This window comes from Excalfactoria chinensis, chromosome 1 (assembly GCF_039878825.1).
Source record: "Excalfactoria chinensis isolate bCotChi1 chromosome 1, bCotChi1.hap2, whole genome shotgun sequence".
Lineage (NCBI taxonomy): Eukaryota > Metazoa > Chordata > Aves > Galliformes > Phasianidae > Excalfactoria > Excalfactoria chinensis.
Window position 1 is genome coordinate 158958846 of NC_092825.1, and position 110805 is coordinate 159069650.

At 44.9% G+C, this 110805-nt stretch overlaps 2 protein-coding genes and 1 pseudogene across 4 annotated transcripts; 1 reads left to right on the forward strand and 2 right to left on the reverse strand.

Moving 5' to 3' along the window:
- Window positions 1-5724: 5724 nt before the first annotated feature.
- On the reverse strand, window positions 5725-15991 carry LOC140255646 (endogenous retrovirus group PABLB member 1 Env polyprotein-like; annotated as a pseudogene).
- Window positions 15992-41106: 25115 nt separating this feature from the next.
- On the reverse strand, window positions 41107-50159 carry LOC140255719 (syncytin-2-like). Its single transcript, XM_072343567.1, is given in 6 exon segments — window positions 41107-41199; window positions 41202-41724; window positions 41726-41775; window positions 41777-41849; window positions 48820-48911; window positions 50037-50159. Coding segments are annotated over 6 exon segments (954 nt in total).
- A 10286-nt stretch (window positions 50160-60445) lies between these two features.
- Window positions 60446-104011, forward strand: RNASEH2B (ribonuclease H2 subunit B). Of its 3 annotated transcripts, XM_072360269.1 has the most exons (11): window positions 60446-60658; window positions 71553-71624; window positions 74483-74590; window positions 79060-79136; window positions 81637-81757; window positions 85775-85839; window positions 86423-86528; window positions 90509-90587; window positions 91555-91597; window positions 96190-96270; window positions 98195-98865. In XM_072360269.1, exons 1-11 carry the CDS (start codon window positions 60595-60597, stop codon window positions 98300-98302), a joined length of 924 nt encoding a protein of 307 aa, XP_072216370.1. In that variant the 5' UTR covers window positions 60446-60594; the 3' UTR covers window positions 98303-98865. The 3 variants fall into 3 exon arrangements, with proteins under 3 accessions (XP_072216370.1, XP_072216349.1, XP_072216360.1); XM_072360248.1 differs by lacking the exons at window positions 96190-96270; window positions 98195-98865 and adding an exon at window positions 103899-104011 and having other exon boundaries at window positions 60473-60658; XM_072360259.1 differs by lacking the exons at window positions 96190-96270; window positions 98195-98865 and adding an exon at window positions 101930-103866 and having other exon boundaries at window positions 60474-60658.
- Window positions 104012-110805: the final 6794 nt, after the last annotated feature.

A 110805-nucleotide genomic window follows, 5' to 3' on the forward strand; every position in this document is an offset into this window, starting at 1 on the left:
ATCTAACCTCCGACCGACGCTCTAAATCTAACCTCCGACCGGCGCTCTAAATCTAACCTCCGACCGGCGCTCTAAATCTAACCTCTGCCGGCGCTCTAAATCTAACCTCCGACCGGCGCTCTAAGTCTAACCTCTGCCGGCGCTCTAAATCTAACCTCTGCCGGCGCTCTAAATCTAACCTCTGCCGGCGCTCTAAATCTAACCTCCGACCGACGCTCTAAATCTAACCTCCGACCGGCGCTCTAAATCTAACCTCCGACCGGCGCTCTAAATCTAACCTCTGCCGGCGCTCTAAGTCTAACCTCCGACCGGCGCTCTAAATCTAACCTCTGCCGGCGCTCTAAATCTAACCTCCGACCGGCGCTCTAAATCTAACCTCCGACCGGCGCTCTAAGTCTAACCTCCGACCGGCGCTCTAAATCTAACCTCCGACCGGCGCTCTAAATCTAACCTCTGCCGGCGCTCTAAATCTAACCTCCGACCGGCGCTCTAAATCTAACCTCCGACCGGCGCTCTAAAATCTAACCTCTGACCGGCGCTCTAAATCTAACCTCCGACCGGCGCTCTAAAGTCTAACCTCTGACCGGCGCTCTAAATCTAACCTCGGACCGGCGCTCTAAAGTCTAATCTCTGCCGGCGCAGAGTCCCCCGGCGCGCTCCCACCTCCCCCCTTGCCAAGTCGCTCGTCCCCCGCCGCGCGTCCCCCGCCACTCCCACCTCCTAGTCCCGTCCCCCCGACGGCCTACCTCCATCCTCCACCGCCGTTTGCTCCCATCCTCCCCCGACGCACCCATCCTCTGCCGTGCTCCCATCCTCCACCGCGCTCCCTTCTCCTGTAAGCCAAGGGAGTTGATTATTAACTGCATTTTGCTCGTTTCTCTGGGAAACATGACTCAAGGAGTACACGGTACGGGATAACCAGCATCACTTCACAAAGGGTAGGCCCTGCCCCACCAAACCTGTCACTTTGGGATGGAACTGCATCAGGGATGTCAGAATGGAATGTTGTTTCTGCATTCCATATTGAGAAGATGGATCTGGAGAAGTAGAGCACCATCTACTTGGATTTTGTATCTTGTCCTCAGAAATAACTGATGCTTACAAGTAGAAATACCATATATGTTAGTAGCATAGTCTAGAAATAGGGTTGCTGAATTATGGGATTCATTCTTGCTTGCAAAACTGCAATAGTTTTTAAAGCGTTCCAAATAGTACAGATATGGTATTACGGATTAGAAAGCATATTGTAGGGCTACTCTGTTTGGAAAAAAGACCCTCAGCAAAAGTGAAACAGACTTCACAAACATCAAAGAAGCCAGGGCCTTTACACAAGGCTTGCTCTGTTTACATGGCCTTGCTCTGTGGGTAGGCTGGGATGCAACAGGCAGGCATCGAGATGCTCCCCTCTAACCTCCTTCCAAGCTTATCTCTAGGCAAGGATGAGTAGATGTCCAGAATCAACAACCAAGTATTGAATGAGCAGACATGCAAACTTAACTAATCAGTGATATATACTTAGCTGGAAAAATTTATGCTTATTCAGTATTTGTACCTTTAGTCGAGCATCAGGAAGATTGCGAACCTCAAATAGTCAGCCCATGAGGAAGCAGGGGAGAAAGAGTAATAGCGCATAAAAGAGGGAACACTTTTCTGTGCCCTCTCCTGCTTGCAGGAGGCCCAACACTGCAAATAAAACCTGCTTTATCAGAGATACCGTTCTGATAAATCATGTGGATGTTTCCAGCAGTGGGCAAGGGAAGCACCACTGGTGTCACCCATCTGGGCTTCAAGAAGGCCTCCAACATCGCCCCCCATAACGTCCTTCTCTCCCATTGGGTAGGATCTGATGGCTGGCCTGTTTGAGAGCTGAGGAACCGGGTAAGAAATCACACCCAGAGGGTGGCGGTCAGTGGCTCTCCATTGAAAAGGATTTCAAGGAGAAGTTGCGTCCCTCAGGGCTCAGGGCCCTTTCACAACTTCATCAGGGGAGCTGGCCGTGATGAAGAGCCCCTCAAGGTCCCTTCCCACTCTTGTTACAAGGACTTGATGATGCCGGGTTGGGCCCCACTGGGCTTCATGCTGCAGCACAGCCCTGCAGCTGCTCAGCACCACAGTCACCTGCTTAGTCTTCTGTCCAAGGTGGGATGAGGGGAAGAACTGGAAACAAAGTAGAAGCCGCCCGCCGGAATCCAAACACCACCGAGCGAGACAGCAGAGGAAAACGGCAACCCAAACACTCCAGCAGCTGTCCCCAGAGTTCAAACGCAGCTACTCACCGCCCACCGACGAATACGCAGCGCCATCCACCGCAGCCTCCTCAACCGCCGAACAGCGTCTGCCCTCCACACAGCCTTGTGACGCCCGCCTTACGTCACGTGGGACGGAACAGCCCCTGCTCGTGCAGACTCCGGCCCGGCCCCGCTGCTGCCCATCATGGCGGCGGTTCCGCCCCGCCCAGCGGCCCGGCCTGGCCCTGGGAGCGGGCCCACCTCTCAGCAGCAGCCGAGCCTGGGGACGCCACCAACCCTTCACACATATTATATGTGTTTATATTGCTTACAATTGTATCCCTATAAAATTAACTACTGACGGATCCTATGTTTTAACCAACACTGTCATTCTGGACTTTCTGTAGGTACAGGATGTGTCTCACTGCACAGAATCAGTTGTGTTGGAAGGGATGCTTAAAGGCCATCTGGTCCAACTGCCCTGCAGTGAGCAGGAACACCTGCAGCTCCATCAGGTGCTCAGAGCCCCATCCAGCTGACCTTGGGTATCTGCAGGGATGGGGCATCCACCACCTCTCAGGGCAACCTGTGCCACTGCCTCACCACCTTATTGTAAAGAACAAGTTACTTCTTTGAGTTAATCCATTTGAAAGAACACATCTCCCTTAATTTGCCAACATGCAGAGTTGTGAACTGGTTGGGCAGCATCTGAAATGCTCAGTGCTAATTTCTGCTGTGTAATTCTTGAATCCTTCCTTTGCTGCTCTGCAGGCTGTCGAGAGAATCCTGCTTTGTTAGCTAGGATCACCTGTGCCACATACGCTGCCTCAGCTGTCAAAATGATGGTAAGTAAATCCTCCTGCTGAGGGGCATCAGAGAAACACAGCATGTCAAGCATGGAAGAGGTTTATTTGGTTGACCTCAGGTTTTTAATTATTGCAACATCTTAAATAGATAGAGAGATGACAAGCAAAGCACTAATCAGTCTGTCCAACAGGTATGAGGGGAAAAGGAAAATACTCACCTTTGGATGTTGTGTATTCTGTGCACTTAAGCAATACCAACACTGAGTCCCAATAAACAAATAAATAAATGTATGGTGGTTTGTTGGGATTTAAATGTATATATATAAAATCTAACAGAAAAACCTGTTGCTGACCTGGGACATCTTTTCTCCATCAGTTGCATATTATAGCAATGGATGGATGGTCACAAAGAAATCAGTCTGCAATAGAAAAGAACGCACCCGATGATTTCTAATCAGAAATAAATGTTTCCAAAGGCTTAAATGATACTGCTACTTTGCTTTGAGTAAATATAACAGTGCTTTAATGGAACCCTTTGCAAAAGTATTTTGTGGTAACTTGTGGCTTTCTAATAACTGACTGATCTCATCTACTGCCTAAGCAATTCTTCACAATGTCTTCAAACCGCTCCCCATTGTGTTCTCTTAATTTGAGTGTCCCTATTAGTATGAGTAGGAGTTGCAGACGTGCCCTGTTCACTCACATCACTGCCATTTGATATCCTCAAAAGCAATTTTATCCAGATAGTCAGCTATCTTTTCTTTCATTCCATTCGTTGTATTTCTGCCATTAACTGAAACCGAAGACTTTTGTTTACACTGCTATGTGAGTTTTATTTTTCTTGTAGATCAGTCAATAATGTTTTTACACAAGAAAGGTTAAATTCTGATCTCCTCAGTCTATTCAGTACCTTCCTTCACCAAATATCCAAACCGTGTGCCTTAAGATGTGTGTGGGTTATGATGCTGACATAAGGAAAATCATTTTCCAATCTTATATAGGTGTTTTTTTGTCTGTTTTTTGTTTGTTTGATTGTTGAAAGTACTTGACATTTTCAGAGGTATAAATTCAGGACTTGGTCCATGCATGTAAAACTCTAGCCTGGAGGGTAATGAGCTGACTGAGAGCTCCCTCCTTACCTAAACTGAATTTATCTGAAAATGAACGGTGTTAAACTCTTAAAAACAAACAAACAATATGGGGAAAATTAGTAACACGTTAAGAAATCTCTACTCAGAAGATAGTGAGGCACTGGCAGAGGTTGCTCAGTGAAGCTGTGGGTACCCCATCTGGAGGCGTTCAAGGCCAGGTTGGATGTGGCCCTGGGCATCCTGAGCTAATGGGGGGCAGCCCTGTCTGCAACAGGAAGGTTGAGGCTAAAGGATCTTAAACTTCCCTTCCAACCTAAGCCATTCTATGATTCAGTGCTTACCTGCTGAACTGAAGTATCTACCATTTGGAGATCTAGCCCTAGACAGGTGGGCTAAAGTAGAGATAAACTTACAAAGTACCTCAGATGAATGCTGTTTGGTTCCCTTCCATTACCTAGAAAAGGACACTAAATGATCAGCCTGAAGGTAGATGCCTAATGTTTGACAGTGTGAATCTCATGCTTGTTTAGATAATACTGGCCTGCAGGAAAATTTAAAACAATTATTTTTCAGCTTAAAAAAAAGATTTTGTACTTCAGTTAAAAATTCAAACATAGATTTTAGAGCTGTGCAGATTTATAATGTTTACATTACTGTGCATGTTCCTTCTGGCCATGCCATCTCTCTGCTAGGGCTCTGTGTGTTCCCTTGAGTTGCACAAAACCCTTTGAGGTCACCAGGATTTAAACACAATGGGTATGGGATATTGTGCCTCCCCAGTAATGATGGGTGATGAGCACAGTGTTCTTTAGCACAGTGTTTGCAGTGTTCAAAACTCTATTTATTCTTTTTGCAGAAGCCTCTTGACTTGCCACTCAAGATAGGATATGGCTCCTGTTGATGTCAACATGTTGTGTAAGGCTTGCTGAAGCACCAAACAGCCCAGATTAGATGCAAGTTGAAAGACCATCATGGACAATATTTCATGGGAAAAGGGAATGAGATGATCTGGCACCCTGCTCTATTGCATCTCAAATTGACGTGCGGAATCAGACTCTATAACCAGGATTAGGTTATAAAGCAGGTATGTGTTTATTCAGCGCTGGGCACATGGGGGATCGCTCCTCCTAGCATGTGCACCGATGGACAGAAGCATTAGCAAGTTATAGAGCAAGCGTGTACATATTCATAACATATCCATTGTTTTTCCGGGAACTCATTTACATGCTGTCCCTCCTACTGACGCGTGCGCAGTCCGTAGTGGGGGTCTCGCTCCGGTGGTCGTTGGGATGAAGTCAGTAGTCTTCCTCAGGTTACTTTGACCCAGTTCCTCTACTCAATCAGTCAAAGCCAATTTCTTTGGCTACCTTTCCCTTATGCATACCCCCAACGGTATTGTCTTATCTATGGACCCAGCTTTATTGTCACAGCTGTGTTATCCCAACTGTATTATAACTATAGCAATGTCAACATGTCCCACTAGTCCTTTTCTTCTAACGTTCCCCAAAGCCTAGGATACTTAATCTTCATGAAAGGCCCCTATTTACCTAATTCTTACTTTCAATTCCCCCCTTTTCTTGAATCTAGCAAAATCTTTTGCTAAATGATTCCATTTCTAGAAAGAGAATTTCTAAAATAACTTCCATTTTCCATCTTCTGCCGTAATCTATGCCTCTTCCAATCCTCATAGCTATTTCTGTATCTTTGCAAAGCCACATCCCACACTGTGACATTATACACACCAAAACAAGCAAGGCCAATATTGCAACACAAGTCAGAAACAATTATTTTAACCAGGTAAAATTGGGGAGCCAATCAGTTCACTTTTCCAGCAACTCTGTAAAACCAAGGGAAGTGTCGTCTAATGAAACTTGATGGAGCACTTTAGCACATTCCCACATAGTCTGTAAATCCATCTCTACTCTTTGTGTCTCGTCTACGTAAGCACAGCAACTCTGATTTATGATTACACAAACCCCTCCTTCTTTTGCTGTTATTAATTTCAGCACCATTCTATTCTGCAGTACTACCTTACTTAACGTTGAAACTTCTACTTATAGCGCTTGTATTGCATCAATAGTTGATTTCTATTATCTTTAACGTAGCTGAAATATTAATGATTGCAAAGCTATGAAAGGCAGTTGGCCTGTCTATAAGGGGGTTATTTACATGCTTCACCCTCTTCCAAGGAGTACTTAATATCCCAGGAGGGAGAATCGTGTTGTTGTACCAAATATCCCCCTATGCAGTGTCCCCTCCAGTTCACTTCGTAAAGTCTTTCTTGCCTGTCCATCACCACAAAGCCACCACAACCCTGGTCCCAAGGGGCACTTTTCTGACCCGTGATATTATAGCAAGGGTCATTTTTCCCACTTTGTCTGGGGCTTTCAAGATTACAAAACTGTACTCCATCTCGTAGGGACACATTAAATTCCACTACGCTTACCGGTTTACCTATGCCATATCTCCTAAGCATTGCAATGTTATGTTTTGCCCAGAATTGTAACTCAAACTGAGGTCCCTTTGTTTCTGAGGTTATAATCTCATTCATACACTTACGTTTACCTCCTGCTCCTTTCCACAGTGTCCAATTAGTGGATGGAATCCCATATTGAGGGAGTTCCATTCCTCCATCCCTTGGCAAGGCTGTACATACACAGCAATCTGAAATATTCATAATTCGAGTAAGATTTTCCATCATTTGTATAAATGCATTATCCTGCCAAGCTAAAGCAGCTCCTATATACATATACTAAAAACTAATACGTTCATGTTTTCTTCTTAAGTCTAAGCTTAAGAGGTTCTTTCTCTTCAACATTCCACCATGGTTGGGCAGCCTTCTTCAGGGGAGTGTGATGTATCCACAGGATCAGTCCTTCCACCTTAGCCGCTGTATGTGTAGTCAGTAACACTTTGTAGGGCCCTTCCCACTTCAGTTCTGTATTGGTTGTTAATATACAGATGGCAGCAAAAGTACAGAAGGAAAAAGTAAAGGAAAACTCACCAGTGGTGGTGCCTTGGCTGAAGAAGCTGGGGCAGTCCGCACTGGTGAGCAATCTCCAAGAGATTCTGCCTCTGTGGGAGTCAGCCCTTAAATGAGGTCTCAGAGGGGATGGAGTCGAGCCCCACCCCTTCAGGTAGCACAGCTACATCACTCTCACCTGTGCTCCCACAGCTGACCCCATACTTGCCTCAGCTGATTAATCAGAGGTTCAGGCTGTGATTACCAATCTCCCATACAGGTTCCAAAGGTGAATAATCATGTACTGGCCCATCCAGGCCCTGTGCTCTAGTACCAAATACCACTCTTTCAATTCTCTTTATTTGCCTTGTTAGGCTGATCACATATTTGTTCAGCGCCTCATCCCCCACTTGTGTGGAAATTCCCTGTTGTACAGCATAGGGTCGCCCATAGACAATTCCATACGGGCTTAATCCTTCCTTGGTTCGGGGTTTAGTTAAGAGATTGTTCCTGGCACCCCGAACCTTGGAATTATTTCGTGTAACAGAACCTTTGTTACTTCCCTAGCCTTGTTAGTTTGGCAAGGGTATGCCTCAGGCCATCCTGAAAAGGTATCTGTTAAAACCAAAATGTATCTATACCCCCCTTTTCTTGGGAGCTTGGAAAAATCCACCTGCCATTGTTGTCCTGGACAATTTCCTCTTCCTATTTGCCCTAACTGAACCTTATGGCCTGTTTTAGGATTATTTTGTAAACAAACTTCACATGGCTGGGTCCCTTGCCTGATGGTAGTATACAAATTACAAGTGACCTGGTAAACAAAACATCCAGGATCTCCCCAGAGGGGACATATATTATAATGGCTCCAGGACTGAAATTTATCTTTTATAGCATCAGGGCCAGATCCACCATTTAAGGAAGCAGACATGCATGTGGAGAGTCTTATCTCACCGGGATATGGACTGGGACTGCAACTTGAGCCATGTAAGATATTCTTAACAAAAAGGGTTCTCACTTTAAGCTTCTGTGCAGGAAGAGACACATCTATGAAACTTATAATACTGTTTCTGATAAACACTTAAAAACGTATCAGAAATAATCAGGTAATATTTGGGGGGTGGGATTTTAATCACATCTGACATTCTGTTTATTATGAAGAAACCAGGAGGTCATCTTTACTGGAGATACTTTACCTGAAACCATAAGCGTGCAATAGCAGAGTTTGTATGGCTGGGAAAGCCCCATAAATGCACATACAGCTCTGCCTGGCTGCTCCTGGCCAGCCTGGGCTCCCCTCTCACCCTAAGCCAGTGCGTAGAGACCATAAGGGACCTCAGCTTGCTGCTGGGAAGGGAGAGCAGAACCAAGAAAGTCCGTGTGACTTCCCTGTCTCCCACATATCTCATCCCTACTACAGACCCACAGGACCGCACCAGTGCAGAACTCACACCCTCCGGTGCCTTCCTCTGTGCAGCAAATAGAAGCTTCATCACTTATTGCTGCCTCAGAAACAGAGAAGAAAACTTGGCCTCGTGAAAGCGGCTGTCCCTGACTTCTAAGATAGACACAAGGCGTATTTGCAAAGAGTGCTCCTTCCTATGGCCATCCAAACACAGTGTCTGAGGGAGTACTTATAGCCAGACGTGTGAGATCAAAAGAATTGGGCAAACAAAGGCTCCAACAGAAAGAAATATATATATAAATAAATAGGAGACACTTGCAAGAGCTGAACACAGCTGAAAACAGAATGAAATCAAAGATAAATAGGTTCCTGTGCAGCTGTATACAGCAAGAGACCAGCCAGGGCCTCTGAGCAGTGCCAAGATGGTGTGTGGAAGGGGATGAGCAACAAGTACTTGCTGGCTCTTCCCCTGGTAGCTCACCTCTGTCTCAGCAGAGTCCAGTTGCAATGCAAAGCTGCAATGCGATTAAACATAAAATCACATATGTCATAGTTTTGTGGTGCTGCTGTCAATATTCCACATCATAACATCATGTGCAGTATAGATCATCCATTCTCCAGTTCCATAGAATAGTAGCATCCCAGGTGCTCAGCTCTCGGAGAAGAACTACATATCCCAGAGGATGCCGCGGCAGAGATAAGTCACGGGAGGAGGACATATATAATCTCACTCTCAGGCTGGAACTCTCTCTCTCTCTCGGACTCTCAGGGAGTGAGAAGCATTCCTGCCGTGTCGCCTAGACTTCACAGTAGGCCTCTCGGTTTTCGGGGACTCTCTCTCTCTCTGTTTTGTTCGATTTATTAGCCTCAATCAGTGTATTCCAATATCATATTTAGTAAAATAAGTTTTCCTCCTTAGATTGCTGCCACTGTTTTATTTTCCCTTCCTTTCCGGGGCCCCGGGAGGGGAGGGAGGGGAGGCCCTACGGGGCGGCTGCCCTGTCACGGATACAGGTAAATCTAGGTAATCCGTGACAACATAGGAGGAAAATCCCTCCCAAACTCCGACACAGACTGCACCGTACCTCTGAAGTTACACTACTTTGTTCATTCTGAAAACTAGAAGAGAAACTTTATTCTACTTCTTTAATTCTATTTATTTTAATTTGGCATTTGACTAGAAAGAGAGAAAGAGAGCAAGGCCTGAATTCATGACTTCCAAGCTCATAAAGGACAGAGATAAACAATGTTACCAGAACTCCTGTTGCTGACTGCAACAGTAGCTGTGCTCACACAGCAAAGCAAAGGAAACAATGTCACTGAGAGCACACAGGCTGGCTGAGAAGTAATCTCTGAAGCTAATGCAGAGCACAGCAAGCAAAGCATGCTGAACTGAGATACACACGAAAAATAAGATGAGCAGCAAACAGAGGAATGGACATATTGCAGGCATTGTGTTTCCCAGAGCAGGACCCCTTACAGGTCACGCACACAGGGGCTACGTGCTCTGCAAGAATCTGCCTTGACAGCGATGGTTCTTATCTACGCGCTGCTGGGATGTCTGGTGGTTCTGGTTTGCAGTTCATAAAAGCAGGAACGCTGAGAGCAACATTTTATTTGTAACCTGTCGCGTTCCTGTTTTCCCACTGAAAAAGCCCAAAAAATACATGACGTCATTTTAGTGGGGGAAATTGCAACGTCGAATCTTCTTTATGCACTTTCACTATCTTTCTTTCTTCTTGTTTCTTTCAAACAACTTCTGTTACATGAACTATTGTGAAAAATATCAAGAGAATAAAATTTAACAACTGTTATGAAATGCTCAGATAATAAATACAATGGACATACAGCTAAACATTGGTTAAATTGCACCGAAGGCCTGAAAAATATAGGAGAGAAGCTGAAATTCTGATTGCTTCTGTCTCAATTTGGCTAGCTCGCTCTATAGATTCACCGAGTCCAGGTTTATACAGCACAACCACCTAATCACGCCCTTTGAAACACAATGCGTATGGGATATTGTGCCACCCCAGTAATGATGGGTGATGAGCACAGTGTTCTTTAGCACAGTGTTTGCAGTGTTCAAAACTCTATTTATTCTTTTGGCAGAAGCCTCTTGACTTGCCACTCAAGATAGGATATGGCTCCTATTGATGTCTACACGTTGTCTAAGACTTGCTGAAGCACCAAACAGCCCATGTTAGATGTAAGTTGAAAGACCATCATGGACAATATTTCATGGGAAAAGGGAATGAGATGATCTGGCACCCTGTCCTATTGCATCTCGTATGCCTCCAGTGACGCGGTTTCTGGTGTGCCCCTGGGATTGTCCCATTGACGGGCTGTGCTCACTATACAATCCCACTGCACTCATCTGAAATCTATTCAGTGCACTCAACGGAGCTCATCCAGGTGCCTAAGCACAGGGATCTAGTTGAGATTCCCTAGTTCCATCAGGAGTGTACTGGTTGGGGCTGGGATAGAGCCAGTTTACACATGATGAGCCCTGCTTTCCTGAACGTGGCTGAACATCTGCCCACCTATGGGAAGCACCGAATGACTTGCTGACTTCATCTCATGAGTTTTACCCTTCTGTTTCTCTTCCCCCAATCCATATTGGGTGGGTAAATGAGTGGCTGTGTGAAGCTGAGCTGCCTCTGGGTTAGCCCACAAGGGGTGTTTGACTGTGTTTCAGCAACTCCATGGAGCCCAGTGGGTTCTGGTTTTGACTTTATTCCAGTTTGTACTTCCAAGAGTATAATGTCATCACCGAGTGCCATGGACCTACTTCTGGCAGGTAGGATAATTCTGGAGGGGCTCTACAGAGCATTTTAAAAGGGTAATGATACTCTGGACTCTGCGACCATTAAGTCTCCAGACATCTCTTCTAACCAACGTCTCAGTGAGCCTATGGACCTGGTTTACCCAGTTCTAAAATGCAGAGCATCTTTGAATCCCTTTGTTAAGCCTGCTCTGTTCTTGAGTTGAACCAGAAACCAGTATTCATGTTCTTCAGGACGCTTCTGTGTGAGCCTGAGTTGGTTCATCCATTCCCCAGACCGGTTCCATATGTAAAGGGTGCAGCAGACCCTCCGGGCCACACGACCACCAGTATCCCAACTATTCTTTAACTGTGCCAAAATATATGGGGTCTTACACCAAGAAACTGCTTAATCTCATTGTTTCAATGAAAAGATGTGTGGACTTCAAACTGAGAATATGTTTAAGTGATTTTCAGAACAGGGAAAATAATGAAATAGTTTTTCTTTCTTTGCATCAGACCAACACACTTGTTCTGAGCTCAGCAAAGCCTTCCCAATTGTGACAGTGGAATGAATTCCCCTATCCTGCCTCACTACTTAGCTCCTCTGCTTTAGCTCCAAGTCAGTGAGAGAGACAGCAGTTGCAAGGAGGGGCAAATGGGGCATGGATGGGACCTTATTCTTCCTGCCATGAGAACAGCTGCATCAGCAGTAATACAACAGAAAGGCCCAGAATAGGAGAATTACATTTCGGTTATCCTTTTCACCTGATAAATTAATTGCAGAACAGAACAAAATAACCGGACATAATTGAGTGGACATTTGGCTTTGTACTTGTCTTTATAATATCTGATAACTATATGTTTTGGTGAAGGCTGTGTTGGATTCTCCGTTGGCTCATTCATTGCACAAGTGCATTTCTGAGTACTGAAATCAAATGCAGTCTTTCTATTTTTTTCCTTCACTCTGTTACTCTGTAATACCCATCCTGCAACAACTCTTTTTAGCAGCTGGAGATGGACAAATCCCTGGCATGGGAGGCATTCATATCGCTGCAGTGCTGGCATTATAAGGATGCCACTGACAGAGGCAGATGGGGGCTCTGCCAGAGGAGAGCCACGTCTTACCAGGATAGTTTCTGAGAACATACTTTGCTGACAGGGAAGCATGAATGAGAGAACACGAACCGTCATTTGTCATTAATTGATATTTGCACCAACATTTGAAAGACTGACTATCATTGTTATGTCCCAGAGGCCTTATCCAGAGACTTGCGCTTGTTCACTCTTTCTAAATCAGGAGCCAAGATTCACCCCACCCTTTGCCACTTAGGCTCTCTCTTCCCCTCCTCTCCCACACATACCCTTTGTTTGACCCCACCAATACTACAAGAACTACTTAATTAACAACAGTTGTTAAATTTGTTTATGGACTGACCTTAAAATGCAGTTTAGCTGGCCAGATAGGATGAAGCCAAATTGTTTTATATTTCAGTTAAGAAAAAAGCCTAGGTAGAGAGCAAAAAGAGGAAAAACGTATACTCCTGAAAGAAAGTGGAAGCAGAAAGAAATCCCACAACACAAGAAAAACACAAGAAAAATATCATTCCATTTCTATCACCCCTTGGCCTTATCCACGCTGGCCATCCAATCTGCCTTATAATGAAGTCCTTATCATTGAAGCCCAACAGCCACTGCTGAAGCTTGCAGGTTTTCAAGCCGAAGAGGAAAAAGGGAAACACAGTCCATTGGAAGCTTTTATTTGAAAGCTTTTTATTGAAAGCAAAGAGCTCCGTTCACCCCCACCCATTTTCTTTGGCATTTGGAAGTTTGATCCAGCTTCTGACCAGAGATGCCTCGTGTCTGATGAGTACGGATTTGTGCTGGGCGCAGCAGCTGATGCACTCTTCGGGGAAGGAAATTTCCAGTGTTCCTTGCAGTTAATCTGTTCTTTCACACTCACTGGACGTACTGCTCTTTCTTTTTTCCTCTCCTTTGCCAAAGTTCCCCTTCTTTCTTGTAGCTCCATTTCCAATCACCTTTTCCTTCCTTCAGTTTCTGACCCTCAGGATTTACCTACTAACTCACTTAGAAGGAGAGCAGCAAAATCTTACTCTAAACTTAAAAGAAAAGTTGTTAGCTTTAGTTTGTCATTCTACGTGCAATGACTGTGGAAATCCTATGAGGCAACTAAGACATTACCCAAATGGTTGTTACAATCCTATATAATTTGAAACCCAATTTGCACAAACAATATGGATGGGATCCATATTAGTTAGTTTTTTTTTTTCTTTTTCAGAAACTTATGTAATGATTTTAGTCCCTCAGTCTTTTGGTACCTCAGTGATAACGCTTCTCTGAGTCCAGAACGCTTCCCAAAGCATCCTGCTGCAGAAGCAAAACTGACATAACATTTTTATTCCATCTCTCTGAAACAAAATGCAAAGCCAGAAGCAGATTACGGCACACTCTGAAGAGTGTCTGCACATTAGAGAAGAACCACGGCCCCATGGTGTGAGAATGGAAGAAGCTGAAGAAACTCACCTGCTTCCTTCTGATAGGCTGGTTACTGGCAATGGGGAGAGCTGGTCTTTATTGTCCAACTGTCACAGGAACAGGCAGAAATCTTGAAGCACTTCTCATGAATACACACCCTGGCCAACCATGCACTCAATTAACTATAAAAATTCGTATTTTATTTGAACTGACTTATTGAAATATATGATTAATGTCTTTTTGAATTAGCTGTCCTTGTGCTCCCCTTGTGTAATCAGCTATATGTGTTCTGCCCCCCCCCCCACCATTGGAAAATACCCTTTTTTCCAACCTACAAAAAATTGTGTTGTCAGAAAAATACGGTAATTTGTCAAGGATTTCTGCATCACGACTCTCCACTCACTTGGTGCTGGAGCAACACTTCTGTCCAGGCTGTCCATTAGGGGCAAATGGTCACAGTACATGCACCAGTAGTCAAATTCCCAGCCAGAAGTTGAACAGTCTGTTTGCATACGATGCAGGTACACAGTGTGATTACTGCATGTGCAATAAGCCTTACACTTTCAGAAACATCAGGTTCACAGTGCATGAACTCCCACAGTACTGTGCACCCAACTCCTTCAGACCTGCACAGGTATCTTTACGCATGGCCTGCAAGCAGAGAGCAGGCAGGTCAACTCTCCCACTGTATTTGACAGTGTGGGGGGAAAATAATAATAATAAAATAATAATAAAATAAAACAACCACACAACCACCTCTAGTAATCCCAAACCTAGCAGAGAAGGCAGAGAAGTTGGGGAAGAAACTCTATGAAGAGATTTGGATTCATGTCTACGAAATCAGATTTAGTATTCATCTCTATGAATGTACTTTAGAGAGGTACGTATAATAACACCTTTCGGATCCTGAATGAAAATCATACTGGTAACATGCTGTTACAGCTCTGGCAGAGCACTGCTCAAAGACCCAAAAACATTTCTCTTCCCGGTGACCACAGCGGGGTAAATGGGTACCACACACCTTGTAGTGCTGTACCTGCCAACAGAAACTGAGAGAAAGAAGAAAGAAAAGGGGACAAAGTGGTTGAATCCATCTTAGGGAGAAACAGTTAAACGTGATGAGACCTGCTTCATGGGACGAGAGCAAATGCCTTCCAAAGGGAAGCACAAGTGACCACCAGGCCGTGCTTGGTCTCTACATGACCACCCTACGTAAACCAGTAACATAGACACATATTGAACCAAACTAAAGTGGAAGTACACGGGAACCCTGTAAATACCCAACCCCATCGTAACTGAGAAACAAAAAATAAGCCATGAAAGACAAAAAAAGACAAATCAGAAAATACTAATTGAGATCCAAGCTAAAAATTGGCAACTAAAAACGTTGATCTCGGTGTTTATGCCATTACAACGACAAAAAAACGTTGTTATCAGAATAAAATAAAGAACCACAAAAGAGACACAAAATAAATTTAAATAATATTTATTAAATTAATTGATGAATCAAATTGATGAATCAAATTGATGAATCAAATTGATGAATCAAATTGATGAATCAAATTGAAACAGAAAAAGGTTGACATGTTGATATCCATATACGGCACTAAATTCTAACCTCCGACGGGCGCAGAGTTCCCCCGACGCGCTCCCACCTCCCCCCTTGCTAGGGCGCGCGTCCCCCGCCGCGGGTCCCTCGGCGCGCTTCCACCTCTCCCATTGTCAAGGCGCGCTTCCCCAGCCGAGGGTCCCCCGCCGCGCTTCCATCTCTCCCTTTGCCAAAGCGCGCGTCCTCCGCCGCTCGTCCACCGGCGCGCTTCCACCTCTCCCTGTGCTAAGGCGCGTGTCCCCGGCGCGCATCTCCCGGCGCGGGTCCACCTCTCCCTTTGCCAACGCACGCATCGACCGCCGCGGGACCCCGGCACGCGTCCCCCGGCGCAGATTCCCCTGCGCGCTTCCATCTCTCCCTTTCCTAAGGCGCGCGTCCCCCGCCGCGGGTCCTCCGGCGCGCGTTCCCCTCTAAAATCTAACCTCCGACCGGCGCAGAGTCCCCCTGCGCGCTTCCACCTGTCCCTTTGCCAAGGCGCGCGTCCCCCCGCGTTCGTCCCCCGCCGCGCATCCACCGCCGCGCTTCCATCTCTCCCTTAACCAAGGCGCGCGTCCCCAGCCGCGGGTCCCCCGACGATCGTCCCCCGCCGCTTGTCCCACGGCGTTCGTCCCACGGCGAGGGTCCCCCGGCGCGCATCCCCCGGCGCGCTCCAACCTCTCCCTTTCCTAAGGCGCTCGTCCTCCGGCGCGCGTCCCCCGCCGCGCTTCCACCTCTGCCTGTGCTAAGGCGTGTCCCCCGATGATCGTCCCCCGCCGCCTGTCCTCCGGCGCGCTTCCACCTCTCCCTTTCCTAAGGCGCGCGTCCCCCGCCGCGCGTCCCACGGCGCTCGTCCACCGCCGCGCTTCCACCTCTCCCTTTGCTAAGGCGCTCGTCCCTCGCCGCGGGTCCCCCGGCGCGCTCCCACTTCTTCCTTTGCCAAGGGGCGCGTCCCCCGGCGATCGTCCCCCGCCGCGCGTCCCCCGCAGCCTGTCCACCGCCGCGTCTCCAACTCTCCCTTTGCCAAGGCGCTCGTCCCCCGGCGCGGGTCCCCTGAGCGCTTCCCCCGCCGATCGTCCTTCGCCGAGGGCTCCTCGCCGAAGGGTACCCGGCGCGATTCCACCTCTCCCTTTACCAAAGCGCGCGTCCCCCGCCACGCGTCCCCCGGCGCTCGTCCACCGGCGCGCTTCCACCTCTCCCTTTGTAAAGACGCGCGTCCCCCGTCGCGTGCCCCCTGAGCGCTTCCCCCGAACATCGTCCCCCGCCGCGCGTCCCCCGGCGCACTTCCACTTCTCCCTTTACCAAATCGTGCGTCCCCAGCCGCGGGTCCCTCGGCGCGCTTCCATCTCTCCCTTAAACAAGGCGCGCGTCCCCAGCCGCGAGTCCCCCGACGATCGTGCCCCGACGCGCGTCCCCCGGTGTTCGTCCCACGGCGAGGGTCCCCCGGCGCGCTTCCACATCTCCCATTGCAATGGCGCGCGTCCCCCGGCGCGCTCCAACTTCTCCCTTTCCTAAGGCGCTCGTCCTCTGGCGCGTGTCCCCCGCCGCCTGTCCTCCGGCGCGCTTCCATCTCTCCCCGTGCTAAGGCGCGTGTCCCCCGGCGCTCGTCCACCTCTCCCTTTGCGAAGGCTCGTCCTCCGCCGCAGGTCCCCCGGCGCGCTTCCACCTCTCCCTTTCCTAAGGCGCAAGTCCCACGACGAGGGTGCCCCGCCGCGTGTCCCACGGCGCTCGTCCACCGCCGCGATTCCACCTCTTCCTTTGCCAAGGCGCGCGTCCCACGCCGCGAGTCCCCCGGCGCGCGTCCCCCGGCGCGCATCCCCCGGCGCTCGTCTCCAGCCGCGGGTCTCCCGCTGCTTGTCCTCGCCGCTCGTCTCCCGACGCGCGTCCCCCGGCGCTCGTCCCACGGCAAGGGTCCCCCGGCGAGCATCCCCCGCCGCGGGTCCCCCGCCGCGCTCCCACATCTTCCTTTGACAAGGCGTGCGTCCCTGGTGAACGTTCCCCGCCGCGCATCCACCACCGCGCGTCCCCCCCAGCCTGTCCACCGGCGCGTCTCCAACTCTCCCTTTGCCAAGGCGCGCGTCCCCCGGCGCGTCTCCACCTCTTCCTCTGCTAAGTCGCGTGTCCCCCGGCGCACATCCTCCGCCGCGAGTCCCCCGGCGCGCTTCCACCTCTCCCATTGTAAAGACGTGCGTCCCCCGTCGCGTGCCCCCTGAGCGCTTCCCTCGAACATCGTCCCCCGCCGACGGTCCCCCGGCGCGCTTCCACTTTTCCCTTTCCTAAGGCGCGCGTCCCCCGCCGCGGGTCCCCCGGCGCGCGTTCCCTGGCGCTCATCCGCCGCCGCGTGACTCCCGGCGCATGTCCCCCGACGCGGGTCCACCGACGCGCTCCCACCTCCCCCCTTGCCAAGGCGCGCGTCGCCAGGCGCTCGTCCCCCGCCGTGGATCCCCCGCCGCCTGTCCCCCGGCGCGATTCCACCTCTCCCTTTGCCAAGGCGCGCATCCCCCGCCGCGACTCCCCCGCCGCTAGTGCACCGGCGTACTTCCATCTCTCCCTTAACCAAGGCGCGCGTCCCCAGCCGCGGGTCCCCCGACGCTCCTCCCCCGCCGCTTGTCCCACGGCGAGGGTCCCCCGGCGCGCTCCAACCTCTCCCTTTCCTAAGGCGCTCGTCCTCCAGCACGTGTCCCCCGCCGCGCTTCCACCTCTCCCTTTCCTAAGGCGCGCGTCCCACGACGAGGGTGCCCCGGCGCTCATCCCGCGGCGATCGTCTCCAGCCGCGGGCCCCCCTACGCTTGCCCTCGCCGCTCGTCCCCCGCCGCTTGTCCCCCGGCGCGCATCCCCCGGCGCGGGTCCCCCGGCGCGATCCAACCTCTCCCCTTCCTGAGGCGCTCTAAAATCTAACCTCTGCCGGCGCTCTAAATCTAACCTCCGACCGGCGCTCTAAAGTCTAACCTCTGCCGGCGCTCTAAAGTCTAACCTCCGACCGGCGCTCTAAATCTAACCTCCGACCGGCGCTCTAAATCTAACCTCTGCCGGCGCTCTAAATCTAACCTCTGCCGGCGCTCTAAATCTAACCTCCGACCGGCGCTCTAAATCTAACCTCTGCCGGCGCTCTAAATCTAACCTCTGCCGGCGCTCTAAATCTAACCTCTGCCGGCGCTCTAAATCTAACCTCTGCCGGCGCTCTAAATCTAACCTCTGCCGGCGCTCTAAATCTAACCTCCGACCGGCGCTCTAAAGTCTAACCTCTGCCGGCGCTCTAAATCTAACCTCCGACCGGCGCTCTAAATCTAACCTCTGCCGGCGCTCTAAATCTAACCTCCGGCCGGCGCTCTAAAGTCTAACCTCCGGCCGGCGCTCTAAATCTAACCTCCGACCGGCGCTCTAAGTCTAACCTCCGACCGGCGCTCTAAGTCTAACCTCCGACCGGCGCTCTAAAGTCTAACCTCCGGCCGGCGCTCTAAATCTAACCTCCGACCGGCGCTCTAAGTCTAACCTCCGACCGGCGCTCTAAGTCTAACCTCCGACCGGCGCTCTAAAGTCTAACCTCCGACCGGCGCTCTAAATCTAACCTCCGACCGGCGCTCTAAATCTAACCTCTGCCGGCGCTCTAAATCTAACCTCCGGCCGGCGCTCTAAATCTAACCTCCGACCGGCGCTCTAAGTCTAACCTCCGACCGGCGCTCTAAGTCTAACCTCCGACCGGCGCTCTAAAGTCTAACCTCCGACCGGCGCTCTAAATCTAACCTCCGACCGGCGCTCTAAATCTAACCTCTGCCGGCGCTCTAAATCTAACCTCCGACCGGCCCTCTAAATCTAACCTCTGCCGGCGCTCTAAATCTAACCGCCGACCGGCGCTCTAAATCTAACCTCTGCCGGCGCTCTAAATCTAACCTCTGCCGGCGCTCTAAAGTCTAACCTCTGCCGGCGCTCTAAATCTAACCTCCGACCGGCGCTCTAAATCTAACCTCCGACCGGCGCTCTAAATCTAACCTCTGCCGGCGCTCTAAATCTAACCTCCGACCGGCGCTCTAAATCTAACCTCCGACCGGCGCTCTAAATCTAACCTCCGACCGGCGCTCTAAATCTAACCTCCGACCGGCGCTCTAAATCTAACCTCCGACCGGCGCTCTAAATCTAACCTCCGACCGGCGCTCTAAATCTAACCTCCGACCGGCGCTCTAAATCTAACCTCTGCCGGCGCTCTAAAGTCTAACCTCCGACCGGCGCTCTAAATCTAACCTCCGACCGGCGCTCTAAATCTAACCTCCGACCGGCGCTCTAAATCTAACCTCTGCCGGCGCTCTAAAGTCTAACCTCTGCCGGCGCTCTAAATCTAACCTCCGACCGGCGCTCTAAATCTAACCTCCGACCGGCGCTCTAAATCTAACCTCTGCCGGCGCTCTAAATCTAACCTCCGACCGGCGCTCTAAAGTCTAACCTCCGACCGGCGCTCTAAATCTAACCTCCGACCGGCGCTCTAAGTCTAACCTCCGACCGGCGCTCTAAAGTCTAACCTCCGACCGGCGCTCTAAATCTAACCTCCGACCGGCGCTCTAAATCTAACCTCCGACCGGCGCTCTAAATCTAACCTCCGACCGGCGCTCTAAAGTCTAACCTCTGCCGGCGCTCTAAAATCTAACCTCCGACCGGCGCTCTAAATCTAACCTCTGCCGGCGCTCTAAAGTCTAACCTCCGACCGGCGCTCTAAATCTAACCTCCGACCGGCGCACTAAAGTCTAATCTCTGCCGGCGCAGAGTCCCCCGGCGCGCTCCCACCTTCCCCGCTTGCCAAGTCGCTCGTCCCCCGCCGCGCGTCCCCCGCCACTCCCACCTCCTCGTCCCGTCCCCCGACGGCCTACCTCCATCCTCCACCGCCGTTTGCTCCCATCCTCCCACGACGCACCCAGCCTCTGCCATGATCCCATCCTCCACCGCGCTCTCTTCTCCTGTAAGCCAAGGGAGTTGATTATTAACTGCATTTTGCTCGTTTCTCTGGGAAACATGACTCAAGGAGTACACGGTACGGGATAACCAGCATCACTTCACAAAGGGTAGGCCCTGCCCCACCAAACCTGTCACTTTGGGATGGAACTGCATCAGGGATGTCAGAATGGAATGTTGTTTCTGCATTCCATATTGAGAAGATGGATCTGGAGAAGTAGAGCACCATCTACTTGGATTTTGTAACTTGTCCTCAGAAATAACTGATGCTTACAAGTAGAAATACCATATATGTTAGTAGCATAGTATAGAAATAGGGTTGCTGAATTATGGGATTCATTCTTGCTTGCAAAACTGCAATAGTTTTTAAAGCGTTCCAAATAGTACAGATATGGTATTACGGATTAGAAAGCATATTGTAGGGCTACTCTGTTTGGAAAAAAGACCCTCAGCAAAAGTGAAACAGACTTCACAAACATCAAAGAAGCCAGGGCCTTTACACAAGGCTTGCTCTGTTTACATGGCCTTGCTCTGTGGGTAGGCTGGGATGCAACAGGCAGGCGTCGAGATGCTCCCCTCTCACCTCCTTCCAAGCTTATCTCTAGGCAAGGATGAGTAGATGTCCAGAATCAACAACCAAGTATTGAATGAGCAGACATGCAAACTTAACTAATCAGTGATATATACTTAGCTGGAAAAATTTATGCTTATTCAGTATTTGTACCTTTAGTCGAGCATCAGGAAGATTGCGAACCTCAAATAGTCAGCCCATGAGGAAGCAGGGGAGAAAGAGTAATAGCGCATAAAAGAGGGAACACTTTTCTGTGCCCTCTCCTGCTTGCAGGAGGCCCAACACTGCAAATAAAACCTGCTTTATCAGAGATACCGTTCTGATAAATCATGTGGGTGTTTCCAGCAGTGGGCAAGGGAAGCACCACTGGTGTCACCCATCTGGGCTTCAAGAAGGCCTCCAACATCGCCCCCCATAACGTCCTTCTCTCCCATTGGGTAGGATCTGATGGCTGGCCTGTTTGAGAGCTGAGGAACCGGGTAAGAAATCACACCCAGAGGGTGGCGGTCAGTGGCTCTCCATTGAAAAGGATTTCAAGGAGAAGTTGCGTCCCTCAGGGCTCAGGGCCCTTTCACAACTTCATCAGGGGAGCTGGCCGTGATGAAGAGCCCCTCAAGGTCCCTTCCCACTCTTGTTACAAGGACTTGATGATGCCGGGTTGGGCCCCACTGGGCTTCATGCTGCAGCACAGCCCTGCAGCTGCTCAGCACCACAGTCACCTGCTTAGTCTTCTGTCCAAGGTGGGATGAGGGGAAGAACTGGAAACAAAGTAGAAGCCGCCCGCCGGAATCCAAACACCACCGAGCGAGACAGCAGAGGAAAACGGCAACCCAAACACTCCAGCAGCTGTCCCCAGAGTTCAAACGCAGCTACTCACCGCCCACCGACGAATACGCAGCGCCATCCACCGCAGCCTCCTCAACCGCCGAACAGCGTCTGCCCTCCACACAGCCTTGTGACGCCCGCCTTACGTCACGTGGGACGGAACAGCCCCTGCTCGTGCAGACTCCGGCCCGGCCCCGCTGCTGCCCATCATGGCGGCGGTTCCGCCCCGCCCAGCGGCCCGGCCTGGCCCTGGGAGCGGGCCCACCTCTCAGCAGCAGCCGAGCCTGGGGACGCCACCAACCCTTCATACATATTATATGTGTTTATATTGCTTATAATTGTATCCCTATAATATTAACTACTGACGGATTCTATGCAACCTGTGCCACTGCCTCACCACCTTATTGTAAAGAACAAGTTACTTCTTTGAGTTAATCCATTTGAAAGAACACATCTCCCTTAATTTGCCAACATACAGAGTTGTGAACTGGTTGGGAAGCATCTGAAACGCTCAGTGCTAATTTCTGCTGTGTAATTCTTGAATCCTTCCTTTGCTGCTCTGCAGGCTGTCGAGAGAAACCTGCTTTGTTAGCTAGGATCACCTGTGCCACATACGCTGCCTCAGTTGTCAAAATGATGGTAAGTAAATCCTCCTGCTGAGGGGCATCAGGGAAACACAGCGTGTCAAGCATGGAAGAGGTTTATTTGGTTGACATCAGGCTTTTAATCATTGCAACATCTTAAAAAGATAGAGAGATGACAAGCAAAACACTAATCAGTCTGTCCAACAGGTATGAGGGGAAAAAGAAAATACTGTCCTTTGGATGTTGTGTATTCTGTGCACTTAAGCAATACCAACACTGAGTCCCAATAAACAAATAAATAAATGTATGGTGGTTTGTTGGGATTTAAATGTATATATATAAAATCTAACAGAAAAACCTGTTGCTGACCTGGGACATCTTTTCTCCATCAGTTGCATATTATAGCAATGGATGGATGGTCACAAAGAAATCAGTCTGCAATAGAAAAGAACGCACCCGATGATTTCTAATCAGAAATAAATGTTTCCAAAGGCTTAAATGATACTGCTACTTTGCTTTGAGTAAATATAACAGTGCTTTAATGGAACCCTTTGCAAAAGTATTTTGTGGTAACTTCTGGCTTTCTAATATCTGACTGATCTCATCTACTGCCAAAGCAATTCTTCACAACGTCTTCAAACCGCTCCCCGTTGTGTTCTCTTAATTTGAGTGTCCCTATTACTATGAGCAGGAGTTGCAGACGTGCCCTGTTCACTCACATCACTGCCATTTGATATCCTCAAAAGCAATTTTATCCAGATAGTCAGCTATCTTTTCTTTCATTCCATTCGTTGTATTTCTGCCATTAACTGAAACTGAAGACTTTTGTTTACACTGCTATGTGAGTTTTATTTTTCTTGTAGATCAGTCAATAATGTTTTTACACAAGAAAGGTTAAATTCTGATCTCCTCAGTCTATTCAGTACCTTCCTTCACCAAACATCCAAACCGTGTCCCTTAAGATGTGTGTGGGTTATGCTGCTGACATAAGGAAAATCATTTTCCAATCTTATATAGGTGTTTTTTTGTCTGTTTTTTCTTTGTTTGATTGTTGAAAGTACTTGACATTTTCAGAGGTAGAGATTCAGGACTTGGTCCATGCATGTAAAACTCTAGCCTGGAGGGTAATGAGCTGACTGAGAGCTCCCTCCTTACCTAAATTGAATTTATTCTCTGAAAATGAACAGTGTTAAACTCTTAAAAACAAACAAACAATATGGGGAAAATTAGTAACACGATAGGAAAAGAAATGTCTACTCAGAAGATAGTGAGGCACTGGCAGAGGTTGCTCAGTGAAGCTGTGGGTACCCCATCTCTGGAGGTGTTCAAGGCCAGGTTGGATGTGGCCCTGGGCATCCTGAGCTAGTGGGGGGCAGCCCTGTCTGCAACAGGAAGGTTGAGGCTAAAGGATCTTAAACTTCCCTTCCAGCCTAAGCCATTCTATGATTCAGTGCTTACCTGCTGATCTGAAGTATCTACCATTTGGAGATCTAGCCCTAGACAGGTGGGCTAAAGCAGAGATAAACTTACAAAGCACCTCAGATGAATGCTGTTTGGTTCCCTTCCATTACCTAGAAAAGGACACTAAATGATCAGCCTGAAGGTAGATGTCTAAAGCTTGACTGTGTGAATCTCATGCTTGTTCAGATAACACTGGCCTGGAGGAATATCTAAAACAATTATTTTTCAGCTTAAAAAGAAAGATTTTCTACTTCAGTTAGAAACTTAAGCATAGATTTTAGAGCTGTGTAGATTTATAATGTTTACGTTACTGTGCATGTTCTTTCTGGCCTTGCCATCTCTATACTAGGGCTCTGTGTGTTCCCTTGAGTTGCACAAAAACCCTCTGAGCTCACCAGGATTTAAACACAATGCGTATGGGATATTGTGCCTCCCCAGTAATGATGGGTGATGAGCACAGTGTTCTTTAGCACAGTGTTTGCAGTGTTCAAAACTCTATTTATTCTTTTTGCAGAAGCCTCTTGACTTGCCACTCAAGATAGGATATGGCTCCTATTGATATCAACATGTTGTATAAGGCTTGCTGAAGCACCAAACAGCCCAGATTAGATGCAAGTTGAAAGACCATCATGGACAATATTTCATGGGAAAAGGGAATGAGATGATCTGGTACCCTGTCCTATTGCATCTCAAATTGACGTGTGGAATCAGACTCTATAACCAGGATTAGGTTATAAAGCAGGTATGTGTTTATTCAGCGCTGGGCACATGGGGGATCGCTCCTCCTAGCATGTGCACCGATGGACAGAAGCGTTAGCAAGTTATAGAGCGAGCGTAAACATATTCATAACATATCCATTGTTTTTCCGGGAACTCATTTACATGCTGTCCCTCCTACTGACGCGTGCGCAGTCCGTAGTGGGGGTCTCGCTCCAGTGGTCGTTGGGATGAAGTCAGTAGTCTTCCTCAGGTTACTTTGACCCAGTTCCTATACTCAACCAGTCAAAGCCAATTTCTTTGGCTACCTTTCCCTTATGAATACCCCCAATGATATTGTCTTAACTATAGACCCAGCTGTATTATCCAGCTGTGTTATCCCAACTGTATTATAACTATAGCAATGTCGACATGTCCCACTAGTCCTGTCCATCACCACAAAGCCACCACAACCCTGGTCCCAAGGGACACTTTTCTGACCCGTGATATTATAGCAAGGGTCATTTTTCCCACTTTCTCTGGGGCTTTCAAGATTACAAAACTGCACTCCATCTCGTAGGGACACATTAAATTCCCCTGCACTTACTGGTTTACCTATGCCATATCTCCTAAGCATTGTAATGTTATGTTTTGCCCAGTATTGTAACTCAAACTGAGGTCCCTTTATTTCTGAGGTTATATTCTCATTCATACACTTACGTTTACCTCCTGCTCCTTTCCACAATGTCCAATTAGTGGATGGAATCCCATATTGAGGGAGTTCCATTCCTCCATCCCTTGGCAAGGCTGTACATACACAGCAATATGAAATATTCATTATTCGAGTAACATTTACTGTCATTTGTATAAAAGCATTATCCCGCCAAGCTAAAGCAGCTCCTATATATACATATATACTAAAAACTAATACGTTCATGTTTTCTTCTTAAGTCTAAGCTTAAGAGGTTCTTTCTCTTCAACAGTCCACCGTGGTCGGGCAGCCTTCTTCAGGCGAGTGTGATGTATCCACGGGATCAGTCCTTCCACCTTAGCCGCTGTATGTGTAGTCACTAGCACTTTGTAGGGCCCTTCCCACTTTGGTTCCAAAGGTGAATAATCATGTACTGGCCCATCCAGGCCCTGTGCTCTAGTACCAAATACCACTCTTTCAATTCTCTTTATTTGCCTTGTTAGGCTGATCACATATTTGTTCAGCGCCTCATCCCCCACTTGTGTGGAAATTCCCTGTTGTACACCATAGGGTCGCCCATGGACAATTCCATACGAGCTTAATCCTTCCTTGGTTCGGGGTTTAGTTAAGAGATTGTTGCTGGCACCCCGAACCTTGGAATTATTTCGTGTAACAGAACCTTTGTTACTTCCCTAGCCTTGTTAGTTTGGCAAGGGTATGCCTCAGGCCATCCTGAAAAGGTATCTGTTAAAACCAAAATGTATCTATACCCCCCTTTTCTTGGGAGCTCGGAAAAATCCACCTGCCATTGTTGTCCTGGACAATTTCCTCTTCCTATTTGCCCTAACTGAACCTTATGGCCTGTTTTAGGATTATTTTGTAAACAAACTTCACATTGCTGGGTCCCTTGCCTGATGGTAGTATACAAATTACGAGCGACCCGGTCAACAAAACATCCAGGATCTCCCCAGAGGGGACATATATTATAATGGCTCCAGAACTGAAATTTATCTTTTATAGCATCAGGGCCAGATCCACAATGTATGGAAGCAGACATGCATGTGGAGAGTCTTATCTCACCGGGATATGGACTGGGACTGCAACTTGAGCCATGTAAGATATTCTTAACACAAAGGGTTCTCACTTTAAGCTTCTCTGCAGGAAGAGACACATATACGAAACTTATAATACTGTTTCTGATAAACAATATCGTATCAGAAGTAATCAGGTAATATTTGGGGGGTGGGCTTTTAATCACATCTGACATTCTGCTTATTATGAAGAAACCAGGAGGTCATCTTTACTGGAGATACTGTACTTGAAACCATAAGCGTGCAATAGCAGAGTTTGTATGGCTGGGAAAGCCCCATAAATACACATACAGCTCTGCCTGGCTGCTCCTGGCCAGCCTGGGCTCCCCTCTCACCCTAAGCCAGTGCGTAGAGACCATAAGGGACCTCAGCTTGCTGCTGGGAAGGGAGAGCAGAACCAAGAAAGTCCGTGTGACTTCCCTGTCTCCCACATATCTCATCCCTACTACAGACCCGCAGGACCGCACCAGTGCAGAACTCACACCCTCCGGTGCCTTCCTCTGTGCAGCAACTAGAAGTTTCATCACTTCTCGCTGCCTCAGAAACAGAGGAGAAAACGTGGCCTCATGAAAGCGGCTGTCCCTGACTTCTAAGATAGACACAAGGTGTATTTGCAAAGAGTGCTCCTTCCTATGGCCATCCAAGCACAGTGTCAGAGGGAGTGCTTATAGCCAGACGTGTGAGATCAAGGAATTGGGCAAACAAAGGCTCCAACAGAAAATAAAAATATATATATAAATAAATAGGAGACACTTGCAAGAGCTGAACACAGCTGAAAACAGAATGAAATCAAAGATAAATAGGTTCCTGTGCAGCTGTATACAGCAAGAGACCAGCCAGGGCCTCTGAGCAGTGCCAAGATGGTGTGTGGAAGGGGATGAGCAACAAGTACATGCTGGCTCTTAACCTCGTAGCTCACCTCTGTCTCAGCAGAGTCCAGTTGCAATCCAAAGCTGCAATGCGATTAAACATAAAATCACATAGGAGGAAAATCCCTCCCAAACCCCGACACAGACTGCACCGTACCTCTGAAGTTACACTATTTCTTCATTCTGAAAACTAGAAGAGAAACTTTGTTCTACTTCTTTAATTCTATTTATTTTAATTTGGCATTTGACTAGAAAGAGAGCAAGGCCTGAATTCATGACTTCCAAGCTCATAAAGGACAGAGATAAACAATGTTACCAGAACTCCTGTTGCTGACTGCAACAGTAGCTGTGCTCACAGAGCAAAGCAAAGGAAACAATGTCACTGAGAGCACACAGGCTGGCTGAGAAGTAATCTCTGAAGCTAATGCAGAACACAGCAAGCAAAGCATGCTGAACTGAGATACACACGAAACATAAGATGAGCAGCAAACAGAGGAATGGACATATTGCAGGCATTGCAGGACCCCTTACAGGACACGCACACAGGGGCTATGTGCTCTGCAAGAACCTGCCTTGACGCTGATGGTTCTTATCTGCGCGCTGCTGGGATGTCTGGTGGTTCTGGTTTGCAGTTCATAAAAGCAGGAACGCTGAGAGCAACATTTTATTTGTAACCTGTCGCGTTCCTGTTTTCCCACTGAAAAAGCCCAAAAAATACATGATGTCATTTTAGTGGGGGAAATTGCAATGTCGAATCTTCTTTATGCACTTTCCCTATCTTTCTTCCTTCTTGTTTCTTTCAAACAAATTCTGTTACATGAAATATTGTGAAAAATATCAAGAGAATAAAATTTAACAACTGTTACGAAATGCTCAGATAATAAATGCAATGGACATACAGCTAAACATCGGTTAAATTGCACCGAAGGCCTGAAAAATATAGGAGAGAAGCTTAAATTCTGATTGCTTCAATCTGAGTTTGGCTAGCTCGCTCTATAGATTCACCGAGTCCAGGTTTATACAGCACAACCACCTAATCATGCCCTTTGAAACACAATGCGTATGGGACATGTGCCTCCCCAGTAATGATGGGTGATGAGCACAGTGTTCTTTAGCACAGTGTTTGCAGTGTTCAAAACTCTATTTATTCTTTTTGCAGAAGCCTCTTGACTTGCCACTCAAGATAGGATATGGCTCCTATTGATGTCTACACGTAGTCTAAGACTTGCTGAAGCACCAAACAGCCCAGGTTAGATGTAAGTTGAAAGACCATCATGGACTTTTTTTCCATGGGAAAAGGGAATGAGATGATCTGGCACCCTGTCCTATTGCATCTCGTATGCCTCCAGTGACGCAGCTTCTGGTGTGCCCCTGGGATTGTCCCAGTGACGGGCTGTTCTCACTATACAATCCCACTGCACTCAGCTGAAATCTATTCAGTGCACTCAACGGAGCTCATCCAGGTGCCTAAGCACAGGGATCTAGTTGAGATTCCCTAGTTCCATCAGGAGTGTACTGGTTGGGGCTGGGATAGAGCCAGTTTACACATGATGAGCCCTGCTTTCCTGAACGTGGCTGAACATCTGCCCACCTATGGGAAGCACCGAATGACTTGCTGACTTCATCTCATGAGTTTTACCTTTCTGATTCTCTTCCCCCATTCCATATAGGGTGGGTAAATGAGTGGCTGTGTGAAGCTGAGCTGCCTCTGGGTTAGCCCACAAGGGGTGTTTGACTGTGTTTCAGCAACTCCATGGAGCCCAGTGGGTTCTGGTTTTGACTTTATTCCAATTTGTACTTCCAAGAGTATAATGTCATCACTGAGTGCCATGGACCTACTTCTGGTATGTAGGATAATTCTGGAGGGGCTCTACAGAGGATTTTAAAAGGGTAATGATACTCTGGACTCTGCGACCGTGCACTCTCCAGACATCTCTTCTAACCAACGTCTCAGTGAGCCTATGGGCCTGGTTTACCCAGTTCTAAAATGCAGAGCATCTTTTAATCCCTTTGTTAAGCCTGCTCTGTTCTTGAGTTGAACCAGAAACCAGTATTCATGTTCTTCAGGACGCTTCTGTGTGAGCCTGAGTTGGTTCATCCATTCCCCAGACCGGTTCCATATGTAAAGGGTGCAGCAGACCCTCCGGGCCACACGACCACCAGTATCCCAACTATTCTTTAACTGTGCCAAAATATATGGGGTCTTACACCAAGAAACTGCTTAATCTCATTGTTTCAATGAAAAGATGTGTGGACTTCAAACTGAGAATATGTTCAAGTTGTTTTGAGAACACAGAAAATAAAGGCAATTGTTTTTCTTTCTTTGCATCAGACCAACACACTTGTTCTGAGCTCAGCAAAGCCTTCCCAATTGTGACAGTGGAATGAATTCCCCTATCCTGCCTCACTACTTAGCTCCTCTGCTTTAGCTCCAATTCAATGAGAGAGACAGCAGTTGCAAGCAGGGGCAAGCGGGCATGGATGGGACCTTACCCTTCCTGCCATGAGAACAGCTGCATCAGCAGTAATACAACAGAAAGGCCAAGAATAGGAGAATTATATTTCGGTTATCCTTTTCACCTGATAAATTAATTGCAGAACAGAATGAAATAACTGGACATAATTGAGTGGACATCCGGCTTTGTACTCGTCTTTATAATATCTGATAACTATATGTTTTGGAGAAGGCTGTGTTGGATTCTCAGTAGGCTCATTCATTGCACAAGTGCATTTCTGAGTACTGAAATCAAATGCAGTCTTTCTATTTTTTCCTTCACTCTGTTACTCTGTAGCACCCATCCTGCAACAACTCTTTTTAGCAGCTGGAGATGGACAAATCCCTGGCATGGGAGGCATTCATATCAGTGTAGTGCTGTCATTATAAGGATGCCACTGACAGAGGCAGATGGGGGCTCTGCCAGAGGAGAGCCACGTCTTACTTACCAGGATAGTTTCTGAGAACATACTTTGCTCACAGGGAAGCATGAATGAGAGAACACGAACTGTCCTTTGTCATTAGGCAACTAAGGCAACTAAGACATTACCCAAATGGTTGTTACAATCCTATATAATTTGAAACCCAATTTGCACAAACAATATGGATGGGATCCATATTAGTTAGTTTTTTTTTTTCCTTTTTCAGAAACTTATGTAATGATTTTAGTCCCTCAGTCTTTTGGTACCTCAGTGATAACACTTCTCTGAGTCCAGAACGCTTCCCAAAGCATCCTGCTGCAGAAGCAAAACTGACATAACATTTTTATTCCATCTCTCTGAAACAAAATGCAAAGCCAGAAGCAGATTACGGCACACTCTGAAGAGTGTCTGCACATTAGAGAAGAACCACGGCCCCATGGTGTGAGAATGGAAGAAGCTGAAGAAACTCACCTGCTTCCTTCTGATAGGCTGGTTACTGGCAATGGGGAGAGCTGGTCTTTATTGTCCAACTGTCACAGGAACAGGCAGAAATCGTGAAGCACTTCTCACAAATACACACCCTGGCCAACCATGCACTCAATTAACTATAAAAATTCGTATTTTATTTGAACTGACTTATTGAAATATATGATTAATGTCTTTTTGAATTAGCTGTCCTTGTGCTCCCCTTGTGTAATCAGCTATATGTGTTCTGCCCCCCTCCCCACCATTGGAAAATACCCTTTTTTCCAACCTACAAAAAATTGTGTTGTCAGAAAAATACGGTAATTTGTCAAGGATTTCTGCATCACGACTCTCCACTCACTTGGTGCTGGAGCAACACTTCTGTCCAGGCTGTCCATTCGGGGCAAATGGTCACAGTACATGCACCAGTAGCCAAATTCCCAGCCAGAAGTTGAACAGTCTATTTGCATACGATGCAGGTACACAGTGTGATTACTGCATGTGCAATAAGCCTTACACTTTCAGAAACATCAGGTTCACAGTGCATGAACTCCCACAGTACTGTGCACCCAACTCCTTCAGACCTGCACAGGTATCTTTACGCATGGCCTGCAAGCAGAGAGCAGGCAGGTCAACTCTCCCACTGTATTTGACAGTGTGGGGGGAAAATAATAATAATAAAATAATAATAAAATAAAACAACCACACAACCACCTCTAGTAATTCCAAACCTAGCAGACAAGGCAGAGAAGTTGGGGAAGAAACTCTATGAAGAGATTTGGATTCATGTCTACGAAATCAGATTTAGTATTCATCTCTATGAATGTACTTTAGAGAGGTATGTGTAATAACACCTTTCGGATCCTGAATGAAAATCATACTGGTAACATGCTGTTACAGCTCTGGTAGAGCACTGCTCAAAGACCCAAAAACATTTCTCTTCCTGGTGACCACAACGGGGCAAATGGGTACCACACACCTTGTAGTGCTGTACCTGCCAACAGAATCTGAGAGAAAGAAGAAAGAAAAGGGGACAAAGTGGTTGAATCCATCTTAGGGAGAAACAGTTAAACGTGATGAGACCTGCTTCATGGGACGAGAGCAAATGCCTTCCAAAGGGAAGCACAAGTGACCACCAGGCCGTGCTTGGTCTCTACATGACCACCCTACGTAAACCAGTAACATAGACACATATTGAACCAAACTAAAGTGGAAGTACACGGGAACCCTGTAAATACCCAACCCCATCGTAACTGAGAAACAAAAAATAAGCCATGAAAGACAAAAAAAGACAAATCAGAAAATACTAATTGAGATCCAAGCTAAAAATTGGCAACTAAAAACGTTGATCTCGGTGTTTATGCCATTACAACGACAAAAAAAAGTTGTTATCAGAATAAAATAAAGAACCACAAAAGAGACACAAAATAAATTTAAATAATATTTATTAAATTAATTGATGAATCAAATTGATGAATCAAATTGATGAATCAAATTGATGAATCAAATTGATGAATCAAATTGATGAATCAAATTGATGAATCAAATTGATGAATCAAATTGATGAATCAAATTGATGAATCAAATTGAAATAGAAAAAGGTTGACATGTTGATATCCATATACGGCACTAAAGTCTAACCTCCGACGGGCGCAGAGTTCCCCCGACGCGCTCCCACCTCCCCCCTTGCTAGGGCGCGCGTCCCCCGCCGCGGGTCCCTCGGCGCGCTTCCACCTCTCCCATTGTCAAGGCGCGCTTCCCCAGCCGAGGGTCCCCCGCCGCGCTTCCATCTCTCCCTTTGCCAAAGCGCGCGTCCTCCGCCGCTCGTCCACCGGCGCGCTTCCACCTCTCCCTGTGCTAAGGCGCGTGTCCCCGGCGCGCATCTCCCGGCGCGGGTCCACCTCTCCCTTTGCCAACGCACGCATCGACCGCCGCGGGACCCCGGCACGCGTCCCCCGGCGCAGATTCCCCTGCGCGCTTCCATCTCTCCCTTTCCTAAGGCGCGCGTCCCCCGCCGCGGGTCCTCCGGCGCGCGTTCCCCTCTAAAATCTAACCTCCGACCGGCGCAGAGTCCCCCTGCGCGCTTCCACCTGTCCCTTTGCCAAGGCGCGCGTCCCCCCGCGTTCGTCCCCCGCCGCCTGTCCTCCGGCGCGCTTCCACCTCTCCCTTTCCTAAGGCGCGCGTCCCCCGCCGCGCGTCCCACGGCGCTCGTCCACCGCCGCGCTTCCACCTCTCCCTTTGCTAAGGCGCAAGTCCCCCGCCGCGGGTCCCCCGGCGCGCTCCCACTTCTTCCTTTGCCAAGGCGCGCATCCCCCGGCGATCGTCCCCCGCCGCGCGTCCCCCGCAGCCTGTCCACCGCCGCGTCTCCAACACTCCCTTTGCCAAGGCGCTCGTCCCCCGGCGCGATTCCACCTCTCCCTTTACCAAAGCGCGCGTCCCCCGCCACGCGTCCCCCGGCGCACGTCCACCGGCGCGCCTCCACCTCTCCCCCCCCGACGATCGACCCCGCCGACGGTCCCCCGGGCACTTCCACTTCTCCCTTTACCAAAGCGCACGTCCCCAGCCGCGGGTCCCTCGGCGCGCTTCCATCTCTCCCTTTCCTAAGGCGCGCGTCCCCAGCCGCGAGTCCCCCGACGATCGTCCCCCGACGCGCGTCCCCCGGTGTTCGTCCCACGGCGAGGGTCTCCCGGCGCGCTTCCATCTCTCCCTTGCAATGGCGCGCGTCCCTCGGCGCGCTCCAACTTCTCCCTTTCCTAAGGCGCTCGTCCTCTGGCGCGTGTCCCCCGCCGCCTGTCCTCCGGCGCGCTTCCATCTCTCCCTGTGCTAAGGCGCGTGTCCCCCGGCGCTCGTCCACCTCTCCCTTTGCGAAGGCTCGTCCTCCGCCGCAGGTCCTCCGGCGATCGTCCCCCGGCTCGCGTCCCCCGGCGCGCTTCCACCTCTCCCTTTCCTAAGGCGCAAGTCCCACGACGAGGGTCCCCCGCCGCGCGTCCCACGGCGCTCGTCCACCGCCGCGATTCCACCTCTTCCTTTGCCAAGGCGCGCGTCCCACGCCGCGAGTCCCCCGGCGCTCGTCTCCAGCCGCGGGTCTCCCGCTGCTTGTCCTCGCCGCTCGTCTCCCGACGCGCGTCCCCCGGCGCTCGTCCCACGGCAAGGGTCCCCCGGCGAGCATCCCCCGCCGCGGGTCCCCCGCCGCGCTCCCACATCTTCCTTTGACAAGGCGTGCGTCCCTGGTGAACGTCCCCCGCCGCGCATCCACCACCGCGCGTCCCCCCCAGCCTGTCCACCGCCGCGTCTCCAACTCTCCCTTTGCCAAGGCGCGCGTCCCCCGGCGCGTCTCCACCTCTTCCTCTGCTAAGTCGCGTGTCCCCCGGCGCACATCCTCCGCCGCGAGTCCCCCGGCGCGCTTCCACCTCTCCCATTGTAAAGACGCGCGTCCCTCGTCGCGTGCCCCCTGAGCGCTTCCCTCGAACATCGTCCCCCGCCGACGGTCCCGCGGCGCGCTTCCACTTCTCCCTTTACCAAGGCGCGCGTCCCCCGGCGCTCATCCCCACCCGCGGGTCCCTCGGCGCGCTTCGACTTCTCCCTTTCCTAAGGCGCGCGTCCCCCGCCGTGGGTCCCCCGGCGCGCGTTCCCGGGCGCTCATCCGCCGCCGCGTGTCTCCCGGCGCATGTCCCCCGACGCGCTCCCACCTCTCCCCTTGCCAAGGCGCGCGTCCCCAGGCGCTCGTCCCCCGCCGTGGATCCCCCGCCGCCTGTCCCCCGGCGCGATTCCACCTCTCCCTTTGCCAAGGCGCGCATCCCCCGCCGCGACTCCCCCGCCGCTAGTGCACCGGCGTACTTCCATCTCTCCCTTAACCAAGGCGCGCGTCCCCAGCCGCGGGTCCCCGACGCTCGTCCCCCGCCGCTTGTCCCACGGCGAGGGTCCCCCGGCGCGCTCCAACCTCTCCCCTTCCTAAGGCGCTCTAAAATCTAACCTCCGCCGGCGCTCTAAAGTCTAACCTCCGACCGGCGCTCTAAATCTAACCTCTGCCGGCGCTCTAAAGTCTAACCTCTGCCGGCGCTCTAAATCTAACCTCTGCCGGCGCTCTAAATCTAACCTCTGCCGGCGCTCTAAATCTAACCTCCGACCGGCGCTCTAAAATCTAACCTCCGACCGGCGCTCTAAAATCTAACCTCCGACCGGCGCTCTAAATCTAACCTCCGACCGGCGCTCTAAATCTAACCTCCGACCGACGCTCTAAATCTAACCTCCGACCGGCGCTCTAAATCTAACCTCCGACCGGCGCTCTAAATCTAACCTCCGACCGGCGCTCTAAATCTAACCTCCGACCGGCGCTCTAAATCTAACCTCCGACCGGCGCTCTAAATCTAACCTCTGCCGGCGCTCTAAATCTAACCTCCGACCGGCGCTCTAAATCTAACCTCTGCCGGCGCTCTAAATCTAACCTCTGCCGGCGCTCTAAATCTAACCTCTGCCGGCGCTCTAAATCTAACCTCTGCCGGCGCTCTAAATCTAACCTCCGACAGGCGCTCTAAAGTCTAACCTCCGACAGGCGCTCTAAAGTCTAACCTCTGCCGGCGCTCTAAATCTAACCTCCGACCGGCGCTCTAAATCTAACCTCTGCCGGCGCTCTAAAGTCTAACCTCCGACCGGCGCTCTAAATCTAACCTCTGCCGGCGCTCTAAAGTCTAACCTCCGACCGGCGCTCTAAATCTAACCTCTGCCGGCGCTCTAAATCTAACCTCCGACCGGCGCTCTAAATCTAACCTCCGACCGGCGCTCTAAATCTAACCTCTGCCGGCGCTCTAAATCTAACCTCTGCCGGCGCTCTAAATCTAACCTCTGCCGGCGCTCTAAAATCTAACCTCCGACCGGCGCTCTAAAGTCTAACCTCCGACCGGCGCTCTAAATCTAACCTCCGACAGGCGCTCTAAATCTAACCTCCGACAGGCGCTCTAAATCTAACCTCCGACCGGCGCTCTAAATCTAACCTCTGCCGGCGCTCTAAATCTAACCTCTGCCGGCGCTCTAAATCTAACCTCCGACAGGCGCTCTAAAGTCTAACCTCTGCCGGCGCTCTAAATCTAACCTCTGCCGGCGCTCTAAATCTAACCTCCGACCGGCGCTCTAAATCTAACCTCTGCCGGCGCTCTAAATCTAACCTCTGCCGGCGCTCTAAATCTAACCTCCGACCGGCGCTCTAAATCTAACCTCCGACCGGCGCTCTAAATCTAACCTCTGCCGGCGCTCTAAAGTCTAACCTCCGACCGGCGCTCTAAATCTAACCTCTGCCGGCGCTCTAAAGTCTAACCTCCGACCGGCGCTCTAAATCTAACCTCTGACCGGCGCTCTAAATCTAACCTCTGACCGGCGCTCTAAATCTAACCTCCGACCGGCGCTCTAAATCTAACCTCTGCCGGCGCTCTAAATCTAACCTCTGCCGGCGCTCTAAAGTCTAACCTCCGACCGGTGCTCTAAATCTAACCTCTGACCGGCGCTCTAAATCTAACCTCCGACCGGCGCTCTAAATCTAACCTCTGCCGGCGCTCTAAATCTAACCTCTGCCGGCGCTCTAAATCTAACCTCTGCCGGCGCTCTAAATCTAACCTCTGCCGGCGCTCTAAAATCTAACCTCCGACCGGCGCTCTAAAGTCTAACCTCCGACCGGCGCTCTAAATCTAACCTCCGACCGGCGCTCTAAATCTAACCTCCGACAGGCGCTCTAAATCTAACCTCCGACCGGCGCTCTAAATCTAACCTCCGACCGGCGCTCTAAATCTAACCTCTGCCGGCGCTCTAAAGTCTAACCTCCGACAGGCGCTCTAAAGTCTAACCTCTGCCGGCGCTCTAAATCTAACCTCTGCCGGCGCTCTAAATCTAACCTCTGACCGGCGCTCTAAATCTAACCTCCGACCGGCGCTCTAAATCTAACCTCTGCCGGCGCTCTAAAGTCTAACCTCCGACAGGCGCTCTAAAGTCTAATCTCTGCCGGGGCAGAGTCCCCCGGCGCGCTCCCACCTCCCCCCTTGCCAAGGCGCTCGTCCCCCGCCGCGCGTCCCCCGCCACTCCCACCTCCTAGTCCCGTCCCCCCGACGGCCTACCTCCATCCTCCACCGCCGTTTGCTCCCATCCTCCCCCGACGCACCCATCCTCTGCCGTGCTCCCATCCTCCACCGCGCTCCCTTCTCCTGTAAGCCAAGGGAGTTGATTATTAACTGCATTTTGCTCGTTTCTCTGGGAAACGGGACTCAAGGAGTACACGGTACGGGATAACCAGCATCACTTCACAAAGGGTAGGCCCTGCCCCACCAAACCTGTCACTTTGGGATGGAACTGCATCAGGGATGTCAGAATGGAATGTTGTTTCTGCATTCCATATTGAGAAGATGGATCTGGAGAAGTAGAGCACCATCTATTTGGATTTTGTAACTTGTCCTCAGAAATAATGGATGCTTTCAAGAAGAAATACCATATATGTTAGTAGCATAGTATAGAAATAGGGTTGCTGAATTATGGGATTCATTCTTGCTTGCAAAACTGCAATAGTTTTTAAAGCGTTGCAAATAGTACAGATATGGTATTACGGATTAGAAAGCATATTGTAGGGCTACTCTGTTTGGAAAAAAGACCCTCAGCAAAAGAAAAACAGACTTCACAAACATCAAAGAAGCCAGGGCCTTTACACAAGGCTTGCTCTGTTTACATTGCCTTGCTCTGTGGGTAGGCTGGGATGCAACAGGCAGGCATCGAGATGCTCCCCTCTAACCTCCTTCCAAGCTTATCTCTAGGCAAGGATGAGTAGATGTCCAGAAACAACAACCAAGTATTGAATGAGCAGACATGCAAACTTAACTAATCAGTGATATATACTTAGCTGGAAAAATTTATGCTTATTCAGTATTCGTACTTTTAGTCGAGCATCAGGAAGATTGTGAACCTCAAATAATCAGCCCATGAGAAACCAGGGGAGAAAGAGTAATAAAAGCGCATAAAAGAGGGAACACTTTTCTGTGCACTCTCCTGCTTGCAGGAGGCCCAACACTGCAAATAAAACCTGCTTTATCAGAGATACCGTTCTGATAAATCATGTGGGTGTTCCCAGCAGTGGGCAAGGGAAGCACCACTGGTGTCACCCATCTGGGCTTCAAGAAGGCCTCCAACATCGCCCCCCATAACGTCCTTCTCTCCCATTGGGTAGGATCTGATGGCTGGCCTGTTTGAGAGCTGAGGAACCGGGTAAGAAATCACACCCAGAGGGTGGCGGTCAGTGGCTCTCCATTGAAAAGGATTTCAAGGAGAAGTTGCGTCCCTCAGGGCTCAGGGCCCTTTCACAACTTCATCAGGGGAGCTGGCCGTGATGAAGAGCCCCTCAAGGTCCCTTCCCACTCTTGTTACAAGGACTTGATGATGCCGGGTCGGGCCCCACTGGGCTTCATGCTGCAGCACAGCCCTGCAGCTGCTCAGCACCACAGTCACCTGCTTAGTCTTCTGTCCAAGGTGGGATGAGGGGAAGGACTGGAAACAAAGTAGAAGCCGCCCGCCAGAATCCAAACACCACCGAGCGAGACAGCAGAGGAAAACGGCAACCCAAACACTCCAGCAGCTGTCCCCAGAGCTCAAACGCAGCTACTCACCGCCCACCGACGAATACGCAGCGCCATCCACCGCAGCCTCCTCAACCGCCGAACAGCGTCTGCCCTCCACACAGCCTTGTGACGCCCGCCTTACGTCACGTGGGACGGAACAGCCCCTGCTCGTGCAGACTCCGGCCCGGCCCCGCTGCTGCCCATCATGGCGGCGATTCCGCCCCGCCCAGCGGCCCGGCCTGGCCCTGGGAGCGGGCCCACCTCTCAGCAGCAGCCGAGCCTGGGGACGCCACCAACCCTTCATACATATTATATGTGTTTATATTGCTTCTAATTGTATCCCTATAAAATTAACTACTGACGGATTCTATGTTTTAACCAACGCTGTCATTCTGGACTTTCTGTAGGTACAGGATGTGTCTCACTGCACAGAACCAGTTGTGTTGGAAGGGATGCTTAAAGGCCATCTGGTCCAACTGCCCTGCAGTGAGCAGGAACACCTGCAGCTCCATCAGGTGCTCAGAGCCCCATCCAGCTGACCTTGGGTGTCTGCAGGGATGGGGCATCCACCACATCTCAGGGCAACCTGTGCCACTGCCTCACCTTATTGTAAAGAACAAGTTACTTCTTTGAGTTAATCCATTTGAAAGAACGCATCTCCCTTAATTTGCCAACATACAGAGTTGTGAACTGGTTGGGAAGCATCTGAAATGCTCAGTGCTAATTTCTGCTGTGTAATTCTTGAATCCTTCCTTTGCTGCTCTGCAGGCTGTCGAGAGAAACCTGCTTTGTTAGCTAGGATCACCTGTGCCACATACGCTGCCTCAGCTGTCAAAATGATGGTAAGTAAATCCTCCTGCTGAGGGGCATCAGAGAAACACAGCGTGTCAAGCATGGAAGAGGTTTATTTGGTTGACATCAAGCTTTTAATCATTGCAACATCTTAAAAAGATAGAGAGATGACAAGCAAAGCACTAATCAGTCTGTCCAACAGGTATGAGGGGAAAAAGAAAATACTGTCCTTTGGATGTTGTGTATTCTGTGCACTTAAGCAATACCAACACTGAGTCCCAATAAACAAATAAATAAATGTATGGTGGTTTGTTGGGTTTTAAATGTATATATATATAATCTAACAGAAAAACCTGTTGCTGACCTGGGACATCTCTTCTCCATCAGTTGCATATTATAGCAATGGATGGATGGTCACAAAGAAATCAGTCTGCAATAGAAAAGAACGCACCCGATGATTTCTAATCAGAAATAAATGTTTCCAAAGGCTTAAATGATACTGCTGCTTTGCTTTGAGTAAATATAACAGTGCTTTAATGGTACTGTTTGCAAAAGTATTTTGTGGTAACTTGTGGTTTTCTAATATCTGACTGATCTCATCTACTGCCAAAGCAATTCTTCACAACGTCTTCTTGTTTGTTGAAAGTACTTCACATTTTCAGAGATAGAGATTCAGGACTTGGTCCATGCATGTAAAACTCTAACCTGGAGGGTAATGAGCTGACTGAGAGCTCCCTCCTTACCTAAATTAGAATTATTCTCTGAAAATGAACAGTGTTAAACTCTTAAAAACAAACAAACAATATGGGGAAAATTAGTAACACGTTAGGAAAAGAAATCTCTACTCAGAAGATAGTGAGGAACTGGCAGAGGTTGCTCAGTGAAGCTGTGGGTACCCCATCTGGAGGCATTCAAGGCCAGGTTGGATGTGGCCCTGAGCATCCTGAGCTGCTGGGGGGCAGCCCTGTCTGCAACAGGAAGGTCAAGGCTAAATGATCTTAAACTTCCCTTCCAACCTAAGCCATTCTATGATTCAGTGCTTACCTGCTGAACTGAAGTATCTACCATTTGGAGATCTAGCCCTAGACAGGTGGGCTAAAGTAGAGATAAACTTACAAAGTACCTCAGATGAATGCTGTTTGGTTCCCTTCCATTACCTAGAAAAGGACACTAAATGATCAGCCTGAAGGTAGATGCCTAATGTTTGACAGTGTGAATCTCATGCTTGTTTAGATATTACTGGCCTGCAGGAATATTTAAAACAATTATTTTTTAGCTTAAAAAAAAACTATTTTCTAGTTCAGTTACAAATTCAAACATAGATTTTAGAGCTGTGTAGATTTATAATGTTTACGTTACTGTGCATGTTCTTTCTGGCCATGCCATCTCTATGCTAGGGCTCTGTGTGTTCCCTTGAGTTGCACAAAAACGCTGTGAGGTCACCAGGATTTAAACACAGTGGGAATGGGATATTGTGCCTCCCCAGTAATGATGGGTGATGAGCACAGTGTTCTTTAGCACAGTGTTTGCAGTGTTCAAAACTCTATTCATTCTTTTTGCAGAAGCCTCTTGACTTGCCACTCAAGATAGGATATGGCTCCTGTTGATGTCAACATGTTGTGTAAGGGTTGCTGAAGCACCAAACAGCCCAGATTGCAAGTTGAAAGACCATCATGGACAATATTTCATGGGAAAAGGGAATGAGATGATCTGGCACCCTGTCCTATTGCATCTCAAATTGATGTGCGGAATCAGACTCTATAACCAGGATTAGGTTATTAAGCAGGTATGTGTTTATTCAGCGCTGGGCACATGGGGGATCGCTCCTCCTAGCATGTGCACCGATGGACAGAAGCGTTAGCAAGTTATAGAGCGAGCGTGTACATATTCATAACATATCCATTGTTTTTCCGGGAACTCATTTACATGCTGTCCCTCCTACTGACGCGTGCGCAGTCCGTAGTGGGGGTCTCGCTCCGGTGGTCGTTGGGATGAAGTCAGTAGTCTTCCTCAGGTTACTTTGACCCAGTTCCTCTACTCAATCAGTCAGAGCCAATTTCTTTGGCTACCTTTCCCTTATGCATACCCCCAACGGTATTGACTTAACTATAGACCCAGCTGTATTATCCCAACTGTATTATAACTATAGCAATGTCGACATGTCCCACTAGTCCTTTCCTTCTAACATTCCCCAAAGCCTAGGATACTTAATCTTCATGAAAGGCCCCTATTTGCCTAATTCTTAGTTTCAATTCCCCCCTTTTCTTGAATCTAGCAAAATCTTTTGCTAAATGATTCCATTTCTAGAAAGAAAATTTCTAAAATAACTTCCATTTTCCATCTTCTGCCGTAATCTATGCCTCTTCCAATCCTCATAGCTATTTCTGTATCTTTGCAAAGCCACATCCCACATTGTGACATTATACACACCAAAACAAGCAAGGCCAATATTGCAACACAAGTCAGAAACAATTATTTTAACCAGGTAAAATTGGGGAGCCAATCCAATAACTTTTCCAGCAACTCTGTAAAACCAAGGGAAGTGTCGTCTAATGAAACTTGATGGAGCACTTTAGTACATTCCCACATAGTCTGTAAATCAATCTCTACTCTTTGTGTCTCATCTACGTAAGCACAGCAACTCTGATTTATGTTTACACAAACTCCCCCTTCTTTTGCTGTTATTAAGTCCAGCACCATCCTATTCTGCAGTACTACCTTACTTAACGTAGAAACTTCTACTTGTAGCGCTTGTATTGCATCAATAGTTGCATTTTCTATTATCTCTAATGTAGCTGAAATATTAATGATTGCAAAGCTATGAAAGGCAGTTGGCCTGTCTATAAGGAGGTTATTTACATGCTTCACCCTCTTCCAAGGAGTTCTTAATATCCCAGGAGGGAGAATCGTGTTGTTGTACCAAATATCCCCCTATGCAGTATCCCCTCCAGTTAACTTGGTAAAGTCTTTCTTGCTTGTCCATCACCACAAAGCCACCACAACCCTGGTCCCAAGGGGCACTTTTCTGACCTGTGATATTATAGCAAGGGTCATTTTTCCCACTTTCTCTGGGGCTTTCAAGATTACAAAACTGTACTCCATCTCGTAGGGACACATTAAATTCCCCAACGCTTACCAGTTTACCTATGCCATATCTCCTAAGCATTGCAATGTTATGATTTGCCCAGAATTGTAACTCAAACTGAGGTCCCTTTATTTCTGAGGTTATATTCTCATTCATACACTTACGTTTACCTCCTGCTCCTTTCCACAATGTCCAATTAGTGGATGGAATCCCATTTTGAGGGAGTTTCATTCCTCCGTCCCTTGGCAAGGCTGTACATACACAGCAATCTGAAATATTCATAATTCCAGTAAGATTTTCTGTCATTTGTATAAAAGCATTATCCCGCCAAGCTAAAGCAGCTCCTATATATATATACTAAAAACTAATACGTTCATGTTTTCTTCTTAAGTCTAAGCTTAAGAGGTTCTTTCTCTTCAACAGTCCGCCGTGGTCGGGCAGCCTTCTTCAGGGGAGTGTGATGTATCCATGGGATCAGTCCTTCCACCTTAACCGCTGTATGTGTAGTCAGTAGCACTTTGTAGGGCCCTTCCCACTTCAGTTCCAAAGGTGAATAATCATGTACTGGCCCATCCAGGCCCGGTTGCTCTAGTACCAAATACCACTCTTTCAATTCTCTTTATTTGCCTTGTTAGGCTGATCACATATTTGTTCAGCGCCTCATCCCCCACTTGTGTGGAAGTTCCCTGTGGTACACCATAGGGTCGCCCATAGACAATTTCATATGGGCTTAATCCTTCCTTGGTTTGGGGTTTAGTTAAGAGATTGTTGCTGGCACCCCGAACCATGGAATTATTTCGTGTAACAGAACCTTTGTTACTTCCCTAGCCTTGTTAGTTTGGCAAGGGTATGCCTCAGGCCATCCTGAAAAGGTATCTGTTAAAACCAAAATGTATCTATACCCCCCTTTTCTTGGGAGCTCGGAAAAATCCACCTGCCATTGTTGTCCTGGACAATTTCCTCTTCCTATTTGCCCTAACTGAACCTTATGGCCTGTTTTAGGATTATTTTGTAAACAAACTTCACATGGCTGGGTCCCTTGCCTGATGGTAGTATACAAATTACGAGCGACCTGGTCAACAAAACATCCAGGATCTCCCCAGAGGGGACATATATTATAATTGCTCCAGAACTGAAATTTATCTTTTATAGCATCAGGGCCAGATCCACAATGTATGGAAGCAGACATGCATGTGGAGAGTCTTATCTCACTGGGATATGGACTGGGACTGCAACTTGAGCCATGTAAGATATTCTTAACAAATAGGGTTCTCACTTTAAGCTTCTCTGCAGGAAGAGACACATATAAAAAACTTCTAATACTGTTTCTGATAAACATTGAATATCGTATCAGAAGTAATCGGGTAATATTTCGGGGGTGGGATTTTAATCACATCTGACATTCTGCTTATTTTAAAAAAAAACCAGGAGAACATCTTTACTGGAGATACTGTACTTGAAACCATAAGCGTGAAATAGCAGAGTTTGTATGGCTGGGAAAGCCCCATAAATACACATACAGCTCTGCCTGGCTGCTCCTGGCCAGCCTGGGCTCCCCTCTCACCCTAAGCCAGTGCGTAGAGACCATAAGGGACCTCAGCTTGCTGCTGGGAAGGGAGAGCAGAACCAAGAAAGTCCGTGTGACTTCCCTGTCTCCCGCATATCTCATCCCTACTACAGACCCGCAGGACCGCACCAGTGCAGAACTCACACCCTCCAGTGCCTTCCTCTGTGCAGCAACTAGAAGCTTCATCAATTCTCGCTGGCTCAGAAACAGAGGAGAAAACTTGGCCTCGTGAAAGCAGCTGTCCCTGACTTCCGAAATAGACACAAGGTGTATTTGCAAAGAGTGCTCCTTCCTATGGCCATCCAAGCACAGTGTCTGAGGGAGTGCTTATATCCAGGCATGTGAGATCAAAAGAATTGGGCAAACAAAGGCTCCAACAGCAAAAATATATATATATAAATAAATAGGAGACACTTGCAAGAGTTGAACACAACTGAAAACAAAATGAATACAAAGAGAAATAGGTTCCTGTGCAGCTGTATACAGCAAGAGACCAGCCAGGGCCTCTGAGCAGTGCCAAGATGGTGTGTGGAAGGGGATGAGCAACAAGTACATGCTGGCTCTTCCCCTGGAAGCTCACCTCTGTCTCAGCAGAGTCCAGTTGCAATGCAAAGCTGCAATGCGATTAAACAGAAAATCACTTAGGAGGAAAATCCCTCCCAAACTCCGACACAGACTGCACCGTACCTCTGAAGTTACACTATTTGTTCATTCTGAAAACTAGAAGAGAAACTTTGTTCTACTTCTTAAATTCTATTTAATTTAATTTGGCATTTGACTATAAAGAGAGAGAGAGAGCAAGGCCTGAATTCATGACTTCCAAGCTCATAAAGGACAGAGATAAACAATGTTACCAGAACTGTTGCTGACTGCAACAGTAGCTGTGCTCACACAGCAAAGCAAAGGAAATCATGTCACTGAGAGCACACAGGCTGGCTGAGAAGTAATCTCTGAAGCTAATGCAGAGCACAGCAAGCAAAGCATGCTGAACTGAGATACACACGAAACATAAGGTAAGCAGCAAACAGAGGAATGGACATATTGCAGGCATTGTGTTTCCCAGAGCAGGACCCCTTACAGGTCACGCACACAGGGGCTACGTGCTCTGCAAGAATCTGCCTTGACGTTGATGGTTCTTATCTACGCGCTGCTGGGATGTCTGGTGGTTCTGGTTTGCAGTTCATAAAAGCAGGAACGCTGAGAGCAACGTTTTATTTGTAACCTGTCGCGTTCCTGTTTTCCCACTGAAAAAGCCCCAAAAATACATGATGTCATTTTAGTGGGGGAAATTGCAATGTCGAATTTTCTTTATGCACTTTCACTATCTTTCTTCCTTCTTGTTTCTTTCAAACAACTTCTGTTACATGAAATATTGTGAAAAATATCAAGAGAATAAAATTTAACAACTGTTATGAAATGCTCAGATAATAAATACAATGGACATACAGCTAAACATCGGTTAAATTGCACCGAAGGCCTGAAAAATATAGGAGAGAAGCTTAAATTCTGATTGCTTCAGTCTGAGTTTGGCTAGCTCGCTCCATAGATTCACCGAGTCCAGGTTTATACAGCACAACCACCTAATCATGCCCTTTGAAACACAATGCGTATGGGACATGTGCCTCCCCAGTAATGATGGGTGATGAGTACTGTTTTCTTTAGCACAGTGTTTGCAGTGTTTAAAAACTCTATTTATTCTTTTTGCAGAAGCCTCTTGGCTTGCCACTCAAGAGAGGATATGGCTCCTATTGATGTCTACACGTTGTCTAAGACTTGCTGAAGCACCAAACAGCCCAGGTTAGATGTAAGTTGAAAGACCATCATGGACAATATTTCATGGGAAAAGGGAATGAGATGATCTGGCACCCTGTCCTATTGCATCTCGTATGCCTCCAGTGACGCAGTTTCTGGTGTGCCCCTGGGATTGTCCCATTGACGGGCTGTTCTCACTATACAATCCCACTGCACTCAGCTGAAACCTATTCAGTGCACTCAACGGAGCTCATCCAGGTGCCTAAGCATAGGGATCTAGTTGAGATTCCCTAGTTCCATTAGGAGTGTACTGGTTGGGGCTGGGATAGAGCCAATTTACACATGATGAGCCCTGCTTTCCTGAGCGTGGCTGAATATTTGCCCACCTATAGGAAGCACTGAATGACTTGCTGACTTCATCTCATGAGTTTTACCTTTCTGGTTCTCTTCCCCCATTCCATATAGGGTGGGTAAATGAGTGGCTGTGTGAAGCTGAGCTGCCTCTGGGTTAGCCCACAAGGGGTGTTTGACTGTGTTTCAGCAACTCCATGGAGCCCAGTGGGTTCTGGTTTTGACTTTATTCCAATTTGTACTTCCAAGAGTATAATGTCATCACTGAGTGCCATGGACCTACTTCTGGCATGTAGGGTAATTCTGGAGGGGCTCTACAGAGGATTTTAAAAGGGTAATGATACTCTGGACTCTGCGACCGGGCACACTCCAGACATCTCTTCTAACCAACGTCTCAGTGAGCCTATGGACCTGGTTTACCCAGTTCTAAAATGCAGAGCATCTTTGAATCCCTGTGTTAAGCCTGCTCTGTTCTTGAGTTGAACCAGAAACCAGTAAACATGTTCTCTAGGACACTTCAGTGTGATCCTGAGTTGGTTCTATTCTATTCTTTAACTGTGCCAAAATATATGGGGTCTTACACCAAGAAACTGCTTAATCTCATTGTTTCAATGAAAAGATGTTTGGACTTCAAACTGAGAATATGTTCAAGTGGTTTTCAGAACACAGAAAATAAAGGAAATTTTTTTTCTTTCCCCTCATCAGACCAACACACTTGTTCTGAGCTCAGCAAAGCCTTCCCAATTGTGACAGTGGAATGAATTCCCCTATCCTGCCTCACTACTTAGCTCCTCTGCTTTAGCTCCAAGTCAATGAAAGACAGCAGTTGCAAGCGGGGCAAATGGGGCATGGATGGGACCTTACCCTTCCTGCCATGAGAACAGCTGCATTAGCAGTAATACAACAGAAAGGCCCAGAATAGGAGAATTACATTTCGGTTATCCTTTTCACCTGACAATTTAATTGCAGAACAGAATGAAATAACCGGACATAATTGAGTGGACATCCAGCTTTGTACTTGTCTTTATAATATCTGATAACTATATGTTTTGGAGAAGGCATTGTTGGATTCTCAGTAGGCTCATTCATTGCACAAGTGCATTTCTGAGTACTGAAATCAAATGCAGTCTTTCTATTTTTTCCTTCACTCTGTTACTCTGTAATACCCATCCTGCAACAACTCTTTTTAGCAGCTGGAGATGGACAAATCCCTGGCATGGGAGGCATTCATATCGGTGTAGTGCTGTCATTATAAGGATGCCACTGACAGAGGCAGATGGGGGCTCTGCCAGAGGAGAGCCACGTCTTACTTACCAGGATAGTTCCTGAGAACATACTTTGCTCACAGGAAAGCATGAATGAGAGAACACGAACCGTCCTTTGTCATAAATTGATTGATATTTGCACCAACATTTGAAAGACTGACTATCATTGTTATGTCCCAGAGGCCTTATCCAGAGACTTGCGCTTGTTCACTCCTTCTAAATCAGGAGCCAAGATTCTCCCCACCCTTTGCCACTTAGGCTCTCTCTTTCCCTCCCCTCCCACACATACCCTTTGTTTGACCCCACCAATACTACAAGAACTACTTAATTAACAACAGTTGTTAAATTTGTTTATGGACTGACCTTAAAATGCAGTTTAGCTGGCCAGATAGGATGAAGCCAAATTGTTTTATATTTCAGTTAAGAAAAAAGCCTAGGTAGAGAGCAAAATGAGGAAAAACGTATACTCCTGAAAGAAAGAGGGGGCAGAAAGAAATCCCAAAACACAAGAAAAATGCAAGAAAAATATCATTCCATTTCTATCACCCCTTGGCCTTACCCACACTGGCCATCCAATCTGCCTTATAATGAAGTAGTTACCAGTGGAGCCCAACAGCCACTGCTGATGCTTGCAGGTTTTCAAGCCGAAGAGGAAAAAAGGGGGACACAGTCCATTGGAAGCTTTTATTTGAAAGCTTTTTATTGAAAGCAAAGAGCTCCGTTCACCCCCACCCATTTTCTTTGGCATTTGGAAGTTTGATCCAACTTCTGACCAGAGATGCCTCGTGTCTGATGAGTACGGATTTGTGCTGGGCGCAGCAGCTGATGCACTTTTCAGGGAAGGAAATTTCCAGTGTTCCTTGCAGTTAATCTGTTCTTTCACACTCACTGGACGTACTGCTCTTTCTTTTTTCCTCTCCTTTGCCAAAGTTCCCCTTCTTTCTTGTAGCTCCATTTCCAATCACCTTTTCCTTCCTTCAGTTTCTGACCCTCAGGATTTACCTACTAACTCACTTAGAAGGAGAGCAGCAAAATCTTACTCTAAACTTAAAAGAAAAGTTGTTAGCTTTAGTTTGTCATTCTACGTGCAATGACTGTGGAAATCCTGTGAGGCAACTAAGACATTACCCAAATGGTTGTTACAATCCTATATAATTTAAAACCCAATTTGCACAAACAATATGGATGGTATCCATATTAGTTGGTTTTTTTTTCTTTTTCAGAAACTTATGTAATGATTTTAGTCCCTCAGTCTTTTGGTACCTCAGTGATAACGCTTCTCTGAGTCCAGAACGCTTCCCAAAGCATCCTGCTGCAGAAGCAAAACTGACAAAACATTTTTATTCCATCTCTCTGAAACAAAATGCAAAGCCAGAAGCAGATTACGGCACAGTCTGAAGAGTGTCTGCACATTAGAGAAGAACCACGGCCCCATGGTGTGAGAATGGAAGAAGCTGAAGAAACTCACCTGCTTCCTTCTGATAGGCTGGTTACTGGCAATGGGGAGAGCTGGTCTTTATTGTCCCACTGTCACAGGAACAGGCAGAGATCTTGAAGCACTTCTCATGAATACACACCCTGGCCAACCATGCACTCAATTAACTATAAAAATTCGTATTTTATTTGAACTGACTTATTGAAATATATGATTAATGTCTTTTTGAATTAGCTGTCCTTGTGCTCCCCTTGTGTAATCAGCTATATGTGTTCTGCCCCCCCCCCCCACCATTGGAAAATACCCTTTTTTCCAACCTACAAAAAATTGTGTTGTCAGAAAAATACGGTAATTTGTCAAGGATTTCTGCATCACAACTGTCCACTCACTTGGTGCTGGAGCAACACTTCTGTCCAGGCTGTCCATTCGGGGCAAATGGTCACAGTACATGCACCAGTAGCCAAATTCCCAGCCAGAAGTTGAACAGTCTATTTGCATACGATGCAGGTACACAGTGTGATTACTGCATGTGCAATAAGCCTTACACTTTCAGAAACATCAGGTTCACAGTGCATGAACTCCCACAGTACTGTGCACCCAACTCCTTCAGACCTGCACAGGTATCTTTACGCATGGCCTGCAAGCAGAGAGCAGGCAGGTCAACTCTCCCACTGTATTTGACAGTGTGGGGGGAAAATAATAATAAAATAGAACAACCACACAACCACCTCTAGTAATTCCAAACCTAGCAGAGAAGGCAGAGAAGTTGGGGAAGAAACTCTATGAAGAGATTTGGATTCATGTCTACGAAATCAGATTTAGTATTCATCTCTATGAATGTACTTTAGAGAGGTATGTATAATAACACCTTTCGGATCCTGAATGAAAATCATACTGGTAACATGCTGTTACAGCTCTGGTAGAGCACAGCTCAAAGACCCAAAAACATTTCTCTTCCTGGTGACCACAGCGGGGCAAATGGGTACCACACACCTTGTAGTGCTGTACCTGCCAACAGAATCTGAGAGAAAGAAGAAAGAAAAGGGGACAAAGTGGTTGAATCCATCTTAGGGAGAAACAGTTAAACGTGATGAAACCTGCTTCATGGGACGAGAGCAAATGCCTTCCAAAGGGAAGCACAAGTGACCACCAGGCCGTGCTTGGTCTCTACATGACCACCCTACGTAAACGAGTAACATAGACACATATTGAACCAAAAAAGTGGAAGTACATGGGAACCCTGTAAATACCCAACCCCATTGTAACTGAGAAACAAAAAATAAGCCATGAAAGACAAAAAAAGACAAATCAGAAAATACTAATTGAGATCCAAGCTAAAAATTGGCAACTAAAAACGTTGATCTCGGTGTTTATGCCATTACAACGACAAAAAAAAGTTGTTATCAGAATAAAATAAAGAACCACAAAAGAGACACAAAATAAATTTAAATAATATTTATTAAATTAATTGATGAATCAAATTGATGAATCAAATTGACGAATCAAATTGACGAATCAAATTGACGAATCAAATTGACGAATCAAATTGAAACAGAAAAAGGTTGACATGTTGATATCCATATACGGCACTAAATTCTAACCTCCGACGGGCGCAGAGTTCCCCCGACGCGCTCCCACCTCCCCCCTTGCTAGGGCGCGCGTCCCCCGCCGCGGGTCCCTCGGCGCGCTTCCACCTCTCCCATTGTCAAGGCGCGCTTCCCCAGCCGAGGGTCCCCCGCCGCGCTTCCATCTCTCCCTTTGCCAAAGCGCGCGTCCTCCGCCGCTCGTCCACCGGCGCGCTTCCACCTCTCCCTGTGCTAAGGCGCGTGTCCCCGGCGCGCATCTCCCGGCGCGGGTCCACCTCTCCCTTTGCCAACGCACGCATCGACCGCCGCGGGACCCCGGCACGCGTCCCCCGGCGCAGATTCCCCTGCGCGCTTCCATCTCTCCCTTTCCTAAGGCGCGCGTCCCCCGCCGCGGGTCCTCCGGCGCGCGTTCCCCTCTAAAATCTAACCTCCGACCGGCGCAGAGTCCCCCTGCGCGCTTCCACCTGTCCCTTTGCCAAGGCGCGCGTCCCCCCGCGTTCGTCCCCCGCCGCGCTTCCACCTCTGCCTGTGCTAAGGCGTGTGTCCCCCGATGATCGTCCCCCGCCGCCTGTCCTCCGGCGCGCTTCCACCTCTCCCTTTCCTAAGGCGCGCGTCCCCCGCCGCGCGTCCCACGGCGCTCGTCCACCGCCGCGCTTCCACCTCTCCCTTTGCTAAGGCGCTCGTCCCCCGCCGCGGGTCCCCCGGCGCGCTCCCACTTCTTCCTTTGCCAAGGGGCGCGTCCCCCGGCGATCGTCCCCCGCCGCGCGTCCCCCGCAGCCTGTCCACCGGCGCGTCTCCAACTCTCCCTTTGCCAAGGCGCTCGTCCCGCGGCGCGCTTCCACCTCTCCCTTTGTAAAGACGCGCGTCCCCCGCGCGGGTCCCCTGAGCGCTTCCCCCGAACATCGTCCCCCGCCGAGGGCTCCTCGCCGAAGGGTACCCGGCGCGATTCCACCTCTCCCTTTACCAAAACCCGCGTCCCCCGCCGCGCGTCCCCCGGCGCTCGTCCACCGGTGCGCTTCCACCTCTCCCATTGTAAAGACGCGCGTCCCCCGTCGCGTGCCCCCTGAGCGCTTCCCCCGAACATCGTCCCCCGCCGACGGTCCCCCGGCGCACTTCCACTTCTCCCTTTACCAAAGGGCGCGTCCCCAGCCGCGGGTCGCTCGGGGCGCTTCCATCTCTCCTTTAAACAAGGCGCGCATCCCCAGCCGCGAGTCCCCCGACGATCGTCCCCCGACGCGCGTCCCCCGGTGTTCGTCCCACGGCGAGGGTCCCCCGGCGCGCTTCCATATCTCCCATTGCAATGGCGCGCGTCCCCCACCGCGCGTCCCCCGGCGCGCTCCAACTTCTCCCTTTCCTAAGGCGCTCGTCCTCTGGCATGTGTCCCCCGCCGCCTGTCCTCCGGCGCGCTTCCATCTCTCCCTGTGCTAAGGCGCGTGTCCCCCGGCGCTCGTCCACCTCTCCCTTTGCGAAGGCTCGTCCTCCGCCGCAGGTCCTCCGGCGATCGTCCCCCGGCTCGCGTCCCCCGGCGCGCTTCCACCTCTCCCTTTCCTAAGGCGCAAGTCCCACGACGAGGGTCCCCCGCCGCGCGTCCCACGGCGCTCGTCCACCGCCGCGATTCCACCTCTTCCTTTGCCAAGGCGCGCGTCCCACGCCGCGAGTCCTCCGGCGCGCATCCCCCGGCGCTCGTCTCCAGCCGCGGGTCTCCCGCTGCTTGTCCTCGCCGCTCGTCTTCCGACGCGCGTCCCCCAGTGCTCGTCCCACGGCAAGGGTCCCCCGGCGAGCATCCCCCGCCGCGGGTCCCCCGCCGCGCTCCCACATCTTCCTTTGACAAGGCGTGCGTCCCTGGTGAACGTCCCCCGCCGCGCATCCACCACCGCGCGTCCCCCCCAGCCTGTCCACCGGCGCGTCTCCAACTCTCCCTTTGCCAAGGCGCGCGTCCCCCGCCGCGCTTCCACCTCTTCCTCTGCTAAGTCGCGCGTCCCACGACGAGGGTGCCCCGGCGCTCATCCCGCGGCGATCGTCTCCAGCCGCGGGCCCCACTACGCTTGTCCTCGCCGCTCGTCCCCCGCCGCTTGTCCCCCGGCGTTCGACCCACGGCAAGGGTCCCCCGGCGCGCATCCCCCGGCGCGGGTCCCCCGGCGCGATCGAACCTCTCCCCTTCCTGAGGCGCTCTAAAATCTAACCTCCGACCGGCGCTCTAAAGTCTAACCTCCGACCGGCGCTCTAAAGTCTAACCTCCGACCGGCGCTCTAAAGTCTAACCTCTGCCGGCGCTCTAAAGTCTAACCTCTGCCGGCGCTCTAAATCTAACCTCCGACCGGCGCTCTAAAGTCTAACCTCCGACCGGCGCTCTAAATCTAACCTCTGCCGGCGCTCTAAAGTCTAACCTCTGCCGGCGCTCTAAATCTAACCTCTGCCGGCGCTCTAAATCTAACCTCCGACCGGCGCTCTAAATCTAACCTCCGACCGGCGCTCTAAATCTAACCTCCGACCGGCGCTCTAAATCTAACCTCTGCCGGCGCTCTAAATCTAACCTCCGACCGGCGCTCTAAATCTAACCTCCGACCGGCGCTCTAAATCTAACCTCCGACCGGCGCTCTAAATCTAACCTCCGACCGGCGCTCTAAATCTAACCTCCGACCGGCGCTCTAAATCTAACCTCCGACCGGCGCTCTAAATCTAACCTCCGACCGGCGCTCTAAATCTAACCTCCGACCGGCGCTCTAAATCTAACCTCTGCCGGCGCTCTAAATCTAACCTCCGACCGGCGCTCTAAATCTAACCTCTGCCGGCGCTCTAAAGTCTAACCTCTTCCGGCGCTCTAAAATCTAACCTCCGACCGGCGCTCTAAATCTAACCTCCGACCGGCGCTCTAAATCTAACCTCCGACCGGCGCTCTAAATCTAACCTCCGACCGGCGCTCTAAATCTAACCTCCGACCGGCGCTCTAAATCTAACCTCCGACCGGCGCTCTAAATCTAACCTCCGACCGGCGCTCTAAATCTAACCTCCGACCGGCGCTCTAAATCTAACCTCTGCCGGCGCTCTAAATCTAACCTCTGCCGGCGCTCTAAATCTAACCTCCGACCGGCGCTCTAAATCTAACCTCCGACAGGCGCTCTAAAATCTAACCTCCGACAGGCGCTCTAAAGTCTAATCTCTGCCGGCGCAGAGTCCCCGGCGCGCTCCCACCTCCACCCTTGCCACGGAGCTCGTCCCCCGCCGCGCGTCCCCCCGCCACTCCCACCTCCTAGTCCCGTCCCCCCGACGGCCTACCTCCATCCTCCACCGCCGTTTGCTCCCATCCTCCCACGACGCACCCATCCTCTGCCATGCTCCCATCCTCCACCGCGCTCCCTTCTCCTGTAAGCCAAGGGAGTTGATTATTAACTGCATTTTGCTCGTTTCTCTGGGAAACAAGACTCAAGGAGTACACGGTACGGGATAACCAGCATCACTTCACAAAGGGTAGGCCCTGCCCCACCAAACCTGTCACTTTGTGATGTAACTGCATCAGGGATGTCAGAATGGAATGTTGTTTCTGCATTCCATATTGAGAAGATGGATCTGAAGAAGTAGAGCACCATCTACTTGGATTTTGTAACTTGTCCTCAGAAATAACTGATGCTTACAAGTAGAAATACCATATATGTTAGTAGCATAGTATAGAAATAGGGTTGCTGAATTATGGGATTCATTCTTGCTTGCAAAACTGCAATAGTTTTTAAAGCGTTCCAAATAGTACAGATATGGTATTACGGATTAGAAAGCATATTGTAGGGCTACTCTGTTTGGAAAAAAGACCCTCAGCAAAAGTAAAACAGACTTCACAAACATCAAAGAAGCCAGGGCCTTTACACAAGGCTTGCTCTGTTTACATGGCCTTGCTCTGTGGGTAGGCTGGGATGCAACAGGCAGGCATCGAGATGCTCCCCTCTAACCTCCTTCCAAGCTTATCTCTAGGCAAGGATGAGTAGATGTCCAGAATCAACAACCAAGTATTGAATGAGCAGACATGCAAACTTAACTAATCAGTGATATATACTTAGCTGGAAAAATTCATGCTTATTCAGTATTCATACATTTAGTCCAGCATCAGGAAGATTGCAAACCTCAAATAGTCAGCCCATGAGGATCCAGGGGAGAAAGAGTAATAGCGCATAAAAGAGGGAACACTTTTCTGTGCCCTCTCCTGCTTGCAGGAGGCCCAACACTGCAAATAAAACCTGCTTTATCAGAGATACCGTTCTGATAAATCATGTGGGTGTTCCCAGCAGTGGGCAAGGGAAGCACCACTGGTGTCACCCATCTGGGCTTCAAGAAGGCCTCCAACATCGCCCCCCATAACGTCCTTCTCTCCCATTGGGTAGGATCTGATGGCTGGCCTGTTTGAGAGCTGAGGAACCGGGTAAGAAATCACACCCAGAGGGTGGCGGTCAGTGGCTCTCCATTGAAAAGGATTTCAAGGAGAAGTTGCGTCCCTCAGGGCTCAGGGCCCTTTCACAACTTCATCAGGGGAGCTGGCCGTGATGAAGAGCCCCTCAAGGTCCCTTCCCACTCTTGTTACAAGGACTTGATGATGCCGGGTTGGGCCCCACTGGGCTTCATGCTGCAGCACAGCCCTGCAGCTGCTCAGCACCACAGTCACCTGCTTAGTCTTCTGTCCAAGGTGGGATGAGGGGAAGGACTGGAAACAAAGTAGAAGCCGCCCGCCGGAATCCAAACACCACCGAGCGAGACAGCAGAGGGAAAACGGCAACCCAAACACTCCAGCAGCTGTCCCCAGAGTTCAAACGCAGCTACTCACCGCCCACCGACGAATACGCAGCGCCATCCACCGCAGCCTCCTCAACCGCCGAACAGCGTCTGCCCTCCACACAGCCTTGTGACGCCCGCCTTACGTCACGTGGGACGGAACAGCCCCTGCTCGTGCAGACTCCGGCCCGGCCCCGCTGCTGCCCATCATGGCGGCGGTTCCGCCCCGCCCAGCGGCCCGGCCTGGCCCTGGGAGCGGGCCCACCTCTCAGCAGCAGCCGAGCCTGGGGACGCCACCAACCCTTCATACATATTATATGTGTTTATATTGCTTCTAATTGTATCCCTATAAAATTAACTACTGACGGATTCTATGTTTTAACCAACACTGTCATTCTGGACTTTCTGTAGGTACAGGATGTGTCTCACTGCACAGAATCAGTTGTGTTGGAAGGGATGCTTAAAGGCCATCTGGTCCAACTGCCCTGCAGTGAGCAGGAACACCTGCAGCTCCATCAGGTGCTCAGAGCCCTGTCTGCAACAGGAAGGTTGAGGCTGAAGGATCTTAACGTTCCCTTCCATCCTAAGCCATTCTATAATTCAGTGCTTACCTGCTGATCTGAAGTATCTACCATTTGGAGATCTAGTGAGATCTAGCCCTAGACAGGTGGGCTAAAGCAGAGATAAACTTACAATGTATCTCAGATGAATGCTACTTTGTTCCCTTCCATTACCTAGAAAAGGACACCAAATGAACAGCCTGAATGTAGATGTCGAAAGTTTGACAGTGTGAATCTCATTGTTGTTTAGATAATACTGGCCTGGAGGAATATTTAAACCAATTATTTTTCAGCTTAAAAAAAAAAAAAAAAAGGAAAAAAAAAAAAAAAAAAAGGATTTTGTACTTCAGTTAGAAATTCATACATAGATTTTAGAGCTGTGTAGATTTACAATGTTTACGTTACTGTGCATGTTCCTTCTGGCTATGCCATCTCTATGCTAGGGCTCTGTGTGTTCCCTTGAGTTGCGCAAAAACCCTCTGAGGTCACCAGGATTTAAGTGTTGGAATGAACAAGGCCTCTAATATTCTTGAATTCAATAAGACTGATACAGGGAGAGCATTTTCTGAGGCAAGCAAACTTATTCTGGTAGACAAAAGGACTGCACACCTGGATGCTTTTCTTTGTATATGCCAGCACGTGTGTTTCATGTGCCCAAAATGGCAATTATTCTTGTCACAGAATGAGACTGCGAGTGCGACAAGACGATCCCATCGCATGTGTGATGAGATGATCCCATTACCTGAACTGTGGGTGATAAATGTTGTGTTTTAGACTCATCAGAGAGTACTTTTGGTCACATAATGAGGAAGGACTGTGATTTGTTTTGGTGGGTCAGAACGTAGATCCTTCATCACCGGTTTATGCTCTGTTCGAGTATGCTAAGAATATACCATTTGTCATTTAAATGAGCTCATTTTAATGCGCAATGAAGCATGATTCATGTTTCCTTATACAATTTTATTAGCCTTTTCAGTTTGGCTATTTATCTGTTGTTTCGCCTTTTCAGTGTATCCACTTTTAGTCATGAGGATGGAGTGTGATTCTTGTCTAATAGGAAGAAGAAAAATAAACTTGTTTCAATGGCAGAAGCAATTTTGTTATGTGCACCATGCAAAACAATGATCTGACATGTAACAAGAACAGTATTTCATACATAACATAAAATGAAATGTAATTATTTCTACGTTTTGGTGCATCAGCTAAAGTGACGTGTATCGACTGGGCTTTCATTCTGATGGGATGTAGCACTGTTCCATACATACAGCTGATCCTTAAGCCTGCAGATCAATGGATTTAAAGTTACAACTATCAATGTTTGGACCGCTGAAGCATAAAATGGATAAATATGGCCGTAACTGTATTTTGTGTGTTGAAAAATCATTAAATAAAACATAATAATAAGTGGCAACGTTTCTGTCTTTTAAACAACCTTTGCTTAACAAGGAATTGCACTTCCTTCTGAATTTTGGTTCAGTTCTTGCTCCAAGTAAAAGTTGGTTCACTTTGTTTGTGTAGCAGAGAAAGGGATAAATTCCACAGCTGAAGGTGGACAAAGGTAGTGTTTCCTTGGCAGCAGGAAGTAATTTTTGCTTGGCAAAAAGGAATGCTTACATTTGCGCAGACATTGGGATTATTGGAAGCAGCCCGAGCAAAACTGCATGAATGGACAACATGCAGGTGAGGTTTGAATGCATCTCAAATGGCTCTGAAATGTGTAAAATGATTGTCCTCCGATAGGATGCAGTCCCATATTGCATGCATTCAGCTTTCTGTAGTGATGAGTCATATGGACCCAAATGAGAATAGCCATGTGTGTAAAATTAAGATTGGAGTACATACAATGATATCACCACAGCACTTCAGAGCTGTCCAGTGTTTTCAACTGAGGCCCTTGTTCTTATTCTTCTTTTTTCCCTGGCAGGTATCAGGAAGGTTTAAAATCATTGGTAAGCCTGAAAGGAAAATATTTAATCCTTAAGCAAACACGATTTTAGTACCATCAGCTCCTGACAGAAATCCCCAATTAGTATATCTTTTATTTATAATGATATCGTATGTCATTGGTTTATAAAGACAGATAGTATATCACAAATGTGCGTGAGTAACAACAGAAAGCTTTAAATATTTAATATGTATAAATCACTGCATTATTTTCATTCCAAACCGATGTCATTTTAAAACATTATTCAGGCCCATTCGAGAATCTCAGTTTTGGGGCATTTTGAAGTACTTGAGAAAAACATTTTTAAGTGGAAGTTTCTGAGGAGAAAAAAAAAGCACTATAGATTTCAGAGCCAATATGCATCCAGAGATTATGGAAGATGGTCATAAATGAGGAGAGGAGAGGAGAGGAGAGGAGAGGAGAGGAGAGGAGAGGAGAGGAGAGGAGAGGAGAGGAGAGGAGAGGAGAGGAGAGGAGAGGAGAGGAGAGGAGAGGAGAGGAGAGGAGAGGAGAGGAGAGGAGAGGAGAGGAGAGGAGAGGAGAGGAGAGGAGAGAGGGAGAGGGGAGAGGGGAGAGGGGAGAGGGGAGAGGGGAGAGGGAGAGAGGGAAAGGAAAGGAAAGGAAGGGAAGGGAGGGAGGGAAGGGAAGGGAAGGGAAGGGAAGGGAAGGGAAGGGAAGGAAAGGGAAGGGAAGGGAAGGGAAGGGAAGGGAAGGGAAGGGAAGGGAAGGGAAGGGAAGGGAAGGGAAGGGGAAGGGAAGGGAAGGGAAGGGAAGGGAAGGGAAGGGAAGAAGGAAAGGAAGGAAAGGAAAGAAGGAAAGGAAAGGAAAGGAAAGGAAAGGAAAGGAAAGGAAAGGAAAGGAAAGGAAAGGAAAGGAAAGGAAAGGAAAGGAAAGGAAAGAAAGGAAAGGAAAGGAAAGGAAAGAAAGGAAAGGAAAGGAAAAAGCAAAGAAAGAAAAAGCAAAGAAAGAAAAAGCAAAGAAAAGAAAAGAAGGCATCTGGAACATCCATTCCAGATGTAAACTGATGTAAAGTACTCAGTACCTCTGAAAATGAGCTTGCTTACCACGTGCCTGAATTAGGATAGTCTGGTGCTTTGAAAATGTGAGCTTGACAACTCAGTTTTGCAAATGTACAGTGATGTTTGGTATAACATTTCCATCACACGAGATCCTGCACACATCACAGTCAGGGAGGAAACAGGATGTCTGGAACAACTGCAGGTGATGCCTCTGGGCTTGACCTTGACACTGCACCTGGTGCTTGCAGGGCTGGATTCCTGTCTTCTTGAGCCTTGTGAAGCTTGGCAGTGTACAACATCCTACCATGCATCACAGTGTCTTTTCAGAACTGGAAGCTAAGCCGTTATTGTTATTTACAGAGAACCTTTTCACCATATGGGAGGCTTTTCTTCTAGAAAAGTTTCAAATGCAGCAACCAATCCTGCACTGCTCTTCCAGCACTCTTGTACAGGTCATGGTGGGACAGCTGGAAGCCTCTTTCTGTCTTCATTAAAGCAAGTACCAAAGAGAGTTTTACGAGATCCATCAGCAAATGTTGCAATCCAGGCACACGCTAGGGCAACACACAGTCACTTGGAAAGCAGAACTGCCCTGTGATTTCAGCAGGGACTTCCTCAAAACACGTGGTGCAGTGTGGCCTTTGGCATTTATATCCCGTCTCACTTCAGGCAAGGGGGGGGAAAAAAAAACAAAACAGGAAAATTTAAATAAAACAAATTTAGATTAGTGTAATCTCAGAGTTATGAATGTATATGCTCCGACTTCAGGAAATTATTTTTTTCAGCCTTACATCAACTCAGCTGTTTAGCATATGTTGGCCTGGGTTAGTTCTGTTATGTTTGAGGGCATAGACGTCAATATGTTTCTAATATTTGTTTCATATCTCTGAGATTTACCATTGATATGTATACTTTAATACTTCTGATAACATATAATGTTTGTCTTCTAAATCTCTGGGACAGTGGCCATCAGCCCGTTCTTGTGCTGGGTACCAATAAGTTAATGCATTAAGTTAACGTGTATGCATATCTGTGGCTCTTGATACGTGACTATGTCTCCTTGGGACTATCGGTAGGTGCAGGACACATTTACCAGGATATTATGCACCTCTGGAGACACACTACTCCAGCTCAAAGCTGGGCCAATGACAGCAGTGTTCAGTCTGGGCTTTAAAAAGCGGAAAGCTGGCAAAACATGAGGACAGCAGTGTGCCCAGGTGGCCAAGAAAGCCAATGGCATCCTGCCTTCTATCAGATAGTGCAGCCAGTGGGAGCAGGGAGGTGATCATCCCTCTGGACTCAGCCCCAGTGAGGTCACACCTTGAGTACAGTGTTCAGTTTTGAGCCACTCACTACAAGAAAGACATTGAGGCCCTGGAGTGCGTCCAGAGAAGGGCAACAAAGCTGTGGAGGTCTGGAGCACAAGTCGTGTGGGGAATGGCTGAGGGGACTGAGATTGCTCAGTCTGGAGGAGACTCAGGGAAGACCTTATTGCTCTCCGCAACATGAAAGGAGGCTGCGGTGGGGCAGGGGTTGGCCTCTTCTCACAGGTAGCACCTATAGGATGAGAGGTATTATGTTATTGGCCTTATGTTGCACCAGGGGAAGTTCAGGTTGGATATTAGGGAACATTTCTTCTCAGAATGAGATGATGGTGGAGTCACCATCCCTGGAGGTGTTCAAGAAAAGGGCAGATGTGACACAGTTAGTGGGCATGGTGGGATGGGCTGATGGTCAGACCAGATGGTCTTTGTGGTCTTTTCCAGCCTTAATGGTTCTATGATTCTATAATCTCCATGAACAGAGAATCCACAGCCTCTCAGGACAGCCTGTTCCAGCACTCAACCACCCAGAGCCCCCAAATAAGCTTACTGTTCTTAGGTTTAAATGGGTTTTCCTGCATTTCAGCCTGTGCCAGCAGGTACCACTGGGAAGTGCCTCATCCAATCTTCCTTGCTCCCCTCTTAAGCCTTGTCTTCTCCAGGCTCTCTCCTCACACGTGACTTGCTCCAGTCCTATTTATCACAGAGGAGCTGCGGCTCCTTAAGACAAAGCTTTCAGCAGAGACAGGCAGCAGCAGGCACGGGGCAGCCATGACCGCCCTCCACGACCAAAACGAGCGATGGGGTAACGGTAAGAGAAGGACACCACGGCCTGACGAGACTGAGCCGCTCTGCCGCCGTCCGCCCCGCCTTCAGCGGCTCGTACCATTCTCTTCAAGCAGGAGGGGGGACCGAGCGGGTGACTCAGCGCCGCCGCAGCTCCCGCAGCTCCCAGCCCCCCTCCGCATCCGGCGAGGTGGAACCGTCCTGCCGCCTCGCGCGGGGCTCTGCGGCGCTCGCGTGGAGGGGCGCGTGGTGCCTTTTCCCGCTTCTCCTCGGGCCGTCCCCGCCCCGCCGCCATGTTGCGGAGGCGGCCGGAGCTGCGGCGGGAGCGGCCGGCGGGGTCGGAGGAGCATGCACGGCTCGGAGCAGCGGCCCGCGGGCAAGCACCCCGACCAGTGGGTGCTCATTGCACCAGGTAACCCCGCGTGGGCCCCGAGGTGGGACGGGCTCATCCGCAGCGCCGCTCTCTCGCCGGCCCCGTCCCGCTGACGGAGCTCGGCAGGAGGCGAGTGCCTTGCGGCGTGCAGCCGGCCCTGGTTGTGTGACACGGCCCCAAACGAAGTCCCGAGAGGACCCCCAGTGTCCCGCACTGCAACGAAGTGCTTTGTTTCCTATGGTGGTGGGGCCATCCCTGTTCACAGGCAATGCTGTGAGCGACGGAGAGAGGTTGTGAGGAGTGGTCACCGTTCTGATGGAGCCAGCACCGCCCCCCTGCCTGCCTCGCAATCTGTTTATTGAGGAAATGAGTTAGTGCCCTTAGCCTCAGTTTTATTAACGAGCTCCTTGGGAAATATTCACCCTGGTCGGCAGGGAGGTGTCCGTACTTCTGAAGCAGAGCAGGAAGGCCTGCACGTGTCCTAAGAAGACAGGCCGAGAGCTCAGGAGAGATGGAAACGGCCCTAAAGGGGGCTGCAGGGAGGAAGGGGACAGGCAGCAGGGTGTGCTGTGACATGGCACGGGGAAATGGTTTCAAGCTAGAAGAGGGGAGATTTAGAATAAGGGAAGGCTTTTTTTTATTGCAATAAGAGTGGTGAAGCACTGGCACAGGTTGCCTGGAGGTGGTGGATGCTCCATACCTGGAGACATTCAAGGTCAGGCTCCAGGAGTACCCTGGAGGTATCCCTGTTCATTGCAGGAGAGCCAGAACAGGAAGCCTTGAGGGATTCCTCCCAACTCAAAACAGGTCCATGGGAGCTCTGCTCTGTACATGGGCTGTAAACATGACTGGCAGATTTTAAGGCTTTAGTTTCACATGGCACAAAAGGTTTTAGTGTTAGGGATGATGTTTGAACACATCCTGTTTTGCTCTCCAAGACACAGGGCAAGGAAGCATTTTGCTAAGTGCCCTTTTACTGGCTCTATTTCCTAAGGCAGTGAAACTTCCCCATTTGTGAGCCAGCTTTTTACCATGCCTATTTCTTCTCAGACCCCAAATTGTTGAGCTCTTTTGTTAATTTCAACCAAATCTGATAACAAGAAGGAGCTCTTGGGAGTTTTTTTATGGGCTTTGTGAAAGCGTGCTGATGTGAGAAATGCTTTAAGTGGCATCTCTGGAGGGAAGGTGTAGCATGAGTTTGGTTCAGCAAGGATTGGAAACTAGGGAAGGGTGCCTTGGGGGGCAGACAACACAGGCTGCTCTAGTTACAAGAGCAACAGAACCAATTGTTATGGTTTCACTGACTTTTGGTTTCACTTCTCTTGCTCCGGTTGAAGCTTTTCAGTTCCAGCCTTTGGCATCTGACATACTTAATGCCTAAGAAAGGATTGATAAGTCAGGAATTCCTTTCTCTGCAGACTAGGATTTAAGTTGAATCCTGTACCAGATGACTGGCTGTGCCAACAGATGTCCATACTGTGCAAATATTTACCAATATCCTTAATTTATGCATGAGTAGTGTGTTCTGCACAGTAAGGGAAATTCTTCAGACCTGTAAGGAAGTTTATTAAGCCTTATTAACCCCAGAGCACTCAGTGATTTTAACAGATCACTGGCTGATCGTTTCAGATGTCCACTGCTGATAAGACTTGCCAATCATCTGAGTAATACTGCTGAAATGGAATAAATGTAATAGTTTTTGTTTATTTAATCATTCTTGAATAAGGAGGTTCTCAGTGTTAGTGTCTATAGCTTTCTAGAATTACATATTTCTGAGCTGTAAAAAAGGATTTAAGTGGCAAGTTTACCTTGCAGGAAGAAGAAGGGCAGGTTCTAATGCTATACAAGAAGCTCCGAAAGACTTCTCCTGATAAAGATTCTTTCCAAGGCCCTGATTTCAGGTACTTAAGTTAGTTTGGACTTCTCACCAGGGCAATCTGCGTGGAGCAGCTTGCGAAGCTAATGCATATCATTCTACATAACTTAATACCATTTCTGCTTGGAAAAGTCATTTGTGTTATATTGGTTGTGACATCTTAGAAGTTCCTGTATGGCTGCAGATGATGGCTGTCTCCACAAAGAGGCTACACAGGAGTCTAAAAAAGAATAAAGTCTGTCGTAAGTATAGAATTAAAGCACTGAGAACTGAAACTTGAGTTCTTAACTATCAGCACTTCTCAGTCAGTCTGACCATTCAGTAGCTTTCTAGAGCAAGGCAAGAATATGGCTGGAGTATTGCATTTATTGGAATATTGCCATGTGCATTCACATTGCTGGGCAGTTTGCAGCCTTATCGTGAGCATTTAGAGGAAGCTTGTGAAATGGGTTCTTCCCCTCTACTGTGCTCTCGTGAGACTTCACCTGCAGTACTGCATACAGTTCTAAGGTCCTCAACACAAGAGGGAAATGGAGCTGTTGGAGTGCGTCCAGAGGAGGGCCATGAAGATGGTCAGAGGGCTGGAGCACCTTCCCTAGGAGGATAGGCTGAGAGAGCTGCGGCCCTTCAGCCTAGAGAAAGAAGGCTCTGAGGGGAGCTCATAGAGGCCTTCCAGTACCTGAAGGGGGCCTACAGGGAAGCTGGGAAGGGACTTTTTAGAAGGGCATGGAGCAACAGGACAAGGAGGAATGACTTTAAAGTGCAGGAGGGTAGATTTAGACTAGATATTAGGAAGACATTTTTTACCGTGAGGGTGGTGAGACACTACAACAGGTCTCCCAGAGAGGTTGTGGATGTTCCCTCCCTGGAAGCGTTCAAGGCCGGGCTGGATGGGGCTTTGAACAACCTGGTCTGGTGGGATTGTCCTTGCCTGTAGCAGGAAGGTTGGAACTGGATGATCCTAAAGGTCCCTTCCAACCTTAGCCACTCTATGATTCTGTGGATGTGAATCATCGAGAGAAAGCAATAAACAATCAGGAAAAGGGTAGATGAAAGGATTGGTCATACAGAGTGAGGTGATCGGGGTGTAAAACATGGTGAGGATGGAAAAACTGGGCATGCATGTAGAGGTAGAGCTATGCTTAAAATAAAGCCAACCCTCTGGGCAGTTTCTCCAGTTGCAGATTAACTATGCCGTGTCTATACAGGCTCCAGATTTGGCCCACAGTAGATTCTTCTCAGCACTAACACAGTTTATTATTTCAAGTGCTATGCCATGCTAACACATCTCTGCTGTTTCTAGAACCAATATTGCAGTACAGCTGCTTTTGGCGGTGTCTGAGCTAATAAGTCCTGGTGGACCTGAGCTGGCTCTGTGTGGACCTGCCTGCATCTTTGGTGTGCTCCTCGTTCCAGGACATTTTATGAGCTTGACTGGAAATCTGGGTCTGAACTTGATTTTTTGGCGGGGTGGTTGACATCCATGGTTAAGAAGACAAATCTGGAGCACTGAAGGAGTCACGTTAGAGACACCAAAGTATTCCTGAGTACTGAAGGACCCACATGGACTTTGCTTTTGGGTGTCTTGAGTTTCCAGGTTGTGCATTTCTCGTAGTATTTAGATAATCTGAGTGGTTATATTACATAGATGTCTGCTTCTCTCCCTTCCCCTTAATAAAGTGGAGCTTTGTATGCAGCTTCCTCTTACATAGCTTTAGCTACTAAATAGGTGCAAGGGAAGCAAAGCAGCTCCTGAGGGTTATAACCCATCTGCCTCCCAGCCAGGATGTTGCTAATGATAGACATTAGTGGAAGAGATTCTGTCTGTTTACTGAGTGCTCATGTTTGTTGTTTTGTAGGCTTTTTTGTTATTGTTTTTTTTCTTTTAAATCCTGCCACCTGATTTAGAGGGGCTTTTTAAGAGTGCATATAAGATATTTGTGCTTGAGCCCATTGTCAGCATTTTCTCTGAAAAACATAAGAGCTAGAAATTATTTTTATTGGAAAAAGCAATACTGCGACCTCATCTAATTGTAGGTTTATAAGAGTAGGAATCTTTAAGACCCCAATAGCGTGGTGTGACACATCTGATCTAGGTTCATGATAACAAATCACCTTGCTTATATAATGACTTCAGACTGGTCTTACCAGTAGCAGCCAAACACATGCACCAGCTGCTGGACAGGGAGCGTGCGAAGGACAGTTTAGCAGGGGGAGGTGTTACCTAAGTACTGATGTATTTATACCCTCCATTGGCTTTAGCTAAGAGGTCAGCATTTGAATGTGGATTTCCAAGTCTGATGTTCCTCTCTACACTCTTAAGTTAACACTGCTGCATTTGATTTGTTCTGCATTAAGTAAAAGTAGGGGGTTAGCTACAAGCTGGTAATTGAGTTCAACCTTTGTTTTTCTGAAGTGGGCAAGTTTTTTCATTCCACTGTTTTCTTAAGCAGCAGATTGATGAGCTTTTGTATTGTTTTATGAGAGCTGCTATTTTAGCGGCTCTGGAAGGACCGCACGAAGGGAGGGATTTTAACAATCCTATTATTTTTAGGAACTACTTATTTAAAAATAAAAGGAGCAGTTTTGCAGAATGCTTGGCAAGTTTTTTGAACAAATTTCATATGCCAGATGTCAAATGGAGGCAGAAATAAATGAACTGCGATGCCAAACCATCGGGCATCAGCGTGCATTAAATTAATCCTTTCTTTCAGATGAGACTGAGGAACTTTTGTCAACATGCAACAACAGAAGGATGCATTTTACTTGAAAATTTGGGGTCATATTGAGAGGTGTCAGAAGCTTTTTGTGTCATGCATAAATGCAGTTTGCGTTCAAATTCGATGTAGGCAGTTCTCATATTCTTTACCATTCTCGCCTGGTGTGTTTAAAAACACTTTGATACCTGCTTTTATGTAACATTAAAATGATTGTTGGAAGTATCTGCTACAAGGTAACCCACAGAGCTGTGCTGTTAGAAAACTTGTTTCAGAAGTTGTAGCAAATGTCAAAGCTGGGTGGGCCAGCTGAACATCAGAACTAGAGACAGAACTTGGAAGTAGTGCTCACAGTTTAAAATGTGTGTTTTTAACCATCTGACTTTATATTTGCTTAATCTTTCTTACATTTTATGTGCACGTATTTATACCTTCTTAACAAATGAGTGTGAATACGCATATTTTAAGACTCCTTGGGCATATTTTTCTTAAATTCCCCTTAAACTGGTATTTGCATCTTTTGAACAAAGCCCTTTGCCTGCAGGTAATCTGCAGTATTTCTTACATCCCTTAAAATGCGTACTGAGCTCAGCTGTGCATAAAGTAGATAAAACTGGCAAGCTAAGGAGCCAGAAGCAAGCATAGCAAATAAAAGAAATGAAAAGAGATGTTTTAATGTGTAACGCCATCTCCTACTTCTGCTTTCTGCCATCTGGCTTGGAAGAGACCAACATATGCCAACTTAGGCCTCTCTGCACATGGGAATAGGGCTGATTCAGCCAGTAATACAGCTGCACCAGTGTTGACCCTATAAATATTGAGAAAGGAAATCTGAAGTTTTTAGCCTTTCAAGTGATAACCTGTTCTTGAACTTCTTAAGACTGACTTCTTCATTCAGCTTCGGCCTTATTACATAATTTGCCCAGCCTCTCAATTTCAGGAACAGCTGAGTTAGTACTCTCCGTTACTGCCAGTGAGTCTGTGAGCATGTGGTTTTGGGTTCAGAAGTGAACTGTGACAGTGTAAGATAAAGCTAAAGGCTGTTCTTAGGCAAAACCCTTACTGTTCAGTGCAGCTGCTTGGCTGTGTGTTGGGGTGCAAGGCTGCTCTAGAAGCTCTGTGTGAAGTTTTATTGAAGATAGAAACTTGGTGTTATTTTTTGTTTCTCAGTAAACCTTTTTCTTGTAATGTTTCCAGGTGAAGTGGGAGCCAGAAACAGCTTAAGGGGGTGTCATTTATACTGCATTAAATGTTATTTGCTTAAGGCAGCAGATAACAAATGTGATTACCAAACAAATTTCTGTTCTAGCTTTCATAATAGGTGCTGCAGAAGTCCCCTTGCTGAAGCCAGTGCAATGTATGGTCAGAAGGATAAGAGGTGAGGTAAAATCAAACTATTGTAACTGAGCAAGGCCAAGGTAAGGTCTCCAAAAATCAAGTAGGTGCTCATGTGAAGCTCTGCCTTCTGTGCGAGCTCATGGGAGAGCAGCTGTTTGCAGAGGTGATGGAGCTGTGTTCTGTGTAGCAATCTTCTAGAGCATTGTCTGCCATGTCTTGTGGCTGTTCTCCTGCTCTCCCACCTTAAATTCACATGTAATGTAGTTTTCTAATACTCTTAAACTAATCAAAGAGCCCAGTGTCACATACAGAACAGCAATAGGTTGTTTTCTCTATTGCCTGCTGCTGCCACAGGTTCTTTTCCATGTGAAACGCTATGGTGAGTGGCAGTAGTTTACTGATCTGGGTGGAAATGAGTGGTTTCTTCTCAGCTGGATCAGCAAACTGAGCTGACTTGCCATGTGGCCACGGAATTGCTGGTTTTATTGGAAAGAAAGCAGCAGAGGTGAGGAACTCAGGACTGCATTTTTTAGTGGCCTGTGAATTTTGATCATTTGAAGCCATTTATAGAACTGTGTCCTCAGTCAGTGCATACCTGAGTGTTTTTCATTATGCTAATACATAATTACCTTGAATCTTGCAAAGATATTAAAAGTTAGAATGATACAAAGTCCTGGATTATTTCTTGATGGGCTTTTTTTCAGGGTGTGCTGCAGGACAGAGGACTTTGCTCATGTACCGTTAGCACAAGCACTGAATTAAAGCCATTTACTTGACTGATTCTAGAAGGAATGTAAATAAAACAATTATTAGATCTGACATATTTGCACCTCTAGACTACATAGTTCAGTCTTCCATAAAATGTCCATTAAATGAGCTCCATCGTGTCTCCATCTGACACACCTTTTTTGCATGACTCGAAGTTGAGAAGGGAATGGAAAAGACTTGTGTAGGTGACGTATGGTTTAATATCTGTTTTTAAATGAAATCTTAACTTTATAATTCCAGACTATTAAATGATCCTGGTTTTTTGTAGGGTGGTGGTGGAGGGTTTTTTCCTCTGACGCAATTGACAGATATTTACAGCCCTTTGCTTGCTTGGCTGGCAGCTTTTTGCATGGGATTTCCATATAACTTGATATTAGTCTGTTATATATAGTATCTATAAGCAGTTTTTGAGAAAAGGTGAACAGACCTTGCATCATCTGTAACGGTTTCATAGATCTTAGTGGGAGTTTTATGTTCTTTTCCAGTTCATTCATGTTGCAGTACCAGCAACATTTTTTTAATGGCCAGATTCATTAATGCCTCATATCAATCCATTGTGGAACAAACCATTGCCAGAAATCCTTAGACAGCTGGTCCATTTTCACTTAGTTCTGTTTATATGTTTTCCAGGATTTGCCTGGTTGCATGTCTGACCTCCACAAAATACAATAGGCTTTTTTCTTTCTCTGTAATGGAAAGCTGCTATGAAGCTTTTACAGTCTCCATAGCTCAGCTTCAGGATTCTGAGGGTTCCCTCTGTGGACTCCAGTACCACTGATGGATGTGTCACCCATGCTTTGAGGTGGGCTTTGTGCAGCTTGGTTGCTAGTAATGCAGATAGGCTATAACTTCAGCACAGTGTACCTACTTAGCAGCCTAGTGTTGGCATTTGGTTGTCCTGCACCGTGCGTATCTCTCAGCTCCCTCTTGTGGTGTTTCTCCTGGCTTGTTTCTGTAGGGCTGATGGTGACCGTGTGGGGACTCCCTGGGCATGAGACAGGATTGAGTTAGGCCAGCTGCCTCATGGAATGGTGTGTCTGTCTTCCCTGGCAGTTTAGGGAATAGCTTGTTTTTTTACTGAGACAGGGTTAATTGTCTCCTCTGTCCACTTGTACCCATTGCAGTGAAATTTGTCTGAGGAGAGAGACATGCTGTACTGACACACCTGCTGGAGAGCTGCACTGTACAGCTGTGTGTTGCCTGCAGCTGAACACAGGCCAGTGCTTAGGAGAGGGGCATAGCAGTCAGAAAGGTGTGATCCTTCTCACTTGTTACTCTGTTCCACAAACAAGTATCAACTGAGCTACAGAAAAAGTTGCTGTTAAAAGTAGTGACATTCATCTGTTATTTCCCATTAGACCTATCTTAACTCTTAGTTTTGCTCAAAAATCTCTTCTGAACCGCTTTTTTTTAGAAGTCTGTTCATTTAGCTATAAGAGATCCTTGCCCAAACACGAGGGCTGATAAATGTAATGACATTAAAGAAATCCAGTTACCTTTCTTGGCTGAAGGCCAGAACATGCACCAGAAAGGCTCTGGACACCTAACTTTGAAAATCCCTTGCTCTGCATTTTCCTAGTCAGTAAGTGTTTGAATTCAGATAAATAGGGCCTTCTTTGCCCATAAGGCCACGTTCATACTGCATCCAGTTTTCCGAGCAGGCATTTTCCCAAATGCCTCTTTCTGCCTGCCAACTTGACATCTAGTAGAGCCGACCTGTAACAGAAGGATACTTAACTTGAACCTGGAAGCAGAGCATTGAACACAAATGGAAGAAACCCAAGGTGCAAGAAGCTGGAAGGAACCACTTTTCCCTTTGTCCCCTCTTTGTGTGTCCCGTCTGGAGGGTGCCATGTGAAATGAGGGATCAGCACTACAGCCCATGGCTTTGTAGCTGAGTTCTCTACGTGCAGGCATCCCAGCGAGGATGGAACATGCACTTGGTGTTGGAAAGCTGGGGAATGAACACATCAACTAAATAAAGATGCAGACTTCATTGAAAACAGCTACATTAGGAAGGGTTGTCTGCTTAATTGTTCACGTTCTACAAGATGCAGCTAGGGCTCAGCTGGACGTGTTCCCAGCGTTCATAAATCTACGCATGAAGAAAGCGGAGCAAGTGAGCGCTCAAAATTCCTTTGTGTTTTGTTTTGCTTTGTGTTTTAAATTTTGAAACTCGTATTTGGTGTGTATATTTTCACATGTTCGTATGAAACACATCAAAGTAAACACATGCGGTGCGTTTCTTTCGCTGTCATTAATCACGGCAGCGTTTTCAAAAGTCACAAAAAAAATACAGCAATGTTAAACTGTGGTCAAAAAATGAAATATACACGGCTATAGATATTTGAAGTGCTCCTTTGCCAGGACAAATGTAGCTTGACAACCGTGTGTGTTCATGTATCAGCATATGAAGTAAGTCTGGTTAGCAAATATGGGCTTCTTTTTTTTTTTCCATTAAAAACCTCCTAACTTATATTGAAGCCTTGTCGAGCACTTTTTCAAGCTACCTGCAGACTCAACTGAAAATTCAAGGGAAGAAAATGGCTGTAAATTCTTCAAACACCTTTAAGAACCCTTATCTTCCAATGTTTTATCACAGAACAGGCTTGAAAAACAAACAAACAAAAAGACATGCTTTTTAAGCCCTGCTTATGGCTTCATCTGGGCAATTTCTGTTTGGGGCACAGCCGAACACCCGGGAGTAGATGTGAAAGATGAAAGTTGTTTGTCTGGGGCTTTGGGTTTTTCTTAGCCACTGAGGTACCGAGAACAGCCTGTTGAGAAGTCCACCCAGCTGTCCTTTCCTGAGGTGTTGGGGAGCAGCTTTCAGTCAGGGGGTGGCTATTTTTGAATGCATTTGAGCTTCCTACTTCCATGTTTTTCACAGAAAAGAGCTGTATAGTCTCTGTGTCAGTAAACCTCCTGACTACTACCAAAATGGGAAGGACAGTGTCACACTTCTGATCCCTCCAGCAGCCTCCTTTGGGAGGAGTAGTTGTGCAGCCACCTTTGCTGCTTCTCTCTTCTTTCAGCAGCAGCCCAGCAACCCAAGCAGCAGCCTGGTCCCTGTCAGCCTGTTCTCCAGGGTCTGGATGCTGGTTATGGATGTGAAATGCTTTAGTTATTTTCCTTGCTCTGATGAATGCCTTTATGAAAGGAACTGGGACAGAACTGGCAGTCTGCAAGCTAAGAAAGATGAAGCTGTCATGTTGCTCTTCACTCAGATGTGGGAAGTTGTTTTCATAAATATAAGTAGACTTTCCCTACAAATAGAACTTGGATAGAATATAATGAACTGGGGATCCTTAAGGATGGTTTTCAAGCTTCAGTAAGCATCCTTATGGGAGCTGTTTCCCTTCTGTTGTTTTTTTTTGTTTGTTTGTTTTGTTTTGTTTTTTGGGTGTGTTATTTGTTTTGTTTTTAATTTCACATAGAAATTATACTTTTGCAGCTCTGTTTTTTGTCTGGCTTTTTTTTTTTTTTTTTTGCTTAAATACACAGAAAAGAGAACAACCATCAGGAGGCTAAGCCAGAAGTGCTGTATTTTCTCAGCTTCTTTTTCCTGTGTGAAGAATTTAATGCGCTCTTTGCTTTTCCAGATTCTATACAACAGATAAACAAGTGTGCATATTTTTCATGTAAGCAACAACCACTCAGGCAATTCCTGCTTCATATTGCTGAATAATCTGAAAATTCCTGAATGCTTTAGAAGATCACTGTATCTTCCTACAAATATTTTACCTGGTGTGTTTTTAAGATCCACACAGTGCTTTTGGTTAGGCTGCGGTTGGACTTGATGATCTTCAAGGTCTTTTCCAACCTGAGTAATTCTGTGATTCTATGATTCTTTGCCTAATTTACTAAAGTGTTCCAATCATCTTTGAGACTAATTAGGGCAACACATCAGTTCATCTCTCTTAACTGAGATATCGAACTTATGTGTACTGTTGTTTGAGGCTCTGTGAGGGGAAGTGGTTTTCAAAATCTAAATCATCCCCAGGTGCATATCTTTTCTGTTGCAAATAAGAGAGCGCCAGAAATCTGGAATCACAGTTGAGGTACCTTGATCAGGTAGGATGGATTTGTGCTGAGGGATGTAACTTTAGACAGAAAATATGTGAGCTTTCAAACAGCTTCAATCCAATTAATTGTTAATGTCTTGGAGAAGCGTGGCAGAACGTGAAATGCTTCTCAGTTCACAAGTTCATAACTTTTTCCTTTCCCTCCACAGAGGCTGCTACTGAACCCCCTAAGACACCTGACAGCGAACCTGTGTTTACAAAACTACGCAGTCCAAGCACAGGCAAGTTTTGGAATTGTGACATGAGCCTGTTAATGCTTTGGTTGATTCCCTCCACCACCAAACTATTTGTATTTTGCAAGTTGAAATAGTGATGATAATGTAAGTCTTATGTGCCGAAGATACTGCTGTTGATGCCAGATAGTTAATGCTGTGCAAACATTTAGGATTTCTTTTATAATTTTAATTGCTTGAACTGTTTATTCAATATTCAGGAATATTGGCAGCACAAAAAAGAATTGTAATTTAAGTTGTGTTTTTAAATGCATTTGATTTGGGGAACTTGCAGTGTTGGGTATTGAACTTTGACTTTTTTTTAATCCAACTTTAGGCTTCATACCATTCATCTTATGCTGTAAAATAAACAGGCAGAGTCAGAAAAGTAATTCTTTTATACTTACCAAGTTATACTTACCAAGCTTTTTGAGTTTTTTCATTTTCAAATCTAATATTCTTCTTTCCTTTTTCCAAGCAGTGGTGTCTCTTTTCTTATTAATAGATGGTGTGACACTTTAAATTCAGAATTCATTGGAAGGACCAGCAAATGCAGGTGATCACACCAACATCCCACAAATAGTTATTTTTTTCTGTTCAGATTGCCTTTTTTGTCAAGGATTTCTTATTAATGTTGAAGTAACGTGACATTTGCAGTATCAGATACTGGAACAGAAAGTAGCAGTAAGCCTTGGTTAGGGTTAATATTTTTTGTTTAAAGACCTAGTTCATGCTTTTTTTTCCCTTTTTCACCATCTCGTTTGATTTCTAAGTTACGTGTTTTCATTTTTAGATTCACTATTGCTATTTATGTGTTTGTAACTGTAGTCTTCAGGTACACTTTAATACATGGTTTGCTTGTTTCTAAGTCTTCCTGGAAGAGTAATTTAAGAACAATAGATAAAGAATGTGAAATCATTTATCGTCATCACGATACCTATTTTTTGATATTTACACTGTGAGAATATACAGCTACAGACGTTTTCCACTTGCGTTATGTTGCCTTGTTATCTGTTATGTTTTAAAAAGCACACACATTAATGCCTTTCACTGTGGAAGAGGAGATATATTCAACTTGAAGAATAGGAGATCTTGGGAAAGGTTTCTGGGAAAAACTAAAAGTGCAATGATTTGACTGAAAGCCTGGGTGTGTTCCTTTAGAATTTACAGGAGCTTATTTATAGACCTGTGTGAACTTTCAGTGATGTAGCGTATAAGTATAGTGTTTGAAAACGAAGGGTCTGAGAACTTCTGATTATGTCTGTTGCTTACGCTTGGGTCTAACAAACAAATTGTTGTTGACAAATATTGTATAGATAGCCACAGAAAGATTTGACATACAACAGATACTCATGCTAACCACTTTATTTAATGCAAATGTGCATGATCCTTTTCGCAGACAGGTAAGAAGGTCAACATTTCTTTCCTGTACAAAGACTACAAATTAAGTTTCAACTTATAATTCAGAAGTACTGCGAGAAGCATTTTTCAAAGTTCTGAACTAGAGCAAGGGGAATACTTATGCTACAAACTGAAGCAGCTAAATGAAGTGATAAAATTAGAAGCAAAGCTGCCTAGGTTCTCTTTCTGTCCACTGGAGAATGTCTCTAATGATAGTGTTGATAACCTGTGGTGCTTTTCATTTTAAATGTAAGCAGATAAAATGAGCTGAAGTTAGGCAATAGAAATGGTCCATTTCACAACTTTTCCTTGTTCTCCACCGTGTTTGTCTGGCACACTCACTGGTAGGAGTCTTAAGTTGTGCAACTTCTGTGATTTCATCTTGTTGTCTGGTGCTGATCAAACTGTGATGTAGACCCTTCTTGAGAATCACATGGTGATGATGGATAACTGCTCTCCCTAGTATCTGCTGTTGATTCCTCCCACATCCAAAAGAAATGTTATTGTCAGAGAACTGAATCTGTAACCTTAGGTGAAGTTAAACATCCTGTCAGCATTTGGATAAAGGAGGAAAAAGCATCATCAGTCATTCTTGAAAAAGGATGCATCTGCCCATTTTAGCTGACCTCCTTCAGTAAGACCGGCGGATCTGTCCAGGCTGAAAACAGCAGTGCTGACATCAGCTTGTAAGGGCTTGCACTGGAACTTTCTTGAGCTAGTCGTATATTTTGAGCAGGAGTGCCGTAGCTGATGTTGCCTCCTGAGGATGACAGAACTAATCCAGCCTGCAGACTCAAGTATCTGAACATCAGTGGCCCCTTCTGCAGTTCTGGTGGCTTCCTCCTAGCTTAGACATAGAAAATACCAGTCTTTTTTGTAAGGTGTTTGTCATCCTCTCGTTAGAACCCAAAACTAACATGAATCAGCAGACTTGTGCTATGGAGCAGCCTAAAATAAAGCTTCCCTTTCAAACTGTCAATATTGTCTTGTTCATCTTACTTGTCTGCTCGTACCAAGTTACTGGTGTCTGTTTTGATGCACAGAAAAAGACATCACACTGTCACTTGAGGGTTTTGTTCCCCTAACCTCACCTCTGATATCTTGGAGAACAAGCATGACAGAAGGAAAGGAAATTTTCTGGGTTTCCACCCTCCCCACCTTCAGTACAGTCAAAAAGTAATTTCTTGTGTGATTTTGATTTGGGTTTGGATCAAAGGCTTTGTGTTGTAAGATGAACTATTCACACATCTTATTTATTGATTCAAATTCAGTTTGGTTTATAGAGCTGGTAAACGAACATCTGCATATAATAGTTTTCTTTGTTTGAGCTTTCTTTGTAGTGAGTTTATGTAGAACGTGCGTATGTTTGTGTGTGTATGTATATAAGGCACATTCTTCAGATGTAGTGGGTATTCTTTTGATTTTTGTGAAAGCTTACAACACAAACCAGATTTCTTTTTCAACAGGGGAAGCAACTCTTTACTTATTCAACAGCGGTGCACAGCAGCTGTTTGAAGTAAAAGCTTTTCATGAGGAATATCGTTCCTGGTTTATAGGTGAGACTGTTCAACAAGGTGAGTAATGTTATGTATCCTTCTCTTAACCATAACTAATGTTCATACAAAGAGACCTTCTCTCTTTCTTCTATTAAATTTACAGGTGTTCCTTTTAGTTGTTTAAGGCATGCTGCATCACATCCCCACCTTCTGACACGCTCCTTTGCCATCTGGATTTAAGCGGGGCTGGGGGCTTTGTGGTCTCTTTTTAAAAGGCTGCCTTTGGCAAGTTCAATTAGACAGATGTTCATTTGTCTTTGAGGAAGGGTATGGTGGGGTGGGGGAGTCGTTCAGTTGTGTTTAAACTGAACTGCCATAAAATACTTAGCTTTCCTTGTCAGTCAGACCAGAAAGTCCTTGGTGTACGTAAAATATTTCTTATCCTATAGAAGGAAAAAAAAGGGCTGGAAAGCCTGAGCTAGCTAAGCAGAGCAACGTTACGCAGAACTCGAAGCACTGGAGTGTGGTTTGATCTGGTTTTCTTTTAATTACTTCTGTAGTCTTCTCTGTAAGTGCAGTGGGATAAGCCTGCTGTCTGAAGGTGCCATTTCAGTGCTGTGCCTAAGTGACCTCATCTGTAGCATCATAGTCTCTGATCCTAGCTCATCTTTCTGAAAATGAGAAAGAAATTTGTGTAACCACTTGTGATGACTTGAACAATCCTTTTTCATTATGGGCATCCCTGGTATAGGGCTTTGCTCGCACGATTTCCATAGACTATGTAATTAGTATCTGTTCAGGAGATGAAGGCATGTCCTTTTTTGGTCTGTTTGTAACTAGAAAAAAAGACCATTTATAATAATAAAATAAATAGTGACCCCACCAGACGTATACCTTCCTTAATGGCAATATCCCAAATGTGTGTTAACAATTAAATGTACTTTGCAGGTGTATATAGCAATGCAAGCAGTCTGTGAGCTTTTCCTTGTTCCCTCTGGGGATGAGCCAAAAGACCAAGTCTGCTCCCTGCTCCCAATTATGTCCACTCTGTATTCTCCCCCTCCCTTTCTAACCTCTGCTTTGGCCCTTGGGAAACAGTTGCCTTAAGGAGTAATTGCCTCTTTTTTTTTTCTTTTTTTTTTTCTTTTTTTTTTTCTTTTTTTTTTCTTTTTTTTTTTTTAAATATAAAAGGTGGAATTTTTTTTTCCTGAATGGAATTGGGAAAACACTCAGGTGATGAACAACACAGAAAAGCAGTGTGTTTGCAATTACAGCAAATCTAATTATCTGCCAAGAAGGAAACAACTAGAGTGTAGAAATAGACAGGGATAAACTCTTCAGGAAAGACAAGCAGGGGAGAAGGGGAGAATCATTGTGGAACCATAGAATGACCTAGGTTGAAAAGTACCATAATGATCATCCAGTTTCAAACCTCCCTACCCATATGCAGGGCTGCCAAGCACCAGACCAGCCTGCCCAGAGCCACATCCAGCCTGGCCTTGAATGCATCCAGGGATGGGGCCTCCATGACCTCCCTGGGCAACCTGTTCCAGTGTGCCACCACCCTCTGTGTGAAAAACTTTCTCCTAATCTCTAACCTAAACTTCCCCATCTTAGTTTGAAAACATTCCCCTTTGTCCTATCACTATCCATTCTCAAAAACAGGCATTCCCCCTCCTGTTTAAACACTCCCTTCAAGTACTGGAAGACTGCAATGAGGTCTCCCCAGAGCCACCTTTTCTCCAAGCTAAACAAGCCCAGTTCCCTCAACCTTTTCTCATAGGAGAGGTGCTCCAGCCCTCTGATCATTGTAGTGGCCCACCTCTGGACCTGCTCCAAGAGCTCCACGTCCTTCCTGTATTAGAGGCCCCAGGCCTGGATGCAGTACTGCAGTTGGGGCCTCACAAGTGTCAAGTAGAGGGAGGTGTTGCCCTCTAAGTTATCAACAAGCTGGAGTTCGTGGAGCTCTGCCTGAGGATTGAGAAGGTGCTGACAGAGCTTATGGTTTAAGGTTAAAGGGAAGACAGGGGAAAGAGACATTGTAGTATCGGTCTGAAACAGATGGCTCAACTAGGAAGACCAAGTGGACGAGACTCTCTGTAAACAGATAGAAGCAGCTTCACATTCACAAAACATGGTCCTTGTGAGGGTCTTCAACCACTGTGGTCTTCAACCATCTGTTGGAGTGGCAACACAGCAGGGCACCAGAAAACAAAGAGGTTCCTGGAAAGTGTTGATGATTACTTCCTCTTCTAAGTGGTACAGGAACCCACAGGTACTGTGCTGGAACTTGTCAGCAACCAGGAGGAGATGATGAGTAATATGAAGTTCAAGGGTAGCCTTGGCTGCAGTGACCACAGAATGGTGGAGTTGAAGATCCATAGGATGTCAAAGAGAGTATGCTGCAAGCCAGCTACTCTGGATTTCAGGAGAGCAGACTTGAAACTCTTCAGAGAACTGTTTGGCAGGGTGATATGGGTTAAAGTCCTGTAAGTGAAGATCAGGTTCAAGACCATCTGAAGACTGAAGGTGAACAAGTCTATGAGACCCAATGAAATCCGCCCATGGGTTCCGAGGGAACCAGCAAATAAAGCTGCCAAGCCACTATATGTCATGTTTTTAAAGTTTGTGGCAGTCTGGTGAAGTTCCCACTGACTGGAAAAGGGGAAACATAACCCCCATATTTAAGAAGAACCAGGAAACTACAGTCTCACTTTTGTGCCTGTCAAGATCATGGGAGAGGTCCTCCTAAGGACCCTACTGAGGCAAATGGAAAATGAAGTTGGGGTGACTGATGATAACTACTATGGCTTTGCCAAGGGCATATCATGCCTGAAAAACTTGGTGGTTGTTTATGATAGAGTTACAGCGTCAGTGGATAAAGGAAGAACAACTGACATCATCTAGCTAGACTTATGTAAAGTGTTCGACACTGTTCTGCATGACATACTGGTTGGCAAATGGAAGAAAAATGGATCCACTTGCTGGGTAAGGAGTTGATTGGAAGCATTCAAGGCCAGGCTGGATGGGGCTGTGAGCAACCTGGTCTGGTGGGAAGTGTCCCTGCCTTAGCAGGAAGGTTGGAACTAGATGTTCAGATCTTAAAGGTCCCTTCCAACCCAAACCATTTCATGATTCTCCGATGTCTTTATACATCTGCAGTGGGTCAGAGCTCCGTAGAGCAAGTTAAAATACTTTTTCCTGGAGGTAAAGATGAAAGCTTTTAAATGGAAGTTTTAAGAAAGGGGCTAGCATTTTTTTTTCCCTCTCGTCTTATTCACAAACCTGCAAGTTTTGATAATAAGTAGTCTTGGTGCTTTCTTTGCTAATAGCTGCGGAGTTGGGATTAAGAGTTGTTTTTTGCCTGCTTGCCAGGGAAATGTATTCCCTTGTGACCTGAGTAGTAGTCTTCCAGGGTAGTATTCTTCCACGGACCTGGCATTGCCATACTTGAAGAAATATTTTGGCCCTGAATGCCTTGGTTTTCCTTGCGTAGGCTGATCTGTGTCATTTTGATGCCTTACATTTGTTTTCTTTGATTCACACTGACCACTAGAGCTGTGTTTTGAGGCTGGTGCTTTTAAGCTTAGATTTTGAGTACCAGATTTCAGAAGGAAGACAGCAAGGTACAGTGTAAGAGCTCACTCTGCTCCAGCCTCATGTCGTTTAGTATCCTTGAGGCTTGTCAGAAACTGTGGAAGTAGTCCTATAACAAATAGCCGTGTCCTTGATATTCCCTCTGGACAGAAAAAATTGGAATTAGCTTAGAAATAATTGAGAACTGGATCCCTAAGCTAATTTGGCTATGCAGATTGTAGAGGCTGCCTGATCTCAGTTTTACAGACAGCTTGTCAACTTTGACCAGACCACTTTGCTGCCACCCTGCCTTTAGTTAGTTTAAGGCTGTTCCAGTGGGATTTTCTTTCTTTAATTATCTTAATCGTGTGAACTGAAACAGAAAATATTAGATGTATTTGCTCTTGGTTTGCTAATTAATGTCGTGTTCTTATCAATTATTTTATCTAATTGGTGAAAATCCTTAATGTTACATTGTTTCAACTTATCTACAGTTGTGCAGAAAGCAGAGTAAGCCATCATTCTGAAATGATGGTGTAATTTTGAATGAAGCACTTGGTGACATGTTTTCTGAACTGGGGTTCCCTTGTCCAGTATTTGGTCAGAGTATGCTGGATATTTGCCTTGTATCTCAAAACAAGGTTCTATTGCACTCAAATCTGCCAATAGAGGGCAGCTTTAATTTTGTTGTTTTTAATGTATCACTGGAAAAGGGAAAACATAGTGCTTCAAGTCAGAAGCAACAGAGCTTTTACTTTCATTTGGCAGGGTTGAGAACTGAGCTCCCCGTATTTTTAATATAAAATCACAAATAGAATTTTCCTGCCTATTTTAGTGAAATACTGGAATGCTTAATGTGAAAAAAATCCTCTTTTCTCACCCACGCTCCCGAAAAGCACCCTAACAAACAGATCCAGTAGTAGTTCTGTGTCTAGCAGTACTAACATCACTTTTCTATATCTGTCCCTTAGATGGGCGCCTGCTCTTTATTACACCGATGGACCCCTTATTTCTGATACTTTATTATCTCATGAAGGCAGACAAAGAGGTAAGCCTACCTAATTTTTTCACTGAAAGTCTCAGGAGAAAACATTATTTCTGTTACTGTTTCAAAGTTTCAAAGAAGGATTTCCATACTGTGGGAAATTTAGTTTGCATTTAAAGCAGAGATGTTCACCTTATACGTATTTTTGTTTTCATTCTTCTTATTTTTGTGGCCAGTAAAGTATATTCCATGAATCTGCTTGAAACCTGAACAAATTGTAATCCCCTCTTTGTAAAAGAAGCAGAGAATCTTTTGTCCTTCTGTGAGAGCTTATCCCAGAACTGTTCAATTTAAAATGGTAGAAAGCATCATAATAGAACAAACTAATGCCCATCCTGAGGTGTAGGTGATGTACTTTGAGAAAGAGGGGAAAAAAAGAAAGATGAGTTTGGATACTGTGGAAGGGGAAGAAGAAACTTTTCTGTGGCAGTTTGAACTTGAAACATTGCCTTTTCAGAACTGGTATTGTAGAGATAATGAATTGTTAAATAGCAAAGAAGTGAGCAAGTACCCAAAAGATGAGTAACACATTAATGGGTTAATCAATTTATCATGGATGTTGCAAAACCTTACTGCAATTTCATAAGTATATCAAAAGACATAGACAGTGATGTTGTTCTATAGTTTATTATCTGCCTTTGAAAAAATGACAAAATAAAAATGGGAATCCATATTTTTTTATTTCATGGAGGCACTGATTTCGCTTCACACATCCTAAGAGGTTTTTCGTCTGAGAGAATTACCTTTAAGGTGGCTTCCTGTTTTCTGCTTTAGGTTACAAGTGGAGAATGCAGAAAAGCTGTTATTCTATACTGAAGAAATTAAGTCCTATTAGACATTTGTATTAGTGAGCTATTGTTCTGTAATTGTTTCTAAATGATTTATGATATAGGATATACCAAGACATCCAGTTTTTCTGTTCCTGCTTCAGGGTGGCCCATCAAAAGTCACTTCACAGTCATAGTATGCCCATTTCTCTAGGTTTGATTTTCAGCATCTCCTTGAAAGCTTTATACCAAGCTTAATTAGGGAGTCAGTGTATTTCTGTCTGTGGTAAGTGCTGAGGTAAACTCAGTAAAGAATGTCCTTGCTGCCGTTTATGCATAGGAATGGTCCTGTACTGCCCTCTTCTTCTTAGGTACGTTGTTTCCTAATGGTTTCCTAAGGCAGACGTGGTGCGAGATAAGTGCGTAGAGCTGTTACAGGCTACTAGTTAAAGGCAGATGCATTCCTGCAGTGTCCTGTCTAAATTACTTTACTCTTGAGTAAAGGGAAGTCTTGAGGCTTGTGTGGCAGATACCTCATGCAAAGCCAGCTTGCATGAAGCAGGTTTATTTTCTGACTTGAACTGATGAGTGTTAAGATACTCACTGCGTTCTGTAGAGTCATTCTTTGTGTCATCTTTTCATTCTGAAAGTCAGATCCAGGGTTGCTGAAGTCTCTGAGCAGAGCTATCTCCTGTCTAGTAGACCTTCTTAGCTTAGGCTCTCTGTTCCTTTGGGAGGTGAATGTAGCTGTCTTGCTTTTGGACACAGGCTGGCTTGTGCAGTTAAGTCACCTACAGGAAGCTGTTAATTTCAGCTCTGTTTTTGCCTCTCGTAGTGTTTTGCCATTGTAATTGTGCCTTTTAAATTGGAAAAAATAAAAATTCATTCATTTTGGTTTTATTTAATCTTATTATACAATATATGCTTATTTTTATTAAGGCTCTGTCTGCCTAATAAGAGGATTAATTAATAATGAAAGCGTTTTACCCAAGTGCTTTTTTCTATGCTAAGCGATGTAATGATTTCAGCTTTGGCTCCTGACACCATGCACTCTCCAAGGGTGGAGAGCTCACTGAGTCTTTGTACTGATGCGCTAAAGGATCTTTCCAAGGGGAAGGCTGCCAGTTGTGCCAAACTGTGCTGAGTGATTATGCATTGTTTGGCAACGGCGAGATTTGTTTGATGATTCTGTCATGTGTAGGGCTATTTAAGTGCTGCCAAAATTGCTTTATATGCATACTGTGGCCAAACTGAAATTGACTTTGCAGAGGTGAAAGGTTAATACTGTGTTCCAGAAGCTGCCCTGCTCCTTTGAGATTTATCTTTATGGAGGGAAAAGCAAACTTTGAATGGAGTTAAGACACTGGATTAAATCCAACAGGTTTTGGTCTCAGACACTATTGGCACACGTTGACTACTGCATCTTATGTCATCTTCCAAAAAAAATGCTGCTGTACTTCACATTAGTTTCTCCCATGTAAGTTTTAAATTTGGACTCTTCTGTGCAGTACTTGAAGAGTTCGGCATTTAGCAGATATTTACTGGTTTGGAATAAATATTTATAGTTTACTTTGTAATCAGTTTCTAAATGTCCTGTGATACCATTCAAAGTAAATCTTCAAGTCCTTTATTCTAAAGCTGTGGCAATTGCATGCATCTGTATTTCTATATATGCACATGTGTATATGTCTTAACAGTATAATAATGCTTTTATCATCCCTTTGATGTATTTTCAGCAACAAGGAAAGTTCCAGCCACTGGATCAAGTTGTGCTAGACTCGGAGTACCCATATTGCCCATTGCTGCTGAAGTGTGAAGGAGTTAAACGATCCATATGTCATATAGCAGAAGAAAAAGGTGAAAAAAGAGCAGGGGAGGGAGTGAGAAAAGGCTGGGTTTGTTTGTGGTCTTTCATTACAATACAGATTTCAGGACTGTTTTTTGCTTTCCAAACACTCAGGGTATGCAGGATGATGAAGCTGTACGTTCAAAGCAGAACTTTAGTCTTAGAAGTCATTGTTGCAGTGCTGTGAATCACGTGTAACTGCTGCAACTGAAACAGTCTTCCTGCAAAGTGACATAAAAGTGAAAAGCTGATCAGAGCTGGCTTCCTAGGCATTACTGTCTCTGGCTAACAAGTAGAATGCCAGACTTCTGTACTGTTGCATAGTGCATCACTGTGGCTGTGAGCTTTTCCTGAAGGATTTAGATGCACAAGTTCAAGTATTTCCTGTATGATGTGGTTTATATAGTTAACATGGAGCTCTTACTTTTGCAAAAGAGTCAGTTTGAACTTTGAGGACAGGTTTCCATTGAAAATGATAACTAGACAGCAGCAAATCTAGGCAGTGAAACAGTACGTTTTGCTGGGACTGAAATAGTTGCAGTTACGTGTTGTTCTGGACTTCCAAAGAAACTGAGAAAAGCATTATCTTACATTTGGTAATGGTGGGAGTAGGCAACCCTTTTTCTAGGGTGAGTTGTGGTTTATGGGAAGGCTTCCTTAACGCACATGTATCTGAGCTACAAGACCTCTTTTGCCTTCCAACAAAGTGATAAATACTTTCAATAGAAATTAGTGTTAAGTTTTTAGGCAGTTTCTGTCCCTTTACAGCTTGTCTGATGCTGCCTAAGGAGCTGCGAGTGAGAGAGAAGATAGTAAAATTCTGCCCACCTGTCTGGGAAGGTGAAAAATGCTGTCAGATTCTCTTGACTGTCAGTCAGCTCTGCATAGGAATATAGGGCAAGGTGAGATCATTTTTCTGAAAGGCCACTTCCTCCAAACAGTGTTACTGTCTTTGGGCAGTATTTGTATTTTCTTTTTAACAGCAAAAGAATACATATGTATATTTAAAGTATTTTCTGTAGACAAGGTTTAGGATGTGGGGCTTGTTCTTAGACTTTCTGTAATTTCTTAGAATGCTAAAGCTGTGATTATGCAATAGACACATTAAGGCTCGCCCACTTGTCATGCACAAGTTCACTTTTCTGTACAGTATCCTTCTATGTGTTTCATTTTCACATCCCTTTTATTGCTTGTAAAAAATACCAGTATTATGACTAATATACTCTTTTCCAGTGCTAAGACTTGTCCCCTATGTAGCCTTTCTTATTTAAGGAGCAGGGCTTTAGGGTAAGAAGTATCTGTCATGTTCTGTCTGCTGTAACTCTGTTCTGTTTGGCAGAAGCTAACAACATAATTAGTTCACTTTCAATTTAATCTAAAGGCTTTTAACATCTGTATAACAAGTTCTTACCCTGGAGCACTTACAGTTTACGCTCGCTGAGTTAGTAGAAAGTTCACCTTCTCTGGCCTCACCGTCAAAGGGCACTGAAATTCATTTTGCTGGATTAAATTCCCATTTACCTGCTTTAGTAGTTGGGGAGCTGTGTTACAGCTCACTAAATCTGGGTGAGGCAGGTTGTTTGCTAATAAATTCAAAGACTGGATAAAATGTATGATAGAGAAGGTTTAAAAAAAGGTTATGAATTCCAGTGCCAAAGTGTTATTCCTTGTTTCATTTTGCAAGGCAAAAACTGCACTGTGATCTTGTCTGATGTGATTAACGTGAAGAGCCAAGAAAACTTACCTGATTAGAATAACTAAGTAATATTGCCAAGCTTGTATTCCCAGAAGGTAGGAAAAAGGGGCCGTATGAGTTTCTGAGTTATGGAAAACACTGAGAAAATGGATGTTAAAATGTGCTTTAGGCAGTTTGCTCAACAATACATCGGGGAAACTTCCAAGACTACATAGCGATTACCCGATCGCTGAACATATTATTTAATTGTAGAACCACTTCTATTCCATCTGTATTTCTCAAACCCAATCTTTCCAGATGTCTCGGACCAGTTTTATAGGCACCAGACACATTAGGGGAAAAAAAGGCTTTCCAATATATACTCATATTATCAAACATAGTTGCTAACTCTCACCAATATCAAATGTGTGTCACATGTTTAATCCACGTTCCAATATTGAATCTTTTTGTCAGCAGTTTGTGACTTTCATAACTCACTTTAATTCTTCAGAGGTCTCAGACATTGTCAGTTCTAGAGTTTAATAGTCAAAACTGTCAAGCACACAAAATATTTTCAAACAAAGTGATCTCTGAAGGATTCAGCATAATTATTTTTCACATGTTTTAATGAAAATGGCTTCACAGTTCTACGTTTCCTTTCCCTAACTGACTCACTCTGAATCTCACTGTTGTGGGGGAGTCTGCCTGGGAATCCAGACTGGAATTACTTTTCAGCAGGGTTTGGGGGATGATGGCAGGAGGAGGATGTCCCCACCTCGAACTTTCTCAGATAAGAGAGGAATCCATGAATTGTACTCACTGTGTTTGGACCCAAACCATGTGAGCTCTTTGAGAAGCAGGTTCAAGAAACTAGAGTGTCTCCCCCCATTTTATGCTTCTTCTCTTGCAGATCTTGTAAGTCACTGCAGCCAACAACGTCACACCTTATTATTCTATCTGCAATTCATCAACTTCATGAAGCAAAGTGTATATTAACCTTTTTTTTCCCCCTTTTACTCAGAAAAAAATTTGTTTTGCTCTTCTGAAGCAAGTGAGATGGATTTAAAGACAGCTTTCCCTGACCTCTCCGTACCCCCTACCATGCATACATAAAGAGTACATAATAGTTAAGATATTTCTACGCATTTTGAAAGAGCCAAGATAAACCCCAAAGAAGGAAATGCTGAAACAGTCATAAATAATATGTTGTTTTTTGCAAGGGGAGGAAACTCCGTGAACTGAGTGTTGGAATATGATAGCAAGTCAGTAAGTGACATGACACAGATGTATGTATTTATGGGAATGGTGTAAGGAGATGAAAAGCTATTGAAATACCTGCTGAAGAACAAGTTTCAAACACTGTAGGCTCTGAAATCTCCCGTGTTATCTGATAAGCATTCCTTTCCATTTCTAAACTGTAGCTCTGTGAAATAATACTCAATAATTTTTATCCTGAAGTTTTGATCAGCCAGTGTAATTTTCTCTCTCCTTTGCTTCAGCATCCAGAATTCACATATCTGCAGCTAACTGATCTCATGTGAATATTGAAATGTTCGTGGTACCCTAGTTGTCACAGGGGAAACAGTTTCTGAAGTTCTTATATCATCGAGTTAATTTATGCTGCTCAATAAATCAGAAATAAATCTTGTACTTCCTCCCACTAGGAGTATGCTTCGCTGTTCTAATTGTGTTTTCTTCTGACACTGTATTATGCCTCGTAAAAAGGGAATAGAGGCAAAACATCAGCTAGAGTTGCCTTGTGACTTGGGAGGAGAGGGAAATGATAGGAAAAGGGATTACTGAAAGGGCAAATGGTTTATCTTCCTAACCAACCTTCTCTCCTGACCCCCTACGAAGTGCTGGAATTCAGTAAATTGTAGATTTGACCTACTGTGTAGTGGGGTTTGATGTGGTTTTGTGGGATTGTTTGGGTGGGTTTGTTTGTTTGTTTGTTTGTTTTAAGCATTCATAGAAACAATGTTTTATGTTGCAAACTGTGCAATTAAAATGACCGTTCTGGTGACACAGGGCAGTGAAGATTTGGCAAACAAAAAGGGCTCGAAAAAAGACTTACTGAATTCAGGCAGCAAGAGATTACACATATATAAATAAAATATGCACTATGCTGGATTAGAGCCTAATTAAGGATTGTTAGGCTGTTCAGTCTCATATCAGTTCAGTGTGTTTATCTTTTCATGTTTCCAGTATTTTTGAAACTTATTGCTCTGATACCAAGCGTTCAAATTGCAAATTAACTTCCATGCTCTGTCTACAACTCTGCAGATTTTAAGTGTATTGAGAATGCAGTCCAAACCAGTTGTGACTTTCTTCCCCTTATTTGGTCTTATTCCAGAGATCGGCAGTCAGAAATTTCACAAGTACAGCCAAGAGAAGACATTGAAGTGGTTAAAAAAAAAGGTATCGTGTTTTTCTTTCAGTATTTATGTTTAAACGCACATTGGCTTGTTCATATCTGTGTTTTGAGCCATGTGGCATCCCTCAATTGAATCTAGGGGAAACGTGCTTTGCAGCGAATGCCTGAGATTTTATATTCAAACAGTACCTGTTTGTATTGCTGAAAATTTCTTAGTCTGACAGTGTTCTTTGTTAGATGTGGTATAACAGTGCCTGGTAATGACCTTAATCCTTGATTTCCATGGGTGTTACCTTTGCAGTCCATCTGAGCTCAGGGATTCTCTGTTCTCCTAGCAGGTATATTTCTTACCTGTGTAACGATGACCGTTCCCTCTGAATAGCTCTGTGCAACTCAGGGTGCTGCAAAATTGGTGCTTTGTTACCAAGGCAACATGCTCAAAAACGTGCTGGCTTCTTTGTGTTTTTGAGCTCATATGCTAGTCATTACAAATGTATATTAAATTTCACCACAGTCCATAACTTGAGTGTTTTATATGCTTGAAACAAAATTACAAGAGCTTTGTCACTGCATTAACTTGTGCATAACAACACTGATATAGACATTTCATTCTGTGGTTTCCTACAGGTCAGTCAAACAGTGAAAGCACTTAAAAGCAACAATATATGTGTAGGGGAAAGGATATATTCATCTACATTTGTCAGCGGTAAACAAATCACTGATGCTGAAGAAGGTAAGGAAAGGAACCATTTAAGCACTGTAACGTAATCAGTTTTTGTGAAGTAGTTAAAACACACTTAGCCTGAAAGTTAAAAAGTTTGCCTGTAGTTAAAACACAGTTAGCATCTGAAATGTACTGAAAGTGGCCTCTGCAGTGAATGTATTCCTTACACAGAAAAGTTCAGACCTGTCGTGACTCTCTAGACTTTTGAGGTGGTATCTTCACCAGGGCCTTTGCATTTAACTGTAGGCCTCAGCTGGGATTGTTTTAGCTTCTTAGCTTACAGACCAGTTGTTTTCTCGTTGAAATGTGTGCTGCAGTGTTTTGCTGAACTGAGACCATCTTGTGTAATAGAGCACATGCATTTAATATGTATGAGTATCCACACAGTAAAAGTCTCTATACTAGAAGAGACTATTTTTATTAGCATGCAAATGCTGTCCATAGGATTGTCCTTAAAGGGAAGGGGTCATAAGTAACACGTAGTCGTAGAAGAAGCATTAGGTGTAGAATACACACAAATGCACTTACTCAGGGCAAAAACTTCAATACTATACGTATTAAATATATTGTTTATTTCAATATTAATATTTAATTGTAATTAATAAATTAATTGAATTAATTAAACATTAAAAAGTGGCTGCGCCTGTACCAGAAAGCCTGAGGTGATCCGGTTGATTCTAGTCACATTTTTTGCTAGTGAGGGCTGCATCCTGTATGTCACTTGGATATGAAGTTGTGTAGATGAACCTAAAAATGGTCTCTGGGGAATAAATTGTTTGAAAGTTAATGAAAGTTTAAAAAAGGTTCCAAACAAAATGAACAAAATCACATTGTTTCTGATTGCTACTAAGGCATTCAGAAGTCTGCACACCATTGAAAAATAAGTAACGGCACAGCAATTTGCTGACAAAGTGGAAAAGGAGTCACTAAATAATGATATCAAAGGGAACAGCATAAATGAGATTTAAGAGGCAGCTAGACAGCTTTATAGAACAGAGATTGTAATATAGTCGTTTTAATTGTAGTAATAGTTTTTAAAAAGAAACAAAGCTGCAAAGCTTTTAAGTTACTTAAACTTTACAGTAGCGTTTTTTTTTTTTTTCCCTACCTCTACTTTAAATGAAATGGAAAGTTTTCTTGTCCTGACAGTGACAGTCTCTGATATTTGTTATCAAACTGCTAATCTGCACTGTTTTTTCTACCTTCCTTCTTGCTTACAGGAGCATGTATATATTTGTATTTTTAGATTTGTAGATTTAAAAGAGCAGCAATTAAGTGGGGAGTACTGAAGGTTAGAAATAGGTAAGTTTCAAGAGGAGTTCCACTGTATTTAGTGAGGTGAATGGCAGGGAGTCAGACAGACATTACTCAACACTTATTTTTAATAAGTATCATTTTCTTGCCTGATTTCTCACTGTCATGACAGTGCAGTTTATATCTGCAGAGAATTGCTTGTGTAGGAGTACTATGAAATTCCAATACCTTACAAATAGATTAATATTATAGTTAGCTTTTATACATGTCACAGGGCAAAAACCTAGATGCATATAATAAGAGAAAGGAAGGAAAGCTTAAGATGTGAAACTCTAGTATTTCATTGGGAAGACAAAGAAGATAAGTGCACAAATATCCCTGGTGTTTGACAGGTTAATAACAGATCGAGACTAAGCTGAGAACAGTACTTGGAAAGCAAACAGCTATTAGGGTCAAGTGCACCCTGAGCTAGTTTGCTGATGACATCTAGCTGAGTGATACAGTTGATACAGCAGAAGGAAGGGATGCCATCCAGGGGCACATTGATAAACTCAAAATGCAGGTTTATGTGTATGTAATGAGGTTTAACAAAGCAAAGTACAAGTTTCTGCACTTGATTTGGGGTAATCCCAGGTATGTGTGTAGACTGGGGGAAGGAATTCCTTCACAGTAGTCCTGCTGAGAAAGATTTATAGGTCTTGGTGGATGAAAAACTTAACATGATGCAGAAGTATTCACTTGCACCCCAGAAGGCCAACAGTATCTTAGGTTACATCAGAAAAGGGGTGGCCAGCAGAGTGAGGGAACTATTTGCTCCTCTCCTCTCTGCCGTTATGAGACCCCATCTGGTGTATTGTGTCTAGGTTTGGGACTGCCAGTACAGGAGGGATGTGGAGCTCTTGGAGTGTGTCCAGAGCAGGGCCATGAAGATGGTCAGAGGTTTGCAGCACCTCTTCCATGAAGACAGGTTGAAGGAGCTGGGCTTGTTCAGTCTGATGAAGAGAAGGCTGCGGGGAGACCTCATTATGGCCTTCTTGTATTTAATGGGGGATGATAAACAGGAGGGAGGTCAACTTTTTACATGGGTAGATATTGGCAGGACAAGGGAGAAGCGTTTTAAACTAAGGAAGGGAGGATTTAGGTTAGATTTCACTGTGAAGTTTTTCATTCAGAGGGTGGTGAGGTGCTGGAACAGCTTACCCAGAGAAGTTGTGGAGTCCCTGTCCCTGGAGATGTTTAAGGCCAGTTTGGATGGGGCCCTGGGCAACCTGATCTATTGCTTGATCTTGAGGTTGGCAACTCTGCCTGTGGCACAGAGGTTGGAACTTGATGATCCTTGAGGTCCCTTCTAACCCGAGCCATTCTGTTTTTCTAAAGGAAGTCAGTGAGGATTGCTTGAAGACAGAAATACATTTTCTGTTTTATATTTGGTCATAATAGTGAGCAGTTGACTTGTCCTTGCCATTCAGTGTTACAGTGCTAAGAGGGAAATGATGGGAATAATTTTCTTAGGAGATAAATGGGCCATATTAAATGCAGAGGTGAAGTTGTCTTGGATTCTTGTTTCTTCTTCTCTCATGACCTTTTAGAAAATTTAGGGAGTGACAAAGAATTGGTGAATAAAGACAGTGGAGGAACGAGAAGTGCAGACAGAAGATTCTGCGAATTTGATGACAGTCTGATTGAAATGCATATGCTGATGTCAGCTTGTTAATGCTCTCAGCTTCAATGCTAATTTGTACTGGGCTTTTTCTATTAAGAACAAAAAAAAGGAAACTATCTCTGACACCTTAAAAATAGTTCTTTAGCACCCTGAGGCAAGTTTACCACACAATTCTGAACTCTCTTAAGCGTGTCATCACAGGAGCAGATAGAACTGGCCTGTTGTAGGTGGAATTCAGAGGTGAGATTTTAGCTTAGTGTCACTCTGGCAAATGCTTCCTGTGTGTGGTTAAAGTTACTCCCAAGCAGGCTCAACAACAGTGAGTTTAGAAGATCCAGCCCATGATCAGTCAGTGCTAGTGTACAACGTGACTGGAAAAGATCTGGTTTAGAACTTCATGTTTTAAAAGAGTCGCCTTTTTTTTTCTCTCCTTTCTCTCAGAAAGACGTTTATAGCAGGAGTGCCCTGTACTGAGAGCAGCTTCTAGTAGTTCTTATTTCCACAGATAATTATCCTGTCTTGCCAGTGATGTTTAGATAGGCCTTGGCATTTTCCATAAAGTACTGAAATTAAGTACAAGACTTTGAAATAGACTCATTGTCTCATCTAATTGTTTTCAGTTGAAGCCAGAAAATGTACTTTTAGTACTGAAGCGCTTGCCAAATAATTGTAAGATCCAGATGCTTTAAAATTAATGATTGCATGTTCTGTTGAGTCAGCTTTTTACTTTTGCAGGTTTTTAAAATTTAATTTCTTCGGAAAAATACACGATATCTAGTATTCTCAGCAAGTGAACAGCTTTTGTTAAGTACATACAGCAGATATTAATAACATGTGCTGACAAAGTGAGTGTAGTAAGTCTTAACTTTTTAAATAAACCTACAAGTGTCACATAACATAAACTATTCAACACAGAGAGCCATCACAGTGTATCCATTAGAAGTCTTTTACTATTAGTTCAACCTTATGATTTATGGTAGTGCATACATCATGACTAAGGCAGCATGACTATATAATGTGAATGTTCTTTTTTTTTCCCCTCTCTTTTCTTTTCTCTGCCCTGTTCCTGAAGACTATGTGAGGTATGCCCATGGGTTAATATCAGAATATATTACTGAAGAGCTGAGTAAGGAGCTGTCGAAGTACCTAGGGTAAGCATTGTTCTAGCTAACGGTTAGTTGTATGTGGCAAGTGTTAATGTCCTTTTGGTCATTTCTATTGAGTATTTATATTTGGTCATCAAAGTTACAGTCAGTAACACAATTCAACCCCTTCAATTCTGTTTAAATGTGATATTTTCAAAATGTACATTGTGCCCTTCTGTGATACTAAGGACATGGGCTGGAGGAGAGATGTAATAGTATCTAAATCTCCTATATCTGTTATCACAGTTGCATCTGAAAAGCTCAAGCAATTTATGCAATTCTAAAGGGAAGTAAAAGGAAATCCAGAGAGTTAAAGCACTTTGTCTACAGTTGTGGAGCATGAATAACAGTGCCTGGAATACAGTCCTTATCCCCAGTGCTCTTTCCCTTTTCACTAATCACTCAGTGCTGCTGGGATTTGAGTCCACAAATCTAACCTGTGCTAATTTATACTTCTTACCTATTCTTATCTATCAGGTGAATTAGCGTCCTCATACTGGTGTTCTCAACCAGCAGCAGTTTGCTTGGAGCGTGTCTGGGACTCTGCATTTTCCCTCCATTTAAATCTGTTTAGTGCATTCTCTTATTTTGGCCTATAGAAAAAATGTGCAGTTCACACCTCAGAGGTCCTATATCTTAACTTGGTTGTAGTGATGTGTTAGTGCTATTATTGTATTATGTACTTGATGATATCATCTTATTAAAAAAAAATAATCAAAGTTTTCAAAGGTAAGGTGGGGTTCTCCTGTTTTGGCTGCCCAGAATAAGAAATTTTAAAAGAGCCCATATTTCTGTCTCTGTTTTAGTTACCTAAGTGAGAAATACAGACAGGGTCTCTGGGCCACTTTTTTGTAAACACGTGCCACGTGTGAGCAACTGACACACAAAGCAACCTCTGTCGGGGAGGAGTTAAACTTTAGGTTGTGCCATCCAGCTGTCTAAATTTATAATGTGAAGTCTTTTTGTTCTACAGTCTCCCAGAACTTACAGTCCCAGCACCAGAGCCACCATTGAAGGTAAGAGAAAGAGAATGTCCCATACAGTATGTTGTAAGCTAATCTCTCTGAATTGTTATTAAAACTGAACTAAGCCAAGCGCTGGGTACAATAAAATATGTAAAGTAAACTGACTTTGTAAAAACCCAGTCTGAAATAACACAACGTTACCAACAGTGCTTTTGTGTTTGATGTTAAGCAATATTTTGCTTGGTTTTCCAATTTAAAAAAGGGGGTGGAGAAGAGAGAGAGACTTATTTTATGACTTTGGTCAGCAGTCTTTTCTTACATGTTTTGCTCATTTAGCTTTATTGAAGTTGATAGGACAATATGACCTCATAGTTTTCCTTTAATTTATGAGGACCCTAAAAGGGACCTCCTGGGTCACAGATTCCCAGACAACCATGTTGGATAATCTCTCGTACACTGACTGCTCTCCACTGTAGGACTCATTAGGATTTTTGTTTCCATTACTTCTCTTGGAAATCTGTTCTATAACTTCATTCCTCTGATGCTCAGAAACCTTCCTGTAAATTCCACCTTGAATTTATTCATAGCCAACTTATTCCCCCATGGTTTAGTGCTAACATTATTATTGTGGTTTGTTGTTCTTTTTTTTTCACTGAAATGGCTCTTTTCCCTCCCTAACCACTGGTTCCCTCTGTGTGTAAAGGGAAAATGCATATCCTTTCTCTTTCTGTTTTGAGAATCCAAGCTTGATTGTGGAAGATGAGTTCTCCATTTTCTTGTAATTGTAGTAACATTTCTTTGCACCTGTTCCAAGATTGCTTGAAGAGAGGTGACTGGAGTAATGTAATTTTTCACAATAACAGCTTTATCTGTTCAATATGGTGGCATTAATCCTTTCTGGTCTTGACTGGAAGTACTGTATCTCATTATATTTTAGAATCCCTTTTGCCACTCTTACTGTGGCAGATCGTTATGCTGTAAACAGTTAAAACACACGGGTCTTTTTTTCTCCACTGCAACTCTTAGTGGATCAGCATTCAGTTTATACCTGAAATCCCTGCAGCCAACTGGTACCTACATGACCTTGTACTTCTGTACATTACATCTATTTATAATGTTCCAAGTCTTCAAGGTTCTTTGGTTTTTCCTTCACAGTGTTGCGAGCTCTTTGGGTAGCTGTAATGGTACTCAGTGGTGTACATTCAGTAAATATTAGCATGTTTTTATCTTTAATTAACAATGACCATTTTGATTATATGTTTTACATGGCACTCCATTGGTAGTATTCGTCAATCCCTTTCTGCATTATTTGCCTTAGTTTCCCTCTCACAGTTTCTTACCTACCTTAAAATCCTCATGTAATCTTCATTTTATATCATTTCAGTTACATCAGTGGCTCCATGCCAGATCCTCTGGCAATCTCTTACATTTACTGTTGCCAGAAAATGTATTATCAATGTGGGGGGGAGAAAAAAACCTCCATGTCAGTGGACATTACCCACGTTTAATTTTCTCTTAGTCTATGCCTTTAATTATTCTTCCTTCTTTTGCTTTTTTCCCTTTTCTATTCTGCTGAGTCCTGCTATTACTATTTTCCTTCTCTTAACATTTGATGGATGTTTTGCTGTTCTATAGAGTTTAGTCCCTATCACAGTTGCCAGGGTTTACTTCTGGACTTGTGATTTCTGAAGCATTCTCCCAACAGGGTCAGAGTATTGGGTTTTACTTCTGTCTTGAACAAAGAGATTTCTTTTTTCTGCTCATGTTTAACCTCTTCATCTTCATCAAAAGCAATTTACTGAGTCAAAGGATTTAATCCATTTTAGGGTTAGACATAGATTAGTTTTAATATCTATTCATGTGTAGAGCCATGCTTTTTTGAATCCATTTTTGCTTCTGTGGCTAAAACACCTTTTACTGTTTGTTTTAATTTCCTTTCCAAGGTCTAACTCAGCTTGACTTTTTGGCAGCTCTCGCTTTATCCCTGTATTACCTGATCCTAAAACAAATGTGCTTTCTCCTTTTTTTTTTCTTTCTTTCCCATTCATTGTAGATTTTTGCTTACTCCTAATATCTTTTAATTTGAGGAGGGTTGAGAAATGTGTGCGTCTGTACAAGTGTTTGTAGGGATAATGTTCATCTGGTTTAGTCTGAGAAACTCATTTCTCCAAGATGTATCACTTTGAGGTGGAGCATCCAAAATCACTTCATCTTTTTCTTTTGCAGTCAAAATGTCTTTCTCGCATATCAAGTCTTTTGCTTTGGCTTTGAGAAATAGCGCAAATGATTTGCACAGCTTGCCCTTCTGGAATCCTGAGCCCCACTTTTGAGCTTCTTAGCCATTTAATTTAAACTGAGGCACTCTGTATACTGGATATTCTGTATACTGAAACTGGATTTCTTACTGCAGTGACCTTTTCTGCAAAGTCCCTGCTACTTACCGAAACAAAGTCTAAAATAACTTCATTTCTGGCTGGTTCAGTGACTGTTTCGTGAAGCAGTATGTCAGCTAGCACATGTAGGAATAATTGGGCCCTACTGTTATTAATAGCATTTGTTCTCCAAAGTATATCTGCGGATAGAAGTTATTTCCATGTGGTTGGACAGTTGTTCTGGCTGCACAGTTACTTGGCCCTTTGATTCTGTTAAGAATTATCTTTACACGTTGTAAGAAATACTAAGCACACATCAGGAGCCAACTGATATTCATTAGCTGTATAAGCATGTTACAACAACTATATTAAACTGCACGTGATGTACATTACATATTGTGTATGAATAGCTTTTATACCATTGGGATAGTTCTTAGAATCTATTTTTAAAAACTGTTGTATTTCAGCAGTTGGGTTACAGAGGAAACAAGGCTTAGAACTATTCAGTTGTTGGGCAGTGAAATCTTGCTGAGGATCCCATTAATTTCCAGAGCAGGATGTGCATGATGCATCTGTCTTTGCAACTTCAGAGCTTAAAATTCTCCGTTATTCCACAACCTCAGAGGAGTGTGACTTGTACACTGAAATCCTTAGTGTATTTTAGACCATTTTCACTTGCATTTAAATTTCTCCTTATGGGGGCAAGGTGTCTTGGCAGTCATAGTATACTATTACTGCAAATAAAGTAGGGTATAACATGTATTTTCTAGTATAGTAAAGTAATTGCACATTTAGAGATGAAAAGTTATGACAGATTCTGTCTCTTTTAGTACTAAAGTAAGCTGGATGCAGTCTGGACATTGTAATTTAATGATTAAATCAAAATTACCTGTTACCTGTATCAGGAATGTGCCATTGATTTTGCTCTGTAGTCTTCATACTGTCCAGTTTGTCAGCACAGGGAGTCTGGCCGTTGGCCAATGATGAGACAGCTTGCAAAGAATATGTGTGCTCTACTACAGCTGAAGAGCAAATGCTTTGCTGAAATGCAAACATTTTATTGTAAGTTCTAAACATTTATTTATCAGATTCCAAAAAGAAGAGAATAGTCGTTATTCATTAGATTGTCATTTAAAAAATTATCAGAGCTCAGTAAACAGCCTCCCAGAGAGTCTGATCCAGATACCTTTGAAATCAAAAGAGAGGCTGCTGTTGGATCTGGTTCTAAGAGCTGAGAAATCTAAGCTGCAGACCTGTTTTCAGTGCCAGAGAAAGAGAGAAAGCGGGGGTGGGGAATGGGGATCACAGGCTCTGTAAACAAAATGAATAAAACAGGATCTTAAAATGGTACAGTACCATCCAAGTTGCTTGCAAAATCACTCTCCTTGGCATAGAAACTGGGAAAGCCACAGCTTAGATTTCACAGGATATTAAGGACAGAGTAGTAATATCAGATATATAATAATAAAAATACAACATTGTAAAATACTATACACTTTTTTTCCCCTTTTGGAAGCTTACCAGAAAGTTTTCACCTTTAAACTAAACACATGCTTACAGTTTATGGAAAGAAATATTCATTCTTGCAGCCTGATCATGTGAAGTTCTGAGAACCCTTAAGTCCTATTATTTCTGAAGCTAGAAGGCACCCAACACATGCAGAGTCAAACTTCTCAATATATTGCTGGGTTCAAGTGATGAAGCAGTCAGCAGAACTTTGTCAGTATTTCGTTTTTTGCCAAACTGGAAGAACTAATCAATTCTAGAGGTTGTGCACAAACCGATAACAGCCTGGCTGGTGATCCACCTGTGCTGGCAGATGGCAATAACGTAGGCTGGAGTAGCTGGTCCTTCACAATTCTGTGAGATTGACAAGACTGGGTCTTGTCTGGGTTCGCTGGCTGTTAGACACTGGCTTCCAACAGCTGCTCCATAAAGGTTCTCTAAATATTTAGACTCTAACACCACAGATACAATCATGGAAATTAGAAACTGGATTAAAGTCATTTCTGTAAGTCATTCTTCAGAGGCTGGGAAGAAATAATAGCTCTTACGGCATTGAAGGATCTCTTCTGAATACTGTGGAGACTGTATGTATGTGAAGAAGACAATTACAAAAAGAAATCCTTAACTTTTACTGCAGATTCCTCAGTTCATTGCCAATCCTGTTTTGGTGCTATGGTTACATTACAAAGCCAAAGCTTTGTAACTTGCATGTGTATACATCATAAAAGCGGTTGACAGGGCAACTTCATCACTCTAACATTTCAGAGAAGGAAGTTATCAGATGTCCCTGTGGAAGCAGAAGAAGACTATACTAAGTTTAACAGCAGTAATCTGAAAAACAAAAAGGTAAGTGAGCCTTGCACTTATGTGTGTTTTGTTAAAGCGTAGCTTAAAACTCACTACTAGCACAGAGTCTCTTTTTCTCTACTCCAAAACACATTAAAATTAAAAAAGGAAAAAGAATTAGAAGAAAAAAGCCTAATGGCGTATGTCTGCAGCTGTATCATCATTGACTTTCAGGTGTAGTCTGACTTGGGTCTTCGTGTTCCATTCTGAACTCTTCCAAACTGTTGTTGTTTGACTGTATTTTATCAGTGAACATTCCGGTGAAACTCTCAGTCTTTGACATGTGTTAAGATGCTCAGCTGATGTTTGCAAAGCTCCTTGAGATAAATACATGATAAATCTTACAGCATAGTGATTGCAACTGTTATATTGGTTATTTGAAAAAGAGGCAAAGGTGGCAGCATGCGCTTAAATTCCAAGGGTTGTGAAGACAAGCTGTATTTTAACATAGGAATATTGGTTGTGCACTTATTTATGTCAATTTAGCACAGTTAAATCAGCACTTAGCTTGCAGTCTGCCAGCTCCAACACAAGTTTGGAGGCCAATTCAAATCTGAGTCCAGTGTTGCTTGCCACTATACTATTCCTAGGAGAGCAACATAGATGTGAAAAATAGATTGTCTGTTTGCCAAGCTTGTGAGGCTTGTACTGGGTTGTTTCTTGTAGTATTGAAAGAAAATGAATCCTTCTGTGGTCTACTGAGAGCTAAAAAGTCCCTCTGTCTGGTCTTGTGACCTCGAGGCCTTAAGGCTGACTTCATCCTTAAGGAGTACTTCATCCTTATGCGAAGAAAAGCAGCTATTGACAGATAAAACCCTTTCTTAGTTTCTCAAATTGTTTCATATTTGGGGCACGCACTAGTTTTGAAGTGAGAAGATTGATCCCTGAGTGGAGATGATGACTGGTGTAAAAACTACATGTTTTCCCCTTTCTGTTATCTACCTCACTGAGGTAGACTATGTGAGGAGAGGGAATTCCTTTTAATGTTAGATATGATAATGAAGCACATTTATGAGAGATTCTGGGAAAGATAGCTATTGGATCCCATATAGTATAGTACTCTTTTTCTTTCTTTAAACATTGTTTATGTTTGTACAGTAACACAGTCATACTGTAGTTACATATCTCCATCTTGTCTGTAACCCTCAAGCTTATCCCAAGTAGTGTGATTATGAAGTCCTGCAGTCTGAGAAATATCCTAAAGAAAGGACAATGTGAAGTTTTCTTAATAGGGGGAACACCTAGAGATTTAAAACAACATTTTAAAATGTAAGAAAGAAAAGAGGTCAGCTCTGTTTAAACAAAGCGGGGAAAAAAAAAGCCTCATAAAATGTGTTTTAGGTGTAGAAGTCTGGGAAGTTGTCCCAGTGGCCTCAAAGTGCTTTGCAAATGTTGGTTACCTTCTTCATTCTCAGTTCTTCGGTTTCTTTTCTCTTTATTTTGCTGCACATGAAGAATTTGATAATAAATCAGTGTGAATTATTCATCATCAGTAATGCAAGGCTGTAATTCAGCCTGCTGACAGTATAATCATGAGATTGAGTCGGAGGGTACAGTATGCATCTGTTATATTGCATGCATTATTCCTCTTAATGTACACTCAGGGATTATCCAAAAGTAAACGTTCGAGTTGGGATATCTCATTCTGCAGAAAGGAAAAGATGTTTTGCCTCTTTTTCCTTGTAATTGATTCTCTGTCTGAGGTTAAGCAATTTATGACAAGTATTCTTCTGATTGAATAATCTCAAATTTGTTTTGTAAGGTGTTTTTTTATCTCCCTAGAATTTAAAGCCTGCATAGCATTATCTTAGTAAAAATGTAATTCAGCTTCTTACTTGACTTGACTATTATAGGAGTTTGTACGTTATACTCCCCTCCTATGGACACATTTTTTAACTTGTTCTATTCCTCATTTCACTCACAGACAAACAGCAAGATGTCTGCAGCTCAGAAGGCTCTGGCCAAAGTTGATAAGAGTGGAATGAAATCCATTTCTTCTTTTTTTAGCTCCAAACCCAAAGCATCAAAATGAACACTTGTTCTTGAAAGAAGTTTTATATAGTGGTTACTTTTACATTAAGCTATCTCTTGGGTGTTTTTGTTTTGTTTTTGTTACTAGTGTATTTGAGACACGTCTGTGTCTGTGATGGAGTGTGATGAAGGTATCTGTGGGACTGCTGTTGTCTCAGTACCATGGAGAAATTCTAGCCTGGATTTAGCATGTACCACACAGTGCAGCCATTTTAATTCATCTTCTGGGGCAACTTCAGTCAAGATCACCACGGAGTTTTTTCATTGCACTTCATTCTGTAGATGTGCCCTTTCCTGTGACAAGTGTTTTAAAGGAGAGGATTTTTGTTCATTAGGAGCATCATTTTTTAAACGCTCTGGAGGTTTTTACTCAGTATAACACCCAAATGGGGTGGCATAATCGGGTTTCTCTGTTGATGAGAATCTAGGTGCTGAAATGCATCACCATTAGCGCCAGTTTATCAAGGCAAAAGTATATTGGGATTTTGGTTTTGAACATGCAGGAAACAATTGTGATGAATTTCAACATCTGTGTAATGCAATAAAGTGCTTTATGTAACAGTTTGTGTTTGTTGTGTTTTCTGTATGTTTCAAGGCTTTTCTTGTGGGCTTTCGGAATTTTTCTGTGTATGAATTGTAATCCTTAAAGAATTACAGCATTACTATGGGCTTAAATGATAAATCTCTTAACACATAGTAATATGGGAATATTTTATGTTTAGTTCTGATGTCCTTACAAAAATAATCAGAAAAGGATTTACTTAAAGACAGAAGTGTGCATTTGAAAAAGTCTGTGTGGTGTTGGATACAAAATTAAAAATGTTGAGTATCTTAGATAAGATTTAGGGTTATGAGGATGTGCACAAAGTTGGACCGCCACTTGAAGCTTGAACATACAACTCACTCTTGTATGTATTCTTTCTTCATTGCAAAGTATTCCTGTATTACAGAGATTGATACAGCTGTCTACTATGTTGCAACCACCACAATTCACAGAATGAAAAAGAATGAAGTCGCTGGAATGGTTTGTGTAGATGTAGCCAGTCCTGTAGAGCACCATGGCTTGGTTTCTTACAGCACTTAATGGGCTGTGCCATTACTGTGGTGGAGCTACAAGGCTTTTGAGAGACACTCTAAACATCATTCTTTGCTACTTCAGCACAGTAAATAATCTACTTGAATCCTATGATAATAGGGATTTTTAGAGACACTGAGTTTCTTCATTTTTAGTAACTGCCATTTTCCCACTTCAGACCTACTTGTCTTTTAGTGTCCTCGTGCTACGGTGGTGTCTGTTAGGTTCAAGAGTTGTGTGATGTTCTTTTCCAAACAGAAGTGAATGTAAAACTTTGCTGTGCATTGTATGCTGTTTTCTAGTTGCAGTTTGTTGGCATTCGTGTGCCTTTCAAAGCTGTTTTTTTTCAAAGCCGTGCTTGTAGATAGGCAAACATACGGAATTATCTCTGATTGCAAAGGTACTTATTTCACCAGTGAGCCTTCTCAATGAAGCTAGGCTGAACAAGTGTACAGTTACTTCTCCCAGTTTGTCCAAAGTGGACCCAGAATGACATTCTTTAGAATAAATAAACACTTTTCAGACATTCTGAAGAATCATTACTGTGTCTTCCTTATTTCTGGAAGGCAGTTGGTAGCATTTCTGAGTATACACCCAAACAGCAATGTGTAATTCAGACTGTTGATTTTGTTTTAGTTAGAATCATTCTCCCAAGTCATTTGGTACTTTAATAAAATTCCACTCATAAATGTAAAGCTTTCTAAATCAATATGTGGGGCTAGGCAATGGTAGGGGACACACAGAAAAATGGTGGGTGTTATGTGGAAGCTTAGAGAAAGGTATATTAGGTAAGTTTAAAAAATAGCAGTAGGTGTCATTGTGATAATTTTGGGAATTGTCATCTTGCCTTTTTTTTTCTACCTTACTTGTCTGGACTAAAGTGAAAACAAACCCTGCAGCAGACCTATTTGTTTATCCAGAGGGTTTTCTTACTGTGAACTGGAAAGAACAAGCACTCGTTGAGCCCGGAATGAGCAACTGCAGTTGTGAATTTGGAAGGGTCAGGATTTGAAAAGCGTTCAGCTTATCCCAGCAGTTTCTTTTGAGGATGAAAGATGGCTTCCAAATCGGTATGGGTAGCAAAAGGGATGCGCCAATGATGAAGCCTTTTGAAGAGCACTAATGAAAGTGCAGGATAATGTAATGAAAAAGGAGCAATTGGACACTTATTGTCGTGTTAATGGTGAAGCTGTGTGCAGTAAGCAACATCTTAGGGAATGTTTTGGAAAACGAGAGGAAAGAAACTGCATCTCTTAGGAGAAAGCCAATTCAAAGCATTGGGAAATTGTGAGAAAGGAAGCAAGCGTGGGATGGGCATTTCAGCAGAAAAACATGAATGGGAGAGATTTCAGAAGAAGCAAGCGGTGAAGTGGGACAGATGATGGTATTTCTCATTCTGGATATATAAATCTGCTCCTTTCAATATGTTTTTAAGTAGCTTTGGGAAAGCATCAAACTGTTCGTTGACTGAACAATTTGAGAACACTTCTTCTAAGAACAAACCCTGTTTCTCTGTCAGACTTCAGGACAGAAGGGCAGTCCTGATATGGATGGAAGGCTTCTGAGGACTTCTGATCTGGGCTTTTCTTTTTTTCTTTCTCTAGACATGGCTTTCACATCAATCTGCATGTAAGAAATAGTCTAGAGTTCTTCTGTACAGGCATGTACTGTGCTGTAGTTTGTCACATCTCAACTTCAGCTGGCTGCTGTGTTGTAACTTACAACAACTGTAGTTGTATTAGTTACTGTGTCTTTGGGCAGAAATTTGTGCATGATAGAAGAACACAAGCCGTTTCCAAGAGCCATTACATCTTCCATGTGAAAACAAAGCTCTTTTCCTGTTAGGAAGGAATGAAATACATTTAGTAACTTTGAAACTTCCTTAACATGTAGCTGCAAGAAGTTATGAAGAACGTGTGATGCCAAATACATATAAGAATATTTCCTACCACAGTGAGGATTTAAATATAGTTACAATGACTGGCCAGCAGTAGCACTAGGTCGTTATTAAGTGCTGCTTTGCTATTTCTTGCTTGGTTAGCTTAGTTCGAGACAGTATGCCAGCACCATTCAGAAATGTGGTTTTACTTTATTTCTCATTCAGAATTAGCGTGCTGTTTCTACACACTCGTGTAAATATCTGATGAGTTGCGATGCTTTTATTGAGGTTGGTTTTGGATTAAGCTGCTCTTGTAGTCCCACTCTAAGACTTCACATTGCAAACAGACTGACATCAGTGGGCATGGAAAACTTCATATGGAAACAAAGCACTGACTTGGGGATATATCAGGGTTGGACTTGCACATCAGTTTCAGTCTGAAGTAATAAAATCAGTTCTATTTGTAGAAGTGACAATTGATGATTTGATTGATTTATTTTTTCAGTGAAAATGATGGCACAGGGTAGAATTTGAATTCAGATCTGAAATTTAGAAGACTTAGTGATTCTTTCAGGTGTTAATTGCTTAATGGCTTTTAGAGAGAAAGTAAATGCATGGATGCTTATTTGAATAGATGAATGCTTATGCCTAGGGTTTTTTTCTTTTCTTTTTAGATGCCTGCACAAAAACACTCAAAGAAGAATTTAAAGAAGCACAAGGAGACTTGCTAATATTATTTTAAATTGCCATAATCTCAAAGCAGCTTTTAAAGGCTTTTTTAACACACTTTCTGAAAATAAATGCTTAAAGTTAGACATGCTCTGTTCCAAGAAAAATCAAATCTCAGCAGATTAACATTGTTAAATATGCGGTGTGTTAAACATACAGTGCTTCAGATTTTATAGCTTATCCACTATTGGTCTATCAGGCCCTTCCAGGAAAGCACTTACAAGCATGCCTAATGTTAAGCACATGAGCAGTGATCTTTAAGTCAGCAGAGTTGTTCGTGTGGATAAGTGCTTTGCTGGACCAGCGCCTAAAGTCCTGTTAGGTGCTGAGCATCCTGATCCATATCCAGCAAAGCACTTATGTCTATGCTTATCTTGAAGTGGAAGAGCTGGTCTAACTAATATTTGTGCATTAGTGTTTGCCATAAAACCTCTCTTGGCACAGTGACTCACGTACTTAAAATTAAGCACCTGCCTATGTATTCTGCAAGATCAGACCAACAGCATCCTTGAGCAAGTCCTATGTAATTACATGATTTTGTATGAATTTTCTATTTTCTGGTTGTTTTTAACAGAGCAAATGATTTTAGTGGCTGTAATTTCAAGAATTAGAGGCTTGTGTAGCAAAATGCTTTATGCAATTTTCACATTTATGTTTCAAATTCTAGCCAAGTTCAGCAAAATTCTCTTATGGACTAAAAGTCCAATTGTTCAGACTTAAAATCATCAAAAAATGGAAAATGTTAACTTTTATATTTTCAGGACATTTCAGTTTCTTTCTTCTTAAGAGTTATTTCACTGAACTTAATCTGAATGATTTTGTCCAACCCTGTTCTGGTATCCAGAAGAGGTTACCAGGCTCAGTATGCTGATTCTTGAAGTGCTAAGGCTTGAGCAAGGGTGTGTGTTGAAGGGGGCTAATGGAGAAGTTCTGTTTTTTTATTCCTGGGGGAATGAAATCTAAACATGATTAAATCAACATGTACGTTTTCTAATGTTGAGAACAAAGCTGAAGCCTATATAGTCCTTTAGGTAAGAACAAAAGAAATAAGAGAGACCTCATTATATTATTGTTTTGAATGTATAAAAGATGTTTTCTATGGAATGTCAACCAGAGTTCACATAAAACATGGTGGAAATGGATGCTAATGAGATCCTTAATGATATGCCAGATGAAGACTGACATTTTTAACTTAAATAACTTTATCAAACTGCCTTTGCTATTTATTTTTTTGTGATAGAACTTTTAAAGTAACGAGGGACGGGATTTTAAGCATAATGAATGTTTATTTCTATACATTTTAACTATGAACCCAATTCACTGTAATACCTACAGCAAGTGACCAAAATGTTCTGTAAACCTTGAATGTGTTTGAGGCATTCTACATCAGAAATCAAGAGATGCTTTGCTTCCACAAGATTCGCCCAACTTCAAGTCAAACAAGAACATCCAAAAGAGTTTATTAGGACATTCCTGAAATCTGAAAGATGAAGAGGCGTCAGTGTATTCAGTTTTCCTTTGTGTTCATGGTTATTTTTGTTTCAAAATAGGAAAGAACCGAACTGTGAACCATTTACAAATCAGGTATGAAAGGGAATTTGAGAAATTTGCACTGAATTCTTTGTTACCTTCATACCTGTCAAGTTCAGAAATGTTCACTGTCCCTTTTCAAGGAAAAGAAATGTATGTGTTTTAGTTTTCTAGGCGATAACGCATGAATATTACGTGGGTCCAAGGTGAAGTTTCTATTTTTCTAACTTGTATTCAAAAAGCACTTGATGTAAAAATAAGGCTATATATTTAAGAAAACTGTTGTTCCGTTTTTTTATTTCAGATTTTACTTTTAACTCATGCAAATAAATAAATAAATAAATAATTTGGGAATAACTTGTTGATTATTCATTAATTTCACAGAGAAATAACGAAGAGAAATGCAGTTCCATCAGAATACAAGTTCCACTGGCCACTCTTAATCTGAGCTGAAGGGAAAAAATGAATCCTGAGATAGATACAAATCTAAGAGTTTGGTAAGACAGATTCAGTGCTGCAGTGTTGTTAATCCTTGAGGACTTCACTGTACAGGTAGTCTTGTGAAAACCCATCCATGTACCCATCTGTATACGTGTAGTTGTTGGTCGAAGCACTTTGGCCATTTTGATTTTCACAAGTGCTTTTTTTGGGGAGGGGTTGCATGCTTTTATTCTTGTTGGTTCTATTGTTTTTATTTATTTTAGTTGTTTGCTTGTGGTTTTTTTTTTTTGATTTTTTTTTTCTCTGATTGGTTTTGGTTTGTGTTGGGTTTTTTGGGTATTTTTTTTTCTTCGTGGTGGTGTTTTTGTTTCGTAGAAGGTGTTCAATCAGACTCAAAGGAAAAGCAGTTCCTCAGTCAGATCATTATTCTGGTTTCACCAAGTATTGATATGAGGCTGCAGGGCTGTTAGTAGACTTACTGCCATTTCTTTTGCAAAATCCAGAGAACAAAGGACAAAGCGAATGTAGAGGGGGTTTTTTGTGTGCATTGGTTGGTTGTTTTTTTGTTGGTTTTTTTTGGCAATTAGATTGGTTTATTGGTATTAATGAGAACCAAGCATGAGAAGCCATAAGGTTTATACCATTTCAGACCCATCGCTTGCCAACGGTTTTCTGTTGAAACAGAATGACCAGTTCTAAGGACAAAGCACATAAAGCACCTTCTGTTTAAATGTGAAATGGCATTTACACTGCTAAGCTTAATAAAGACAATTTGCAAAGTAATGCAAAGGCAAGAGAATTGTCGCAGCTCAAGTGTCTTAGCTTAGCTCTCCAGTACCTCATGTGCCCAACACTTAAATCTTTTGGGGTCTGTCACATCACAAATGGCCCTACTTTTTCCAAAGAGCCCTTTTCAATGCATTTGGTTGCGAAGCAAGCAATGTTACCACAGCTAAAGCCATACCTCTTGGGGTTCAGCAACTGTTTTAAAAGGAAAGCTGATTGAAAATCGAAAAGCTGTGCATTAAAATTCAGCTTCTTGGTTTGGTGTATGTTCACTGAGTGAGCATTCATTATGTTCATCCTTTGTTTTTTCACTGAGGGCTTGGTTCTTTTTTCCGAAGATGCTAACTTGGTACAGCCTCATGCTTCCTTTAACCCCAAGCCAACCAAGCCTACTGGTTCAGAACAGGAACCCACATTTATGAAGACAGCCAAAATCGAAGATTCCCCCAACCCAGCAGATGATGTGGAGCTGGTCGTGGTGTGAATGGAACCACCAACCACCTCCACAAGTTCAACTCTTGAAGTCCCTGTGCAGTTGGCATTGCTAGGCATTTTTCATTAACCATCACATTTGATTTAGTAATAGCTGTTAATCTTTCTAATCTTGTAGGCAGTCCAACATCACAGAAGCTAAGCAGAAAGTACTGAGATTGGTAGCTAGTGATAAGATAGTGATCTTTGAAGGGGCCTGCTGGGGGGAGGCCTATGGGAAAGCTGACTTGGTAGAAGGGCATGTAGTGACAAGAGGAGGGGAAATGGTTTTAAAGTACAAGAGGGTAGTTATAGACTAGATATTACAAAGAAGTTCTTTACTGTGAGTGGTGAGACACTGGAACAGGTTGCCCAGTGAGGCTGTGGATGCCCCCTCCCTGGAAGCATTCAAGTCCAGTCTGGATGGGGCTTTGAGCAACCTGGTCTAGAGGGAGGTGTCCCTTACCAACCCAAACCGTTCTATGATTCTATTCTATGAAGTAAGCCACTCATTTCATTTCATTTTAATCACCTGCTAGTTAAACCTCTATAAACTGTTCTCCATTATTAATAGAGAGAATCATGAAAAGGTGACTGTATTCCAGGAAGAATCATCCACTGGAACTATGGCTCTTTCTCATGTGCGTTAAGATGAGCCTGGACAACTCTGTGTGCTTGCACACAACACTTGCAGGTGGCTGTTCTCAGCATCTTTAAGTATCTTCAAGAGTCAGTCCTGTATTTGAGGAATTAAATGTAGCCTCCAGGCTGGACAAGATGGATCAGGCTCTGAAGATCTCTTTGGCTTTACATTAAATATTGTGCCCATGCAGCCAGGAAGGCCAGCCGTATCCCAGGGTGCATTGTGCAGAGCACTGCCGACTGGTTAAGGGCAGGGATTGTCCACTCTACATTGCACTGGGGCAGCCTCACCTTCAGTACTGTGTGCAGTTTTGAGCACCACAGTACAAAAAGGGCATAAAACCATTAGAGAGCATCAAAGGAGGGCTATAGAGACGCTGAGAGTTCTGGAGAGGAAGACATATGAGGAGTGGCTGAGGTTCCTTGACTTGTTACCTCCTCCCTGCCTCACAATTTACTGTTTTGTGATTGTAAGGGCAGCATTTGTTAGTGCTTGCTTTGGAGTCCGCTTTCCAATGCCTGAAACATTCCCACCAGCACACAAGGAAGTACTGGGAAATTGAACTAAGCTGCCTGCTTAGCAAGCAAGCAATGAAGGTAGGCAAGTTTATCCAGACGCCCTTTTCCAGACATACGCTTGTGACTGATTTTAAGGAGTTTTAGCCCCTTAACTTCCAGTTATTGTTTCTCAGCTGTTAACTGCCCCCCACCCCTCTGGCTGTGATGCTGTGAGGTATTGGTGAGGTACATCCGGGCTTTCAGTGTGAATTAAAGCAGCAGCCAGCAGCCAAGGGGTCATAAATGCTTAAGCTGTTAAGGCTCAGCTGAAAGAGTATATCCAAGCATACCCTTCAGCTCTCTGTCCCTCAGCCTTCAATCTATAAACTGTGAATTATGTCTCCCAGCCTCATCACAGTGATTTGTGACAGGATTACATTTAAATAAAAAATATATTTAAAATTGAAGCCCGTGAACTCAACCTGAACTTTTCCAAATTCCCATATGCCTACCACAAGGAAGAATACCTCCTTGGAGAACGGAACTACACGGAGACACCAATTTGCTCTGATTTCAGGAAAAGCAGTGTGGGATTACCACTTGGTTCATGACGCTATGGGAGGCTGACAATAGAGTGTCCAGGCCCTGACCTGGGCTCCCAAACCTCAGCAGAGGGAAGTTTTCTTCTAAATCCAGCAAAAGTTGTTAGGCTGGGCCCTAAGGAATAGAAGCTTTGTGGAGGATTTAGGACAGCCAATCACTCCCACAAGCAAAAGGCCCTAGAGCTTTTGTGCTGCTTTAGTAAGCACAGATTGAAACTTCTGGCCTTCCTGAAGTATTGAACTGTAAGCCCAGCAGAAGAATGTAGGGTTGTAGTGGGATGATTTCTCCCAAGGTAACATACTGGATGGCACGTTAATTCAGCAGCTTGCAAAGTCTGCGAGCATGTGCTCAAGAGTAGAAGTAGAGAGGGGAGACAGACAGAGCTTGGACAGCACAGGAGAGCAAAGACAACCAGGGTTCAGCACTTTTCCATCCCCTCCTTTTGTCTGGAAGTTAAGCAGTAAATGCTCTTCTTTAGTTGTACGAATGGGGTGTGAAAAGCACTCGGTAGTGTGCAACCACAAGGAGAAAATCTTACTGGACCTTTTTAAGAGAAAACCACCACAGAAATGAGTTGGCTTAGTAGCACTTGTAAGGATCAAAGGGATGCTGGGACCAGAGTATTCCAGGGTCCTACTCAGCAGTTCTTTACAGAGGACAATTTACTTTTACAGTGCATGAAAAGTTCTGCTTGGCTTTGAAGACCACCGAGAAATATCTGTCCCAGGGGCCTTGGAGAGTAACTACAAGCAGTGGCTTGCTCAGATGTCTTCATCCTTGTGTCCATGTGTTCTGCTCTGGATACATGGAGGCGTTTTAAACTCTGCCAAGATTTAACCACACAAATCCTATTGAAAATAATGGGACTTGTGTAGCTAAATTCTGTCCTGGAGTTTGGAACTTTTGAGTTTAAATAAGCAGCAGGTATTAACACATTGATGGGTTGACAGAGAGCAAGCTGTTATCCTAACAGTACCAGGTACTTATGAATGAAGGGGAAAGGCTTGGGATTGTGGGCATCAGGCATCACTTTGCTGATTTTAGCGACATTTTTGACACAGTTTCCAATAGTATTCTCGTACCCAGGATATGACATTATGGTCTGGATGATGGACAATCAGATGAGTAAAAGCCTGGTTGCGTGGTCAGGCTTGGAAGGTCATGGCTACTGGTCAAGCCCTACCTGGATGCCTATGATATGGAGTATTGCAGGTCCTCCCAGGGACCTGTCCTGTTTAACAACTGTATGAGTGACCTGAAGGAGATGGAGGAGTATGCTCTTGTCAGGTTTGCAGATGACATCAAGATAGGTAGACCAGTCAGTACAGTCAGGGCTGTCATTCATAGGAACTGAGGCAAGCTGGGGACCAGAGCCTTGTGAAATTCAGCAAGGACAAATGCCAAGTCCTGCACCACCTGGGAAGAAAGAATCCTCTGCAGTGATGCAGGTTGAGGGCTGCCTGGACAGAGAGCAGCTTTGCAGAAAGGACTTAAGGCTGCTATTCAGCATTCTTCAATCCTATATACATATAGATCGCATTGTATCTTTTGACCACACGGTGCAGGCAGCCCATCATAGTTCTCTGGGACTACACTGTGCATTTTTCTCAGGTCTATAGTTTCCTGGGGTACCTGCACTGCCATGGGCACAGGTCACTCGTGGCCCACTGTTACGTCACTAACTTATTTTTTGCCTTTAGCACTCAATGAGACATTGCATCGGCTACAAATATGTCTAGGAAGAATTCTGTGTTTTGCCAAATTGTGGTTAGACACTTATTTATAGAGGGCTAGAAAAGGTTGTCTTCCTCCAACCCAGCCTTATGTGACAGAAGCCCACCTGGTCCTAGTGCTAATGCCCCTTCTGCACTTGGGTTTGTTTCTCCCTACTTAATCTGTGGGCCAGTGATACTTGTTTCTTATTGAAGAAGCCGTGGCTGTTGTTACAGCACCACTAGTCCTTTCAGCAATCTTTAACATCCTCAAGCACTGCTTTCAGGTTTTGTTTCCTGTCATGGGATGAAATAAGTAAGGTCTTAATGAACAAGGAACACATTCTTGAGGGGGATCAGGGAAAGAATTAAAACAGAAGCTGGGTCCAGGGCAGGTAGGTCAGCAGGAGAAGGGAGCAGGGAGTTGGAGAAGACAGTGCCAGACAGGTTCCTGTCCTGCAGCCAGATACATCTGTGCTGGTTTCCTGCCCAAGACCTATGGACTGCCGCTTCCAGACAGGTTCTTTGGGCTGAAGGGATGGAGTAGGGTCATCTCTCTGGACACAGCAGATGTATCCAGGAGCCAACAAATGCCTCTGGGAGCTTCAGGCCTCAGGCATCTCCATCCTTCTGAATCTGAACCCACATCTGTGTTTGTTCTTCCCCTCTCCCACTGGTAAAGCTGACCTTCCTAACAGGAAGAGTTGAAGAGGTGTAGCTGGCATCTGAGTCATCTTGATTTGGTTCTTGACTTCCTCCAAAACCCCTCTGAGATATGGGATGAGGTGCACCTTTATTTCCTCATGGAGGAGAGAGAAGGTATATTGAAATCTGTGTTTTTCCCCCGCCTGTGGTTTAGTGATGCCTTGTATTTTGAAGGTGAACTCCTTGAGTCAAGACCTGTTTCTTCAGCTATGTTTGGTGCAGCCCTTGGCTTACCAGGAGTCTTGATCCTCAGCTGACCCTTGTAAACTCAACCATAGGAAATGTGCCTTACTGAAGACTGATTTGCCCATCTAAAATATCCATTAAACAAAAACAAAAAGTCCTCCCTGAGCAGTGTTTAGTGCTTTTTGATGTTGCCTTTAAGTTGATTTATTTAGATGCTTTGTTTTTGATGTGCAGCCCTTACTGAATGCCATGTATTTACTGTATATTTGATTGAAACATTTTTAAAAGACTTTATTCTTCAGTTTGTTCCTTGGGCTCCAAATTCATGTTGATTTCCTGGCACAAGCACATCTCCTTGGTCCATGCTGACTGCCTGCCGACTGTGGGCTGCTGTTGGTCAACAGCCCTTGGGAAGCAGGATGAAGTTAATGGTCAAGGGCAGGGCATAATTATATAGAAGGCTGCTGAATGCAGCCAAAAATAACCAGAGAAAGGCAAGGAGGAGGAGTGAGGGCTGTGCCACATGAGCTGCATGACAACAATGTGGGCTGAGCAGAAACTCAAGCCATATCCTATGGAACTCAGTCATTACTGGGTGCTGGACCTCAGCTCCCTACCCTGAGGATGTTGCCTGGCAAGTGCAGAGCTGACGCTGGATGAACAGGGATGTGGCACGGCTCTCCCAGCCATATGGCACTTAAGTGGCTCTACTGCATTAAAACTGCTAGCAAAGCAGTGTGAATAACAAGTGTAGGACAAGAGGGAGCAGCCTCCAGTAGAACCAGGGGAGGTTCAGGTTGGGTATTAAGAAAAGTTTCTTCTCAATAAGAGTGGCACAGGCTGCCCAGGGAGGTGGTGGAGTCACCATCCGTGGAGGTGTTCAAGAACTGTGCGGATGAAGCACATGGTTAGTGGGCATGGTGAGGCATGGTGTTGATGAGCTTACTGTTGGACAAGGTGATCTCGGTAGTCTTTTCCAGCCTTAATGGTTTCTATAATTCATGCAGCAGCATCCTGGTTTAACCCTATGTAGAAGTTAAGATAGGGTTGAAAACGTGCATTTCTATTTTAAAAGGCTACCGCCAGGCTCCTTTTCAAGGATGGGTTAAGTAGACCCATTGTCCTGTCCTTTCTGCATCTTGAAGTTAAACAGCACCATGATCTATGAACTTGAATCATGCAGTTAATTACCCCACGTCCCCGCCCCAGTCCCCCTCCTCCCCCCCTTTTTGCTCTTGAAATACATT

Bases quoted from the DNA above. Each gene is read 5' to 3' on its own strand.
- RNASEH2B (XM_072360269.1), top strand. From the start codon at position 60,595: ATGCACGGCTCGGAGCAGCGGCCCGCGGGCAAGCACCCCGACCAGTGG. The intron at 74,591-79,059 runs GTGAGTAATGTT...TCTGTCCCTTAG, and splicing joins AGGTGAGACTGTTCAACAAG to ATGGGCGCCTGCTCTTTATT. The intron at 79,137-81,636 runs GTAAGCCTACCT...ATGTATTTTCAG, and splicing joins TCATGAAGGCAGACAAAGAG to CAACAAGGAAAGTTCCAGCC.